Source organism: Synchiropus splendidus, chromosome 3, assembly GCF_027744825.2.
Source record: "Synchiropus splendidus isolate RoL2022-P1 chromosome 3, RoL_Sspl_1.0, whole genome shotgun sequence".
NCBI classification, from domain to species: Eukaryota; Metazoa; Chordata; class Actinopteri; order Syngnathiformes; family Callionymidae; genus Synchiropus; species Synchiropus splendidus.
Window position 1 is genome coordinate 13,485,809 of NC_071336.1, and position 144,179 is coordinate 13,629,987.

Here is a 144,179-nt window from a genome sequence, read left to right on the forward strand (position 1 = left end):
AGGATCGTGCCCGTGAGCTTGCCAAGATTTTCCAAATCATTCTGCGTTGGAACAATGCAGGGGAATCTCCCCAGTACTCAGGCCAGCGGCACTAACGTCATACGCGTGAAGGCATTTCAGAGGTTCCAATAGACGGTGATGCGGCAACCCATGGCACTGTCTGCTCCTTTATACAGAGTTCGACTCCAAATTTCAGCCATCACAGTCACACTATGGTGGGCAGTTCTAAGATGACCCCACCAACAGAGCGGAAACAGCTGGAGCGAAAAAAAACAGTTAATACTGAAGACCAATAAGACCAAGAGGTTCATGTGGAGGACGAGGATGAGAGGAAGACCAGGGATGAAATTGAGATGAACCCAGAGAGTCAGAAGCTGAAGCCTTATGTTAGAATAGCAGGAGAGGGAGAGAAGGAAAGAGGCACACAGCTTGATCCTCCTCAGGGTGTGGTGGGCAGATGAGGCTTCATGGAACAGAGTCCTCTTGTTCAGACATCAGTAGGTGGCACTCTCAATTTAAAAATAAATTGAGATTTCAATTATATTGGTTTTTCAAATTCTAAGATTTCAGAGAGCTCATTCTTGATCAGCTGTTGGTCTCCAATGAGATGGTCAGTGTTAGGAACACTGGTGCATTCAAGTCACGTCTGAGCTCCCGAGTTGGCAAGACTAAAACAATGTTGAATGAAGAGCAACACAGTCTGGCACCACAGACACATGCAAGTTGTTTTGTCGATGTTATTGAATGCTGTGTTTTATGAAGACATGTTTTCAGTTTTTTTTAAACAGCAGTGACACACAGAGCTACAGCGAAAGATGCCAAACAAGTCAGTGATGACCCTGAAAATGTTTTTTCTGACCCCATCCAAATAGTCTTGTTATCGACAAGACAGACAGACAGACGGGCAGGCGAAACGTATCAATATGATGAATGATCTGTTCTGATAAAACTCTAAATAGCAAAGTCACAGCATTTATTTGGGCAACGCTCTTACGCAGGTGTATCATGTAGTTGACAGCCTTGTGTTGCGCACAGAGATAAAACAAAGTTGCAGTGAAATGGCACATGATTCAACTACTGATAATTAAATATTGAAGGTTTTCAGTCGCATCTCTCAAACACCAAGTTTGCTAAATATTCATAATATTGTGGCAGTCCATCAGTGATGATTCACTTCTCCCTGCTGTTTTCAGTTTTGACACTTGAGGATGTTTTATTTGTTCACAATGTGGATCAAATCATACGTTGCTTGTAACAAAAAGGGTTTGGATGAGCAGTGTTCAGAGAGGAGAGCAGGGTGCTGTGCTGTGTCTGGCTGGAGGGGAACGCACGAAAGAATCAGCTCAAGAGAGCAGGCTACATACATGAAAGAGCCACTCACCTCCACAGCTGGCAGACTGAACTGCCCCTGCTGAGTGGAGGAAGTTCTGGAGCTTCAGCTGGGAACACACACATTGTAATACAGCTTGAGCACAGAGAAGATGAAAAGCTGCAGGCCTCATTTTGTGCCTGAGCGTCACGTGAAGCTTCTCCATGAATATGAACAAAGATGGCAAAGTCTTCATTGGTGAAGTCAACTTTGGTCCAACACATTTTCGAGACAGTGCATCTCAATTAACTCTCTTAAAGTCGGAGCAGTATCCCAGCTTTGGCGAGAAAAGCTCTCAAGGGAGCCACACATGGAGCTGGCCAACACACAATAAATAACACACTGTTGCCCCAACCCTTTTGTGCTTAAAAGAGAAGAAGAACTTGTGGGAAAGTTAAAGGGGACCACCGAAAGGTGTGTTGATTTCAAACATGTGAGAAGCGAAGTCGCTGCTTTTGTTAGCTGTCATAGCGTTTTATCACACGACTGCGGTGCTGGGATCGTGAAGTAAAAGTCAGACGTATTCTTGTCTGGCGCTCAGGCCCAGAACAATCACATGAAAATAAAAAAAATGAAAGTAAATTCTTCTTCACTTTAAATTCAACCTGTGAAGGATGTTGAAAGAAGTACAAGTCATAATAGTCCATTTCCGTCCGAGCTGCACACCTGCAAATGCAACAGAGTGCCAACTCTCATCGACTTCTCCTCAGATTCTATTTCAATAATGTCTTCCTTGCAGGCTCAGGAAAACACTCAACGGCTTTTCCTGACCAACATCTGTTGTTTGGAAAATAATTGTGTGTTTGAAGCTCCCATCACCCTGAAAACCAATATTTATGGGTCTTAAATACCACTGTAGTGGTGAACTGAAAAGGTTTCCAAATGTTTGCAGGGCGCAACTCAAACACTGGCCATCAAGCGCTTTTACAAGTCATCCAGTGGAGATTAGTGAGAACGCTCGACTGACCGCAACACTCCAGTGGATATGGTTGCGCTACATGATGGAAACAAAGCTCACATGTGCAGACCTCAACAAATAAGAAAGCTGTAAACACAACCCAGAGCTCTAGAATATTGCATTCCTGTTGCAGATGTTTATTCAGGATCTTTACAAAGTGATACCCAAAGATGAATTTAGATGGAGGATTAGTGAGGAGGAAAATAATTTGTAAAATACTTAGCAGCCTGAGAAGCTCACCCTGTACGGCCGTGGTTAATGGACCGCTTCAACAGCCGTTTCTATTGAAGATTGCTGCTGGGCAGATGAGGCTTCATGAAACACTGTCCTCATTTCCGGAGCCCACTAGATGGCACCCTCTGCTTCAAGATCTTAGGATATGAGCAACCATTCCAATGAAGCATTGGAAATGACATTTAAAGTGAGCTCTGAAAATGACAACACAGTTTCATGAAGCCCAAACAAGACAAGATCAGATCTCGGGATGAAAACAATGCACTTCATTTTCAATTTCATAACATGAACAATTCTTTTCTCAGGATCACGGGATCTAAAGACTTATATTGTGCTATGACTATACGCATGCATTCATTTCATTCTTTGTGCCGAACCAGCTCCAACACCGCTCTGCTCAGGCCTCATATATTGTCCCTACAGCTCTGTGTGAAACGTGTCCGAGTGTGACTTAACTCAGTACCAACAGCTACTTCAGGGTCAAGGCTGAAATATGTTTTTCTGCTGAATGAAACAGCATCCAACAGAGATTTCATCCGGACCAGAACGAAGCGCTGAGACGCTGCAGCCTTGTGCTCTCTGTTGCCACTGGGATGTTGATGGTAGCTATTTTTAAATGATCGATGAGGCCAGTTAGATTTTAAGGACTGTGGAGTGAAAATCAAAAAAAGGTTTATATTTCTGTCGAGGTTGAATGAATTTGACAGTTGGCCAATGCTCACGGGGAAATTCAAACCATAAACACGCCCCTTAAGGAAGTGAGGACAGGCAAACTGCTCTCTCTTTGTTAGATTTTGGCATCTCCTGCGAGCAGTGTGATAACTCACAAACGGTCCGGTCGTCCACTTCTTCAAAGCAATGTTTAAGTTTCATGTTAGCCATGTAGCGTCACCACTCATATTTCACTGGACTTCATTCAAGTGTGCTCCTTAGAAAAGTAGTCCTGAAGTGTTGAGCCTTGTGTGTGGCCAAAACGTGTGTTTGAGAAAAGCAGATGGGAAAAGAAAAGCGTATCTTTGATTATTTCCAGAGCTTTCAGTTTATAAGGTCACTAGTCCGTTCCAAACCTGTATCCAATATTTTTCCAAAAGCTGCATCTATCCTGACCAGGCCATACTTGGAATCCAGTGGAGCTGGCAAAACAGTCAACGAAGTGATGCAAGTTGTGTTACTCGCTCAGTCATTCACAGTTGACAGTCTAGAAAGGTATGAGTTTAAAAAATGGGTCAAAGAACAGATCAAATGGAGTTCTGTTGTACAGTAAGACTTTTCAACATCAATACGCAACTTTTTTTTCCTTTTCTGGATTTTACAGTCATTGGGGCTGAAATATGATGGGTGAAATGAAACACGCAAATCTGTTGAGCACATGCTGAACTATGCACAACTGAGGATTTTACCAAAGAGGCGTCCAAATCTATCTCAGCTTACACACCTAAATATACAGTAATAATGCACAAGAATACGTCACTGGAAATGGGTTCCAGCATCAGTCCTGATAAATGATGAAAACAAACTCAGCAATATTTTGAAGACAGATCATGTGAATATAGACTCAGAAAATGAGATATAGGTGTATTATTTGCATTAAATCAGTCAATATGCTGTTTCCACCCGATACTGTTGCTGGAGCTCTGTGCTGCAGATGAGACCACCTGTTGAGGCGGAGCTCTGGGAACAGAGTAGCAGTGGTGAGATAGTGGTGGAAAATCCTGGCCTGGAACACACACGGGCAAAAACAGTGCATTGACTGCTCGAATGTAGATAAAACGCCAGGAATTTCAGGTTTCTTGGCTCAGAGCACATGAAAAAAAGAAGCAGCTTACAGTCCAGGCATTATGGTAGTAGACTGCTCTAAAGCAATTACTTGTACATCTTTTCCTGTTAGGGGTGACCACCTCCTTGGACAAGGATGTTGGACGAACATGTGATTTTGCTTCACCATTTGGAGGGAGCTAGCTCATACAGTATGAGGGATATTGAAAAGTTTTGATCCTTACACAGAAGGAATATGACACTTGGTTTCATACTGCTTACTTTAATTTTCAGCATGGTCCCCTTCCAACTCCATAAACCTGTCGCAACAATGATCATCTTGGTCACCTAAACAACACCCCAGTCCAATCCTCACTACACTCCTCAAATTTCTGGCTCTGAAGATGTTTTTTTCAGCGTGGGTGAGAGGTGGAAGTCACTGAGGGCAAAGTCTGGAGAGTGAGGCGGGCGAGGTGGAACCCACGCTGTGGACTGACGTGCGTCTCTTCTGCAAAGTGTAGTGACCAAACAATTGCAGCCACCTGCAGGATCCTACATGGAAACAGTAGCAAAGACATTGATAAATTTACAAGAAATGACAATCCACAAAAAAATAGTCTTGTTGATACACTCTAATCTGAATCTGCACCTCCGTCGAGTCGCCAGCCACAATTTGACACTTCAACACTGTCTCATCCATCCTGGGGTTAATAATCTTCTCCGGCGTGTTTATGTTTACTGTTGAAGCGAGAGGAAAACGTGCCCTTTTAATTATACACTCATCTATTTTCAGGGTGAATCTTTGTGCGCAAGAAGCCTCCAGATGTATTCCATATCCATCACTGACAAGTCATTTATGATTTCCACATTGCATATTTGGAAGTGGAGCAGAAAGTGATTTGGGTCAAGAGGTTACGTCCCCATCTAATTGGGAATCAAACGGACGGGCTGTGTGAGAATCCTCCGAAACAAAGTGCCTGTTCTCACAGGAAGGGATTGTTTTGGTAAAAATCCACTTTGGAGATTAGATGTTCTCCGCTGACCTCTTTTTACATTGTCAGGACTGTTGGCTTTAACTGTGAAGAGGCGTCACCATAGGAGCATATTAGAAACACAAGCAGCTGTAAATACTTTATTTTTGTACATATTTTGCAACCCATAAAATGCCAACCTCCTGTTTTCCCATCGGAATTTCGGCCTCATATTGATTTTTAACTGATTTCATGGATTCACATCACTTGCACTTGCAGCAGATTGGGGCTTTAGATCCAAGTGCTGAGGACCTCAATTGAGTGAAAGCAACTGGGCTGAGTCACTGACACCCAGACAGTTGCAAAATGTGATGCCTCCTATCATTCTCCAGAATTCCAGAGAGTTTCAATACAAGCATCAAGTGTAGAATTCTGAGAAGCAACATGTCGGTATCCTACCCTCGGGTCTGTCGGTGCACATCTGGTTCCTCTCGGAGGTTCATTCAAGAACCTCCCTAGAAATTTAATTAACATAATGACTGAAATACCAGCGGAGAGAGACAAATGAGTGGTTTTCGCCAGCAGTCATTCCTCAGTTGATTCTCCTTTCAACAACCTCTGGTAGTTCCAAACTCAAGTCAAAACAAAACATGTTTTTACCTCACCCTCACTGCTGGCTGTGTCTTCAGCGTGCTGGATGAGTGGCGTCTGAAACGCCCAGTGTCAGTCCACGCTTGGATGTTTTTGGACTTTCACTCCAAAAATGCAAGCATTAAAACAGAGGTCTCCTGCGAGCCTGAAGATTGATTACAGCATCAGCAGCGCACATATCAAGCCATTGTTTTGTCATTGCTGCCATTGTCTTCCTATTTATCAAAAATGTGTTTCTCAGGTGGAGTTCCCTCACTGTCGGTTATGAAGCTCATATGTAAGCAATACAAGCATCTGAGGCTTCTTTACACAGCTGAGTGTGAGTAACTCTGACATGTGCAAGACAACTGTGGCTCTTCAATGTGTTGAGAGGAGCCTTTTGGGGGGTTCCCAAACCTTGTCATATTGCCACCTGTGAGTCCAGCCAGAGTGGGAACTGAGTCTAAAAATACAGAGATCTATGTAGTATTCAATATTGCTCTCTTCAGCTTTGTAAAGCGGCAACAAAGGCTCTCACCAATCACCATCCTGAAGTTTTGACACCTCCTGGGAGTTGTTTCGACCAGCCATCGAACTGGGAAGGTGTGTTTTTTTTTTCCAGTACTAAAGGCTAAAAGCCTGAACATGGCTAAACCATCTCCAGGAAGTTTGCTAATACCTCAGAAATTGGCAGCTGTTCACACAAACTCAAACAAATACAATATAAGGAAGTATATTGCAACATCTAGGTAAATGGAAAGATGTATGTTGGGGGAAAGTGTTTCCAATAATGTTCACATACCAGGTGCATGAAAGGCTCGCAATGTCTGCTGTCAATTCATCATCACTTTATTCATGGGGCTCCAAATGGATCCATTGTCGTTGACAAATGGATTTTTGAGGAAATAAATCAGTCTGGTGAATAGCATATAATCCCACCAGGGTCCATGAAACCATTAGAGTGATATAACGTTCCTCACGTGTGGGTCTGTAAATCCACACAATACCTTGAGGCTGGTTTGTTTTAATCCCAGATGACTGGAAATACCTGAATTGGCTCAGCTAACAGGAGAGCAATAAAAGTGAGCGTTCTGTGCGGAAGAAAATGTCAAACTGTTTGCGTGGAACGTGATCAGAACATAGCTTTCTCTACAGTTAGGCATTCATTCATTTAATGTTATTCAATTTTCAGTCTATTGTGGGGCACATAAGATGTAGACAGACCTATTTTGAGTCTTGAATTTGAGCTTGAAATACAGCAGAAGATGAGAAAAATTCAGCAGCACTTCAGGTGCAGTCTGGCAACAGACACATAAACGAAACAGACACACAAGCAAAGCATAAAGGTGGTTTCTTCATGCCTGATGTAGTAGTCTCACACTGTCATCTGAACAGCCTTTGGACTGTCCATGACCTCGGCAGCAGCTTGGCACTTCAGTCTGAGCAACATTCGAAGTTGAATGTGATGCTACAGTATGTCGGAAATGACAATGATGATTTACATCATCATGAATGAGCCACTCGGCAAACTCACTTAGTCATGACCTCAGGAAAACAAGTGGTGGGGTAATAAGTGTTAAAGCAAGATTCACTTTCTCATACATAGTATGTGTTTTAAGGTAATCAATATTACAAACAACAGCACTGCTTTGGGTTGATGTCAGAATAAAAGCTCAAATAAAGCCATGAGAAATGGGAACAATAATGCTGTGTGTCAGGAATTTCCAGAATATAAAGGAATAATCTGAATGTATTTTTGGTGTGAGTGAGAGGATAAGCCCTGAAAATTCCCCGTCTGACAAGACAGATGATGTGCCTGAGGAGGCTGTTGAAGATGTTTGCAGAACAGATAAGGAGAAGTGTATATGAAGTAGGCTCAGGCTTTTGCGGAAAGACGGGCTGCATTCATGACCACAACATGGCTGAGTATGCTGTGTGCAAGACGGCGGTTACAGCTAAACCTGCCATTCCTGAAGTTGGTAAGAGATTAGAACTGATGTCCTTGGACGGAGGAAATCTCCACTTTGTTGATAAATGAAGCGCAAAATATTTATCCAGTTGAAAGGCTGTTTCCAGGCCTATCTGTTGTGAGAACAAGCAACATAATGAAGAAACAACCTTTGTTGGCGAGCAATGGAAAGACACCATTTTGAAGTGAATCACGTCTACGCACTAGAGACAGGCAGGAAGAGACAAGGTCACTTAGTACAGGCAGAGAGATGGAGCCAACAGACTGCTGACTGTTGTCTAATACTATGCAGTGGTTGTCCTGTTTATGAAGGATCTTCTTCAACCAACACTACGGTGGATGGAGTGGTTACTGTATGTATCAGAAATTCAAGCACTACTGGCATGAAGAGCAGCTTTCAGGTGCACACATGAATTGAAACACCAAAAGCCCTCTCATGGTTGTTCTGTGGTGTATCACGACCGACCACCCAAAAATAATGCTGTCCACAAGTAACCTCAGACTACTGTGGGGCACCTCCACCAGTAAACTCTCACAGATGCTCCACAGTAGGGATCCCTCCTCATGTAGTTGTGACTAACCTGGAGCTAGGATGCCTCCCTTTTGACCTCTCTCAGCTGCACATGATGACCAAATGAAACCTAAGCTCTCACCCACAGAGTTTCCTACAAGTCTTGCTTCTGACCACTTTCAGTCAAATGCTCGAGCTGAGGCTGTCTCCTGGCTGCTCTTCCAAGAACTGTCCCTGCGGTGGGTAAGCCCTATTTACATGTTGATGTTTATATATGCTGACGTCATAAAAAAACACAACTGTTACGGGGAAAAAAAACAGCTCAAAAGTTTCCCAACTGCTTTTTATTCACCAAAATCATGTGGACAACAACAGGGTGAGCAAACACGACATCAGCAACAAATTATGCAGAACTATCACACATCAATTCTCCTTTCCCTGGACCCTTTCTGCCTCCATGAATCCCTCATGAAGCTGCCGTGGCATCTCCCAAAAGGCCTCATGCATGTCAGCCACATCCATTCTCCTCTTCCTCTTCCAGGTCAATGTGGAGGAGTTGTGGACACATCAGGTCTCTGGGCTCCGGCAGATGTTTCAGAAGTGGACACAGGATTCCTCAGATGTGCCTTAAAAAGAGAAAACAAAATAATTCACTTTTTATTTTATTGTTTGTTTAGATCATGTAAACAACAGTAACATCAAATCAGTAAAGAGAAAACACATGAATAAGTTAGAAATAATTTATTTAATACATGAAATCAAAACACAAACCCGCAGATTTAACTTCTTTCTAAAATTGTAGCATTGACCTCTGTCTGTTTTATAGTTTTAAAGTTACTTACCACAACTTGCAGGTGTGCTCAGCCTTTTTTCTGGCTTCTTGGCTCGATGATTGTAGCACCAGTAGCATCAACGTGAACGTCGTCCTTTACAACAGACAAAGCCCCTGATTTGCGAAGAGCTTCCTGCACACGCAGAGACTGGATCCTCAGTTTCTTCTTTAAGTTCAGCTGTGCCCATTTAACCAATGTCGTTGCCATCTGTAAACAGGTTGTTGAGTTAAAGCTCTGTACATCTCATCCAACAGTGCCATTCCAGGTTCGGGTTAGGGTTAGTGTGCGGAGCTTCTCACTCATCACTAAGGGAATGTTCGGACATCCTTTGGAAAAAAAAAGCGAATGAATGAATGAATAAAAAAGCCATTATCCCCATTTTTCCAACTCGTAACAGTAGATTTAGAGCCGTGCCTTTTGGCTCAGCTCATTCTTGGCCTCATGACTGATGGTCCCAGGAATGGTATTCCCCTCACTCGGGACCTAAAATGCTTGAGCTCCAGCATCATGTTTGGCAACAGCACATTCGATGATAACTAAATTTCATCGCCTGCGCAGGGCATTTCCCAAAAGGCCTATCGTCCCAGTCGTTTCCAGTGAGGAACCAAGACCTCACAAGAACCTGAGCCTGAAGTTCCCACCAGCGCCAGCATATTCCCCATTGACAGCCTCTTTTAAATCTCACTCCAAGTTTATGTGATTAGCATGAGTGTCGACATTAGCAACAGTTATGGTCCTTTAGGTGCCCGGCGTGTTAACAAAAGACCCACTGTTGTTTTAACCTGTCACTAAACACGCACCACACGCCACCACCCATCCTGGCACATACACACAACCCAGTCATCTGCACACAAATGTTATCTTGGTATCAGCATTCTCCTCATGCTGCACCGGCTCGGGACACACACACACACAACACATCCATCACAGCGCAACCATACATCCGTCATATCAGAGCTGCTGCCGGCCCCTCCACATCGCTCCGCGTCTATGGTATTATTACCCAACATGCACTTGTTTTTCTTACAAGCAGCCAGGAAATGAGCTTTAGAAAGCCTAAAAGTGCGCACACACACACACACTTGGGCATGCACACAGACACACAGAGAAAACCCAAAACATCCTGAAGAGACTAAGTGGGGCCAGACAAGAACTTAACCTGACACACACACACACACTTTTTCAGAGAACAATACTCCTGCTTCAACTCTGCTGCCCTGACTACCGGCCATTGGAAACGGGAATTTCAGAATCAGTGGGAGCGGCGCGATCAGAATACCTTGCCAGGCACCTAAACAATGCAGGGATCCGTGCAGTAAAGCTGCAAACAGTATTAAGCCTTTGATAAGGTCTTAAAAGCAGCGCTCCCTGGCACAGGCAGGAAGCCAGAGGAAACGGCCCGCCGAGAGTTTGAACGTGGAACGCCGTGTGTCTCAGCGCTGACACTTTTTCACACACAGATGAAAAGGCCGGGCTGCAGAGCCAACACTCTTGGAAGGACCTCCAACCTAATGATGTGTAATTGTTCTGTAATTGCCTCAAACGCACCACAAATGACTGTGAAACGAATTCTACCGTCAAACCGACGGAGCTTGGAAGCCTGTCCAAAAGCAACATGGAAGTCATCGAGAAAACTGAATTGAGAAATGTGATCACTGTATTACCTGTCATGGATTCGATGCGTAAACATGTTCTGCATCAAGGCGGATCAAAGGCCACACTTTAAAGTCATGCAACTTCGGCTGTGAGCGGTTTCACAAACGTCGCAATGACTCAGGCCACTTCAGCGTGTAGTCAGAAACAGCACGCTCATCCTGTTGGAGAAGGAGCGCTGCAGCTTTCCTCCCAAGAGGCCGCTCAATCCAGCCTGCATCGACACCTCTATAACTAGGGCTGTTCCTCGATCGCGCCAGGGGACACACTGATAAACATGTCTCCAGGTGAAAAATAAATCTGTCTCTCGTGTCCATTATATTATATTACATTAGATGGCCTTTATTAGTCCCCATTTAACTGGAAATAAGGGTTAAACAAAGTATGACAAATCCCCCTTGTAATGGTTGGAGGCTGCTTCACACCAAGTAGCTTCAATGAAAGTTATCGATCGGCTGAGGGGAAAATATAAATAACAACCGAAATGGAGGATTGGATCGGCAGAATTGTGGTCCCTTATGTCAGTGGCGGGCCACGCATTTTATACCTTCAATTAAGCTGCGGCAGCCTCTAGATTGGAAGTGGCGAACTTCCACCGTCTGGTTATCTCGCGGGTGCGGCTGCAGATGCCGGGGAAATGCAGGAGAACAACGCGATACACGCTGGAATGTCACCAAACATCTGTGGTTTAATTGCTCTGAAGCTAGTTTGCCCATATCATTCCGTATATGTTTAAGCCACAGGCTTCTGAGAGCAAGAAAAACAAGGAGCAGTTAGTCCTGAAATGACGGTATGAGTATCCAATCACAGGACACGTACAAGTCACGTTCAACGTGAGGCCAGCTAGAAAGCCTCGCTGTCCCCAACTGGCAATCTGATTGGTTATTGCAACTATCCATCTACTACATGTGTCAGTTCATGTGAAGTTCCAATTGTTCAAGCTGAGTGCTTGATGCCTCAGATGTCTCCTGAGCTGTTCTGAAGCAGCAACCTTATGGCCCCAAAGCGGGTTATGTTTTGGTTGGATGTAGAAGAAGTAAAGTCTGTAGTTTGTCAACTTCCAAACAGCCTCAATTTCTTTACAGTTGTGTGTGGAGCCCATTGCTGCATGAAAATGAAGCTTTTCAAAACATCAAAACTCCACCTGGAGTCTAGCTCCAACCTTTAACCTCCGACGGTGACCACTCCTGACTCCAATCACATCAACAGCCTTTGACCTTTATGGCTGATTCTTACTGGTACTTACTGGTTCTTACGCTTCTACATTCTTTATCCCACTGGATTTCACTCCAGATTCCTTCAAGACTTGTGTTTCTTTGTATTTCCCTCTAAATTTTGACACTCAATCATGCCCAAAATCAACATCAGGGAAGGTTTTGGAAAGGCACCAGTGTGGAATCAGATCAGAACGTGGGGCACATGAACAGTACCTCCACCGGCGCATGCCGTTTGCTGTGAAAATAAACATGACGGAAGGTTTCCGCGATACCGATCTGGGCCACGTCGGGGGAATATTGAGAAAACATGCTCAAAAATGTGTCAGATACGCAGCGCAAAGGAAACCTGCAACCAAAGTGACTTCCAGCCAAGTCAGGAAAAATTAAAGTCCTTGTCAACGGCAGAGAAGTGGACGTTTCAAGTATGCAGGAGGTGGCTGGGAGCCAGGATGTGCAGCTCAGTTCATTTTCTCAATGGCAGGCAAAAGTTTGCTCGCTGCTGTTGCGCACAGATTCATGTGACTAGCTCGCCACTTCATCTAACCCGCTCCATTTAATGTCGTCCTATTGAGAGAGTGCGGTGCTCAAAGTTGCTTTTGATCTTCTTCCTTCTGACCAGCATGTTGTGTCTGCCGCAGTGTGAGTTCTTGAGAGATATAAAAAATGACCCTTTGTCTGTTTCCATATTAATTCTGAGCGTAATGAAAGTGATGGTGCTGCTTAAAGTGGTGTGTCCCTGCTGACACAGTGGTTTTACCCAGACTGACTCTGAGAAGTTTCTTATTATAGCGCTGGATGTTTACTACTTTTTATGAACCACAGTAAAGGCCTTGTGCATCGCTGGCTAGTATTAGCATCAGGTTTGAATCAGCAGTGGTCGGTGTGGTTCCTTTGTAAGATGTCGTGAACTTAGTTACACTGTTATTGTTGATGCTCCACTGATAGAACAATTATTGTTGGTATTTGATTCATATTCAGACAGATTGTCATCTCACCCGATGTAACTGCTGGGCCTTAGAAACTGGCTTTGCATTTTCATTTCTTCCTAAGTGTTTTAATATTCTATCATAATTTGTATTTTCTTAAATGGGTCTCTCTTGAAAGTGACATAACGTTTGGCACACATCCTGCACCATCCCTTTAAAATCTGCTTTGCTTGGTCTCTTTACATTGACATGAAATCTCACACACTCCACCATTCTGGACTGGATGTCTCTTCATGAGCAGTGAGTGATGCCACTCCCTGTAACAATTGTGATCCCATTTCATCTGGTCTGTCACTCACGTCTTTATTATGTAGTTGCGCTTTGAATTACTGGTTGAGATTGTCTTACACAAGTTAACTCACAATTTATATCAGAGACGAAGAGAGGAAATCAGGAGGGAGGAAGCCATGGAGCATGTAGCCTGAGGTCACATGCTCGCAATAAGTGGCAGCAAACGTCCATGGATGTGAGGGAGTCGTGAAAAAAAATGTCAGTAAAAAAGTTTGTTTTTCCAAGTACTTTTTTTTTCGAGGCTGTCCTAGTTCGAGCAATGTTTGTGGTCCAGCAGGAACGAGATACCTGTTGTGATGCAGGTGGTCACACAGAGGCTCTAGTTCCTCTTAAAATTCTCACAAAATGAAGATTTCTGATGAGACTATTGTGTTTTCACCGCCTCAAGAGAGAGTTATTGCAGAGTCAGTCACATTAAAATGATTTGTGCGCAATAGAAGCCAGGCATTTGACCAAATGTTCACCAAGGAGAAAAAGCTTTTTCTGTACGCCCACAAAAATGTGTCGATTATTACATTTGCAAATAAATATTTGAAGCAGGCTGATCTTATGTGATGCATAATGTGGATTCTGTTTAAACTAATGTTGATATTGTGAACCAATGAGGGACGTGAGCGATGTGACAGCTGGTGTTTACGATAACGTCCTCCCAGTGTGTTCGATCTAAATCATGAGCTCATTTATCTGCTCCACCCCTGCAGCTCCAGCGTTCTGGAGCGATTCCAACAGGCAAAGAAGAAGGTTACAACCTTGTGTTTTCTATTCCGAATCAATCATTTTGGAATTAAAATGAGCCTCTGGTCTGAAAACAATGTTACAGTCCATCGAGTGTGTGGCTTGTTTGGGGACCAATGTGGGTGTATGATAAAAGCGTTTGTGAAAAATGGAGACAAGGAGGTGTGTTAAATGTGTGACATGTGTTCGGTGACGCTCCCCAGACCGCTGGTGCGGAGGAAAAAAAGAAATTATATTGCAGTTTTGGGAGTGATTTTGGCACTGCTGTATTTCATGACCTCAGCCGCTGAAGGCAAATCAGATTGCAGCACTAGCTCTAGACTTGACTCCATCGAAGAGGTCACTGGAGCCCCAGAGGATTCATCCCAACATCCATCGCCAGATCTACCACGGAGATGGAGTGATATATGATGTGTGTGTCGCAGGGATAGTACAGGCAGTTTCCAGGTTTTCCATGTTGTCTGTTGCAGCCGTTTCTCCGCTCACCGGATTCAGTCATGTCTGTTCACTTCATTCGAGTTCCTTCGGGGGATTTCACACTTTTTTTCCCTTTAAAAACTTGATTCCTGGAACTCGAGCCCTGCAGACAATGGCACTTCAGTTTGCCATTAGTCAGCAAGTTGGCCTGGAGGCAGCATGATGAGGACGATGTCAGCGCATTTATTTCCAACTTCATCCCCCGAACATTTCAGGGATAATAATTCATATGGAGTCGCAGTTATTGGGAGGATTTCAGAATGAAAAAGTCACGCTGGCTTGAGCCAAGTAGGTCGTCCTGTTTCTCCAAGAGAATCAAAAACTGAACAATGACTATGATGGAAGTTCCATCTATTCAAGACATCCACTCTTCGCTGGAGCACCATTGTTTACACTTATTTTAATGACATTGATGGGACAATACAACACACAACTTTATAGGTTTATATATAAATAAATATAGGTTCAGCATAACTGACTGATATAGTGCATCCAGCCTGCTTTTCACATCAATCGAGTCACCGCAACTAACTCTCAGAGCCAGGTCTACAGTATCCTCCAAAAGTTGCGGTAATAAATTCACTGGTTCAACTATCCACCCAGGAACAACCTAGAGATATGCTGTACCTAGCATGGCGTGCTCACAACACAGACAGAATCTTGACTTGCTTACAGTCTCCCAGCCTCCACTTCTGGCCTGCTGGCTTCTTGTTGTCGTTTTGGGTTCTTTGGAGATGCAAGACAATGCTCTCACCTTTGCATTTCCCTCTTTGTTCCGACACCTGGCCCTCTCATTCTCTCTTGGTAGTTCTGCTCACGGTTTCCCTGCCAATATGCCGTTTCAGTTTCATGTGGTGTGTCACGTCTTGCATGTCTGAAAACAGGGCTGATGCTTGATGCTTAGACCACGATTCAGTAGAAGGTCCAGTCCATTTCCTAAAGTAGACGCTGCCTGTAATAACCGAGTCAAAATAGGGATGAGTGACAACCACCGGCTGGTACACAGGCTAATGCTAAACACGATTGCAACAGACGTAACAAGAACCCACCATAATCACATTGAATTCCCACAACCTTCGTGGCCCAGAGCGTTTTTATCGCTCCATGAAAATAGAGTCATTGCTTTTGTTTTGTTTTGACACAATGAGCCACTGCCAGAGAATGTTTTTTTTCTTATTTTTATTAGAACTAAGTCACCGAGCCAAGTCACATGATTCTTAAATGGTAAGTCAGAGACACGGAGCTGCACGACAGACTCAGAGAACAGCTGAGGTTTCTCTGAGGAAATACAGCACAGTGGTAACAGCTAATGTTGTTCAGACGACCAAAAGACTCTTTCAGCTTGGAAAAGAAGTGGTAGCAGATCTGATGACAGATCTTAAATCTTCTTCCACTGCAACTAGCAAAGAAGGATGAGGTTCAGTTCTGGAAACTCCGATGGTTTGAGATCAGAAAATAATCTTGTGATTGTACTGTACAAATCTAGTTGTTTTGATGGACCTCTGAATGGTGAAGATGCCCTGGTTGAGTGCATGAGTAGTCATGCAGCTGGATCTACTCCAGCTGCGGAGTCAAATTAAAGTGCCAATAAGTCAGAATAAATAACAGATGAAATTCGTGACTGTTTGCAAGGTTAGCTGGAGTACAAGAGACAGAAACCACTTCAAATCCAAACAATGAAGTCTCCAGTATCAGTGGAGCTTTCATGCTGTTATGGTGTCTTCACAAATGAAGATATAAAACTGTGGTGGGTGGGTGGAATTACATAATTCCTTCCCAGTGTGTTGGGGAAAGCAAGCATGTATCAAGGGTCTATTTTGTAGTTTGTGGCGAATATTGACTTTTTTGTGCTTCATGACAAGTTAGCATGTATTTCACTGCAACACACCTCATTCGCAGTGGCTCATGGAGCAAATGTCTCACATATAACCTAATATTTTCAGTTATAGCAGCCAAACCAAATGATAAATCCAACCCAGTTCTGATATTGAATGTCAACGCACTGACAAAGAGAAGTTAAACATTAATGTTTTGTTGAATATTACAGCACTTGACTCAGGACTGTCACCTTAGGACAGTTGTGATGCGCAGACTCACGTTGCAGCAGAGCACATCACAAACACATTTATCAGAGGTAGTCACTCGGCTACAGATGTGTGAGACACGGAGAGAGTGGTGTGAGAACGTGAGACAAGCCTCAGTGGCGTGACCCTCACACATCTGGCTGCCCTGACTAAGGTAGCTTAGCTATAACCACCGCATTAGTGTAGCAAGTTAAAGGTCTTAAGAATTAATTGAAGAGCTGTTTTTGTTTGATTTGTGAAGACAAAAAAAGCATCCTTGTCAATATGTGACATTTTTTCAAGAAAGTCTGAAGAAGAACGATAAAAAAAGAGGCTAGAGGTTTTTTTTTTATTTGACGTTTATTCCTTCATGTTGAATCTATATTTCTATTATTTGTTCCAAAACCATGACAGCGTTTCCTTAGTTAATGTTCCTATCTTGATCTACCTCTATTTGTTATTACTCCTGTTCATTTTGACTTCCTGTTCATTTTCTCTGCTTCATGAGTCCACAATATTTATGGTTGTAACTTCATAAGTTCAGGAAGTTCATCTAAAGCCACTTAGTGAGTGAACGAAGGCTGTAATCTGTGTGTCGTAACTGAGAAGTGAAGGAGGCAGATTTTATCATCTAACTATATGGGATTTATGGAGAGCTTTATTAAAAGATACTGAACATACTGCTCCTCTGGGGTTTCAAAATCATCATAAAACCCCGTGAAATGAGCACAGCCCCTTTAAATTTCACACAGATGCACCACTGAGACTCATGAGGCCGAGCCACTACTTTAGCATGTCTGGACCATGTCCTCCAGCTCAACAGTGACACACATCCTCTCAACACTGCTCCTCCTCTTTAGTTGACCGAACACCACAAAACATCAAACCGAGCGCCAGAAATTTCCGATCCCTTCCACTGAATGAAGAGATTCAACTCTCGCAGATAAAGAACGATTCGAGCACCAAGCGCTCCATGGAAACCACTCGTTTCGGATCTAGCCTTCTGGCCACAGACAGCAACGGATCTCCGGCTTTCTCTTTGAACTGGTCAGGAAGTCAGCAGGCTCTAAGTCACCAGATGACCCCCAGTTTTATCTCAAGTGGCTTCAAGAACAGATTTTACTTACCAAGTTATGCAAGTCGAGGCGAAGAGGCTTAGACCAGTGTGACCTGAGTGTTTTTTCTATCATGTTTTATCACCTTTTTCATGTCATCATTGTTGAGTTACTGTCATATAATACAGGGTGTCTCCAAAAAAAAGTCTCTCCACCTCTGAACAAATGTACTATTAAAGCATAAGAAATAACCCAGAGGATTGAGTTATCATATTCTGAAGTAATGTTTATGGACTGAAGGCCTCAACACAAACACCCACACATTCATTTGTAACAATTGTCTTCTGACTTCCTTCACATCTGCTGAATATAAGAGGACCGATAGATAGCTCATATGGAGCGTCTCTGTGATGGCAGAGAGACTCTCTGCACACTGCACTTTATTGTTGCTGCTCCCTGACTCACAGTTTCCTTTGATTGTATGTAAAGGCACTTTGTTGAACTGGAATTTCAGAGTGGCTCACTTGAAATCAAACCTTTCCAAACAGTTGTCTGGTGTCAGCTTTTTCACTTTGAAAGGTCAGTGTGAATATTCTGTTACGCGAGCAGCAGCAGAGACTGAAGCGGTGGGAACCTGCGTCCCACAACCTCAGGTGAAGCCCAGAGGACAGAGGAGACAGATCTCATTGCCATTCTTGAAATTACAAATATTTCAGTCGTGGTCCAACCCTTGTGTGCGCACACACACAAACACACACACACACACACAGGTAAAGAGATCTGACACTTGCTGGTGTAGGGTGACACCTTGAATTGGCCTATTACCACATGGAAATATTTCGGGGGCTTTGTAATGCGCAGCAAGACAATGGCAGTCCTGGGAACTGGAGGAATGATATGCAGGAGAGATGCGGATGAGGTAAGGCAACATGTCTGGAGGAAACTGGACAAGAAAAGAGTCAAGATACGAGATAACACAGAGAGACGGGGAGGGACGAGCGTCAATGTGAGTCGACACAAGTGAGCATGGGAGAATGTGAGGTGTGAGAATGCCAGAGCCACGAGCAGGTTGGTAACCTGAGCCCCATGTGAAGCCTCAACCACAGGAACTGAGCTCAAGAATACACTGAGTCATTGCAGGACGGACAAAGTTCAGGCGCAAACCCACTGGCACATCAAGGCCGACGACATTGAAATGCTAATCCACAGACATAACCAGGTCAACTTTCCAAAGGCGAATGAAATGCACAAGGAAAAAATATCCAGCAGACAAATCCCAACACACAAACACGCTTCCTCTGAGCTCCAAATTCCTTCACACAAGGATTGTGTGGCTAGAAACAAGTCCGGACTGGAAGGCTGAGACGGTGAGCCAAGAATAGATTCATGGCACCTTTGATCCAGAGATTCTGAGATAGCAACACACTGATTCAATCGATTGAGATACTGACTTTTAACAACAGCATTTCAAGTATTACATTTTGTCAGGGAGGTCTTGTGCTTTATCACCCTGCTGTGTTTGTGTTTTGTTAGGGAGGGAGTCGTCTTGTTGGACTTGTCAAAAGATAGTTGTCAAACAGGGACCAAGAGTTCAATTGAACCTCCACTGTGACCGTGTGTGGCTCGCTCCTCCCGAGCACAAAAACACTGAAACTTTCTCTGCTAAATTCGGCCTTAAGAATGTGTTCACACGTTATGCCGTCTAGCAGGGAACTCTTCAAGAGATGAAGACAATAGTCACTCATCTCACTCATTTTCAGAAAATGGAAGCACACCATCCGAGTGGCATGCTGACTGAAGGGAATACAGCAAACTCTGACCTGGAACTACCCAATGTGTTGCGTGCTGCTGAACTCTTATTGCCTCCCCAACCACTTGTTTCATGTTGTGAAGCTGATTATGTTAACATTTGGATCTTATACTAACAGCAATAAAGGTTTCCATTGTTACAGTTCATGATGGGAGCTAGTTTGACTAGTTTCTTTCCGGTGTGACATTGTAACCACAAAAGCTAATGCTGCATTCCAGCTGGATGGTACTGTAGTTTAGGATTACATTCAAGATGTAATGTAATCATTGTTTATGAGAGTGTTTCATCTGCGCAATGACACCATCAGTTAGCAGTCTGGAATTTCATTGTTGGCTCATTGTTTTTTTCCACTTTCAATAATAGTGAGTCCTGCTGAATCCCTCATCTAATCCTGTGGTTTCTCACCTCTTTCATCCTTATACATTTGAATATATTGGCCATGCCTGGAACATAGAAGCTACGTTCTTGAGTTTTACAACTTTTTTTTTTATTGCTGACTGAGGCCCCCGCTCACATGTGACCAAGTGAAAGAGTCCATTGACTGCTTGAATAACAAGATACCCGGGGTCAGTTTGCAGCAGTTCAGGGGGTGATACTTTTTAAAAGAACCCTGTCTTGCTTTTCCAACTTTTCTGAATTGTGTTGAAAATGTTTGAGCCTCGCTAGATCTACGTGATGCATAAGTGCCGCGTCCAGATGTTGTGCATGTTAGACTCTTCACCAGACTTTCACAAGCTCTATGAATTTGTGATGTAACCTCTTACAGACGTGCATGTGAGCAATTATTTGGACAGGCTTCCACGTTCCAGTAACTAGTGATGAGCCGATGAGACTTGGAAACAACGTCCTCATTTTCAGAGCTCAGCAGGTGGCGCTCTCTGTTTAAAAATGGTATGAGCTTAGGCTCTGCAGGAGAACGTCAAGACAGTTCAACATCAAGTCCTTAAATGTACTTCACGTGCAGACCTGCACGACTGACACATGGCCGTGACCAATCGGTAGCTAGCACCAAACCTCGCGCTCTCAATTTCAGCCGAGAGGTGAGGTCTGCTGTTTCCTCCTCATCATAATCGGAAACTTATATGGCGTAGCTGACTGACAGGAACTCACTGCAGTGCTGTCAAAGCCCATGAAATGAGCAGAAGAGGGTCCCTTTCAAGTCTTATATTTTGTTCCTGAAAGAAGACCCATGATTCACAGAACCAGGAGCAGTGGAGGTTACGAATATGTACCGGGTAAAATTTAAATGATGCGCTCATCCAACGTGGGGTGCCTCAGTGGCTCTGGTGACGTCACACCGCATTTTTATCAACCTGCTCCTCCTCTGATAACCTTTGAAAAAGGAGCGTCGGAGCGAATTGGCCTCCCGTCAGTGGGTTGTATGCTGCTTCCCCCGTGCTTGTGAGCGTATCCTCTGGCACTCTGGTTTCCTCCCACACTTCAAAAATATACAGAGGATAATTGGTGGCCTTTAAATTGTAGGTGTGAGTGCTTGTCTGTCTACATTTGGCTTGCTCATATCCAGGTGGTTGTAAATGAACAGATTTACAAGCCTTTTTCACACAACAGAAGAAAGACAATTTACACTGGGAAAAAAGGAAGGGCTCCGTGACAACTGTAATTTCAGCTTAATTGTGGCCTGAAGAGCAAAATAATCAAGTTGTAAAGCGTGAGTTGACTCGAGCCCCGCCTGGTTTCAAGCCCAAGTGACGCTGTATGAACAGACTGTTTGAGTTATTGAGCCAGAGCTCTGTATCACCAAGAGAAGAAAAACTACATGAATCATTCATTTATGTCAATGCAATAATTTAGTTGAACAATCTTGTCACATGTATAGACAAATTATTTTACCTTCATAAGACATGGACTGGGTGTCACATGGATAACGGGACCTCCCAGAGGTGGTTTCAACAAGAACAGAACAGCTTTCAGAGAGATGAAGCATGGCTGGGTGTACATGAGAGACAGTTTCTCACACTCTGTATTTTTGCCCCAAAGCTAAAGAAAATCTCACTGAGGGAGGCAGGAGGAGGAGGAGGGGATCCTGAAGCATCCATCAACTCAGTTTGGGGATCCAGGTCTGGACTCGCTCTGGCAGCCGGGGGGCAGGCAGAGAGCTCCCCATACCTCTCTCCATCTCCGTGTCTTCATTCCGCTCCTCATCCTCATCCCCTCTCTTTGCGTCAGCTGTGAAATTGGAGATTATCTGTCCCACACCAGCCCTCCAGCGTGGCAAGGCATGAACCTGGGAAGAGAAACTTCTGGTCTAACTTATGGCTTTCTCCGCTGACCTGGTCAAACGGACCAATTCTTCCTCAATCATCCCTTTGGGCAAAACTGTAGACAGCGCACAGTGACTCAGAGCAGCTGAGCGCTGTGCGTCAGAGTGGTGCTCTCACACTGAGCTCTCCCGTCGTACAAAAATACCATTGTTCTATGGTCACGTGCAAATGAAGCTCAAGCTGGTCTTTCGCAGAGGTAAAGGTGCGCATCATCCCGGCGGCTGAGAGGACGGAGAGACGGCCGTCAGTTGAAGAGGATGGAGTCCGGGTCTCTGTGTGCAATTTGGGCCATGTGTTTCAGAATGTCCTTCTTGGTGATTATTCCCAGCAGTCGCCTGATAACAAAGAGAGAAGAGAAGCAGTCAAAAGGAAGCACAACATTTCCTGTCAGACTCTGTTTGCCTCACCAGAAGAGGCCAAATAAGTGACGGAGAGCAGATGCTCCGGAGAAGATCTGAACTTCCATCATAATATCTTGACTGGCTTGAGATTTATTAGAATCTCACAGGAGATCACAAGAGAACTATAATCGTGGATATTAAATATCAAGGCCGTTTGTTGACAAAGCCGCATGATAACAAAGCGCATCACACAGGCGATGTTCAATTAATCTTGTGTGGGATGCAGAAGTCTGGAATGCTCCAATAAAAATGTCATGATCCGACAGGGCTCAAGTGGTGAGTTATGGTGGATCAAAGTTTTGATGAAGGTGAAGTGACATCCGTGTATTAAACTCACATTTGCATTAATTGATCGTCTCATGTGAAATACTTGTTTATACCCAGAAAATTAAAAACAATCCAACTCAGCTTTTCATGACAGGTTGGCCTTGGAATCAAAACTGCTGACTCCTTCACTGAGCTGGCGACAACACGCTCATCTCTCTGTCATTGATGGAGATATCAGCTACTATCAACCACAGAGCTGGAGGGCCTGAAATAGCCTCAAGGTTTAACCGCGCATCTGTTACTTGTAGGACCCCAGACAGCGAGTGACTCACTCACTCACTCATAATCTTGGCGACCATGGAAAAACATACAAGCATCCTGAGCATCTTATTTAGCCTAAAGCCTCGACCCGTTCACTGCTCCTGTCTGCTGGGAATCTGTGAGTGATTCGTCAACCACTGGACCATCTGAGGCAAACATGTCCTGCAGCAGCTATCGTGTCTGTCATCAGCCATTTCTCCACCCTGTGATCTGACAGCAGCATCATAGACCAAAGAAAGGAAAGAGCAGAGCTCTGGAGATTAGTTGAATTCCACTGGACGCATCAGTCCAGGGAACAAACACAAAGAGCTAGGCCTCATCAACCCAGTCACCTCCAGGCGTCGGTGGAAACATTCGACTGGACTGGCAGGACAAAGATAAGAAAACACTTCAGTGCCAATAATCCTGCAGTTGAAGAAGCAAGCACTGAATATAAAAAAATACAGTTCCATTAAGGACAAGTTGGCATCAGCCTTTTAAGAATGAAACTCTTGTTTTGGAGACGCCGCGACCGCATAAAGGCTTGCTCAGGCGGAAGTGAATGCACACCAGCAAAATGAGTCCCACCAATATTCTGAAAGTGTTTGTTGTGTTTCTGAAAATATTTGTATTAATCCGGTAATCAAGAATGTGACAATTCTGGACTGTGAGGAGACCTTAAAAATGATTACGTAGAAGGCAGCTGCTAGGTAAGTAGTATGTGTGTGTGTGTGTGTGTGTGTGTGTGTGTGTGTGTGTGTGTGTGTGTGTACTTTATGCTGCCTTGTGGTTGCCCCACATCGCCCCCCGGTGCAGTCGGGTTCTTGTCTGCCACCGGATTTCAGAAGAGCTCAGGGGTGCAAATCACGGTGCTTTTTGTCCCACCTCAGGCTCACCTCGGTCAGACTGGGGACCTAACCGAGACCCCCTCTTGGTCCTGGAGGACAGAGACCCATCGGAGCCAGTCGAGTTCAAGCCGCTCCCTGGGGCCGACAGAGGGCCCCCGAGGTTGGGCTGGGTCCCAAAAACCCCATGGAGCTGAGTAACAAAATATTAGGCACGAAGTGACAAAAAATTAGGTTGTGCCATGTCGAGCCCTGGTGGTGTCTCTGAAAAACCTCACAATGTCCACACATGGAGAGCAATGTGTGTGTGTGTGTGTGTGTGTGTGTGTGTGTGTGTGTGTGTGTGTGTGTGTGTGTGTGTGTGTGTGTGTGTGTGTGTGTGTGTGTGCAGGCTGGTCACACTGACCAGTGATGTCACTGTTCTCGTGCTTGAAAAACATCATCAACGTTTTTTTTAACTAGTCTACCTAAAAGAAACCATGACAACAGAAACAGCGACACCAACTTGTCTGGCTTGATTCATGCTCTGCTTCAACTCCATGAATCCAGGTGCTGGAAGCAGTTATTATGGATTAGGAGAGCTCCCCCACCTGGGCAGAACCCTGCATGTTCAGTTTGTTGTGTCGTGTTTGATCTTCTATGTTGCTCTTCCTTGGTTGGACCACATGCGTTCAGCAAACCATCTGCACCATTTCCTTGCTACCTACTGTACCTCGGTTATTAAAAAGCTCACAGCCAGAAACTGCTACAAAAACACTTCTACATAACAAAGAGTGCAGCTTTGCAGCCTTGTATTTAACTTCCCCTGCAGAGAAAAACACAAGCATCTCAGTGTGCTCAGTGTCGGCAGCGTGACGGTCGAAGCAGCTTACAATAGATAGTTATCAGATCCGCTAACCACAGCAGCAGGAACACGGCAACATAAATCTGGTTTGGAAGTCTAAGCTCCACCGTATCATGGCTCAATCTAAACCACTCTCAGACGCTGGCGTGTAAACGTCCAGCAGTAGAAGTAGAATTTCTTTTATGAACACCTGTGCTACAATTTCCATTCGCGATGCAACAAGAATTCGGCCACTGACATTTTTTGGCCCAAAAGTGGATTTTCAGTTTTTGGGCAAAATGGCTTTTACCTCCAAAACAACATGGCCGAAACCGGATGTTGTAATGATGCAGAGGGAGCGCATCTGAAAGTGTTCTTCTAAGCAGAACTTACCCCACACTGGACAGCCTCAGTGCATAATCCAGTCTTGGCTGCGTACAGTGCTGTTTGCAAGCTCCCTGCCACAGTCACATCACAACAGTGGGTCTTGCTGGAGAACATTATCCCTCTTCTTGCCCCTTCAAGCGCCTCTGCTTCGTCTGCAGCAGACGCTGTTGCAATAATTGCGACGGACCACGGAGGGAAAACCATGACAAACAAGAACACTCTTTATAGTGACCGCACTGCGATCAATTTGGTTCTTGTGCATGTCATTGCGACTGCACCCAATCCATGTTATGAAGATCATTATTAGGATCTTGGGATGCAGACAAACCACAAGACGGAGAAGCGCAGAAAAAACAGCTCTTCTCTCAGGTACCCACGTCAACCCTCCCTGGTTGTGTGATATGCCTGCAGTTGTTTTCAACCTAGAAAAAAATATTGAGAAAATGTATCTTTCAGCAGTTGCGCTAGTTCTAAATGCACTTTGCTATCGTCATCATACAAGTAAAATGCGTGTGACTTAAATGCACTGGTATTTTCATGACAGAACTTTTACAATCTTGAGTTAGAAGCCTGAACATCAGTGGGTTTTAGTCACTGATGCTGATAGACACTTTTTGAATTCCGTTTTTTAGATTGTGCACTGTTTCTGAGCTAAACAGTCACATCCACCGATGCAGTGGCACTGATAAGTGGCATAGTGGTCCTTCCAGTGTTACCTTTGTTAGCGGATTTTTTGGCTTCAGTTTCAGCCAAGAATGTTCATTTCAGTGAAGCCCCTGTTTTCACTCTCCAGCCCTTAAAGTCTGTGAGCACGTGTAGACTTGGATGTCTGTTACCACATTTAAGAAAATGCAGTGTGAAGACATTTCAATTCAATCTCAGAAACCACATGCAGAGGAGGTCAGGATCGGATTTGAGTTGCATGTGTTTTGCGTTATGATATTGTAAAGCGTCGCATCAAAACGTCATGACGGGAAATAATATCTGTGCTGCCCGTGGATGAGACCTGGAACGGTTTCGATAAAGAATCAGAGAGTTCCTATGATAACAAAATCATTGTTTCTGTTCATCAGGCGAGCAGGACGTCACTTTAAGTGACAAGGATTCTGAGAAGCAGGGCCTCACACTGGTGTCTCCAACCGTGGCTTCCCACTGACACAAATGCAAACCTGACTTTGCTACAGCTGAGGGCCAATGAGGCCAGCAGAAGCACATAATCTGTATGGAGCAGTTGAAAGCAGTGCATTTTTGTTCTTTAAGTAAGACAATAAAAACACAGATGTTTTCCCCCCGCATCATGAAAAACCACCATTCACAATCAGCCCTCCCATTCGTTCTGACTGTTTGACTCACCCATTGTGTGTGACCAGACACTGACGAAGACCCAGCTTCCTGAAAATATCCACGGTGATGTCCATGGGTGTGTGATCAGTGACCGTAAAAGGACTCAGGTCCATGATGCCCCTGAGACGAAGAGGGGGAGGGGCCTCGGCAGCTTGTGGCGGAGCGTGTTCGGTGAACACCACCGCAGACGTGCTGACCACACCCTCCTGACGCTTCCGGGCGTTGTCTGAGAAGAGGACAAGGTGGAAGGTCAGCCAAACGTGCTGAGCAATAGCTACTGTGACAGCTGTATAGACTGACCGATTGATATGATTAAATCTCTTCTGAGGACGAACCCCACAAGCCGCTGAGACTCCTGAGAGACCACCACGGGGAAGCCGCTGAAGTGAGTGTTCTCCACCAAAGACTGGAGTTACAAACAAAGAGAATTAAATATTTCACAGTCAGATAACACATACTTGTACAGCCCGTACCTCCACTTCCTCCACTGTCATGCCCTCCTGTGTCAGAACGGCCAGTGCAGGGTCAGACCTTCTGGGTCTCATCACATCCACAGCAAGGCTGCTGTGATCAAACTCTTCTTTAGGTTCCAGAAACGGGTAACCGTTGAGCCTGATGTGAGCCTGAAACACATAGGAAACAGATGCGGCATTTGATTAATGCAACTAAATCATTGCCTGCTTTGATCATAAACAGAGTGATGACATACAACCACTAAGATCTACGATTTGAAAAATGTATTTGAAACCAAAATATATTCAGCTTAACAACAAAGACAACAACCACGATTATCACCAGAAGAGGAGAGGCAATGTTATTTAAAATCATTCTGAAATGTTATTAAAACAACACAGCTCTGGAAAAAATAAAGAGACCACCGCAAAATTGTCACCATGTCTGATTTTACTCTTTATGAGTATGTGTTTAAGTAAAATGAAAATTTCTGTTCCATTTTATAATCTACTGACAACCTCTTTTTCTCCAAATAAAAATATTGTCATTTAAAGTATTAATTTGCAGAAAATGACAAATGGTCAAAATAACACAAAGACGCAAAGTTTTCAGACCTCAAATAATGTTTAAAGAATAAAAAAATATATATATATATAGAGGTGAAAAACTAGACAAGTCCAAGGTGTGGATGAAGGACCACCAGATCAAGACCCTGTCATGGCCAGCCCAATCTCTGGACCTGAACCTCATTGAAAACCTGAGGAATGTGGTGAAGAGGAGGACGGATGGTTGCAAGTCATCAAACAAAGCTCAGCCACTTGAATTCTTGCACCAGAAGTGGAATAAAGTCACCCATGAACAATGCAAAAGACTGGCGGAGAGCACGCCAAGACGCATGGAAGCTGTGATGAAAAATCAGGCTTATTGCACCAAATATAGATTCCTAAACTCTTGCTAACGTAAAATATGAGTATTGTGGTGTTTTAAAATTAATATGACCTTGTTTTCTTTGCATTATTTGAGGTCTGAAAACATTGCATCTTTTTGTTATTTTGACCACTTGTCATTTTCTACAAATGAATACTGACAATTTTGCAGCGGCCTCTTATTTTTTCCCAGATGTATTTTAAAAAACAAACAAAATAAGCCAAGAGGAAATTGTCTTAAGCCACCATAAGCACAAAAAATAAAATAAAAAATAAAAACTACTGAAACAATAGAAACAGTAAAAAAAACAGTAAAAACTACCAAAAGAAACGGTCAAATTCAGGAAACAGATGAAGCACATTGTTTTACTACAGTATGAATAAATAAAACAGCAAGAACACCATAACTTTTTAAAGTGCCCATTCACACGCTCTAAAATGGCTCGACTCGGTTTTCCCGGATTGTAACAGTCAAATTACCCGCACAGCAGAAGACATTCCAACAAAAAATGGGGGGGAAACAGTTTTTTTTTCCTGTCACCTCATAGATTCCTTCTCTTCCAAAAGCATCCGCCACCCACTTGCTGGTCATGGTTGCAGCCATGAGGGGAACGATGTACTCCAGACCACCAGTCAGCTCAAACATGATGACGACAAGTGATATAGTCATACGAGTTACTCCACCTTGAAAGAGGCCAAACACAGAACGTGAAAATATTACAAACACTGAAGCATAGCTCACAATTATCGGCGCACAAGACACCACAAGCCCGTCACACTTGGGTTAAAACCACCTGGGAAAGGTTCAAAGATAGGTAGCGAAAAAATCTGTAAAAAAAATAAATAAATGCTGCAGGACATCTAAAAACAAACATAAAAAAGCTCATCAAAAATTAATATTAAAAAGATTGACGTATTGAAATCTAAAAGCGAAATAGTGGATGGCTGAGATTGTCTTCTCTTCGTGTTGTTCCGCATCTCTGTTTCTTTCTTCTTCCCTGTGCAGCTGTTCGTATTATTCCATTGTTACTAAGACAGACTTTGAAAGGCCCTCTTGTGACACAGATGCATTTTTTTGTTCAGCATCATCTCAAAATGATTTTCAAACGTGAAAACTTGACAAGTGTTTTAATGTCCATGTGTTTTCCATACCCTCATGTCGATATTCGCAGCACATCTAAGAGATCTGTTGACGCATGGTGTTTAATAACCTCTTCAGTTTTCAAAGATAAAACAACTGATGATTCTCATTTTAATGAATACTATCATTTGAATTAGGTAATTCAACACTTTCGCTTTACTACTGGTTTTCATTAGTGCTTTTGACTGAAATATTAAGCAACTTTGCTGTCATGACTCCATCAGTCAGCAGAAATGATCCAGCCACATGTACATCGAAAAATGAGCAAAGTAAGATCAAAAGAAAATCAAATCAGGGCATATCGACGTATATTTCAGGTGTGGAATAAAAAAGGTGGTTTGTTTCCTGGATCACAGTTAACTCATGTTATTTTTAGAGGCACAGTACAAAAACATTAACCCTTATTAGAAAAATATATAAAATATCCGTCAGTTGTTAAAGCAAAACGTAAAATTGTAAATTGACATCTATATAATGTGCTTGAGCGATTTAAATGTTTGCAAACTTTAACACTCGTACATTTTTTATACTACACTATCTGTGTACGCCTTGCAAACGTTGTGTAAACACACTTCAAATGTGGCCTTTTCAGAATCACCATACCATTTTTGTACGGTTCAAAAGAATTTGAAAAAGAGACAAGCAGGAGGAGAAAGCCAGCAGGAAACAGTGAATGAGGTGATGAAGACGACATGCACATGGAGATGTGAGCATCGTGAACCAACACAAAAAGTTTCAGCTTCAATCTAGACAAAAAGATGTCCGCAGCTTCAATCTGAGCAACAGTTGTGGACATGTTTCTGATAGGTTAGAAGACTGTTCCCCAGTCATGGCAATGAGGGGTGTTGTAGTTCAGTACTAGGAGCATAACAGAGGGCAGGAGGGTAAATTTGACTGACTCAGATACTGACAAAGAATATTCACACTGATGAAGATTATACAGTGATAGAAATTGATATGCTCGCAGTGACTGCACGTCTGTTGGTTGTGACAGTCACCAGGCAGCACATACTCATGGTTCTGTCTGTCTAGGAAGTTGGTGGCGGTACTTTCAAAATGGTGATGGAGGTCGCCTGACTCAGGGAAAAAAACAGACAGGAAAATACATAGCAAATAGTGGGGGATGCGGTGTTCACAGTCTGCCAACGTTGCTTGAGAGATGAGTAAGCATATACCCAGTGTATCAGATAAAACTATTCACTGTGACCACTGCCTCGTGACATCATAATAATCATATTAGATGAGTGAATTTACTTTCATCCCAAACTTATCTCTAATCTTAATTTTCAAGCCTTCTGAAATAGTGATATCAAAGTGTAATATTTCTTGGTTTAAAACAAAAGATCAAAAAGGTTTCTGGATACGTCAGTGGAAAGTCCCCCTATTATCTTGAACAGCATTTTTTTCAGAAGACAAAAGCTTTTCTCTGTTTCTGAAATCCTCAAATCAAATTGAAAATTCACTCAAACATCTGTACTTCTGTCAGCTTTCATCGAACATCACACATTACAGCTCAGGTTCAAATACAGGCAGGAGAAATAGAAGCCTGAATCGCTGTTTTAAAAGCACTACGAGAGGACGTCCTGAACAGGGCTACAAATTATGGACAGAATTTAGCATTTGGCTTTGGGAGCCTGTTGAGATCAGAGGTGTAAGTGAGCCTGAGCAGCACAGAGTAAAGGCAATACACACGGGTCATCGTGGGTAACACACCGTAATCCAATTGGTTCAGTCCAACCTGAATATATTAGTAACATATTTCTCAAACAAAGAGCCCTTTTCTACAGCTTATCCCTTATCTGCTGTCCAGACAATCCGGGCACTTAAGTTTCGAAGCTGGGTAATGGCAGACTACATATTTTTTCACTGAACTAAAAAAACAAAGCAGTTCTCTGCACCAGCTTTTCAGAAGAACAGAGAAGTAAAAGACCTGAATTGCTACTCTGACTGTTACCCAGGAACAGTGTGTAGTGTTTCTTACAGTTTCATCCTTTCATAGATTGAAGCATAGCAACATGAGGATTATTAGAATCTCAGGACCCACTAGATGGCACTCTCCGCTCTAAAATCTTTGGATTTGATCAACAATTACATCACATCCTTATTCACAGAGAGCACCGCCTAATGACCTCTGAAAATGTGAACACTCTTTCCTTCTCACCTAAACAAGCAGCCGCCCCGACCATGGCATAGAGGCCCGGGGTGATGCAGTCTGCTCCTGGTGAGCACCAGCCTTTGAATAAGAAGGAGTCGTGGTTGTAGTAGGCCAGCTGCTCCACGGCCACACCCAGCAATCTGCCGGCAATCGCTCCTACAGCCATGCTGGGGATGAAAAGACCCGAGGGAACCTGTAGCATCACAAGACAACAAGGTCTAGTTAGCAGTAACGTTTGCTAGGTATTGCTGTCTTTTATTATTAACAAAATTTAAAAATGTTTTACTAGAAGTCAAGGATCTCCACATCACATGTAATAATGTGAATATTTATAGCTGAGTGCACATTTACAGGTGACAGTTGTGCCTGGAAATGTTCAAATCTGATGCACGGTTTAGTGGGAGTTGTTTATGAGCAGATAATGACTTTTTGTGTCTCAGTTGGGACACTAAACCCACTATCTGTTTACTTATTGGACTCTCTATTGAGCCACATGACGGTGAGTAATTGTAAACCGAGTTAAAGCTTACATCAGGCATAACAGATCCAAAACCTCAATTGGATTACATCCCTCGCAGCACAGGGAGAATGGCTTATTGAGTCAGATGAGCAAATGAATAATTCGGCAAAATATATTAAATACAACTGTCCTGGTGTGTCAGCAGAGTGATGTCACACCAAAGTCTGACCAAGAATGACCAACAATAAGTGATGAGGAATGCTGGAGATGAAATTGCATTGACTAACCTTCATACCGAAGGTAATCACTGTGATCATCATCTTGAAGATTAAAGCCAGGGCCAGCTGCCACAGCGCGGTGTAGAGGCCTTTCCCTGCCGGCCGGTCTGCCAAGCTGTTGCCCACACCTGTTTCTGATATATTGGCTGGCTGGAGTACACGCGTGGGTGAGGGCAGAGATGTGAGGGGGCAGTCGACAAAAAAGAGAGAAACAGAACAAAGATCTTAACAATCCAAGTCTAACAGACGACTCCAAACATAACACAATATTAAAAACAACGTCCAATGAATGAAATTATCTGACAGAACACTTGAATGTTCACCACAAAAAACAGCATTTATTTGCTATTTGACTACAAGAGGTTTTGGAAATAAACTAAAAGTGTGACGAATTAATGACCCAATGAAAGCCAACAACTTTGACAGCACAGTAGAAAAGAAGTGAATACATAAAATATTTTATGTGTCTCCAACAACTTCCTGATGAAAATTGCTGACCACTTAAAATTATGATGAAGCTGTGAGAATATCTTCATAGCACAAGATTAGAATCAGCAAACTCTGAAGTGACTGAGACTTTCTAACTTTTACAGTAATCTCTACTGTAATGCAGCTGCTGTTTGCACATCATACGAGTGTTTTGAGTTTCTTTATCACCAGGCTCACATGAGATTGATACTGTTGTGTTAACCCAGACATGGTCTAATAAGATATTCACAGCTCCAGCAAGTCATGTGCACTTTCAGACAGGTTTACATTTCGGCTCCTTGGCAACACCTACTAGCAAACAAACCCAATATCTTGTTAAGAATCCATACATAAGCGACAGTCTGTTTTGAATCTGAGCCATCACAACTAACCTGCTGATAACCACAGAGCTGAGACGAGTCCAGCACGGAGCAGTCGTTGAACAGCTCTGATATCAGCTCAGCACCACTCATCCTGGTGTAGCTGTTTGGATAGGCGATGACAGCGGTCAGTGCTGTGACCACCAACACCTCAGCCACAGGATAGTGACCCAAACGTGTGGTTTTACCTAGAATGCACAAAATACCACAGAAAATATGTCACAACTAAACGATGAAGAATAAAAAAATTTATAGGGCAAATACAGTACACATAAGAAACTCAAAAGTTCAAGGTTTTAACCCAGTCCTGGCTCATGCAAGACGGGAACCAAAAAAAATAGTAACAGTCAACACTTACGTCTCCTGCACCAGGCGATGTTGGCCTTGATGAACAGCGCCCCCCAGAGGCCACCAAATATTCCTAGGAGTATGAACGGGGCTAACTCTACCAAATGCCAAGGAGCATGAAACTCTACGTAGAACAGCACAAGGCGACTGTTTCCAAACGGATTGATGGAGCGCAGGGTGAATGCCGCTACCAGAGCAGCGAAGAATGAGCGCCACAGAGTTTTCAGAGGGAAATAATAACTGACCTGCAGGGAGAATTGAGAGAGAAAACATCTTTTTTTTTTTTTTTTTTTTTTAATGGTCTAAAAGACATTCATTTGCAAGAAATCCTTGCTTATAAAATGTAAAGTAAAACAAGAAAAGCACTGATTTCCATGCATACTGGAATTTCCACACATCACTATCATCCCACCATCAATTGATCCACACAATACAATTGGATACATTTTAGCCAGTAAAGTCAAACTCAATGACTTTAGTGGCTCAGCAGTCTGGTCAGCATGTGCTACAGTGTGGGCATGTGGAGTCTACAGGATCCAGATGGTGACCCGGAAAACCACCAAAATGTAATCACCTGCGCACTTTTCCCATTATCAACATTTCCAGAAACTTTCACTGAAATTTATTCAGAACTTTGAGCTACCTTGCGGATAGATAAACACCATCAAAAACATGGTAACTTTGGCAAAAAGTACAATTAAGTCAAACAAGAGACACAGACTGGCATCCAGCCATGTTTACTCCATAAAATTGCTGAGCGAGGCATAATGGGATTACGATGCTGTCAAATTATATTCATTATGGAGACCATCCGAGCAGACGTTTTGTTTCATGCAAAACATAAAAAGTGCGTCCATACGGTTCATTTCAAAAGACCTGACTCTCTTTTGTCTCATCTTGAGCCAACATGAGCCAAGATTTTCTTACAAAAAAATAGACTTCATTTGGAACAATTAAAACTGCATTGCACACCAGTCCAAATGCCAAGCACTGACCGACGTTTCAGAACGTGCGACGGCTATATTTTAAATAAATGCGATACCACTGCATAACACTAGAACAGATGAAACTTACAGATTATTAGACACATCGTTTAGATTTGTAAACACATGTACCTCCTCTAAACTGAACAATACTCCTCCAATTGGTGCTCCAAAAGCCACTGACACCCCAACAGCTGCTGCTGCAGACAAAACCTGCCAAAAATAAATAAAAATACAGTAGTTAATAAACAGCAGTTAATCATCACATAACTGTTCCCAACAAAAATACGTCTACTAAGACATAGGAGAATGACAAAGAGTTTATGGTCAACTATTTACAGATCAGGAGTGGAGTGTACTTGTAGATCAACTACTATAATGTCTTCCTCAATCTGAATGACAGGCCTTCTGTGGAGGAGGTAGAATACGGAGTCGCAGCGGCCAGCAGGATTATTCCCTACAGATGAGGTCATCTTCGAAGTCAAAAAGCCTCCGCCGGAGCAATGTGGCTTTCATCCAAGTCACGCATCAGTTGATGAATCCCTTTTCTGAGCATACCCAGCTAACAAGGTGAGTGGAGACTCACACTCACAAGTGACCTGAGAACATGTCAAGGTTTTCCTGCAGCAGTGAGGAGGTCGCAGTCTCTTTGTTTAGGGCCCTTGCTACCAAACCTTAGATAAGCATCAGATGGATGGATTTAACCAACTGCTACAAAAGGCCACACCTGGATTTCATTTTGTCCACAATGTGCATTTAACACAGATGGTGGCTTCTAATGGAAAACTATTACATTAGGTATGCTTGTGATACCTCAGTGTGATAACTCAAATCAGCATTGTCCACACACTGTTATACAATAAAACCAAAGTGGATTGCATTTACAGTTATGATGGAAACAAAAGGTGTGGCATATATAGGAGGCTGACGTGGCACAGCGCATTGATCTTGACGTTTGAAGGATTGTACTGTACACGACGATTGATTTTCGGGACCATGTGGATCTGTCATCTGGTCAGTCAATGCTGCAAAACATGTTTTGTTCTCCATTTTGCAAATGAATAACAGTGTAGCCAATGCAATTAGAACCAGTTTTTAACTGATCAGGACTCAAAGTTCTTTTTGCGCATGATTTCATCATCAGCAAGACAGCAAGGGTGCACTTCAGTTGTTTTTGGATTGGCATGTGAACAAAAGCAGCAAAAGAGCAGTGAGCCATCGAGCATCGACGTGTCCTGACTCAGATTGCTTTTGCTAAAGCAGCGACCTTAGCGCTTCTTCTTCTGCGCTGTAGTGTTTCCACTGAGTTTTATGTTTCCAATTCAAAACCAATTAGACAAAGAAATTTGAACTGAACTTGGAGCCCATAAAAACAAGCAGACACATTACCAGAACCTCAACTCTAGCAGGATCTGTCTCATTGAATCAGCCTAAAAGCCGAACACTGAATCCAGAGCCATCAAATCAAATCCCTTATTATTTATCACTTTAATCCAGCTGGCTCAGAACTTACCTCTCGCCTCTTGGCTTCATTTTTGCGGTATTTGGTGAAAAGGTGACACAAAATATTGGCGCAGCAGCAGGCTACGTGGACCAAGGGCCCTTCTTTGCCTAAACTGAGGCCGGACGAGACGGCTAAAACCAGAGTTATGGTCTTTATGATAAGAGTCCATTTTCCCAAGTAGCCTCGAATGATGAAACCACTCAGGATGGTTTTAATCTGAGGAAAGAGAGGGAGGGAGAGCATGTTTGTACTGGTTCATATGAGCATCTAAGTGCAGGGGATCACACTTTCTTTGCTTTATTTTTGAGAGATCAGTTTTAATGTTCTAACTCGGCGACAGAGGAAACATTCATAGAAGAAAGGAGTGAACGTGTCAAGTGATATTTTTCTTTCAAACACGCTATTGTCTGCGGAGATTTCCTGACCTCCCTCTGACCTGACAGTGACGAGAAAATGAGCTACACTTCACAGAATTAAATAATAAAATAAATTTATGAGCGGATCAGATTTGTGTATGTAGGGAGTGGTTTGTTTATTTGAACTGTTATAGCTTTATAAGACCATATTTTCTTACTTCGGCTTTACACATCCTCATATCAGACTGAGCTAAATTGGGACTCTGTCAAGGGAAACACTGCCTTGTCATCTACGCAAGGATCAAATATTAGAGCTTACTTTCTTTGGCTCAATTGACACAGCAATGTGTCTCCCCGTCAAAAGACCACAGTTATGGGTCGTTCACAAATGATCTGGCTCTAAAGGCTCCCAATAACAAGCCGGTCCCATTCACTGTATATTTTTTCTCTGTTACAGTCACACATGATTGGTCAAAAATGAGCAGGAGGGATGAGGGAGGGGCTACTGGCAGAGAACAGAAATAGCAGTGACAGAAGGTTGTGCTACAGCTTCAGAGACTGCAAATTATGTAATAACAAGGTAATTAACGTTATATATTATTATATGTATTATTATATTATTATTTATCATTAATATTTATAATTTTTCCTTTCCTTAACATGAGAATCTCGTTTTTTTATCCTTCCCACCCTGAGCATATAAATAATGCTATGAAAATAACACTGATTTAATATAATTATGTTTTGCATTTAATGTTTATTTTACTCATAATTTGGTTGTAAATTTAACAATTTAATAGACTGTACCTATCTTAGTACATTGGGAAGGTGTGAACACTGCACAACAGTTATTCCATTTACAGTAAAAACACTACCGCAGAGGAAGAATCACAATACATCAAGTGCTCTGACTGACAGGCAAGTGTGTGTTCCTACCTCTGGTATTCCGGAGCCACAAGCGTAAGGAGCGAATGCCCTGACAAGTAAGACAGCAAGAAAAGCGAAGAGAAGGGCCCAACAGATGTAGAACAAGTAGTTGATGATGTAGGCTAAGGGTCCCTGTAAACAAAGCATAGCATATCAACTGAGCAGTCCTTAACACTGAGCCATAGAAAACAAGGCTCAGCTAAAACTCTCTAGACTTCTAATCCAGTCATGTTATGCACAATCCACCATGCACATGGAGTTAAAAATGTCTTTCTTTTGACTCCACAAAGGACACATTTACACCAGTCACACTACTTAATGGTGTGTATCTGTCAGTGGATTATTAACGCGATTCTGTACCACGACTTCGACTAGCTGTTCGAAAGTTGACTCCGCAATGTTCTAATATAGTGCTGCCCCCTGGTGTAGCAACCACGCCATTTGAAAACGAAGCATACTGTAAATACTGCTCCTTAACAGGTTTTGTTGTTAGAGTAAACAACTAAACAAACAACAGACCACAAGTCTATTTCTATCCTTTCAATATTTCATCATCTGTATTTCATAGAGAAGAACTTCTCTCCTCTATTCCTCTATTTGACCTCTAGGTTGTTACAGTTCTAGTTGTTTACAGTTGTTTGGTAGACAGGACGTTGGTGTTGACATAAATTTAAAAAACAAATTACAAATCGCTTCAATTTTATGTAATAAAGAGACTTGAATGGTGAAAATGTGTCAATGCTGTACAAGCACTTCACTGACAGTAGATGGAGCCAGAGTGCTATATTTACTAACACAAAGTTGAGTAGTGTTTTCTGACTTTCAATGGTTCCAACCAAAGGATCAATTAAATTTGGTATTAAATTTCTGCACCTGTGAGGTTCCCGTGATGAGTTGAGCCCAGCTCTGCCAATGTGGACACTCGTCCCTGTCCTGAAACGTCGTCTCCGTAGAAGTCCAACAGCAATGCTCATTGTTAAACCAGAAACCGATGAGACAAACGCCACCCTTCATGTCTGTCAGCCAGTGGGCTGCAATATCAATACCACCGGCTAATGCACCTAAAAATGTCAGAGAAGGAGGGAGTGGGTCATTGCGAAACATAATTGTTCCTCTAAAAACACAAAGATTTTCATCAATATGGTACAATCTGCAGTCACAATGTCAAGGTCTTGTTTTTTGACAGGACTGTTTCCTACCTGACATGAGTCCTATCAGCAGCATCAGCAGCCATCCAGAGAACGCATCACTGATGCTCAGCAGCAGCGCCAAAGTTGACTGTTTGCTTTTATTCGTGATCTAAAAACAACAGCAGAAAACAAGTGGGGTTAAGTAATGTCCCTGTTGCTATACAGTGTAATAGACGCAAATTTAGAGCCAAATTATAACAGATTTGCCGGAGGGCAAAAACAAGTTTGCTCTCAGATTTAAAAGTAAAATACCACTCTGGTTAAACCATTATTCATGCACAAGTTTCTCTGAAATGTCCCATTTTCATAAATGTTTGTGTAAATGGATTATCCGTTTGAAATAGCACAAACTCGTACCTCTCTGTGCCGGTCTCTGTCTTTGCTCTTCTCCCTCACCCAGTCAATGGTGTTGAAGTCTTCATAGGTGCCCACTCCAGGCACGGGGTCCTCCAGAGGGTCCACAAGCCTACTAGGGCCATTTCCATTCATGCCGGCTGCTCCGCTGCAACTGCTGCCATACTCGTCATAAACTCCTGCAGGAGAGGGCCAACAGAGTCAGTGAGGGGGACACAAGGTCATGTGACAGAGTAGAACATTATGAACGGTGTCAGTGCTGCAAGCCGACACTTTATCATTGCAGTTTGACATAAGAAAATGAGATATAAACAGGGATCATACAAATAAAAAAAAAGAAAAAATACTTCAGTAATATCACAAGAAGAAGCAGCATCACACATCTATTTCCTTTAAAAAAAAAATTAAAAGAAAAGAAAAAAAATCTCTTCCAACAACATTTGGTTCAATTGGGTGCCCAGTTTGGAACAGAGTATTCTTTTAGTGCTTACTTTGATTTCAGTCACAAGCATTCCACACACAAAACACCAGTAAAATGTGGTTGAGCCATGATGCACTCTTGATTGTGAATTCCAGTAAAGCCGTGGGATGACGTTCTATTTCACTTCCAAACAGCTCTAAAATCGATTTTCAGACAAGCACTGCTGAGGATGAGTCATACTGGACTCACAATGCTGTCAGGCACCAAATTCAAGCAAAAATAAGTGCAATTTCACATCTAATGTACGACACACACTCAAATTCCCCCATTGTGGGAAGAATAAAGGCTAGCAAATCCTCTCTTGCTGCTGCTAGTTGAAGAGGTCAAACAGAGACAGTTAAAACTGTGACAGAAATCAGGAAACTTCACAGCAAGTACAGTCACGTCAAAAAACTTCGTGATTTGTGAGCAGTTGTAACCATATGGGATGACATTATGCTTCTGTATGTCAGCACAAACTGCACCACTTGTGCAACAGCTGAAACTGTTTAATGATTTTAGAATATAGCGGAACTTTGAGACCATCAGTAAAATGCACAATGTCTTTCACAGAGGGACGTGCTGTGGTCAATAACATTAAAACTGAAAGGAATTTTAATTGGCTGCGTAGCAGTTTATGAAACATGCTCTATTTCGGCTCTCTGTGCTTGGTCTTTGTTCCTAAATGCTTCAGCATTTTGTTTCTACAAACATGTCCACATAGATATAATATCTGTGCTTCAAGCTGTTTCCTCTTTTCTTCTGAGTTGATTTTTGCATTAAAAACAGCCTCAAAGTATATGTGCATGCTTGATGTTTCTACAGTTCAGTGCAACATTTGGAAAACATCATGCTGAGTTAGCTTGCATTGGCAAGCATGACACCTTTTTTTATCTAACAGGAAATGTAAAAAATAGTCACGCACGCATCCAGAAATACAAGTTAGACAGGTTATGAATTAGCTCAACAATGTGTGCTGTAACAGAACCAAGAACCAGCTCTCATTAAACTGAATTTAAGCAGGATGAAGGTGTCTTAACTTTATAGGACAGAAAGGAACATAAACTATATTTGTGGCACTATAATAAACAAGAGTCAGATAAATGAAATACAAAAATGTGGTTAAACAAACCTTAGTGATGTGTCAACTAACAAATGATATTCGGAAGTCAGACAAGGGGGTTTATACATTGTCAGAAACTCCTGTTATGACATTCTTTTCTACATATATGGTCAGCAATTTTGGTATTTGAATGAGGACTAAGTGAGACAGCAGTGATAAGTTGATAAGGAGACACCAGGCACTTGACCCCACCAGTTCTAGTGAAATACTGACAACAATAAGCTCCAGTAAACTAATGTTTATAGCTTTCTCCATCACACATGGGAAAGTGCTTTTATAGTTTTTTTAAGTGGCACATTTGTTTACTTTTGTCACACCGGTTGTTGTTACAACTTGTAAAGCATTTTTTTAATAAACGAAAAAAACATGATTACATATACTCTTACAAACTTTCTAGTGAATGATTTTTTGAGGCACATTCATCTCTCTCCCCATTCAAGACGGAAATAATCCCTTTTCAGCCGCCACAATGACTAGATTCCTTCATTTGGTTAGTGATAAGGGTTCACCAGGAATTCAAAATGAGAGCAGGCCACAGGAGCTTACGAAACACCACAACTGGAACAATTGTAACCAAGAGGGTCACACAGAGTTTGGACTCAATGGTTTACCTCGAATTCCTACGAAGGCCAGTCAGTTCACTTCAATAAAAACAAGGATGCTTCACGGATGATTAAAAATTTTAATAATGAATCAATGTTGGACGAATGAATTCTGAGTTTTAAAAGACAATGACTCAAAACCATGAATATCATACAGTCTTCTGTACATCAGTAGAGTCTGCTACCACGCAGCTGCATACTGTAAGTTAAAGCATGTTCATTGACAAATTCAGGAAATAATGAGTCAGCGCTAGGCAGAGGGAACATGGGAGAAGAGAAACACTGCAGCAGTAGTTGTAGTATCCAGTACATGTATAGTACCCTAACTCTCTGCATCCCATTTGACTCCTCAAAAACAACGGTCTCATAAAGAAGCAACTAAAAAAAAACATATTCACACATTCATATTCTCCCACCTGGACTTCTATAACTCTCTCCTCACAGGCAAGAAATCCCCATCAGGCCTCCAACTGGTTCAAAACTCATCACAACACATCACAAAGTGACTGTAAGAATTTGACAATAACTTTTCAAGCCTGCCAGGTGGGCCCTTGCTGGTAACACAGCTTTCACCAGGAGGGCTCCTCGATTCTGGTAGATCCAGCCAGAGGAGATCCATCTTCCTCCACCATTAAAGCTCACTTTAATACTCATTTACATGACAGTGCTTTGCTGCTTTGGCTGACATGATTTATGTCACATGTCTCATACATATTGTACATGAGCAGACAATCTCTGTATGTTCAAGTGTTCAGAATAGTGCATTATAAAAAAAAACAGTTTTTTTTTATTATTAGTATTATTCAGCAGCCAGATAAAATGACTAGGGAGGCTGGATTTGGCAGTCTGGACTGACACTCATAATGAACTCTGCCACTTCTAACTCTACTTCTTGTCTTTGTGTCAGAGCTACTGAGAAGCATTTTGATGCTACAGTCTCCATTAAACATCTAATCTGTGTATTTCACAGAACTTTATGTAACCATCTCAGGAGAAACAAAGATTCATCATCCTTAATGGATTGATCCTTTAAAAATAGAGTGATAAACTCAATCATTTGTTTAGCAAAGAGAAACCTCAGAAGATCAGAGGCCTGTGGTTATGTTTACAGGCTGGTTTGGGAACCTAAATAATAAGATGTAATGCATGTTATGTCAATTCAGAAGGAGATCATAACAGAGAAAGTGAAGTATATAAGGAAGGAGGAAGAAGAAATGAGGAAGAATCAACTATATAAACTCTCTCTACAGTAAAACCATTTCTTGTTATTAGGTTAATAATCTGGGTCGCTAAACTGAGATTAGGGGGAAACAGTGTCTCATAGGGTTAAGTTTTGTTATTGACCTGCAAGCAGGAAACTGAGCACAGGCAAGGGCAAAACATTAGCCACATGACTCAGTTCTGAACATGTAGTAAAAACACTTAATGATTAATCACTCGTGGAAGTGTGTCAGGCAAAAAACAGCAAAGCCAGAGAACATTGACTCCATCAGTACTGGGTTCTCAAAATAAAATCTCATCACATAGCTACTCCATTATACAGAGGGATTGAGTTCAACAGATGCTGATGACATACGCACAATAACATTGGGAAAAACAGCGGAACTTGTTCAAACTTAAACTGTCTCTGGCTCACCATTGTCTTCATCCAGCGGCTTATTCCAGATCTCACAGTCCATCGCATTCCCACCCGTAGCGTCCCCACTCTGGTCAGCAACTACTCCATTCATCTCAGAAGTTCACACTGAAGAGCTTGGCTTCAGCCTGGCTTCGATTGGCTAGTGGACTACGTGGTGATTCGTGGAGGCTGGTTGTTCTCTAACGTGACGTGGATCACTGTCAGAACTGGGTCACATGTGTTTTCAAGATTTTTAACCTTTGATGACATGAGGGACAGGTCTGATATATGGCGGCACATTTTAGGTCAGAGAAAGAAAGAGTTCACAAATACGAGGTCTTTTCTACCAACTCTACATAATGCAACTGTTTTTAGAGAGAAATCTGACCTGAATGGGAACATAGTGTATCAGTGTTCTCAGCTGGAAATTACCCAAGAGTGAGCAGTTCAGACGTCTGCTGAGAAAAGCACTGTCTTCACACCAATACTATTGTTTAAAGTGTTGAAATATTGCGAATGTCCTGGCAACTTATTATCTAATACATGAGGGAGCTTTTACGGGAAAGCAAATAGAAATCCAGAGTCACAAAACTGTCTTAAAAACTAGGATCTCTGAAAATGTGTTTTCTTGCTCATATTAGATCAAGACCACAGTTTGTCCTTAAAAGTCATTTGTTTAAATATTATTTTAAAAATTATTTAGGGGACTCACATCGGAATCGTGTTTCAGTGGCTTTTTCCTAAACCAGCTTGCGAAATACTGTCATCATTTAGGTTTTATTTGGATTTGAGGGGACTTCCTGAATAAGACCAGTAGCATCTTGATCTTGGTCATTTTTAAGACCAGTATTTGTACACAAACTTATGCTGGCCAAATTGTTATGTTACAAGATGCGTCATTGAGAGGTTGAACCTTGAACCTCTGAGATCCAAATTACCATGGGAACAAGAAGCACATGTGACCTTAGTGACGTTGAAGGAACTGAGCGACCTTCTCTGGAACATATTAATTTTTTATTTTCTGCACCAGTACTAAGGGTGGCCACAAGCAGTGGAATAGAGACACTGTCGATGCAAAACGCGGTACGGCATTTTGGGACCACCACATGGAGTAAAAGAGGGGTGGAAGATGATGTTAACTATGCCAAGTAAGAAAGTTCAGGGTGTTCAGCTCAATACCGTGTCTTGTCCGAACTATAGCATTGAATAAACAAGTCAATAACAAGAAAAGCCAATCCACAAACTACAAATGTACATCTAAATTATGAAAAACATTCATTATCAGAGACTGATACGTTGAAAAAAAAAGAAATTTCTTTAGATCTTGTGGCTTATACCCCAGAAAACAGCTTCTGACACTTCATGCAAAAGAAACTGGGTGAAATGAACAAATACTTAATTACACGTACTGTATATTACAAATCACTTTCATAAATCATTCATCTGTGATGTCTAATTGAGCAGAGAGTAAATGTACATAAGAGACATAAATATTAATGATGCTCATCAACTTATCCCTGAACAACTGCATAACTAAGTTATAAGGTCGATATAAAAATCAATTATATAACAAATAATTGCTGTGGCCCACACTTGAATCTGTGAACTCAAGTGTAGCTAAGCATCTCAAAATTTCCAAGAATGATACACAGCCAAAAAACAGACTCTTCTACATTCTATTCCAGGTTCTTGTTTCAGTTCAGAGGTCACATTAAAATGAGGGAGTTATCAGGTTAGTGGCGATTAATTTATTACAAACATAGTTAGCACATTTTTTTAATCGCATTAATCCAGCACTTCTGAAATAGTGGGGCGCAATCCCTTTTACATGGGTGGCTGTCACTATAGACAGACAGCCACCCACGCAAAACCAGGAAAGCCCCCATTTGAAGGGGCATCACCACGGTGTGTCAGCAACAGGAGCCGAGACAGAAAGAGCGCAGCCGCTGTCACAGCGGCATTTAAGAAGCCCTTTACAGCGGAATCTGACTATATATATATATATAGATAGATAGATAGATAGATAGATAGATAGATATTCTGGGGCAGAAAAGAGAAAGCTGCCAAAACCAAATTCCTGTTTCCCAAGAGCATGACATGCAATCATAATCAGTATGATGGAGCAAACCCCAGGATCCTGACACAGGAAGGTTTTTGCTGATTTGGTACAGTTGCTTGAGCTGTAACTATAAACGCACTTTGACTTTCCCCCACAAACCACTGCATAATTTTAAAAATACATGTTCGCTTGACTCAAAACAAGTCTGCTCTTTTCACTTTCGCTGACACAATGGAAACTAAAATTCAACCAAGCGGTAGACACTTCATTTAAGGGGAGAACTATAGACCTTGTTTCCAGCTGGCCACTTCTTCGTCTGCACGTTTCAATAAATGAGCAACTCTGAGTTTATAATGCACTTTCCACTGATGAGGTACGAAGCAGGAAATGATCATCTGAGACAAGCTGACATTTGGAAGGGAAGTGATCGGTCTGATGAACAAACACAACGTGTATGAGAACTCATTGGAGTTTCATAACTATAAGAACAGACACTTCACTGGAAGGAGCATGCCAAATTCTTGTTTCAGTTAAGTCAGAATACAGCTTTTGAAACTTCAGGTTTGAAAAATGGGGAACAAACGTAGGGCACAACATAACTCAAAAATCTCACCCTCAGTGCAAGTCAACTGATTTTGAAGATTCCAATTACAAATCTTTGGATGGGAAGAGAGTCGATTGCTGCAGCGCCATCTAATGACCACACCTACCGATATCCCACTCCAGGCTTCATCTACTACACTTTTTACTAGAGTATGTGAAACAATAAAACACTGTGGCTTGTGTGGGATACTGGTCATTCCTAAACAACACAAACATTAGCCAAAAACAATAATTGCACAGATCTATACTAAAAAATTCTGAAATGTATGAGTGGTTGGGCTGTTCAAATATCTGGGGCGCTTTGAGTTCAATAATTAACCAACCATAATTTCATAATGAAAGTGAGAGCCCAAGAACGGCTTCAGTTTGTCTGCCAGTTTATTGTGTGTAATAAAAACAGTGCAGCATCTACGACCGAACCAAAAACAGAGACATACTGTAGCAGCTTAAAGGACACCAGCAACCGAAAGCTTAGATAACCTTAGACTCAAGCAAACAACAGCCACAGAAAACAAGACAACATATCAAGACAAAAACACTGTCAACATGTTATCTGAACCAGAGTCATGCTCAATGTTCAAAACGTACTTTTGAACAACAAGTTCATTTGCCATGTGCCACTCCATTGAATCTGTTTTATATGAAGTGAAGAACACGTGAATATACTCATCTTTATATCCGCAGAACAATCGACTATTATGAACCTTAGTCCTAATAAAGGGGCGGACTGTAATTTTGGTTGCCACCATGTGCAACTGTATTTAAGTGCATGACGATGCCGCTCTGTATAAAACAGCACTGTGGCACAACATTACACGCATGACTAACACTGCATGTGACACAAAGACAGCAACAGTCACAACGCACAGTTGTGGAAATACGTTTAGGGTCAGCACATGGATTCTACTGCGTGATAACAGCAAGCCTACCAAATATTACTTGGATGATGACATGGTTCATTTATTTATTTATATTTACCATGTTGAAAACTGACATTATGAAACTGGCAAGACATTAGTTTTATTAGACTTCCGAGGAAACAATTGACAAAATAAATACTGAAATAAATATTGCAGCCACACCTTTTAAAACACTAAAAAAATTACCACCAATTTTAAAGGGTGTCCGAAACTTTTTTTTAAACTTTTGATAAGTCGACATGACTTCTTTCTTTGGGAAAGTGTTGATAAAGTGGGGCTCCAAATTCGAACTTGGGACCTTTCTTATCACTGTGACACAACTCTGAACTACGAGAGATGAAAGGCAGGGAAACAGTGATCAAAGCCAATGGGACATCACACGTCCTGTGCCTGGTAATCTTGTTTGACTATTGTTACTGTACGCATCATAATCGCCTCACAAAGGTTGACTGCTGACCGACTTCTACGCAGCCCTTTTCAGAGGCTCGGCGGCTGAATCATAGCGCGTGTTCTTCAGGCTCGAGTAGACACATTACCTGAGCTAAGTGGAGGGTCATCGTCAGCGGAGGAGAAGTCGAGAGTGGCGCCTGCGATGTCCACCAGTTCATCATCGTCTTCATCACTTGAATGGTGAAGGTTGTCCAAACTCCCTGAGCAATACCCGGAGTTGTCCATCCTTCGAAGTCCTGTCAAGATACACAACGACGCACAACTCGGTCATTCACTCGATCATTCCAACGAATCGATTTTGCGTTACCTTTAAAACCATACTTCCGGAGAGCTATCGACCACAACTTAGACATGTTCAACATTAAAACAGCTCGATTCTACGTTAAATAACCATCGCGAGCAATGTGCAGAAACAGATCGGTCGCGTCGTTCGTTTAAAAAAAGTGACAGCTCCAATTACAAGGAAGTTTCATTCACTTCATTGTCACTACCTATGATGACTCTACTTGTCACTCGGACAAGAAGACTCCGTAACTGCACACATGACGTAAACGTTACCGTCCCATTGCTCAAGCTACAACGCAAGTCAACCGCTGGACTGTCGCATGACTGACAAGCTAACTTTGTTCCACCACGTTAAACAATTTGCGGCTCACAAAAACGGTGGTTATTCATTGACACAGCCAGCTTGGAGCAGACGTTACCTGTGGAGAAGAGCAGCAGCTGGTTGTGGTCTTGTGACTCGGATTTGTCTACTGTAGGCTGCTTATGTCAACAGTAGCTGATGTAAACTTGGGACGCCGACGGATCCTCGACAAGGCTGCGTCATCCTGTGAAACAACGCTTACGTGTTGACAGAGAAAAACCAAAGAAAAGTGCACAAAATTATCCGGTAGTCAGCGCGCAGATACGTTGTCAGTCGTTTGGGTTGTTTATAACTGCGGCGGAAAGCATTAGCGTCAAGCTAACGAAACTGAAACTTCCGGGAGAATTTGAAGCTAAAGCGTACGGCGCTTTTTTTATTTAAAACATTTCACGAAAGACTGTGACAGTCACCAATAGTCTTTACTTGCGGTATACATTCACGTTAAAACTAATATGGAGTGTTTATATGCCTTCTCACTCTGGCGAAACTGGTTTTCTCAACTTCCGGTTATTGCAACATCTGTGTTTATTTTGAAGGCGCTGTGCAGGAAAACGAGTAGATAGTAGAGCAATCGTCATGTCTCTAAACGGGTCAGTGGATCGGTTCGATTATGCGGCAATCAATGCCACTGGGACGGAATCCACACTACTTTCTTGTTTCGCTCTTTATGGCTGAACATGTGACAGTTAGGGAACATGACATAAAAGGAGCTGTTCCGTTTTTAAAATCTAGTATGTTTTATTGGCTTGATGAAAGAGGAAATGAAAAAAAAAAAATCCTTAACTTCGCATATTTGCTGCCTAGTTTCTAGGGTATATAAGTTTGAATATTAAATGCCAAATAATGTCTGTTTTGAACAGCTAAAAAGCACATATTATTTCAATCGAATCATGTTTCATAGATCATTTTCATTTTGCATTATCTTTTCAAGAGCCAATGATCAAAGCTGTACTGGTTCCCTCATTTTTTCCCATTCAGTTAACTACTTTTTTTACTCTCAATAGTTTAATCTAGCTTGTTACATGGTGGTAACATGCTCAACAGATGTTCCAAAACCATCAGCAGTAAAAGTGTAAAATTGCAAAAATGTAATGTCAGCTGACGCATAAATAAGACACTATATTTAAACAAGCATGTTAGTATATTTATGATAACGTCATACGGTAGGGCTGTGTCTTCCTGCATTTGTCTTGGGGGGAAACGAGGAGGGTGGAAATGACAACACAAAACAGCAGTTTGTTTACTATTATATTTATGGTACTTGCACTCAAAAATACAGATCTCTGTAATTTGACAAAGCAGCTTTTAAAATAAATTCAACTATCTTATAAAAGCATGAACAACAATGACATTGTGAAAAAAAAATGACCGCAGTACATATGTACAAAAAAAAAAGAAAAAGGAAATGGAAAGACTACAAACATAACACTACACAGCAGAAACATTTTCAAAACTGAGAGTGGCAGCAGTGAACGGCACAAAATGTATACTTGAAGACCCCCAAACAATCCATCAAAGATATCAATTTAGATATTGGCGTATGTCTTGTAGAGATTTATGTGAGCTGAACAAAAATAATGGTGAGCAACAAATACCTCATTATTCGAACAGACTAGAATGGCATGAATCCCGCCCAACCACCCACCCAACCACGTGTGAGGCTTAATGCAGTGGTCTGAATAATAACGCTGAGGCCAAACATATGTCTCACTAAGATGCTTTAACAGACGGACAGTGGTCCCTTAACTAGTGAAAATTTAAACTTTGTTCACCAAATGTTTCCTCCAACTGCAAATAAAAGATTTTAAGTTTACAGCAATGCCATGCAGATTTGGTAATGGACCTGCTAATGTGTTCATCAATTTGATTCATGCTTTCAGCCAGAATCTGAAATTCACATTCTTGCAAATTGAATTCAAATCAGTTCCAAGCTTCCAATTTGTATACGCAGTTTATCTGAAGTCTGTAAAAATGTTATTCCATTAGAAATAATGGAATAGATTATAAATAAGAGGTGAAACAAAGAACTCGGGAGCTCAGAAACATTTCTTTTTAAATTGTCAGAATATACAATATAGTTTTACTTTGGAAATTTAAGCACCTTTTTCATGTCAAATTCAAAAACATTATATACACATGGTATACATTATAAACACAATTGTCTTTTATACATTACGACAACAGTAAATCAAATAATTGGAGTCTCAAACTCCTTAACAACAAGGAAGAGTAAGAGGGAGAGGATACAGTATAACCATCGAGGATGTTAACCAGCAACAGACTAACCAGAAAACGATCAGAAAACGAGAAAAAGATCTCAGAACATCAGGAATGGAATTCAAACAGTTTCGTAGTGTGTGCACTATTGCTTTGAAACAGGAGACTTCAATACAACAGATTATTAATAACAAAAAGCAGCGTCAGTGACATTCATCAAGCAAAAATGTCTTTGGCAATATAGTGTGATGCTTTTTAAAGTGTCTAAGCCACGCCAAGCAAGTTGCATGTTTTTGCTCTTCGCATCTCCATTAATACAGGAAAGGTATTTTGGCATGAATGTAAAAAAGGTTTTCACATGAAGTGGAACGTCTGTAAGTGACCTTCGAAGGCATTTGCTCAGATGTCAGTGGTTTTATAATATGCTTGGCATAAACAGAACAATGAAATGCCTAAAGTATTCAAACAGGAAACATGCATGGGTTATGTCAACCACTGTCTTGGAACCGTCCTCCTTCAGCTAATTCCTGTTCATCAAAACTGTCCATAGCCAATTGACATTCCCAAGCCCAGGCCAAGGCCGAGCCCCAGACTCTCTCTAAGTCCCCGCAGCTGCTCCTCTCCCAGCCGGATCTTGTCCTCCAGCTGCCTCTGCTCCACGAGCAAGGCAGCCTTCATCTTCACAAAGTGGCTGAACATGAAAAGAAATAGAGGAAATATAGGATCAAATCAGTTGCCGGGTTGGTAACCAATATGTAAATGAGCTGTGAGCAGTGACAGGATGATAAGCCTTCATGAAACTTCCATCATTTTCAGTGCCCACCAGATGCCACTATTTACTCTAAAGTATTTGGATTTGAACAAATATTTCAATCAACACTCACCTACTGAGCACTGAAAAAAGAACACAGTTTCATAAAACCTCATCGCTAGCTGTCAATTTACAAAAAAATCTAGCATAAAATACCATTATTCACCGTGTACACCTTAAGATAATACCTCTCCTCTCAACTCTACGTCTACCAGAATGTTCTTCAGACATCACTAGAAATAACCCACATAAAGAGAGTTACTTATTTGCCTTCAAAATGAAGGCATACAAGTTTAAAATTGGTAATCTATTAAAGGACATCTAATCTAATAAAGAAAAAGAATAATGCTCTTGCCCCAGACATGAAATTAAACTTGCCAGTACCTGTAATCTCTGTGCTGCTCAGGGGAAAGACAGCGACCCAATACCCGGCTGACAGCCTGTTCTCTACGGTCAACGTGGTCCTTCAAGTCCTGAGCTTCAGTCAGCTGTCTCATGAGCTGGCGTTTCTTCTCCAGCAGAGGGAGCTAAAACAAAGGGAAACAATGCATTGAGTCAGCTTGAGCATAGAAATAAGTACTTCTGACAAGAAGTTGTGTATTCACCCTCTCGTGTTCATCAGTCTCAGGATCCATAGTGTCGAGTGTGGTTTCCACTCTGAGCAGCCGCCCAGACAGCGACAACAGCAGACTGACCACTTTGTCCAGATCGCCGATGAACATGCGGAACTTGTCGACCTCATTGGGCTTGCACACCGCCACGACCATGTTTTCCACCTGACACAAGATTCCAAGCTTAAAATCAAGAGATCAAAATGTCAAAAACAAAAACTGACCTCGTCTCCAAGCTGGCAGTTGGCCCGTATGTCCTCTTGCAGTCCCCTCTGAGCTTCTCTCAACACTCCCAGCTTCTTTCTCAGACTCTCCATTAGCTGCTTCTGCAGCACAGGCGTACACACGTCACCATCAAGCCTTCCACATGTAATAACTAAATAGAAGAGTGGTTGCTTGCTACCTTGTAGGTCAACTCATCGTCCTCATCACGCTCTCTGTCATCCGTGAATTCCTTCATCTGTGACAGAAGCTGGGCTTTGGCTGCAGACGTGCTGTAATAGGAGGAACAGCTGGAGCTTGCACCAGATCGCCTGGAGGAAATCATGTATTTAGAAATGAAGTAAAAACAGACAAGCGACGGTGCTGGCAAAAACAAAATAGAAGAGAACAACTTTCACATGCACAATCACATCAGCTTCATGACCAAAAGCAGTACTGTCCTTACCAAAGCAGGATTACATCATTTGTCAATGAAGCTTGGAAGATCAGAAAAAGGCAAAGATAAAGGTTGTGGGAAACAATAAAGACACTTTCTCTCGCTCACAAACGCATTCAGTAGTTCACCTGTCCAAGCTGTCAGTGTTGTTCTCCGTGCTCTGGTACGCCTCTCTCCAACTCTCTGTTCCCGACTCTCCTTCGCTGCTCTGAGGGAATAGTTCCTCCAGACTCAGTTGTTCTCTGCTGTTCATCTCTGTCTCCACATCCTCCTCCACAGACCCGCTCTCCACCCTTGTCCTGCCCACCAATGCCACCTCTAGATCTTGCACGGTGTCAATGTCGGTTTCCAGGACCGTGACGGGAAGCGCCAAGCAGGTAAGCTCACTTGTGATCAGCTCATCTTCCACAGGAAGTCCTTCATCCTCCTGGAAGTCATCAATGTCCGTCTCTAAAGGAACGTCCAGCTCTGCCTCCAGACTCTGCGCCGGGCTTGGGCTCAGTGTCTCCTGAGGTTCAATTCCTGTTTCAGGGATCCTTTGTGGCTCGATACTTTGGAAGTCCAAATTGATGACTTTCTGCTTCTGCTGCTCATCGGCAGAGGGATGGGTCAAAAGGCCACCACTGTCCCTACTTTCTGAAACAGGAACAAGCACGGCGTCACCATGAACTCTTGGAGATGGTGCTCTCTCCCACTCAGATCCAGGTCTTGTGATGGTCAGAGCCGTTTTCATCGGTTCTCTATTCCGGACTGAATAGGTGTTGAAGTCACTGCAGACACAGAGGAGAAATTAGTGTTGTTATGAACAACAACGAAAGAATACCAAATGCATGCTCACCTGCTCAGCGCAGCTGTTTCAGCGGGTGTCGGAAGTAAAACTTCAATATTCTCTCGCTCCCTGACAAACTGCATCCCAGCATCTCTCTGGGGCAGAACCACTGGCCTGAAGGACCGTCGGGAGAACATGGGACTCGGTGGGGAGACAGAATTCAACTCTTCCTGAGACTGATGATCAGACGCCGCATGTTTGCTCAGGTCAGCAAACTGTCGAGTGGGATTTGGAGGAGAGTTTTCAAATGAATGACTGCTGAGTGTTGTTTCCACTTGATTGGATGGGAAGTGAGAAAAGCTTTGCCTCTGGCTTTTTTCACAGCAGCAGCGCGAGCAGCTGTCGGCCACCTCTTGCCGCTGTGGAGGTAGACTGTAGGACCGCTGTCGTGATGTCTCGTTTGGCGCCTCATTTGTCAGGTGATCCTCTGTCGTGTTTGATGACGTACACATGGGTTGGTTATGTGGAGCAGTGGTGAACAGAGTGTGGTGAGATGCACGTCGTCTGTGAAACTGCTCCCATTTAGGAGGTGGCGGCCTTGGCGGAGGTGGAGTCTTCTTCTTGGCTGTCTGAGTGGTGTCTTTTGGTTCCTCTCCACTTCCGCCAGTAGTATGCTCCTCAACCTCGATCAGCGGATGCCTGTCGGCCCTGGAATCTGCTGGTAACCAGCGCTGGCTTCTGTCAAAGCGAAGGTCATTTTCGGACATTGCACGTGCCCGGTGTGAGAAAGTGGGGGCACCAAAGGAGTAGCTGTTGTAGTCTGTACTCCTGCCATTGGTCTCTCTGGAGGGTAGTGGATCTGGGCGAAAATGTTGAGGATGTTGGTCGAAGCTTTCAGGTGGTCTCGGCTCACGTCTCCAGCTGTGGTAGTCTCTGATGACGAGAAGATTACAAAAATATATCTATTGACAAACAGACCACAGACAAAATATCAATCACTTTTTAAAACACATTTCCAGACTAAAGTCCTTTCTGCAATCAAGAGAGTCATACAAGCCCCCAAAATGCGCAGCAGCTAACCACATATCATTATGGTTTGAAGCATGAATGATTATCCTGCACACTTGCAGCTCATTACACTTAAATCACAGCCAGGCATGACTGAGTGGGATTTCCTGGCTTCACAATAGTCCGCCCAACTTACAAACCTCCAGAGACACACTTAGCTACAATCTAGTTAATCGGGACAAGAGGTCTTCATGGCCAATTTTTAAAAAATGAAAGTGTAATCATGAACAAATACAAACACGACAGTGGCTCACCTCTCTGTCAGGCTCAACTTCCTGCTGAGAATGGATGTTTCCTGTTGCCGAGTGCAGGGCGTCTGAGGAAGAAAGTTATACGTGGTTAATGACACTTAAACATGAGGGGGAGTTTTTAATCCAGGGTGGTGCTGCTCTGCACAACTGTGCAGATAAGGTTGATGGAGTGAAAGTGTTTAGTGATTTAGCTCAGAGAGATGAGTCAAGCAACGATTTGAACATCTGAACTCAACTGTCATTTCAAAACATCTTACACAAACACCCCAAAATTCCATTTCTAGAATGAAGACATTGTGTTACAACTACACAAGTCAAATCTTAAATGAATTAAAAGTAGCCCTTAAGTCAATACACTTGTACTAGACATGAATGATTCATTTACATCAAGTCAATTTATTGAACAAAGGGTCAATATAAGTACAAGTCATAAGTCAGTTGCTAACATCAACATAGCTATAAATAATAATTTGAATTTGTTCTGTTTCAATGCTCAGTACATTGTGTTTAAGATACTTGCAGATCATGATCACTGTGTTAACAACTTGCTCACAGCTCTTCAATTGAAGCGTCTTAAACTGCTATGTTAGAGGCCACAGGGGGCGCACTGAGCACCACACATACAGTATCTGCCAATCTGCACATTCCTATAATGGTCAGTGTGAAAGGATTAGGTTTTGAAAACGCTGATGTTCTGAGAGTTCACAAACAGGCCACAACCCCTAGCTATGAAGTTTTAATCGATTTGTGGAAAAGTTGAAATCCAATGCTGTTATTATTGCTGACACAAGCATCCACTGTTGTTGCTTAATCGCTGGCACTGCCATGAAATATGTGAATAATCTGCTGCTCTTTCTTCTTGGGATTTTCACCACATTTTAGGGCAAAAACATCAACGCAATAGTTTAATCACAAAAGATCTGAACAAAATGTCTAGTAACTTTAGCGTCCAGGTCCTGGACACTCATTCAGTCCCTGGTGCGTCCTTAAGTCCAGTCCAAAACCACAGTCAAATTTCAGTGAGCTGTAGAGTTATTTTTTCACTGTTTTTCATAAAGGGAAAAGGTCTGTTACTTTGCTCAAGAATTCTTTGCGGGGGATCATTAATCACGTAGAAACAAAAATAATGTAACTATGATGGGACAAAACATCAACCCACACAACACCCATATAGAAAACTAAAACCACAACACAATCTGCAGGACATTCTACAATACCATACTGTTGCACAAGTGCCAAGAGTTTCGTTGTTATTGTGAATAAAACTTTCCATTGTAAATATAATGAATTAAAAAGATTTAAATGCAATTCAGAGCTAACAAAGCCATCTCACCTCAGCCGGCCCACTGGCTCTTGATGACAGAGGTTGGAATCCGTCGTTCATCTGCGAATGGGGCATTATTGGGTAGAAAGCGGATCGTGGGGCTTGGTTCTGGCTGTAACTAAACTGCTGAGTCATGGGATGATGGTTGTGGAGATGACTTACACCTAGAACGTTTTCTTTTGAACAAGAAGGTTGGTAAAATTCCTCATGGAAGCCAGTGTGGGCATCGTTCTTTTCCTTCCACATCTCACTCTCTTTTTGCAGTTTCTCGTTTACCCTTTCAACGCTTAATTCCATTTCTTGTCTCCTTCTGTGCTCTTCCACACGAGTTCTTTCTCTAATCTCCATCTCCAGTTCTTCATCATGCCTCGCCTGCCTCATACCTCTTTCTCTCGCCCGGTCCTCCTTTCCCTGTTCCTTAGTTCGTTGCTCCATTTCATTAGCTCTTTCTTTCTGTCTCTCTCTATTACACATAGATTGTCTTCTGGCTTCCATTGTCTGAGGAAGCATGTTCTCCTGTCCTCCTTGGTAGGAGTACCGTCTTTGGGATGACTGTTGATCAGTACTTCCCTCTTGGTATTCGACATGATGAGAGGTGCTGTTCTGCCCATGACTTGGACCCTTGCTTATTTTCTCAAAAAACTTCATTCTGTCCGCAAATGGGAGAATGTCTGACTCCTCAGTTCTTGAATAAGAAGAAGATCTGCCATATGATGAAGTGGAAGAAGTAAAAGCACACACCCCATGTCTCGAGCCTGTAGTGTCAAAGACCCTCTCCCTTATCACTCCACATCGTCTGTCAGATTCAGGCTCTGGTTGCAGCTTGTGCTCAGGAGTCCAACGCCAGCGGCGGGCTTTCCCCGCGGGAGCCAGCTCCTCGACAACTCTTATTCCAACACCAAAACTAGGCAACCCAGGATCCATAATTTGCACAGATGTCGATCTTGTGGTGTTTTGACCGGCTCTCTTAGTAAGGGTATGTACAGAACCGTTGTCTGACTTCTCATCTATTGCTTGGAATTGTGTATTTTGGAGAACTGGACATTTTTCTTGAACTACGTTATCGGAATCGTCGCCATCCTCAGGAATATCTGGCCCATCCTCTTCTTGAACTGTTTCACCACTACAGAGTAACCCTCCCGGTCCCCGACTCCTCTGGAGCTGGGCTTTTTTTCTTTGGATCTCGTTACGAAGGTTTGTTGCGAATCGCTCACCACGACGACGATTGCGTCTGTGGTTCCTGGATGGGTTTGGTTTCTTTGAGGGAAACTTCTCTTCCATCTCCCTACATTCAAGAGTTTTTACACTGTTACATGTTCTCTGTTCTTCCAGTAAGGTATCCACACTTGCAGCAGAACTTAGAGGTTCAAACCCACTCTCAAGTATTGCGTTAGAACACCTGTTGCCTGAAACTGATGTTCCAGAGTCTTCTCCTGGTACACTCACAGAGCGACCCCAGGAGACATGTGGTTGATTTGGGTAGCTGGACTTGCTTACAGCAGTTCCTTCAAGTTTGTCACCCGAATCATTAGAAACACCTTCTATGAGTACTGACCCTGGAGGTGAGGAAGAGCTGCCTCCCTGTTCAGATAATGTAGCATTTCCCTGATGGTTGAAAATTTCAGAATTACTCGGCAACTCTTCCTGTGGCGTGCAGAAGGATCGGGGATTATGAGCAAGAGGCTGGCTATAAGGTTCCAATGAAGGGCTGGCACTGTGAAACTGCAATAACTGAAGCTGTGTGGCAAGGAGCTTCTCTGGTGCACTGTGCCGGTGTAGCCCCTTCAAAGATTGTTGACCGTCGGGCTGCATGCTGAGAGAATTATTACGAATGGCCATTGAGGATTCAGGCCATCTGGGGCCAGAGCATGGAATGGATTGAAGACTGGTGACTTCTTGCTGAGGGTGATGATCAGAGATCATCCATGAACTTCGCACATCTTCATTTTGATCTGTTTGGGACTGTTCTGGTTCCAAAAAATGTCCATTTGCAGCTGCATCTTTCGAAGAAGATATGTTTTCATTACAGCAATAGGAATTGCTAGAAAATTCAATTGGGGCAGATGCACAACGTTTATTTGCACTTCTTGGGCAGCCCTGAGCTGCCTTGAAACTGTCCTTTCTAATTGGTGGCTTTGGAGGGTTTGACTTCTCGTCCTTCCCCACAACATCAAAATCTCCTTCCCGACAGCTTTCATCAAAACAACAGGAGGAGGGCCTTTCCTTTACCTTGACGGATGTTGGTCTTGGCCTTGTCAGTGACCTGGACTTCAGTGCAATTGAATGCGTTTCATCTGGCATCTCACCAAATGACGCCCGAGTTGATACAGGAATTCCAGCGAATCCTCTGCAGCTTGAGCCCAAGCTACGAAGGAGATTTTCCATAGAGACAGCTTCACCATGCCTCATTGGAATTGTTGCATAGTCAGATGTATTTGAGCTGGCAGAGAAGGAGCTATAAGCAGAGTCTCTCTTGTTGTTAAAAAGGGCTGGGTCCACTGGTGAATTATGGGAGTATAGCTGTGTAGTGGGTGTGGGCGTGTCCAAGCTCTCCATGGATCCAAGGGAACTGCTGCGGTCAGTGGATGAGTACGGTCTGGGCAGGTGACTCCACTGCATGGACAGGTCACTAAAAACAGAACACAGGCATTTAATACACTGTATACTTTAAGATTGCAGAATCAGATTATGAATAATCAGCACTGTAAAGCACGTACTAGTAAACACCATTGATGTTCTTCTGACGTGTGTTCGTCAAGACATGGATATTCAGTCCTATAGTAAGTAAGATGGCATTCGGTTTTCCCTGATCTATTTAAAAAGCCTTGTCATGCAGCCTACATTTTCAACTTGAAAGCTGAGAAAGCTGTTTCCCATTTAGTTAGTGATCCACGGCAGACACATATGTTCCCAAGACCCCTTTAAGGAAGCCCCTTTAGGCAGCAAGGGATTTCCTTCTCGTCATCTCCCACTGCCGGCAGACAGTCATTAGGTCATCTGCGCCTTCCTTTTTCTTTTGCTTGGAACCAATTTTTTCCTCTTCTGTGCATATGAAATCAGTTTATTCCAGTCCACAGTGCCTAAAATACAGGGTGTTTGTAAGGGGAAAAAAACAACCATATAACAATATCAATATGTGAAGAGGGTTCATCTAACTGTGTTACTTTCATTAACAGAACCAGAGCGAGTAAACGGTGCCAGTTAATATTGTAGCAACAGGCTTCTTTAACACAATTGTTCAAGTATAGATTTCCAAATTCAACATCATCGTTCGTCATGTTTGTTAATTATTTACTGGAATAAAATATTTCCGTAAATGATTATGTGTCAATACAACTCCGTATCATTGGTGTTTCATGTAATAATAATAATCACAGAGCCACATGAGTAATCTACAATGTTCAAGGCTGCACCACACAGCAGTTTTTGGGTCTAAAATCGTCTTATCGTCATGAGAAAATTGCCCTGACGGAAGTGAGCTATAAGTGAAAAATCAAGAGGCAGCTGTATAGATTTGACCTGGATGACAGAAAGAGGAAAAGAGGAAATGAGACGGGAGTTGGGCAGGAAATGATAGTCACTGCTGTCCAATCAGACAGCTATGTGGAACATGTGAGGTCGTCCTAGATATAACCTCACACAGATTTACAAAAGCGTGAGATGGGTATTTACTTAATGGACTCAATCCTGTCAGCCTAAACTGCCTTATAGTATAAACTATGTTTATTGTATTCTGTTCCTTTGACGTGTGGAGAAGTTGAGATGCAAACAGAAATGCCAACTGTACTAACCGTCCTGACACAAACAGTTTATTGAAGGTCTTCCTCTCTTTGTCCACATGTTCTGAGAGTCACATGCCATTGTCCAAAGTTATGCTCTGAAATTGTGTGTGTGATGAGATCAGACGTGGGAAGAAAGACCCGCACACATGCACTCACAACGCACTCCAAACCACATGGGACTATTAAATCAAGTAGCGGTAAAGTGGGAACATCGATTCTTATCAAAAAGAGACAAGCAAAGGGGCTTTTTTTTTAAACTGTGACTCAGAATATCAATGGTGAAAACTTTCCTCAAGTACAATGGATTTCAGTTTAACTTGTTGAGATAATTGGACAGTTATTTCCATGTCGAATGTGACTCAGCTACAGGAGGTGGAAAGTGTTTCATATACTAAGATACGATACGTATCCCAATACAGGAGTGGTGATATAATGCATTGCAATATATTGTGATACTGTTTTCAACAGTTTCAACAACATATTGTAATTAGAACCATCATTTTAAGGGGGAAAATGGAGTTAAAGACGATGTGCTTGAAACAAGTTTACTGTCCAGTTATAGATTTTCAGGTAAATTTCGTACTCGACAGACAAATCAATCGCTCCCTCTATCAATAAAATTACTCCAGAGTACAATTTACTTATTGGGTTTACAACATAAAAAAGATTAATTCAATCTGAAAATGTCACGACTCAACAAATGTGAAATGGATTAGTTGATTTGAATATGAGGTTAATATAGTGTCATACCCAGTAATGTTCAGAAGGATCTCTCAACATTTGCCGGGTGAACAAGCCCAAATCCCTCTGCAACAGGTCTGTATATTCCCCCAAAAGCAGACAAAGAGCAGGTCAGAGAGTTGAAAAGATTGGTTATCCCAGTGGAATGTTTCAATAGACGATCAGAAATAGACCAATGGCCTTCCTGCGTGGGCAGTGTTGACTTTAAAACACGATGATGTCACCTGTTTCCTGGTGACTGTTGAATGTAGAGGTTAGTCACTGAGACCAAAATCCCCAACAATGACATGTTGCTTCATCTGAAGAGTATGTCATTTCACAAGTCCATGTTTTTATTTATAGTGCTGCCGTTAGCAGCGCACAGACGGAAGCGTATACTGGCTAAACTACATCAACATGACAATGGAGGCTTTTATGTCACTACTACTTATCTTTCACAATTTCTAAATATATCCGAAAGCATTTGCATTATAACACCATAATGATTTCACGTTTAGTATTGAAACATTTCCCATTTAACCCAAACAAACAAAAAAGTATGCTTTTCGGTTGAACCTCACCTGTTGTCAGTGGTGTGCCAGGGTAGTGTGTAAGAGCCAGGGTGGAGCTGCATGGCAGGTGGAGGCGGTGGGAGTGGAGGGGAGTCAGCAGGGGGAAGGCCGGGTGACGGAGGGGGAGATGGGGGTGGAGGGGGAGGAGGAGGGAGGGGCAGCTCTGGCAGCTTTGCCAAGTACCAGGAGTGAGGTCTGATGTGAGGAACGGTACGCCTGTGGAGAGATCAAACAAGAGTTAGGTTAGGCTGCTCTCGCTCGAATTTTCCCTGAAGTTACATTGAATGTGGGCAATAATGTCGGGGCCAACTACGAGTTGTATATGATGTCAATTGAGTATTTGTACCCTTAACATAATCCAGAGTCCTGGTCTAGGTCACGTTTCTCATCAAAGGGCCACATTTAAGATCAAATGAAAGTTGGCTACTGAATAGCACCCCTAGCACACCCTAAGAGCACTTCCTAAAGAAATGGGTTGACCGCCAAAGGACCTTGCCAATCCAAATGATCTGGAAACCACTGGCTGAAAGGTTGTTTGGACATTCATTCAGCAGCCATTAAAAACTCATCTAACATGTACAGTAGAGCTCCTAGTCTGATGTGGGGCCAGGCATTCCAGCATATCCCATGGCATTCGCTAATTCCCATTCACAGACTTCCGATTCCATATGTAGGCCAGTTTCAAGTGAACCCCCCGCAGATCCCCTTGGAATGTGTTCATAGATGTGTGTAGCAGAGAGAAACTCATAGTCTGGATCCAAATTTCCTTTGGTAATTGGATCTTTCAAAATAACACTGATTGACCACAATAACTTTGCAAGCAGCGGAAAAGCAGAGGCCTGGAAAAAGTTGCATGAGTGTGCATGTTATTTCTATTTTAGAGATGGAGGAGAGATAGTGATTCAGTAAAACAACATTAAAGAATAACAGCTGAACCCATTATTCAACCATTTTCTTCTGAACAAAGGAACTTGCTGGTATCAGTGTTTACGTGCATAGAGCAACTTACATGATCCCTGAAATATTAATAAATATATTGTAAAAATTGTTAAAGTACAACGGGGATTCAAACCTGCATTGGTAGGATGAAAGTGCAGGGTCCAAACCGCTAATCCACAAGCAATGTTAGCTTAACAGTATGCTCTAGTAACTCCAAAACAAATGACAATGAACAATAACACATTTTGTCACCGATTTATTTTAGCGATTCGGTTGTATACTATGTTTTTTCAGTAAAGTTTGAGCCGCAACAGCGGCAAGATGCCATACAAGAGAATAACAACTCCTTCAAAAGCTTCCTGAAGCCAATAGTGTCTCGCAATAATATCCCTTGGTGAAACACAAGTCCACCTCAGAATACTACCAACTAAACTGAGTGTTCAGCGCTGTTGTTAAAAGAAAAACTTTGCTGGTGCAATCTTGGAAGACGAATGTGTGTCCTGGCATCACAGAGAGAAAATGATTTGGGAGTATTATTGTTGATGATAAAGCAGCGACTTGCACAGATATTTCCAGAATAAACACTCTTGTTTCCTGGTTATGGCCCCAAAAGAAGGTTTTCTCTCAGAGTGCCCACTGATCGTTGCACTCCACTAACCATATCCTGAAATTATCCCCTGAGAAAGTTTTTGCAGTCTCTGTATAGAAATGTGTGGGAACTACCCAAACTCAGACGAGGAGATGAAGTGCTATTATTTAACCTACCACAATGCGAAGGAAGCCCATTGTCCCGTAACCGCCATAAAATACATCAGACCTCTCATTTTAGCTCTTCCAGATGGATGACTTGTTTGAGCAGTGATGTCAAAACAATTGTAACCAGAGACTGATAAGGACGGAGATTCTTATCATGAGCAATGAAATAAAAGTTGTAGAGACGTTTGGGTGAAAGCAGCAACACTTCATATCAGTAACTGCTGTGACTACTTGTTAATGGCACGATGACTTCAGACATTCAGAGAAAGCTGATAATCAGGTATAATTCCAGTTCCAACAAATCACATTTCTGGCCAATATTCTTGAAGAGTGACAGTACAAATTCCACCAAGATCACAAAAGATAGCATAACAAACCAACTTTGATGAAGCCTACGTGGATCTTCAAGCACCACGTTTAATGATGCAAAAAGATGTGGGCACTTGCTTATTTGTGCAATCTGTTTGGTTTCAACTGACTGCGCGGGAGCAAATGGAAACTCCCCTTGCTTTATTTTCACACTAGAAACACTTACTGTCACTCTGAAATATACACTAATGGTCTAAGTTGTGTGTGGTGCATGAAAAGGTTGCAGTTGCAGTACCACAGTAGTAAATATTGATGTGTTTTTCTCATTAATAAGCAAAACCAAGGGTTAGAAAGCAGAGAAATGTATCTGCAGTTAATACATTTTTATAAATGTAAATAATATGTGAGTAAATTATGAGAAAGGTACCTTCTTCAACCCTTTGTTTTCTTATTTAGTGTTTATATATTAATATTTGTATTATGATATGAGGTTATCATACTATGATGATGGTTATCATTATTAGTGTCATCGCAGTGAAAGCAACAGTTCTGACCTAACTGTATTCAAAGGTCTGAAAACTTGATTGACTGTAAGACTGAAAAGGGGAATAAAATGACAATAAAAATACAGTGTATTTAAATTTAAAAAAACTTATTGTCCAGTTAGAATTACAAATATTGGACTATTTTTTGTATTTATATCTCTTAAAATGTGATATTTTGAGAAATGTTTGAGACCTTAAATGATCATTACAGATATAGTATATTTTATCATTTTTTAATATATCTTAAATATTTTTAAATATATATTTTTCACAATACACACTACATTTGTGTTATCCATGTACGATGCATTACTTCAAAATATTAAACCACTGTGTGTTAGCCGCTACAACTTGAAACAAAATGAAGACAAAAATCAGTCTCAGCGAGTCTTACAGAGACATTGAGGGCTTTTGTCAGAGCCGCTTTTCAGTGATATCCATGGTGGCTCCATAAAGTCTGTGGCTCTTTCATTTACCAGACTGAGAAAAGACAACAAAGCGCAAACTAATACTCCACGTTTTGTTGAAGTGACTTGTCAAATGTAACGCTTTCCAGCACAACTATGAGGAACTCAGCTAATCCCATTAACCAGATCTGCTTCTGTGTGGACACAGTGAAGGAGAGTTTGGTGTCATGTGGTAGACAACATGTAAATCATGCTCATGTTTTCTTGTCACTACATCTACAAAAAACTGAAATTTCATTAGCTTTGAACAAATTGATTCTCAGAAAATATTACGACTAACAACTCTATTTCTTGTAGATATATGAATGACTTGCAGCATACAAGAATATCCTAATGACTGTTACATTAACAAATCTCAAGATCTTACAAATATCTGAATGTACATTGTAATGTCGTTGCTTTATTTCAATTTCAGAGAAGAACACAAGATTTTTACATTAAACTTCTGTGAGGCCCTTTCTTTGGTCACAAGGCAGTTATAAGAAACGGTGGCTGACTATCCTAAAATAGACTTCCACATGAGAACTAACTGGTGACAAATAGTACTGTTTCGTAAACGAACAAAGTACTTCCCAATATCAGTGACACTACAGGTTGCTTAACAAGACAACAAAGTCTTTGTAATGTATGTCTATGTAAAAGGGGATGAGAAACAAGAAACAGAGCAGACTGAACCAGAAAGAAAGCGGAGGACCTGACAGCAGTCAAAGGCTGACAAATTATAAATTCTCTCTGTGCGGCACTGAATGGGCCTCTATGGAGAGATCCGCTGGAATGTCCTACTTAATGGTCAGAAACGGCAACAGCTGACAGATACCACAAAGGTCAGCGTGCATAATCTGAGTCACAGACACACCAAGTCTCAACACTGTATAGAAGTGGTGCCAGACAAACAGATTAAAGACTAAACAAAAGGAGGTAGAAGTTAAACAAGGCATGGGAACAACTCAAATATCAATGATGATTAAGTCTCAGATAAATGCAAAGGACGTTTAGGATGATAACTGTTTACTCACACTGATCCCAGCATCCCCTGACTGTCAGAGGCCAAGTTCAAAGCATCCACTTGGGAAGCCGTCAATTCCAATTCCACCTCCAGTTTTGTGCGAAAAATCCCCCACTTGTTGAAATGCTCCAAATGTCTCCCTCTATCAAGGAGCAACCAAGTGAGGTCCAAGAGAGCTCATGTCCATCTGAAGGTACAGGCAGGTTGTGACCAAGAGGAAGAAATCCCCAGATGATCCCAACATCTTTTCTCCCTCCTTTTCCTCTCTTCCTCCTCCCTTGCTGCGCTCCCTGGTAGACAAAACATGACTATTTCTCCTTCTGCGCTGTGCATTTCTCTCACTCCCACCTCTCTCCCTCTCCCTCTCTCACCCCCTCCGAAGCAGGATGTCTGACTAAGGGAGGGAGGAAGTTTGGTGGAGAGCAGATAAAGTTCTGGACAGCGGCTAAAATAATACCCAGAGTTCCACACTGTTATTGTTTGATGAGGGGAGAAATGCAGAGGTACTTCCTTCACATGCCTGCTCGCAGAGCAAGAAAAAGACTGAGAATGAAAGCAGACTGTTGCAGACCGGGGGGCTTTTTCTAATTGGTAGACAGATGAGAAAAACAAAATGTGTTGATTGAAGGGGAACAGAGGAGAGGATGGGAGGACTGGAAGAAAATACAGTAGTCTGAGGAATAATTGGGGTCAGAAACAATATGTAGTGATGATAGATGGTGTGCACTTATCACAAGGATAAACCCGTCTTACATCTGTTTTAGCGATTTGGGACCGGACAATTTGTGATTTGGGAGAAGAAAACATTTCTCAAAGTGCTTAATGCAGGGTACAATAAAGAAAATAGAAGTTTGTTTATACCTGTTTGAAGTAGAGATTTGTGTATGTAAATATGAATTGAGTAACTTGAAGAACAACACACTCACGGCTCAGCTCTAAAATCTTTGGATTGGAACAACCATCTCAATGAACTACTGTACTATGACACTGGTTCTCTCACAGTCCCAAGTCAAGGCCCCAAACCCCCCGTCCATTTACTTGCACCAGTTCCACGTCGGTTGTAGGCCTTGATATTGCTCATGGTTGTTAGCTAAGTTAGTAAGATAACTGTTGTTAACAACAATGGTTGCTGTCTCAACTCAATTCAGGATTTGTTAATTCACTCCAGTCAAATCATCAGCTTCTGTGGGCATGTGACAGGTAGCTGGAGCCCATTCAAGGCATACCAAAAATGAACCAGGTGAGGTTGGTTATTTTGGCAAAGGAAACTACCTCATATTAGAGAGTACTGAAAACAAACCAAAATCAATGTCTTTAAGCGGTGTGGTTTTAAACCTATCAGGATTTTTTTTCCAGTGTAGAGGATCTTCCAATGGGGAGGTCGCAGATATGATGTTTTAATTCTAGGTTTTTAGAAGCATTTGTCTTCTGACATTTTACCAGTAACATCATATCACAAGGTGAAACCTATATTTATACTTACATGATGCAGAAATTCTGTCTTGATAGGTGTAACAGCTTGTCATTACAAGGACACATATGCGGGTCCTAGTAGAGAACCACTGATCTAGAGTTTAGGCACGGCAAGAACAAGGTGTGGAAAATCCAACTTAAAGCGTGCTTACTTACTTGACTTCTAATCTAGAAACGAACATTTTCAAATGAATGAAAATTCGAATTTAGAGACGTCAAAATGAAAGGAGAATACATGCTGCTTATGAAAAGGCCATAAACATAAAGGATTTAATGTGGGAATAATTCAAGTAATAACTGCAAAATGTTGAAAAAAGAAAAACATTAGGTGGACAAGGTCAGCTACGAGTTGATGATAAAATCTGCATGTGACATTCCTCCCTCCAGTCATGAAAATAAACATCCCGCTGGCTAACAGTAAAAGCATGCATCACTGTGACACTCCGTCCATTATTTCGACCCACTCCCAGACATCAAGAGGTGCTAGTGCCCGACATTAGCAGTGTTGAAGTTTAACCAAGCACACCACAGTAGACACTTAATAACACGCAGTTCTCAGCAGGCTTCAAAGGATTTCCTGGAGACCCATATCTCCTGCAGACTCTACCCCATGTCTATGTGTGTGTTACATACATGCAAGTGAGCAGATTCCTAACATTCTCAGTGTTTCCTTCAAAAGGGTGAAGGGTTAGCTGTGTCACAAAGCCTAAACAACCCCTCCTCCTCCCCTCTGGCCCTTTGTGTTCGCTTGCAATCAGGACCCATTTGTTTGCCTTATGGTCCACTGTGTGTTTCGCCACATCATGCACATAATCTGACCTGGGTTTGTTTGTATGGTTGACCCTCATCCCCCGTGATTATGATGTCTGAACAACACAGATGCAAGGAAGCATATGCAATACACTACTGTTTTGTGTAAGAAAAGCACACACACGTTTTTTCATAGCAGGTAATCAGAGTCGCAGCTCGTACCACGATGGCAGGAAGGGTGAAGTCCACTTAAGTCTCAAGCGCACAATGCACTATTTGTTATAGTCCCCTACAGCGAGTGTGTGCACGTTTGTTTCAGTCTCTTTTGTAGCAATTTAACTTCCATTTTGTTACTATTGGGACCAAAAGTCATATTAAAATGCTTTGCTGCAGACTACTCTGAAATCTTGTAAGTTGATGTGAAACCCTTCACGAGAAATAGTGAACTTTTGACACACTGTATAGACAGAGTCACACTTGGTAAGTTAATACCTACAAAGTCACCCTACTGAAGTCACTATCACCTTGGCTATGGACTACACCCTCATTTTCACAGGCAATAAGGCTTTTTTTATATATTTATTACACTTGTAGTAACATCAAGGTTTCCGCTAAACAATGTAAACGACTGCGCCACCGCCACAGCTTAAATGAGAGCCACCACACCATCAGAAAATCTTCATTTTCTGAAGATCATAATGACTGAAGTTGCTCGTGAAACTCAAGTCGCACATTCAGGCCAGACATATGAAGAGACAGGCTGCGTAAGGACAGCTTGGATTGGAGACAGATTTACTTCCTGCGATTAAAAATAAATGTTGTATTACCGCCAATTCAGTAAATGTGTCCTCTGTGTTCTGTGCCACAGTTTCAAAAACTCTTTACATGCATCACATACAGGGTGTTATGTCTGACCTCATCATGTCATCCCACTTCTTAATGTGCAACAAGCAAGAACCAATTTGACAAGTTTGTTAAATAAAGTGTATGAAATGAACAAAAACTGTCAAATAATGCCCAGAAGGAGCTATGTGCTGCATGGTTGCCGTTTTATTTTTGCATTTATTGTAGATATTGCCATCAAAGGAAGGACTTGAGACTACCCAGAACTTATTTAAGTTCCTCTTATGCCAGCTACTTTCCGCACCATATTAATTTCCATTGCTAGTATTTGTTTGCAAATACTGACAGAAAATAATCCCATCGAGTTGAATTACAAAAAAAGAATGTTTGAGTACTTGAGTGCATATTGTTTTTGTCCTGTTGGTATTCATCCAAAATGTCAAGCAGTAAAAAAAACATTGTGACCTTTCCCCAACATCCTGTTTCCCTCGGAACAAGTCCATTCTTTGCCCAAGGTAGTCAAAAATATTTAAGCCTCTGAACATAACTGCACTCTGATGAATTGTTGATCTATTCCTGATACAATATTGACTTACAGTAGATACATTTGTCAGAGTGTGCGGCTAATAAGCTCAATTCGGGAAAAATCACACTGTCACCATGTCATTACACTTGGCATAGGGTACTACTTCATGCCCTACACTGTATGTCTTTCCTCTATTTTCTTCCCTGGTTGGTTTAGAAGTTGTCTATGAGGTTGCACACAGTATAGAAATAAGACCTAAAGTTTTCAAACCATCCTTTTAGACCTTATCTTCATGTATTGAAACCTGTTTACCTGCAATTATCTCTGGCTTTGGTCACATCAGAGGCAAACCTTCTGTCTGTCTGTGTGTGTATTTGTGAGTGTTAGGTAGGTCATGGCAGTGTCATGTATCATGGAGTCTCAGTTTAATGGTCCAGTTAATAAAGACCAGGCTGGAGAGGACAGATAAACCATAGCAGACCACACGCACAGGCAGCACACATACCTCACACTGATGGTTGCTCATGTTCATACAAACAATGTTGGGGTTTAAGCTATGTCATTTCTAAGCAATGTGCTACATGGAATATTAAAGAAGACATCATGGTGAACAGCTTGAGTTTCCATAGGACAAAATAACTTATTGGGGTTCACTAGCTTACCACTCGGCCACTACAATTACGCAGTGATCTAAAAGTTATTAGCAATCCCTGCTGTGGTGTAAATGTAGACGTTAATAGACGCAATGTACTCGTTGAGAATCAGACAATGGGTTACAAAATTTGGGCATCACCTTGACCCAAAGGCAACCTCATGAAGCAACGCACACATCTTTCAACCAAGCACAAATCTGTCACTCCTGGGAATGTCAAGAAACCTGATAACTAAAACACTCTGACACTGTCCATAATTCAGAGTCACAGCTAAGCTGTTCATGGTCCTCACTCTAATCAGACCCAGAAGTCAGCGTTGTAGTTTGTGTATGTGTATGAGTGAAAGACAGTGTGCATGTGTGTGGTGTGGTGTGTGTGTGTGTGTGTGTGTGTGTGTGTGTGTGTGTGTAGGAGACCTTGAGGAATGCCAAGAATGCCTATTGTTCATTTAGGGAAGAGTGATGGGGGGCAGACTTTTGTGTTTCATGGTTCTTGGCACCATAGTTCTCCGTCTTGCCCAGGTCTCGCGGGACCAAGTGGTACAAAAAAATCTAAACACAGGATATGTGTGTTATTGTGTGAGCCCAATCATCTCTTTGTTCAGACTCTTATACACAGTGTTTTTGGTCAATACAAGAATTTAGCTCCATTTTAAGAGAAATCTTGAATCTGAAAACACACTATACACATTATAAAGACAAAATCAAATTAAAGAATTAAAGTAAAACCGGCACAACTCCATTTATACAAAGCTATGAATTCACAAGATTGGAAAGATACAAGGGGTCAAAAGAGCTTATCACAAGCAACTCACCATCTACCCAGTTCCTCTTGCCAGACTTAATACGTCAAAAACATCTGACTCAGTTATTGTCATGTTTCAAGAAACCCTATTCCATTTTCTCTTCCCCTAATTTCTCAGCCTCCAGTCTTTCATCTGGTCAGCCTTCTCCCAGTTTGCCCTTTGGTAAAAATAAATGTTTAGCTCATGAGCAACAGAGATGAAAAAAGTCAGTGAAGATGAAAGACGATTGCCAAAAGTCGTGTTTATCAAGTTGGCCTCTCCTGTGATTATCGTTTTCATTTCTCCTGCTGCCACGTTACCCGTCTTGTGCATCTCTTCGTTCGTGTTTCTATAAAGGTACAATCATTCAACTGATGCTTATTGATCTAAATGTACACTGTTGTTTAAGTATTGTGATAATGGCACCAGTTGTGTGGAGTCCTGCTCAATGTTTTTTGGTCTCCCCAAGCTCACAAGGTGTCTGTAGATGATAACTAACACTCAGCATGTTTAGATTCCAACAGAATTTCAAGGCAACAATACACTCATGACCACGTATGAATGGGTACAAGCACAGAAGTACCACGTTGTAACATTGTTGGTCAAGCTATATGCACGACAAAAGATGGTGAATTGTATCCGCCAAAATTTGCACCAACATGAAAAAAGGATTGTAGGCCCAAACAACATCAGTAATTGTTCTCCTTTTCTTCTTAATACGTGCTGACAACTGACCACACAGCATTTTATATATATATTTAGTGCTGAAAACCTTTGATCTACAAACAGACATTTGCTTCCTGGTCAAACCTCGCATCTGAAAACAAGTCAAGGGGCACATACCTTTCACATCACATTTTGAGCGACTCAAACTAAAATATCAAATTTCAAAACATAATTTAACACTACACAAGTGTTAAATCATATTTAACACTTAGATACAATTTTTTATTTACTGTATATTCTATTCACAACACTGCAGTCATTTCCTCAACCCATGCATGCATCATGTACATACATGATATATCTGGGGTCAATGATATATTGTTTGATTTTATATTATTCAATACTTCCTCTCATTTAAACAGCAAAGGACCACATACATGCGCACCTGCAGCTAAAGAGTCACTTCCTCATACATCAGCGACACAAAATAAAACTCAGGATTTTGTTCACATCCTGTCAAAGCCTCTTCTTCTCGCTCACATCACACAGATATTTGCCGATCCATTAAAACCGGACAGGATACAGGGATGGGAAACTTGGGGAGGACAGGAAATTATGCCCAAATGCAAGAATGTCCCCTGGCCTCTTTCAAACACACCGGCAGAAACGCACACAAAGTAAAGTTGGGTCTCACAAAAGGTTGACAAAAACAGAAACAGGAAGTACTATGGATGCAACATTTCCAGCTCAGAAAGACTAAACAACCCCAAAATGTCTTCATCCGCAGAATACCTGATAAAACAAATGTCCAAGAAATGCATACATGGGAAGTTAACTAGCACAATACATGAATTGCATGCATTGAGTTAGGACTTGTTCAGTGTGACAGTAATCATGTAACATGTATGGATATATGTAAACATGTATACTATATGTTTACATACTGTATACTTTTCTAATACTAATGCATCTGAGCATTAGGTTTGCACAAATTTACAATGGTTTAATAAGATAGCAAATGTAAGAAAAATGGGCTGCATTTAATAAACTGAAAATAGAACCTGTATAAAGAGACTTTACCATTGTTTCTGTTGCTATTGTGAAAAATGAAACGCAGAGTTGTAAGTTACACAGATTTTCAACATATTTTGGTCGTTAAACCACCCAGAAACCACCAGCCATGAAATAAAAAACAAAAATGGAACCAAACAAAATGCCATTTGTCACTCAACTGAACTGCTGGACAGAAAAGTTCATTCCTGAGGTTTCCATAATTCAAATGACAGAGTCTTGAGCTGCAATATGTACCAGCAGAACAAGACAGTATTCTAGGAGGATAGAAGCTTGTGTGCTGTGCGTTTGCTCTCAACGTTGTCAACAAATTGAGATATTGAAAGCATGAAACCAGTTACTTGTCCTGCAACTGTCTAAACACACCCACTGAAAGAAGAAAAAGAAGAAAGAAGAGAAAAATGAATAATTCAGAATTATAAGAGTAGAATTTCGACACACATTTTCATCGTAATGTGAAGTACAATTATTAGATCGCAAGTCAACACTCTATTTTAAAGTCCAAGTGAATCCTGTATCTTAAATCCTGCCTTACATTGCCAGGACTTATTTCTATATTACAAAACATTCTTCATAAAAGCCACTGCAAAGTCCCCAAACCAAAAACTTTGAACACTCACACAATAGCATCATTTTCCGACCGGGCATTTGAATAAACCCTCATCTCTGCTCGCCAGCTACACATTCCCTCTCTCTGCATTTACATCAGACTAAGATTAAATCCATGTTGAACATATTTCCTTTCATGCTCCTTTACAAAAGCGCTTATTCACAGTAGACAGTAGAGTATCACACTGGGAAAGCCATTTCCTCATGTTCCCGAGAGAAACGTATATAAGAATAATGTAGCCAGTCAAGGCTTCAGTTAAGTGAGCTTTAATTGAGCTTAGCATAACACGAAAACGGACAAAATGAAAATCACATGAGGTGAAAGCTCCTAAAAGTGAAATGAAACACTGTTTGGCAATGGGCCATTTTACAAAACTACCACTGAGAAACTGAAGAGAATGAAAATGGAAACCCAAGGTTTCCCCCTACCATTAATATAGCTACAACAATTTATCATATGGCTTTCTAATTGAATACCGCCACATCAATGAATAAAAACTACTGCATGTTTAACAGTGGGCTTCTGCTGGCCTGAAAAACATACTTTTATTGGGCGCAAACACACTATGGTGAAGATCACTCTGACTTGTTAATATAACCTTCCATTGTAATTTTTATGCTTTGTTTTTCATTGTATTTGTATTTTTTTCTGTTTTGTTAAGGATGTGTGAGGCAGGAGCTTGGGTGGCAGGAGACTCTAGTTACAACACATTGGTGGAGTATGATGACTATGGTGTGATGACTGTTTTGGAAAAGTCAAGATGTTGGTACAACAAAGTGATTAGTTAATAAATTCATGGAGAAAGAGCTCTTAAATTATGAAACAACCGCCTTGGTTTTTTTTTAAGCAGCCAACACAAGGGAACACACCTCGATTCTACAGAAGGTCTGTCCATAATTCTGGATGCATAATGTTGCACAATGCCTTTCACAGACGGACAAAAGCAAGACATGTTGGTGCCACTACAACATTTTACAAAGGCTTAAGTGAGCTTTTACTGGTCCTCTGGGTCGCAAAACATAGGAAATATAGGTATTAAAACCTATCGACCTCGTGGACTGTCCATTTGTGTTGCTACATGAGGTGTATATAATAAGCTTTGGCCCTGTATTCATGGTTCTTTTCCACATGCACAGCCAGGAGTCCAAATACATGTGTGTGTTTTAACATTTCCACGTTCCCTTAATCTCTATAACTGGGAGTCTACTAGTTCTCAGACAACCCAGTTTTGGTCACATGTTAATTAAAGAGTTTGGTTCATGAGTGGGCGGTCAGTGCAGATTCCAGACAGAAGGTACCGAGTCATAAAAGCATTACTTCATTAGCTTGTTTCTTGTGACTTCATGTGACCAGAAAGAAGAATTGATAAAAGATTAAACATTGACAAGCCACAAATACTTCTGACCAGTCAATGTACTCGAAAGTATAATAAACATTATTACCACGGAATTACTATGACTTCTAAGGCAAAAGAACACAACTTTTTTTAAACTTCTTAAAATGAAGAAGAGTAAAAGCTAAGGGAAAATATATTCAAATTGGACTCCGGTGCTTATATTGACAAAAAAGTAAAGTGTGTTTCTATGCCGTGGGCACACTCCTTCACACACGCACACACTCTGGGAAAACCCCAAACGGTCAGACATACCAGCCTCTCACACACACACATGCCGGCACACCAGCACAGGGTGGGATGCCAGTAAACAGTAGCATTCTTGCAGCCTTCCATGCCTGTGTCTCTCCATCTGCCCATGAATGTGCATTTGTGCAGTAAATTTGGGTGTGTGTGTGTTCTAACAACATTAGTCAGGGCTGCGCCTGGTGTACCACCAGCAGTAGAATCATGGCAGTGATCCAGTTTCACAGCAGAGTTCTGCTAGAACAGCTGTTCTCTGCGACCAATTCAGAGTTCTAACTCTAAAAAGATTATTTCTCTATCTAGTTTCTGTGGGAAAGTGCAGCAAGGAATAGAGAAAAAGAAAATATGGAACGTCAGAAGAAATGAAGTCGATTTTCTGCCCTACCTATGGTCTCCACTAAGAGGCGCCACAAGCAGCTAAATGTGAGGTTAAGCTGCCATAAACAACTACAGAATGATGTCCTTGTATGTGTCACCAAGTAATGTGATTTCCTAAAGTTATATCTTGAAATGAGCATTGTGAAATGATCGTGAAGCTGTCAAACGTTTTCAGCTTTAACAGTTTTCTAACATTAGCTGGAAAACAACAGATGTCCAAGAGTTGCACAGCTTTGGTTTTGATACAGAAAAAAAAAAAGATTTAATTATAAAAGTACGTGGTTACTTTGGTTATTTATCAATGTTTGTGCCAATGTTTGTTCTCTGTCTGCCGGCTCACCTCTCACCCTCAAGTCACAAGCTTGTTTACTTGGGAAATTAAGTTGCAAAAACAACAGCTACAAAGACAGACGTCCACTCTTCCGTGTTGATGTGTTTATCAGGCCCCCTTTTTACACCCCGAGGTCAGAGGTCCTGCGAACAAGCAGAGGATGCTGACTTCTTATTTTTCTTCAGCCAGTAGATCAGGAAATGGGACAGTCTAGACCTTTTATCTTGTTTCCCAGTTGGTGTGCAAACAAACGTTATTACTACCAGCGTGTGGTGAGTCACTTAAGTGAGATAAAAGTGTCTCATAGTAGATTTCTCAATCAAAACGCCTCTGGGATGATGAGAGGGTTGAGAGCCTGTTTACCTTCGGACTGTGAGCTTCAGTATCCTGTATGAGCCCTTGATGAGGATGAGGGCTTCCTGTCTGCTGCCGTAGAGAGGCGACCCGTTGATGTTGATGAGCTCGTCTCCCACTTTTAGCTTCTTGCACTCAGCTGCCTTCCCTTCATCTTCAATCTGGATGACACAAGAGTGGGCTGGGTGAGATAAAAGACTCAATTCAGCCCGTACAAGCAAGAAGCAAACACACTTTTTAAACCCATTTTTTTGGAGCAACTGACTCTGTCTCCATGACAACATTGGCTTATAGAGCATCACTAAAACAGTCTGGACCAAACATCCCATAGAAATCCATCACATTCCTCTGTAATAGGACTCGGTGTGTGTTTGGCACGGTGGTGACTGCGGGTCACACAGTGGTGAAGGCCGACTTGTTAAAGCATTGCTGGGATGTTTCGGAGTGTTTTTCTGGCTGCTGTGGGTGAAACTTTGACAAGTGCGCTGAAGGGCGAGCGCTGGGGGCGTGTTCTGAACATGAATTACATTAGCAGAGAGTGATGACATATTACTTTCTTTCAAGCACTGAAACAAGCGAGTGGGGCCACGTTCAGGACAGCACTCTAGTCTCTGGCTCATCCATTATCAAATCAGTTTGAAGAAATTTGTGGCCTACTAAACACTTTCTTCTGCAGCTACATTGGAAATACAGAGTCACGAGAGAACAATAATCTGTCTGTCTCTCAACATTTTAACATATTCATACTCTTGGGTTTGATTAGCGAGAACAATTTCCACTCACCACATGTAGGAAAATCCAAACGGAAACAAGTTTAGTTCAGTTTAGACCAAGGCCGCAACAATAGTCAACATGGTCAACTATAATCGACTAATGAATTAGTCATCATTCTCTTAGCACATTTCACAGTAAGAAGAAAAATGGCTGAGGCTACGTGACCACTGTGACCCAACATCGGGACCCTTTCACAATACACACACTTTTCACAGCCCAATGTGAGCAATGAAAATAACAGTTACAGCAATTTACATACACTTTTATTTCACGTTATATTCATATTTCACATTCTACATAAAAGACTACAATCATATTGTACCCAAACCAATACACTTTGTATGCTGACTAGTTGACTCATGGTTAAGGTAGTTAGTGACTGGTTGACTATCAAAGAAATCTTTTATGTGTTAAATGTGGATTTTGGCAATTTTGTCATTCATCCATTGATGCTGCTGACCATGTGTGTGTTGATGGCATTGATGGGCTGATGAGGCTTCATGAAACAGTGTCCTCATTTTCAGAGGACAGTAGGTAGCACTCTGTTTCAAAATCAGGCAACGTTTCATTGAAATGGTTGTTCAAATCCAAAGATTTTAGAGCAGAGTGTGACAACTGTTGGGCTCTGAAATGAGAACACAGTTTCATGATGGGTCATTGGCCCATTAATAACTGAGGGAACTACTGCCACCTGCAGTCCGATTGTGTACGTTGAACCCGCAATATATTAGAAACAAATACTGTTTGGGTGAAGATGAGCTGCTTGGCGTAGGTATATCTATACCATCATTTTTATTTTATTTTATTTTTGTTAATGTTTGCACGTTATTCCAAAGCACTTTTCTAGTTGGCGGGATCCTCACTGACCATGGCAATAAAGCTGATGCTGATTCTCAATCTGAAGATGATTTCTTGTTCTGCAGATCATGAATGTAATTGCCTACCTAGTACTATATCAAACAATGACATAGTTGTTCTTCATTTCCAGAACAAAAAGCCAATTGAAGACTAACATGTTGGTTATCATGAGACTGATAAGGTCGATGATTCATCTCATTCACTAATCCTCACATCCAGCTGTAATGTGTCAGTTTCATGTATCTTCAGTTTCACTGGAGCCTGACCTACATGGCTGTGTGTGCCCAGGCACGGTGAGGTCACCGGAGGCACTGAAGAAACAGAGAAGAATGTCCCCTCTGTGTGCAGAAAAAAATCATAAGCAGGTCAAACACTAGCTTTTACTTTGAGATTGGATGGAACAACTTTACACTCAAGTTTGTGTGTGAGCAGCAGAAATGTGCCCATCACAACAATCTGAAAAAGAACCCGATCTTTAACTACCCACAGGCAGCCATCATCAAGTTATCACCTGACACACACACACTATAAACACGGCACCAAAACAATGGCCTCTTGATCAAACCCCAGGTCTATTAATGGCCCTGACAAAAGGCTTGTGGATCCCACGGTATAGTTGACGTTTTATTGTCCAGGTGTGTATGTGTGCTTCTCTGATCTGGTAATCACCACACAACATCTGCTCAATATTAAACAGCAGGAGAAGACCTGACGCACTAATGTTTAGTTGGCATTTGCACCACTGTACAACAGTGGAAGGCGCTGCCCAAACACGTGTAACCTCTGAATGTTAAACCTCACATTACCCAAAGGTCAGAACAGAGAAAATGACTACTTCTAAAGCTTTGGGTAGATGTGGAAGCAGCCGGTGTATATAAATAAACACACACCACAAAGAATTTAAGTGTAGCTCAAACACACTCACTTCGTTTGTATATATAAATTTGTATAAACATCCAAAACCCAAATCCAAATTCGCTGTCTCGTCTCATCATCCATTGTATCTCACTGGCTGCACGGTGTAAGGGGCAGGAGTCACCCTGCAAATACGGAGAAACAGCCACACATTCTTTCATCATTTAATCTCTGCACGTTTTTTAACAGTGGGAGGAAATCAGAGTGCCCAGGAGAAACCCACATGAGCACATGCAAACACCAGTGAGAATATGCTGCCCTTTTACACAAATCACTCATAAATATGTATATTAACCGTTACTAACACTGTTAGACTGAAATAAACATAATACCCCATGTCAGGTCACAATTTGACCGAGATACACAAGCCCACTACCTTTAATCTGACACGCAAGTTGTAGCTGCCACCACCAAGATTGCAGGAGAAGAGGAAAAAAAGATGCCCGCAAGTGGCCACTGTTTACTATGAGTCTGGATACACATTCATTTCTCACAGTAAATGCATGTTTTAATATGTCTGATGTATCAGAAACTTCAGACAACCGTGTGGCTTGAGGTTGCTGTGACAGACTCAATGGTCTCCCCCGAAGTAGAGCTGGATGAATATCATTTCAACACCAAACCAAGATCAAACAAAGATTTTCTTCAAAAACACACGGACATGCGTGGACTGCAAAAATAAAAAACTGTTTGGTTTCCCTTGCTTGTCTGATCGGGGCCCATCGAACAACAGCTTCAATGTGTTTAAAGAAAGTCATTTTGCTGATCCAAGCACCTTGTGAGGGTGTCACATGGCCAGCCCTTGGGATAGACAGGTCCCAAAATTCATTTGCACTAGATCTCTGAAAAATTAAATGATCAAAGCATCATAATTTTCTAGAAGTAGCCGTGTAATAAGGCTGTGTGGATTAGCTTGATTAAATCTTCTATTCACCAGATCACAGCTTTCATTTCATGCTTTGTATTGACAAAGACGGCATGCAAGTAAACTTCTGAGGATCCTTCACAGAAAACTCAACCTGGTTTGATACAGATCTGATCCAACTGTCAATAAGAACACTGTGCTAAAAGCTTGTGGCAGAACTACTAAACTTGGTAAACAGCACGCCGCCATTCAAACTTCAGGGGTTCAATGCCTTAACACATTATATTCTCTACACACAGGAAACACAAGGGGCTCTTTATTTTATACTCAAATTGTAAAAAAGGGACACTTTCATTGTCTGCGCCAACACTGCTCTGCACCGAAATGCAATGCATGTGAGTCACATGAAAAAATATTGAGAAACATGGAAACATCAGCTTTTCAAACATTTCCCTTTTGGGTTCGTGTTCACCAACTTTTCCACCACTTATGCCATGAGCATTTGCCCAGGAAGGAAAAAGTGCTTGACCAACTCCAGAATACCGTGGAAGTTTCCTCTTTTAAATGACATGAGCACGGTGAAGAAGGCCAACAACTGTACTCTTGGATGTTTAGTGGTTTATTTGGGCTTATATTTGACTGTCAGTGGTGCAACACAACCTTTGTAATTTAAGTATTTTTTCTATTTGGATGGACTGTTAGCGTTTCAATAAACACCAGAATTATAATTACACCAACTTCTGGATTCACATCAAACAACCCTTTATTAAAATAAATTATATAAATTTGTTGGTCCACATTATAAAAAAAGGTTCAACAATATCAGAATAAAACAGAATTTTACAACTATGATTTATCATAAGTAGCATTTTGGCATGTGTTTTGTGCAGGTCTGTGTTTAATATTGCCCCCTATGTTTCTGTGATAACAACAGGGACTAAAATATGCCCATCTTAGTTTTTCTTCAGACTTGAACTGAGGATCTCAGATATGCGCGTAGTTTGCCATATTCACTTCAATTCAAGTATCTCAAGAAACCATTACTAAGTTAAGGCAACAGTTAAAGACTAATTGTTCTGTTTTATGTAACTTGTCACATGCATCGCAGGCAGATTTAGGTGTTTGATTTCCTGTGAGGCTCTGGATGGCTCCTTTACACTATACACACACCCGTCATCAACCTCTGCCCTGTAGTCTGAGCCGTATGAGGTTCTCCTCCCTTCCTCACACCCACGTTCACACAAGGGTTTCTTTATCAGGACTGGAGGAGGGGAAGAGCAGACATGGAAAAAGAATCAGCTCCCACGCTCACTTGCTTGATGTGTGTTTGCATCCTCACTGCCATGCAGCAGCAATGACGTCACAGTATGGCGGTGTTGTCCTCGCACAACACTTACGGCTCTTTTCCATGAAAGCAGGGAACCAATAAGACCAGACCTCAGACTGAGTTGACTGAATAGAATTGAAGAGCTGTCACTCCTTGGACAGCTGAAGACCTTGGGTCACTGACACAGTTGGAGCAAATTCAATACCCTAGTGGTGAGAGGGCGGGGAGGAGGAGAGGAGGCCTGAAACACAGAAGGAAAAGCAGAAAGCCAAAAGTAACTCCAGGTAAACCAAACACAGCTGTTTGAAGGCCTGCATGGACCTGTGAATATGTTCACGATGTAAAACTCATTTGGAAGCGTGATCACAGATATGGATGTGCTAAAGAATAAGACTTTGGTTCGATACCATATTTTAATTATGTTGTCAGCACAAGAAACTCTAAACACTAATAATTGTAGCCACTGATGCCCTGATTTAGTGTCAGAGAAAATATAGCTAGACATTGGAGAACATAGCTTGCATTAAAATTTTCAAAATGATATAAAGACATATGTTTTGTGTCATTTGATATGTGATAAATGCATAAACCTTACACGCAATTTACAGACAGTTTACCTGTTTATTTGTGTACTTCATTTTGACTTAAATATTGTGATTCAACTCTCTGTTTCTTCTTGCTCTTCTGTGTTCAAAGCTATTGTGAAACTAAAACTGAGGAGAAACGCTAGAAGAGCTAGTTCAATTATGTTTGAAGGTTTATATGAATCAGATACAGTCAAGTATCAGTCTGATACCAGGCTTGAGCACCTATACTCATAAAATGCAACTGTACAGCAGCGTTTTTGAACATCAGCTTATGACAATTAAGCAATATTAGTTTGTACTGCAGTGAAATTTGTGACTGTCACCCATGTACAGTACAACGAAAACATGCATGAGGAATGTTGTTCAAATAACATACATGGAAAAAATCATACAGGATCAGGAAAAAATGGTATCGGTGCATCCCTAAAGATAATTTTGCTTCAACTTTGACCGTGTGATGTAATAGGTGTTTTTCATATCCCAGCATTTCAAAAACAAAAATGCTGAGATGACAGCGGGAGACTTCAACAAAGAGGTAATGAATGAATTGCAGCCTGTACTGGACAAAAAAAAAATCACATCAGTCACAATAAAACCAACTGATCACTGCAAAACAACACACAACATACCCAGAATCAAAACAGTTTTACAGGAATAAAACTTAGCCACAACAACGATGAAAAGATTGAGTTCAAGAGATCTGGAAAGAGAGAAGTATTTCCTATTGTTTCTGTTTGGAATTTGCAGAGGTGAGGCTCAGAAATATCCTTTGAGTCCCAGTCACAAGGCCTAACATCAGCATGCGAGTAAACGCTGCCCAGCCAACACAAGTCATCGCTCCATCTCTCAAGTTAACACTGTGTGTTTTGTTTCAGAGGAATGCGTCTTCAAGTTTTCCTCGAACTGTTTGTTTCTCATGGCTCTATCAGACACACCGCGTCTCCTCCCTGTGACGGACACGTGTCCTTCACGTTGGCACCAGCAGATGGTATCTCACTTTCCAACTTCTCTTGGGAGATTGATGTCATTCCAGATCTGCTTGACTATGCATTTCTATACCTTCATGGGTTACATGCACTGCAAACAAACATCGATATACATATAACTTTTCCTCCTTCTACCAATACTTTTAGCTGGTTCAACCAGCGTTGTTAGCGGTGACAACATTATAATCAATAATGTAAACATTTCAAAGTGAGCTAAAGTAAAGTGGACTGAAGTTAGAGCATAGTCCTCATTATTTTTGTGCAATGAAGTTCAGTGCCTTGTATGGTGCTCTGTTCCTAAGTAGCAGCATGGCTCAGGAGAAGTTTTATGCCACTGTGGCCAGAACATGTGACAAAGTCAATGAGAGATTTAATAATTCCTGCTTGCCCTCATCTCAATTTGAACAGATATATGAATGTTTTAATGTCTAATCGATCATTTGGTTTCCTTTGCTTTCTTGAAGTGATGAGTCAGCTTGACATTTAATAAAGCAATAATCATCAACATCCAACATTCCTCATCTCATATACAAACTTAAATTCAAACAATCAGCCCGCTGGGTGGCGTCTTCAGTTTGTTTTTGATACAGACCATTTCAGTAATTATTTAAAGTGTGCCGACTGCTTTCTGGTGGGTCCTCTCCGTCGTATATTTTTACTAGCCCACATTCAAGGATGAGACTAAATATTTTTAATTTTGGGTAGGGAAACAAAATCTTACCTTGGTTTGACGTCTGCCAATAATGTAGAGAAATGTGTTTTAACAGTATTATATGCAGACCAGAATAACATTCCAAAAGTCTTAAATCTTTACAAAGATAAAATGTATTTGAGTTATTTCCTTAGCAACAAAACGTGACTACAAAAGTACAATACAAAAATAGGTCTTCAAACTGCGTACATCTGTCATGTCGGGTTGACTTTATTATTTCATATCTTTTAAAAAAATAAAATAAAAGCGTATCTACTGACTAAAACTGACCAAACACATTGTTGATCATTTTGGTTGATAACTCCTTGCTCCACTTTGAGAATTGCTTTTTAGATGAGTGACAGGTGATGGGAAAAACCCAAGCAGACGCCAGATATGCATTTAACACCTTAAATACCCAAAATCTCACTTAATCTATGAAAACAAGGCAGCCATTACATCTTAGCCACATCAAAGATCATCCAAAATCCTTCAGAGGAGCAACACAACAATCCTCGACTCATAACAAATGGATACCCGTCGTTCCTCAGCCACGGCATTCATCCTGATCTGCACTCATATAACACCCTTGAAACCCCATGATCCACCACAGCAACCCCCATGATCACAAGTGGCCCCTCTAATCCAGCATAATCTGAGGCTGAGATGGAGACACTTAACCTTAGACACTTCAGAGACAGTCACACACACTAACAGACACACACATCCTTCAAGCAGCACGATGGTCTGGGTGTCACATGTGCACTAAACTGGTATCACAGGAATGAGTCATTTTCAGAGAAGAAAGGAGCTGGTTCTGTCCACTTCAAACAAGGACTGACAGTGATTGCCGCTAGAGACAGGAAGTGAGAAAAACAGAAATAATATTTTTTTAGGTTCAGATTTCTGTTGACCACTATGTACACCAGTACATACTGTCAAGATATAGACATTTAACATCTTTGTTTAGATGCCGCATTCTGAATCAGAACAGTTCTTTCGTTTTGTATGGCACAAAACATTCACTACAAGTAATGTCGTGCATCTAATAGTTTTAAATAGATTTTTTTTATTATTGCAAAGACGAACTATGTACAAATGACTGATATCAAGGCAGACAGTACATCCAGGCCTGGCTTTGGAAACATATCGATCAACACTTCGGTATCTCTAACTTGAAGTCGAATAAGAGGCGAGCAACTGTTTTCGATTAGTTTCATCAATAGTGCAACAGTACAGATCTTAATCTCCAACAGACATCTTAAGGTTGTAAGACCCAAAGAGAATAATCTAAAGCACAGAGAGAGATAATAGGTCCATGTGCTTCGTGACAGAAAAGTGTTAAAGAGCAAAATGGGGAAGGAGGAATTTATCACAGTGTTCGGTTGTTTCCATTTGTAAAGACCAAATACAGGAGAGTTATTGGTTCTTAAAGATTCAGTGAGGAGCTCGGGTGTCACAAACAAAAGCTTTGTTTGAAAGTGAATTCATTTCTCTTGCAGTGGTAGTGAAGCTTAGTGAAGACATACCGAGAAGAATCTATTATTGCTGTGTTTTCACTGGTCACTGAGGGTGTTTCTTCCACCAAAAGGGGAGGAGGGACAACCAACCTAACCATTACTTTTTGGCACTCCTCACTTGAGATGTTGAATGGTGCCGAAAAGGGCACCTGTGACTTGCCCACAATGCAACTGACTGGAAGGGAGTGAGTGAGCTAAAAATGAATCAAGATGCGACGGCAGCTATTGTTGTTATACTACAAAGAAGAGTTTTCACAGAGCGCAGTGGTCCAGCTACATCACACGCATGAGAGGGATAAGCCAACTCTCCTAAACATAGAGCACTGCCAGAGCTTCTCGAGTGCAGAGTTGGAATAATTCAATGAGTCAAATACATGCTGTTGTAAAGAGAGAAACGTTCTATTCTATCAGGATTTCAACAAAGCAAAGCAGTCCATAGCAAAACAGATGCAAGACATTTAGCTTGCTTTCTTCAGTGGGTGAAACCTTTTCACTGCGAGTGCCACAATTGTGCGGCTTTCACGACAGCAGGCACCATGATAATGCAGTGTTTACGCCTTGCAGTGAAGACTCTTAACATCACCTGACTTTGGGCAACATTGCGGTGGAAAACGGTAGAGAAAAATAGTGCGCTGGGTTCACCCCTTGGAGTTTGTCCAAGGGATCGCAAAAGTAGACGGGACAGCAGCATGCATTCTATGAAAAGTAACAAGTCAACCCCCTTAATTTCAGTGTGAAAGATGCATCAGTGTATTGTGACTAACTTTGATATTGACCATAATTGTCAAGAGCACTGTTTAGTTCTTAGGGTGAAAAGAATACTCATCTCTTATACACACAAGCCTACACATGCACACACCTTGCCGTGAGTCTCTGGTATGGAAGCCATTAGATCCGGTGCCCAGCGCTGATAATAGCAAAGGTTAAAAGGTTAGCCGCCTAGTGCGACCGCAGGCTAGCTGGTTTGATCCATCAATGTCATAAAAAAAAGACTCAGCACACACATGTGCGTGCACACACACAATCAGACAGAGACACACTTGAGTGTGAGTGAAACATTAACTTCTTAATATGCACTAAATGACCTTGCCCTCTTGACTAAAATGCTGCACCCCCTTTTTAAGAGTTAATGATGTGGCGCACATGACTGGATATTTTGGTTCCTCATCACAGCCAAGTCCCTGAGACTGAGAATTAGTTATAAAGATGGATCCTGGAAAAAGAGAGTAACTTTGCAGTAACAACTGGCATCAAAATCAAAACAGTTCTCTAAATCAGTGCTTCTCAGCCTTATTAAGCCACCGCACACTTCACTCAATGAAAAAACTCCCGAAGCATTAAAATAAATCTCTTAAAAACAAACTGTGCAAAGCACACAACAAAAGGTATACAACACTGATAAAGAGAGCAGTCTTGCAACATCCAACGCAGGCTTTCAATAAACATGGAACTAGGTGGAATATGAGTGAAGAAATGACTCTTTGCTTTCGTTTACAGTCACTTTTAAAAGGGGTTCAGTACACTAAAACACCAAATAGCTAATTGAAAAGGTTCAAATGATATTGCAAACTCCTTCACACTCCATCGATCGTCCATGTGTGGTTAGGTTAGAAGCGCATATGGATTAATAACCATACGTAGATGCGCTTTTGATCGGCTTGTTCAATGCGCAGGGTTTCCGCGACATGTAAACAATCGTAACGTACCTCATGCCAGATTGATGAAATCTCATGTGGTCAAAAGTATGATGAAAAGTAGCTTCCTACTGCACCCCAGACAGCCGTGTGCCATGGCATAATGATTGAAAAACACTGATCAATGAATATTAAAAGAACGCATGGGAAAGCCAAGACCAATTTGGGTAATTTGAGACCTTTGTGGCAGTTTTGTTACCAGTCAATGTCCACCTCATCCGCCTTGAGCTCTTCCAGATCTCCATTATCACTCCATCTGCCTCCAGCTACATAACACGCCGCCTCTATGTTTGTACCATTCCATTCCTTAATCCCACGCTGATACTTCTAACAGGAGATGCCCGATCAAGTTTATCCATCTTTCATCACAATAATATCTTTCAATGGGGACCAAAACCACATAAGTAGCACATCTAACTTGCTGCACTCATAAGAATTGTTTGCAACATCTCAAGAGGAAAGATAGGTCTGAAGATGTTTCATATATGAATCATAGCAATCATGAAATGCCTTCAACTGTGCATTCTATGCAGAATACACATTTGAAAGTCACTGTATGAAACCATACATTATGCAATAGCAAAATTGAATGTGTATTTTAGACAGCACTTGAGATTTGCATTAAGCAGAGATGCTGTTAAAGACTGTTTATCTGTGAAAGAAAAACACAAGTATGGAGCGAATTGAATAACACCCATAAATCCTAAAATTGAATGAACAATATGAACAGACTCTTTATAAACCAAGCCACAAAGAACACCACATGCCCAACATCCACCTCTTCGGTGCACCACTAATTTAATTTTCCCACTCAAAAGTTCCATTCGACCTCTGACGACAAGAAGAAAACGTGAGGAAAGTTATGACTCGCAAAATCCAAATTTACATTCCCACACAAAGCCTCTTCACAAAAATGAAGGAAAACTGATGGAATACATTTGACCAACAGGGAAAAGTAACAGGACAGAAGGGAGGGGCAACTCAGAGAGAAAATACAGTAAACAAAGAGACTTTTGAGTCATTGGGACCTAAACCTCCGCTTGGTTTGCCAAGGTGGCCGCAAGAGTAGTAGACCATGTCGCATGGTACATTCCGTTGGTTTGAGGGATTGAGAAGTTGTTATACACATGTAAACATATAAATAGCAACGCACCACTTTTCATAATCCAACATAATTATGAAGAACTACACAAATTGTCCAAGTGGAAAGACTTGGCATGAGGTACTCAGATCAAGAGCTTGATAAAACTGAAGAAACCGGATGGAGACGATTTGCATGGTGTTCCTGCCAGATGACAGCACTATATGTTTTGAATCGTAACAATTCTATGTAGAAGTTAAGCAATGGCCGTGGGGGTTGAGAGTGGTGAGGGTATAAGGCAAGTGAGGGACATCTATTAGTGTGAAACTGAGCAAGTAGTGAGGGGCTCATGAGGCTTCATGAAACAATGTCCTCAAAAGTGTCATTCAACACATTAATACGGAGAAGAAACTGCAGAAAGTGCCAAATATTTTATAATCAAAGGACAAAGTTCTTCTCTAAAAGATCTTACGAAAAATGACTTTAAAATGTTTGAAATGTGAAGTTCACTACATCCGAACCTCAACCGATGATGATCACTAATGATCAACATGTGCTTGTAGAGTGCTATAAGTCTATGTGTCAAAACTGTGGAAGAAAGAGTAGATCCAACACTAACTAGTCTTACAGCTTAGATAAAATAACTTGCTTTTGAGGGAGTCTAAAATGTTTGACTGTTATTAATATAGTGTATGTTACAGTATTGAGAATAGATTGTTTAATTAAAAAAAAAACATTTTGTTTGTATTTACACCTCAATAAATCTACGTTGATTTCTATTTAATTTGTCCACATTGCCATTGTTTCATGTTCCATTGATTAAAAAAACACTATACTTGGAACTGAGATAAATGATAAGAGTTATAAAAAGGATTCACACAAACAGAAATAAAACAGAAAAAAAAATCATTTCATAGGGCCCAAGAAGCACAACAAATGTTCTGTGAACATTCGTGCAGCAAAGCCTTCGCTCGTAACTGAACCACTTTCACCCTGATGTTTAAGCTTATGTGTGCATATTCAACATAAATTTGATAATTTGGGAGTCAAATATTCACATGATTAAGCTTCTGGTTAATTGGACTTTTTTAATCAAATCCCAAACCCTAACTGAATACAAATTCAGTGAATCAAGATCTGCAGCACTGATGCAATCACGGGACAAGACCTCTGACCTCATCCACACGAAAACTGATCTTTCACGATGTGATCTTTCACCACGAAGTGTGCTTATTTTACAGGTCAACATGTATTTGATTATCCATTTTAAATTCATATGTATTCTGACCCTAACCTTGAATGTGTGTTGCTCTGGCAAACACACCAAAAAATGGGAATGACCCACTACCACTGATGTGTTTCAGAGATTCGAGTCAACGCCATGGCATTTGAAGAAACTATACACCCGCACTACAGATCTGCCTGTGCTTTCAGTGGTGTGGGGTATTAACTTGTACTAGATTATTTAACAGTCACTGTGGGCGTAATTGCTGCCGGGAGACATGTGTGCCCCCGAACTTAGCCTCAGAGAAACAGCTTGAAGGTTCCACAGATCAGAGATAACAACATTCCAACCCCACCCCAACGCCAAAAAAACACAACAATTCACCTTGAACACACCAAAGCAGATAATTTGTCTAACACTGCACTTGTAAATGACCCCTTGGATCTCAGAGAGGAATAAGGAATGTCTGATTTCGGGGGAGGCTATTCGCTGATTCTTAACATTACATTGACATGTGTGCTTCCTTACTGAACAGAAGAAAACAATGTCATTCTAATATGTACGAAATTTCCACCTCTGGAAACACACACTGGTTCCTTGCATCAATATAGTCTATTGTGTCGCTTTCTTCTGAAGCCCAGATGTTTTTGGTTAGCCAGGACAGTAAGCAAGTCTGGGCAGAGGACGTGGAGCCTCTCACACAGTGGACAATAGAATCTCTATCTGATGGCATCCTCATCTGCCCCCTGCTGAGCAGATTGCTACTGGAGGCTACCTTTACAGGAATGCAGGGAGTTAAATAAAAACACACACACAGACACGTGGCTGCTTACCAACACAAGAACGCTAGGTTGCATACCTTCGACCACATGTCAAAACATACTTTGTAAAAATCCCAGGATTTTGGATTCTTTCAACAACCAAATCTGCTCCATCACACCGTCGACAGTGGAATGTAGCATTTGGTGCCATATTAAACAAAGCACACCAATCTCAGTCGAAAAAAAAAAACTTCAGCGATGACAGTTCTTTAGTGGGATCAGTTTTAAAGCTGCAAGATAAAAATCAAAAGGCACTGAAGTTATGCCAAGAGACTCATAAGTCTTTACAGGTGGTCTCTCAGTAAACACCTGTGACAAACTTCAGAATGGATTGCACACTTGAAATGATCATGATTGAGAGGACAATTTTTGTGATTCAGCGGGATCTTCAGTAAATCTCCACATAACTAAATCGAATTTCTTATCAGATTTTGTCGCTTACTTGCACGAACAGAAGCAATTGTGTCTTGTTTTAAAGCTGATGTTTCACAACAAACACGTGATTAAAAAAAAAAACATTCATAGCTTTGTAGATTCACGATGCGTCACGGACAACCACTTCCACTCACAGCCACATGTGGGCAATTTCGGGACGCCCATTATTTGAGCACATGTAACAATCCACAAGGATATAAATCACATTTCAAACCAGTAGCTGCCAGACTAAAGACCAGAGTTTAAAGACCCACAGGTTAACAGCACAAATTAATGTGGGGGATATTATTCTCTAAAAACTCTTAAACTGAGCAATGACTGGATGATTGACAGTGCAACACAAGAGCTGACTGAAACCCAAGTGTGTTATCACGTTGCTCATTCCAGCACACCTGGACAGCTAGTTCATACTGGGCGATTTATTAACGCACATTTGTATGAATGCTCACACACACACCCCAAAGTGGTAATTTGTTATGCTCCTGGAGGAATGTTGACCAAATGGCTTATATCCCTCTGCTGTCTGGAGAAGCCACCCTTCCCCCTCCAGCAGGGCTGAATTCTCAAAGGGCACACAAACTCTTCAAAACCTGGCCAAACCCCCCTCAGAACACAATGTAAACCCTCCATCAGTTATTTACCTCCACCTAAAAATATGAGTAATTTATATCCAAAATAATGCTAACATTTTTTAACTCATCACAATAAATGGCCAAGGTAACATGATATAAGTATTGAATGCAACTTCGCTAACACACAGTCAAATAATTATTGGATTAAGTTTAAGACTTTCATCATCAATACATCACTGAACATTGTCAAAAGCTGGAGTCAAGTCATAAGCTATGATGAGTGAAGTCACGCTTCTACAGCTTGGGTCTTTAAAAGTATCACTAAAACTCCACAGGGTATTTTGATTTTGTGAGTTTTCCAAATGTCTGGAGGGATGCTCATTTTCATCTCTTCAATTTCTAGGCCTGCGTCTGCAGTCCGTTTATGTTTTGCCAAGGATAAAAATGCTGAGGCTGACCACATGTCACTTATTTGGCACGCTAGACAGGAGGAGATAAACGGACAGAGAGAGCCCACAGCACATCAATAGGCCATCGATACAAACTGTCGAAAGCCACAACAAGAAAGAGGATCTGGTCAAAAAGAATGCCCTCAGTTCATTTCAGGAACTTTTTGGAAAAACCAATGTGTTAGTCAAGTCTGAGAATGTGTACCTCTACTTTGGTTCAAGAACTTGCAGCGTTTCCTCCAATCCCTTTCCCACACTGTAAAAGCACACATCAGCAAAGAAAACTAGGTGTTCCCCGAAAGAGGAAGTGATGGGATTATGACTGTGTTCAGCTGCGGTCCATAAAGAAACACATACTTATGCATGTGTGAAGCCTGTTGGAAAGAATTAGCCAAATGTAAAGCAGCTAAAATTGCAGCTCTCACACATAGACACTTTCACTCCCTGAGCGTGCTTTGTGCTTTTCTTCAAGGTCTTAACACTTAATCATTAAACTTTTTAATATGTCTCCACACTCAACACCTCAGCCAGTTTATAGTGTGAGGTAGTATGTGTTTGTGCGTGTGAGTCTTTTAACTTGCCAGTGGACACAAAACAGCCATAGAGACCAGTTAGATTTTTATCTCTTTTTGCAGTCTCGGTCACATTTTCCCAGGGGCTGTGTTACTGTGTTAGCATGTGTGCGTTTCCAGATGAATGAGCCAGGCTTTTCCATTCCCCGCTGTGGTGATGTGGTGAACTTGATGTACACCGGCCAGAGTCGGCAACGCTACTGCTCTGTCTTTTCATCACAGTGGGCAAAAGGCGGTGGAGTGAAGAGATTGTATGTCATTGACTTAGTTGTGCACTGGACTGAGCAGACACATAAATATGTACACACGGAAATGAAGACCACCCCACCACTCGTGCACACTAATAATTACTTGTCGCGTTTCGAAGCCGGTGAGCGAAGAGAACACTGCAAACCCCTAAAACTTCATCACAAGAAAGCGCAGTTCAAAAAGAACATGATAAATCTCACAGAACTCAAAGCATCCAGAACTCCCTCTTGCAGAAAAAACATGCCGCAAAGTTTCATCAATCATCTCCAAAAAGTATTTTCAGAAGCATCTCAAACTAGAGAAATGATTGCGACAAATAACCAAAAGTGTTTTGAGCAGGACCTGTCATTACAAAGAGACACCCACAGAGCCATGTCTGCCCCGCTATTAGCAGTCTGATGTGGCTGTAACTGTCAGCACCAGGCCATATTTACCTTCCAGTGATTGAAGTAGCAGGAAGATGAACAGAGACCAATTTGGGCTGGTAGTCTCCAGGGGACCCTTTTAGTGACTCCCGCATGGACACATTGTAAAGCCATGTTTGAGTTCCCATTAGACTACAGGGGGGTCTTCAATGATCCATGCTCCCTTTTGAGGCGCATAAGAGTCATTCACTTACCTATACATAGATACTTTAAAACAATATTGAGGTGACAGATCATATTCCATGACTTACTGTATATTTCCATGATTCATCGTTTTGGAAAATTTCTGGTTTCAGTTTTGCGTAAAGGCGCTTGGTGACTTTACATTCGTAAAGAAGTATTGCTATTCATTGGAAGTTGATCAATGTCCACCTAAACCGGACACAGTATGATGAATGTAAGGCAGGGATGGAGGGCCAAGCATGGAAATTGATGTCATACATGATTTACGGGTTGCAAAGCATGTATAGAATCGTCAAAACATGCCGTGATGCGATAGCAAGATGGAACGAACCCACATCAATCTATGTATGACGCTGCACTTTTATGATACTGCGACGCATCTTTAAGCGCGTGATCGCGTTTAAATCGGCTGTAGTCGGTATACGGAGTTTATGGTTTTATAGTTGTAGTAGAAAATATTATTGACTCTTACTTTTGTGATGATGAGGGGCTCTCCGTGCTCCAGTCCTCCTTTCAGAGTGAAGCCCCAAGGCGCGCCTCCGCTTAACTGGACCTGGATATGGTGGAAGGAGACGAGCTGCTCGACTGTCTCCATTATCCGCCGTCGCTGTGGTTCAGCACGCTGGCGGTGCGAGTAACTGTCTCCCCGAAGTCTCCATCACCGCTTCAGGCGCACAACAACGAATGTATGGATGGAGGAGTGAAACAGAACCGAAGGGGGAGGGAAGAAAGTTTGAGCTATTGTCAAGTCACTCGTAGTCACAGCCAACACAACTTCCGCTTTGGAATTTCTCGCCTGCTTACGGTTTAACTAATGCATATTTGGATGCATTCAGCCGATACATTCAATTGTAGTTCAGAAAATAGCTAGTTTACATGTCATGTCTTCAAATGATGAACGCATTGTCCTTTTAATGAGGAACAAATACACCCATTTCCGGTCTAGCTTGGGCTAACTTGACTCGAAAAAAGAGTTGGACAGAAGTTTTCCCAGCCAAGTTCCGTCGCCCCGCCTTCTATTTGAATGGAGGCTAGTGATTGACAGACCATTGACCAGTCATTGAGGGCTGCAGTCGGCGCTCTCCAATAAGAATCCGTATAGTTTTCAGGCCGAAGCAAATAACCAATGCCTTGAAATACCATCAGACAGAAGTTCTGGGACCCTGGAAAGTCCATTTTAACCGCGAATGACCTATTAATTATACATATTTGTCTTATGTTTGAACTTTGAGGAGGTTAGAGATAGTGAGTCTCAGAACAAGAAGATATTTTAATTAGATTAGATGAGCTGTCCTTTATTTGCGCCACAGTGGGGAAATTAAACTAGTGCATTTCGTTCTATAGTATTTCTATAGTCATAATTGTTGAATACAATACAATCCGCTTTTTAGACACTCTGCAAATGTGCAACGCAGAGTGCTGAGTAAAGCAAAAGCACAAAACATTTGTAACTTTTCAGAGAAATAAAACGAAGAGCAGAAAACTCCAAGATTTGGGCTTTGACAAAGACAGATGTGAAACTTTGGAACTCACAGTAACATGCCGAGACATCTCCTCCTTACCTGACTTTGCTCTTTTCACTTTCTTTTCAAACCTTTTCTGTCTTTGTTGTGGATGTTGATTCGACATGGCACGAGAACAACAACAAACGAGGCTGACCAATCTGTTTGACCCAAGAAGGACTGTCGAAAAGAATGAATCACGAACTGGAGCGAAACTGTCCAGACTCAATGCCCATGTCCACCTACTCCCCCACAACCACCAGAGGACGACAGACAACAAATGAAACGACGACTTTAACTTCACTTTTTTTATGCATTTTGATATTCAACAAACATACAAAGAGCACCAGGCCAAAACAACAACAACAAAGAAAATAAATAAAACAAAATTAAACTAAGAATAAATAAATAAATAAAAAAGCGACAGCAGCCAGATGAAACGTCCAGTTCGTAGATTAAAAGTTCAAGGAAGGGTCAGTCCGTCCTTAATGTTCACAATACAGGCAGAGTCCAAAATGGCAATTGCAGAATTTATGAGTCTCTTCCAATGTACTTGATAAATGGATCCCAGGTCCGATGATATTTTTCCATTTTGCCAGCTATAGAGAATATAATCTCCTCCAGAAAAGGGCATGAAGCCATGTCGTTCATCCAGCTGTTACAGGATGGAGGTGAAACTGACTTCCAGTCCCGCAAGATGACTCTCTTGGCGACAACCAGACCAAAGGCCAGAGCCTGCTGAAATGTATTGGGTAACTTTTTAACATCATTCGAACAATCCATGATGACCAAAGCCCCACCTGGTACAAGACGCTGATTATATGCCACACAGAGAGTGTTAAAGACATTGGACCAGAAGGTTGAACGTTTTGGACATGACCAGAATAAAGTAAATGGGCAAGTGTTCCATCTCCTTGCTTACATTTGTCACATATAGCAGAGACATTTAGGAAAATCCTGTTCAACCTGGTTTTTTAATAACGGAGCCGATGAACAACCTTAAATTGTATTAATTGTAAGAACATTAATAGAGCATAATCGTAACTTGGACAATGAGTCCTCCCAGAGCTCCTCCGAAATCTCAACATTCAAATCTCTCTCCCAAGCATGTCGAATGTTATTAGATGAAGGCTTAACGCTGAACAAGTTCACAAAATGAGTAACAAGATGTTTGGACGTGGGATAATTTGAGACAATAGTGAAAAAAATCATGGTCCACCGGGAGTGATTCAAAATGCAAGAAAGTCTGCCTGACCAAGTTCCTTACTTGAAAATACCTAGATTTTCCTGCAGTTGTCTAAATGATGCAAAATGACCATTAACGTACAAGTGCCTGATTGTTGCCAACCCCTTCTTAGCCCGGCCCATGAACACAGAATCAGTTTGTCCAGGTTTAAAACAAGAATTGTTGCACAAAGGACTGGAAATGGAATGTTCTGTAATATTAAGTGTCTTTTTAATTTGTTTCAAAATTTGTAAAGAGTTCCATAATATAAAATCTTCTTTGTTATTTTTTAGCTGCAGGTTTACTTTTGAAAATAAGACAGCAGATGGCGATATACCTTGACTTAAAATGAGGTTATTAGTCTCAATTAAGGGCCAGGATGGAACTAAGGGATTAACTTCAGTATTTACAAGACTCAACTGGTTCCAGAAAGTTAAAGTTTTTGCATTACATGTCCAGTAGAAATTAAGATTTCTGTAGGTGCACCCTGCTTATAGGTGGTGTTTTATAAGACCAAATAAAGGGTACGATGATCGAGTCAATGTTTTTAAAGAAAGAAGTATTCAAAAATAAAGGGAGTTTTTGGAATAAATATGTAAATTTGTGGAGAATTGTCATCTTAGTAGTATTGATACATCCAATTAACGAAAGAGGCAAAAGTCTCCATCTTTAGTATTTTTTATTTAAATAATTTGATTTAAAAAGTTCGTAGAAATAATAGAAATAATCAGTGGAAACTTTAAAAGGGAATTTTGAGAGTAGGTTTCTGTCTAAATCAGAACTAAGGGGCGTGAGAACGCTTTTATTCCAATTCATGGTGAACCCTGAAAGTTTGCCAAAATTTTTCATGAACTCCAGGAGTGATGGGATGGAGCTTGTTATGGCAGACAAGGTTAAAACCACATCATCAGCATATAGACATGGTGATCATGCCTTGTTTTATACCATGAATATGGGGATTATTCCTGATACCAATGGCTAGAGGTTCAATCACCAAAGCAAAAAGCATTGGCAACAAACAACAACCTTGTTGAGTGCCTCTATGCAGGTCAAGAAGAGGGGGCTTCTCAAAATTTAGTTAGTATGGAAGGCTTGGGTTCTTTATACAGTAATTTTAAAATAGCTACAAACTTTCCACCAAAACCAAATTTCTTAAGAGTGAAGAACATAAAATTCCATTCAATTTGATCAAATGCCTGTTGTGCATCCAAAGAAATGACCGCTGACTGTGGAGGGCAAGTAGAGTAATCTATGTTCTGAACACGTTTGAAATTGAAAATCTGTTAGGTGTAAAACGAATTTGGTGTAAAACGAATCAGAGTGTATTAGGTTATGAATATGCCTTGCTATCTGGTTGGTGAGAACTTTGGCAATTATTTTTTGATCACAATTTAGGAGACTTACGGAACTTTAACTTCACTTTTTTGTAAGTTTCAATACGATGGATGGTGGGAAAAAAAGTCAAGGTACTGAGGACTAATTGAAGAAATAAGGCTTTATATGGTATTGTGATTATACCATGAAGACAAAAAAAACAACCTTTAGATTGTCTTACTAACTTTTCATTCGATTTAAATCTTTTGATTCACACAACAGAGATTCTCATTATAAATAAAAGCCGATACACACCAAATAACGATCGCCTTTATCGTTAAAAAAAAGTCAGGGATGAAGACGATATTCTGTGAAGAAATCAGACACTAAATAAGACCAGAAGGCAGTTACTTATTTCAGATGAAATCGATAACAAAGAACAGGGATTCGTGGCAGATTTAGTCACATGGTTTCCTCCACTCCCATTGGTCACTCGCGCGCAGCCGAAGGGTTAATTGGGTTGACTTTCTCACGCTTGCTTCTTGGATTTCCCAAATGGCTAGTGGTCAGCTAAACCTGTGAACGTCCCGCGGAGGATGGTTGCCGACAACCTGGATGGTGGCGCCCACTAGCACCAGAGGTTTTGGAAGCAACATGAGGACGCTGTGCACCAAGAGAAGCTACCTGCGAATCTGTGTCCTGACAGGCCTCCTCTTCCTGCTGTGCTCCACCTGCTCCGGGGTCGTGGCCAGGAGGAAGAAGTCGGCGGTCCGTCCCTCGTTGAAGCGCGGCCGCCGCCAGCACCAAGCAGAACACCACCGCCCGCTGACGGAGGCTCAGAAAGCGGACCAGAACCTGCAGTTCATGTTGAGCTTATACCGTAGCGCGGCAGGTCCTGACGGCAGACCCAAACAGCACCGGAAGTTTGGATCGAACACGGTCCGGCTGATCAGACCGTCGACATCCTCGGTGCACTACCTGCCTGCGTCCAGAGGTGAGGATGAGGCTCACTGAGCTTATCACAACTTTGACTTGACGGAACGACTGTAGAAGTCTCTCATATTAAAAGTGTTGCATTCTTCACAAGAAAAAGTGCTATTTAAGGGAGGTTTCTCACTGAAGCACCCGAGAATGAAACGTGTATAGTAGTCGTAAAGTAGTCCACTTTGTGACTGGTTCAACATGACGAGGCTGCACTGAAGCTGCCCACCATTCACACCTGCACAACATTTAGACTCATCAAATCTGTCTTCATTCAGTGCCTCTGGCCCAGCTGCCATGTTTTTCTTAGTCTATCAAACTTGGGGTCTGTGGATCCAATCTCGGCCGCCAGACCACATGCACGTCATATGCTAAAACTGGCATAGGACCATAACAAACCAGCCACACTTGGAGACACCGGTGTTGATCAACAACACGGTTAAGCTTTTTTTTTTTTTTCAAAGTGGGTAATCTGTATGACTTCTAATCCCATAAATTCTTATTAAATCATGGTTTGAGAAAATAAACATATTAAACTTGTGTTTGTGACTGGCTTCTCTGTCGACTGTGTGATTCTCACATATCTGAAGCACGTCTGAGTTTGCTGCTCATGATAGTAAGGATTTTGTATTAATGTCAACAATACGCTGCACAGTTGTTGCTGAATGCACACGGAGGGCACCTGAGTTGAGTTGAGTTGAGGCAGACGGGGCAGTGACGTTATCGGCTTCAAAAATATCTGGATCTTACTTTTTCAAATGTTCTCACTCTGGCACTGTTTCAATAAGTATCTGTGTGCATACTGTGGCTGTGGACACCAGATTTGTGTAAATGAAAGGCCTATCTACCTACCTACACAGAACCTTTATGCATAGAACCGTGTGGACAGCGTCTATTTGGGTTGTGCGATATAGGGGAACAAACATCAGACCATATGGAGATGTATATCACAGTGTTAACTAAATCACTGTTTTTTTAATAAATTCTAGCTCACCTGTGTCACTCTTAAGCGGCGTTTGAAGACATGAACAGAAGGTTGGAAGAAAATAATTTTATCTTCAACAAAACTTGGGGAAGACAAAAAAATGCTTACATTTTGGTCCGACAGCGGTAGGATTGTTTGCGCTAGCGATTCTTGTTTAGCTTGTGAATTTGCAGGCATAACTGCGGCTAATAATGTTATACTTGACGCAACAACGTTAGGGGCAGGTTTCATTCTCTCATCTCACAAACAAAACAGAGAAATGCTATGATGTCTTGTCCAGCTTATGAAAGATGAGGTGTTTCTGTCAAATACAAAACCTACCAAGTTAACAGACTGTAACCGATGATTTCTCCATTTACAGACCACCACTACACCTTCACGGTGCAGTACAACCTCGACACTCTTGCCTCCGATCAGCTGGTCAGAGCCTCCTTCATCCACCTGCGCTCCTCTCCTACTTCCGCCTCCAATTCCCACCAAACGGACATGATTCCACGGTGCAAAGCTCAGATCACCTCTCTGGGTAAGGACAACTTGGTCACGATGGAGCCTCACGAGAGGTGGACAGAGACCGACATCACTGCTCATGTACATGGACACGTCCTGATGGGGAATGGCAGGAACAGACACTTGACTCTCACTGCTCAGTACTTGTGCACTGAACCGGATGAAGCAGTAGAGGGCAGCACCCTCTCGTGGTGGTGGAACCATCTGATGAGAAAGAGGAAATGGAGAGGCGAGCCCCACCTTGAAGTCCCGTCGCTTCTGTTGTACGTGGAAGAGGAGCGGGAAGTGAATGACTGGATGGCTGAACTGCTGAGAGCAGAAGGAGATGATATTATAAGACAAATTGGGCAATGGCACCCCTCTGTTCGCCGCCGAAGGCAATCCAAAGATGTTTCTCTAGACTCTTTGAAAAAATCCACCTCCTCCTTTTCATCTATTTTCACTTCTCAGTCTGCTGCCATCAACTCTGATAGCTCCAGCAACAAACGTAAAAGCAGTCCCCCCAAGAATCTCTGCAGGCTGCACTCCTTCACCCTCTCCTTCAGCGAGCTCGGCTTGGGCAACTACTTCATCGCACCGCCGGGGTACAACCCTCGCTTCTGTCAGGGAGACTGCCCAAGTGTGCTCCACTCTGGGTACCACTCCCCCAACCACGCCATCATCCAGACCTATATAAATGAGCTCGGGTTGGGGGACGTTCCTCCTCCGTCCTGCGTGCCCTACAAATACATGCCGATGAGCGTGCTTGTGATGGACAAGAGAAAAGTGGAGTACAAGGAGATGGACGACATGATGGCTGAGTCTTGTACGTGTCGCTGAACCCATTCAGAGACTTGAGTGAGATTTTAGGAGATTTTGAAGCTTGTCAATGAAAGCTCACTACAGGAAGGTGTCGTGTGTTTTTGGGTCATCGGCAGCGACTTCTTGGGAGAGATGAGGTTATTTCTGCTCGAAACGTGTTCAACAGACCGAAGATAATCTGTCACCTGATTCACGGTTTTGTTCAATTATGCCATTTTACGATGAAACCTTCATTTTAATCCATTTGGAAATGGTTATTTATCAATTCTAACCACATTGAACACCAGAGTTTTTGGGGTAATTGATTTATCAGAGGTTGTAGGTCATTTACTTTATGTGGTTTGCCTGTTTGACAACAACATAACATTCAAAACGCATCTCATTATCCTGTTGTTTTATTAAAAAAAAAAAGGGGGGGGTGGCTGTCGGCCTTCCCATCAAGCCATCTGATCATGTGAAAAACAAAGTCATATTTAAGAAATACATTCACAAAACGTGTTCCAGCCAACAACTATGGACCCATGCCATGCTGTAAATATTTAACAGAGAACTTTTTGTACATATTTATACATTAAAAAAAAAAAGAAGAAAATGCCAGTACCCAGGGGGGAAATGTTCTGCTTGTGGTCTGTCATGGGAAAAAAAAAAAAAAGCCTAGTGTTAAGGTGTCGAGCAGGTGCCTTGTCATGAAAAGATTGCAATTTTTTATTATGAGTGGAAATGAATAATAAAATAAAATGCATTTTTCTAAATCTGAATTCATTATTTGTAATGATGTCAAATAGTCTTTGTAAACTCTTAACTCAATATGGTGGATCGGTATATTGCACAGTACAGTATGATTGTGAGAATTCATTCAAACTTTGTGTGACTAGTTTCCTTTTTTTTTTTTTTTTTTTAAATAATGCAACGATCCTGGTCAGGAATTCAGGAATAGAAATGGGAATTGAGAACAAACTGCCAGTTGTTTTTTTTTTTTTTTTTTTTACATGAAGAGCTAGCTTTAGCTTCACTGCTCTGAAAGAGGGTGCTTTATTGAAAATCCTTGAAGCGCTCAATGGCTAAGGTTCAGATGCCCGAGCCACCTCAGCTGGTTCCTCTCCATGTGGAGGAGCAGCGGCTCCACCCCGAGCTCCTCCCGGATGACCAAACTCCTCACCCTATCACTAAGGGTGCGCCCAGCCACCCTGCGGAGGAAACTCATCTCAGCCGCTTGTATCCGCGATCTCATCCTTTCGGTCATTACCCAAAGCTCGTGACCATAGGTGAGGGTGGGAACGTAGATCGATCGGTAAATCGAGAGCTTCGTCTTGTGACTCAGCTCCCTCTTCACCACAACGGTCCGATACAGCGACCACATCACTGCTGCCGCTGCACCAACCCGTCTATCAATCTCACGCTCCCCTTTTCCCTCACTCGAGAACAAGACCCCGAGATACTTAAACTCCACCACTTGGGGCAAGAACTCTCCACCGACCTGGAGAGAGCAAACCACCTTATTTCGGTCAAGAACCATGGCCTCAGACTTGGAGGTGCTGATCCTCATCCCAGCCGCTTCACACTCTGCTGCAAACCGCCCCAGCGCATGCTGAAGGTCCCGGTCCGATGAGGCCAGCAGAACAACATCATCCGCAAATAGCAGAGATGAAATTCTGTGGTTCCCGAACCGGATCCCCTCCGACCCCTGGCTACGCCTAGAAATTCTGTCCATAAAAGTGATGAACAGAACCGGTGACAAAGGGCAGCCCTGGCGGAGGCCAACATGCACCGGGAACAGGTCTGATTTCCTGCCGGCAATGCGAACCATGCTCCTGCTCCGGTCATACAGGGACCGGACAGCCCCTAGCAGAGGGCCCCGTACCCCATATTCCCGGAGCACCCCCCACAGGACATCGCGAGGGACACGGTCGAACGCCCTCTCCAAATCCACAAAGCACATGTGGACTGGTTGGGCGAACTCCCATGAACCCTCAATCACCCGATGAAGGGTATAGAGCTGGTCCAGTGTTCCACGACCGGGACGAAAACCACACTGTTCCTCCTGGATCTGAGGTTCGACTATTGGCCGAAGTCTCCTCTCTAGTACCCTGGAATAGACCTTTCCAGGGAGGCTGAGGAGTGTGATCCCCCTGTAGTTGGAACACACCCTCCGGTCCCCCTTCTTAAACAGGGGGACCACCACCCCGGTCTGCCAATCCAGAGGCACTGTCCTCGACTGCCACGCGATGTTGCAGAGACGTGTCAGCCACGGCAGCCCTACAACATCTAGGGATTTCAGATACTCAGGACGGATCTCGTCCACCCCCAGGGCCCTACCACCGAGGAGCTTACGAACAACCTCGGTGACTTCGGCCCTTGAGTCCTCAGTCCCCGCTTCCCCGTCCCCGTATTCTTTCCACCGCCCGACAACATCACCTGTCGAGGTCAGCAGTCTCCCCCCCGCACTGTAAACAGTACTGGAGAGGCACTGCTTCCCCCCTCTGAGGCGACGGACGGTTTGCCAGAATTTCTTCGAGGCTGACCAATAGTCCTCCTCCATGGCCTCTCCGAACTCCTCCCAATTCCGAGTTTTTGCCTCCAAGACTGCACAGGAAGCGGCACGCTTGGCCTGCCGGTACAGGTCTGCTGCCTCAGGAGTCCCACAGGCCATCAAGACCCGATAGGACTCCTTCTTCGTCCTGACGGCATCCCTTACTTTCGGTGTCCACCACCGGGTTCGGGGATTGCCGCCGCGACAGGCACCGGAGACCTTACGACCGCAACTACGTGCAGCCACACTGACAATGGAGGAGGAGAACATGGCCCACTCAGACTCCATGTCACCTACCTCCCTCGGGATCTGGGAGAAACTCTCCCGGAGGTGGGAGTTAAAGACGCCACTGACAGCGGGTTCCGCCAGGCGTTCCCAGCAGACCCTCACAATAAGTTTTGGGCCTGCCCGGTCTGACCGGCTTCCTCCCCTGCCAGCGGATCACACTCACCACCAGGTGGTGATCGGTTGACAGCTCTGCCCCTCTTTTCACCCGAGTGTCCGAGACACGCGGCCGAAGGTCAGATGACACGACCACAAAGTCTATCATAGACCTCCGGCCAAGGGTGTCCTGGTGCCATGAGCACTTATGGACACCCTTGTGCTCAAACATGGTGTTCGTTATGGACAAACTGTGGGTGGCACAGAAGTCCAGTAGTAGAACACCGCTCAGGTTCAGATCGGGTAGGCCGTTCTTCCCAATCACGCCCCTCCAAGTCATTGCCTACGTGGGCGTTGAACAATCGAGTCCCCGGTTGGAGCACTGTCAAGTACCCCTCCCAGTGACTCCAAGAAAGCCGGGTAATCTGCACTGCTGTTCGGTCCGTAAGCCGCGACCGCCGTGAGACACCTGTCCCCAACCCGTAGGCGTAGGGACGCGACCCTCTCGTTCACCGGGGTACCCCAACACGAAGCTGCAGAGCTGCGGGGCTATGAGCAAGCCTACGCCAGCCCGCCGCCTCTCCCCACGGACAACTCCAGAAAAGTAGAGGGTCCAGCCTTTCTCGAGGAGTTGGGTTCCAGAGCCCAGGCTGTGCGTGGAGGAGAGACCGACTATATCTAGCCGGTACCTCTCCACCTCCTGCACAAGCTCAGGCTCTTTCCCCCCCAGCGAAGTGACATTCCATGTTCCAAGAGCCAGAGAATGTCCACACGAACCAGGTCCCCCGACCTCGACTGCCACCTAGATCTCTTTGCACCCGACCCCTATGACTCCCTCTGTGGCTGGTGGGTCCACAGGAGAATCTTGATCGCATTTTTTTAATTATTTTGGTTTATGCAACTCAAATTCAAAATCTAATCAAAATATCAGAAAACAATCATTCTGACTAATCCACAGGTGTGTCCTGAATAAATTTCATAAGAAGTGCCAAAGTAGTATAAAAGTTTACTCCAGCTAAATTACATGACATTTCTTTCAGCTACTGACCAATTGTTGGACTTTGACTACATTCTTCCAGTTCAGAACAATAACAAGTTTGGCCTGCAACAAACTTCTTCTTTGCATCATTAGAAAGCTCTAGAAGAAATGTGTAAAATATCCAGTTTAGCATCCAAAACAAATCCAATATTTATTACTTTTGAAATTAAATGTATTTCTCTCCAATACATTTCCAAATTTTCACAATGTCATGTACAATGTAAGTCATTTTGCCTTCTTTACTGAAATAAGAAGTGAAACTATTGGAGTGCCAGTATGGGACTTTAACTTGGAGTTGTTTTCTCAAGACTGTTGAATCATGGCCATATTGGTCAGTTTTCTTGTTTTTTTTGTGTTAAATTTAGTATTCAGTTCATTGAAGTTTAACTCAGTGTCCATTACTAAAAGCCGTCTGTCCACTTCTGCTACGAGTCCTGAAATGCTCTGCAGCAGCTGAAGCTCTTATAATGGTTAACATGACAATATCTTTGTTGCTTTTCTAGTTCAACATGCTCACTTTCTTGAGACACTGTTTTCTTCTCCCATTATGATTGGGATTTGAAGTGGAAGAAGTCAAGCAAACACACATAGGTTTAGTGATGGAGAACAACTGTAGGGTTTTCAACTGCATAACAAAATGTATTCTACATGGCCAGTACTTTGAGCTAAAAACCACAATCATGTGTTTGAACCTCTGAAGAACAAGATGTTCAAAATATATATCAACACTGGAGACATGCAGCTTCTTGTTTGTGATGGTTCAAGAACATGTTTGTGTTTCTTATCTACAGTAGACTGCACTATCAGAGGTCCTTTAAAAATCTGAAAAAAAAACACTGATACGGCTGTGACATAATCATATCAATGTAGAGGAGAATGTTTTGAAACCAATTTTAGTGGCTGTTTGGTTGTTTTTCAGAGACAGAGCCGAATAGAACATTTTAAGCTTGTACACACTCACACAGAGACAGTGCTGTCTTGCTGTTTCTACATGTCCTGTGTGTGAGTTTCACTGCAGTGGACAGACTGGACTGCTGTATGAGTACCGTTCTAACTGTGACCAGAAAGATGGGCGGCTATGCCGGTGAGGAGAGGTTCCAACTATCCTCCTGTCTTTCTTCCCCCGTTTTAATCCATCTGTGGCTCCCTTTGGCCACTTCACCTTTCATCACTGGGCACAATAACATGCAACACGCGCATAGCCAAAGTCTGGCGTCTCCATTTGGTAGGAAAGTTTAGTGCCAATGAGCGAGCCACACAACCATGTAAAGCTCATGCAAAGGATGAAGGACCCAGGTCAGGTCACCCACCTCCAGCTTTGGTCCTGTGAGGACTAAAACATTAACTTCAAATGGGTCACCTACACAGATGATGATGGACAGAGTCAACAGTCAGTAATGAACTTTGCTCCGTATTTGGAAGTCTCTTCCTATATAGGTCATGGAGAGGCCAATCGCTCATCCTGTTTATTGACGCTCACTCTATATCCCTGTAGGTCAACATCATTCATGTGCGGATACATGACCTGTTTCTGGCGTCTGTGTGTGAGCAAAACAACAAAGTTTATTCCAAATAAATGTTCAAGAATGGCATTTTACAAGGATTCATCACTGACTTGTTTGGAGAAGGCGTTTTTTCAAGCACAACATACCATTAAATTAATGAAGCAGCTTCGGTGCCAAAATGATGTGTTGTTTGTTCCACATAGCTTCAGACTTTAAGGCCTGTCCACTCATAGTGAGCCCACCTGTATGCAGCAGTATTCCCCGCACTAACAATCCAGGGTGGAGACCGACAGCCTATCAAGATTCACCTATCAAAGTAGGCCAACAACCTTGGGTGAAAGTTATCATGGTGGAGGTCTGGGTTAGGGTTTAAACATGCTGCCAAAATGAAATGGGTGAAAAGTCCTAAATCAACTAAATTCCACGCCGAAAAGTTTTTATGTCTCCGTTCTGCTGCCAATGCTGTAGCTGGAGGGGTTCGTTGACATCCAAAGCTCAGCGATGCACATTTAGGGCAGAAGTATCAGGAGCAGTCCAACGGTCATGGTCACGGTTTTGGGCTGAATAGAAAAAACAAAGCTGATGCTGTTTTCTCTTGCATGTTTGCAGTTTCACAAACATGTTTTGCTATCATGCTTTCATAAAATACTTCTCACGAGGAGGATGTTACTTTTTGGACAGTTCATAAGTGAACAGGTGAAAGACAGACAAAACATGCTGTACACCAAAGCACTCTCAATATGAAGACATATGCAGCAGAATTTGAAATGGAATTGTAAACTACTCAAGACTTTTGTTGCTGTAGAAGGATTCAAGGATAAATTTATCTTACACTGTGTCCCACATGCTTTGTGTCTACTCAGCACTGTGCAACGCTGCTGCCTGGAAATGTTGAATTTCCCGAAAGTCTCTGTTTTGACTCGTCTCCTGTGGCAGGTCGTGAAACACTCACACACACACACACAAAGCTGTGAGCTGTTAATAATGACAGCGGACACAAGTGCTTTCAGTCCTGTTCACTTCCTGGATCTTGCAGTGAGTTGGACGTTATGAGAAATGATGACTCATACTGTACAGTGTTTTGGGATTAGAAATTATACGACTCAGTTTGTCTGAGAGAACGATAGAAGCAGAGACGCTGTCGATCAGCTTGAAAGGAAGTCTTTAAGCGGTTTCCTCAATAGAAACTCACAAGAGAGAGTGTTCACTTCAGAAGTCCACCTTAGTGCTTAGGAGCCATGCAAACCTTCCCCCGTCTCCTGCCCTAAATATCAGAAAGAGTCTTCAGACACTCCACCAAACATGATGCATAATAAACTGAAGGAAAAGTCAACAAATCAGTCCAATGAAAGATGATAAGGATTTTCATTTGATCAACTTATCAAATGTTTCAGATGATCCATGTGGTAAGGCCTTTTCTGTCCTGACCATTTCTTTGGTTACAGCTCTTGTTATTGAGCTGAGACAGTGGTCATCTCTCCTCTCATAACATTTTGCGTTCAGGAAACTGAATTATTGTTAGTCGGGCTAAGTCTGGAACAGCTTAGTCCGACTACTGGAGCAGCTCGACTGGTCATAGTCCAGCAGCTCCACTGTGACTGGACTATGTGATGTGCGGCTTGTGATGCCAAGAAAACACAGTTTCTGGAATATTTAATTCCATTCAGAAGTCTATGCAAAATTAATCCAAAAACCTGCAGAAGGAAGCATGTTTGACGTCGATGACGGTGTCGCTCCAGTTGATTCTGGCCCTCTGAAGGTAGTTTATCAGTCAGCACTGTCTACACAGTTCAGTATAACAGTCTGGAACAGCTTCTCGCCACCTGTCAGCTTGTGCTTCCTCAACAGTCATAGGAACCAGATGCACCGAAAGGCTCATAGCGCCAGCCCTCACACAGCACTTTGATTCTCTCTGCACTGCATGTGAACTGGGAGAACATGACGCAACTCTGCATGTAACCGTGTTCACGATCCCAATATCTTCGCCCGATATGTGCACCCTTCTTTCTGAATGGCAAAAGTACAAGTAGTAGCTAATATTCTGCGCTTCTGCACTGCAATACTTTAAAGTCTTGCCCATAAAAAAAACAATCTGTCAGTATGGTCATATACCTTGCAAAAACAATGCAAACTCAAGACAATCTTGTAAAATCCTGAAACGGTTTTTAAACACTTGCACGTTGTCCTCATGTCACATCTACAATATCGGACGTTTTAATCTCTGATTCATGGTCAAAATCTCATTTCCAAGTTCCAGAAGGATAAAAATAGAGTTAAGATTAAAAGCCGCCTTACAGAGATGCCTAACCTCACATGCTATCAGAGAACTGTTGTCTTTGGCATTCGTCCTCCCAACATTGCTGTCTCTTCTCAGTAACCAATTTCCAGAAAATAAAACCAATTTGGGCGACATGAGGACTGCAACAGGGCAGATAAGGTTATTCAATCACTGTGCAGAGTTACAGTACTTAAGTTAGTTCCAGTTCCTTAGCGACACTTATTTGACACAAAAATACATTCAAGGAAAAGCTGCAAACTCTTCAGTGACACTTTATGCTGCAGTTATAAAAGGTATGTTTAAAAGTCAAGAGAGGATAAAGCAATGTTCCCATTCAGAGGATTAAAACTCAAAGTTCAACAGTCGTTTCAGGACACATTTAGTAACGATTTAATGACTTTTGCCAAAAAATGATGTCATCTGTTGACGCTCAGTCTGTCAGTGGAATCAGCCTGTCCTTCACAAACCTTTTCACTTTTCATGGTAGGCAGCAAATATCCCTGAAAAATCAAGAAAAGTGGTTTTAACTTAACACACATGAGTCATACAATTCAATAATTACCTAGATAGTATGAATTGCGGCAGCGCTGATAATAAACCGTGAAGCGTTAATCTTAGGTGAGTATTTCAGGGATGATTTCTTTGAAACCTGCCATCTTCAGAAGTTATTGACAGGACCAGTGAAGAGAAATGAACAACCATTTCTCATTTTTTTAAACCAAGAGCGCCACTTGCGACCTCTGAAAATGAGGTCGCTGTTTCATGAAGCCTCACCAGCCCACCAGTAGCGGTGATCAGTAGGTGGCGCTCTCAGTTTAAATATAATGATTGTGCCACACAGTGGTCTCTGACAATGAGGAGACCGTGTCATAAAGACGTCATGTCCAATAATGCCATGACATCAGTGCCTCTGCAGGCGAGCAGGGAAATTCATTTTTTGCTGTTTGCCACGTGTATGTTTGACAGCATTAAGTCTACTGAGGGTTTTGTAAATGTGAAATTCACTGGCATGTACACATGGAAAACTGCTTTTTAACTTTGAGAATGTGATTCACTGTTGAGTAGGAATGCATGGAGTTGGTTATGACATGAAACTGACCTCATTGGAGGCATTTTGACAGACAAAACAATGTGACAGTGATACATAAAGTAATCCTTCACAATCACAACCTGAATCATTTTTGTCCAGAGGCAAGAAAACGTGAAGGAAAGGTACACGTGTGTCACAAGGAATCAGTTTGATGCGCCACGTGCATGGTTTGGAAATGCAGCGACCCACTGACCCTTTGCAGTTAAGATTAGCAGAACAGCCCGCAGAACTGGACTTGGTCCTGAAGGTAAGCAAAGCACCCCCTGCAGCTTTTCACCTGCCATGTGATCCTGCAGAATAAGTCCGTTTCCATGCATTTGAACCCTTGTAATCTTATGGTAGGTAAAAATAGGATGTTTTCTCAGTAGGTGAATTCATGAGTACATGCGAGTTCACCTGTGTATTTGCTCACATGTGGACGATGCGTGTTGCTGTCTGGGTGTGTTCATGACTGAGGGTACGTTCTATATTTAGCCTCCATGCTAAACACCTTCAAAAGGTTTATACATTTTGTGCCTCAAACTAATCAATTAGAAGTCAATGATGTTCTTTTTCCACCTCCAATGTCAAGTCCTGACTCGTCATGTTGCAACGTTTATTTAAACATCGGCCGATGTGAGTCACGTGTGTGGAGAATGTGTTTTGTGTACTTATGTAAAGCACACTCGGCGCGATGATACATGGCTGTCTGGGTTGTATAAGTGGCACGGTCCCATTGCATCAGGTCAGTGGTATCTGGAGACAAAGGTGAGCCACAGTCCAGACATGGCAAATTCAAGTCTTCTTATCTAAAATGAAGTTCATTCACGCACACACTTGTGGCACCCGCAGTGAAATAAGCCTCACATTCTCCTGCTTTCTCACCTAATTTGACAGAGAAATAGCGGAGCAGATGTGAGAGTTTGAAATGGCCTGGTTAGAGGATATTTGGGACAAAGAGGGAGGGTAGTTGACACAGCCGGACTTGTCCACTCTCCCTCCCTCTCACCGTCTTCCTCCTGGGATTTTGCCTCCTGTCTGTATAAAAGAGGATCCTGACTGAGTTTGCTGAGTGCGGCAGACTTTGAGCGACTCATGCGCTTCAGCTCCGTGAGAGTTTAGCCAGACGGTCGAGTTCTTCCGGAAGTTTCAGGAAGCTTTTCTTGACAAGATGCCGATGGGATCTCAAAAGCAAAGGTGGTCAGCAGTGGCTGTTACTCTGGTGCTTTTCTTACTGCTCCAGCAGGTACGTGATCTGGTGTTTCAGATGAAGATTTCTTGTTCATTCTTTGTGTCTTCTTTGCGTGTTGTGTTGTTTTATCAGTTTCAACTAGTGTGCATGCAAATTTTGATTTTTTTTTTTTTTCAAAATATTTCACTCAGGTTTTTGTATATGTTTTTTCCACACTATTTTATCTTCAGCTACAAACTGTATTTTGTGCGTCAGGTGTGCCCAGTTCCAGTAGACACTGAGATGAAGCCTCACCAGACGAAAGACCAGATTTTGAGAAGAACCGCTCGCATGACGCCTCTATGGAGGATCATGAACAGTAAACCATACGGAGCTTACTGCCAGAACAACTATGAGTGTTCCACGGGAATCTGCAGGTAAATGACTCTCATCAATCAACTTGTATAGAAATTAAAAATGCAGATAGAACTGAAAACCCAAGTCTCACAGGCAGGTATTTCATCTTTTAATAGTTCTACTTCTGTGTATGGACAGTGACATGTAAATGTCAACAGCAAATCTACATTGGACTTAAAAATGTTGTGAGATACATGTCGGATATCTTCAGTCCGGACATCTTTCCCCTCAAGTTAAAGGAGTGATTGTTCAGTTACACATTTTTTCACATTTTCCACATTAAAAATAGAAAATAAGACAAGACGTTCTGTCTCAGGTGGTTTTACCATCCTCAATTTCAGAATTTGCATAGAAACTGGAGAGAAAAAAATGACACCAGCAAAAGACTATCATAAAAGCCATATTGATATTTAACAGATACAATAACCCAAATACATACATGATTCTGAGGAATCTAGCGCTCCAAAATCATCATTGCTGACTTTCACTTCTTTATTTCCCTGACTGTGTGTGATGCAGAGCATCGTGACTGTGCAGTATCATTGATCGTATGTTTGAAGCGCAACTGAATTAAAAGCACAGCAAATGAGACAGGACAAATCTTAACTTTAACTGCTGTCAGAAAAAGTTGTGTGTTAAACTTGAGTGTGTCTCTCTCTCCTCGTGTCTCTTTAGAGCGGGCTACTGTGCCAGCAACCAAATCAAGACCCAATGACTGATCTGACATGGAACTGAGAAGCCGACCACCATGTTTACATGAGCCTCCCCTTTATTTTTCTACAAATGCAAATTGTGATTTCCCAGTCTTTAACCTGACCACGGTGTTTCATGCACCTATGTAGGATTTTCACATGCTGTCATGAGATTATGGTCACATGAATTTGACACCAAAGGTATTGCTTTTGTTACCAGCGGCACATGCAGTTTCAAAAATAGACTCTCTGACTGTGAATCTTCGACCTCACGATTTCAATTTGCTTCGAGCGCTTGACAAGGTACTTTCAATTCTTGCAGATCGAACACTATCCAGGTGATTTTGCAGTGTTTTATGACACTTAAGATGGAATCTGCTACTGTAATGGAGGGAAGCTTGACACATCTGTTCAAATCTTATTAGCACTATATTCACCAAGTGTATCTGATGGTGGTTTTATAATTTGTTACAAGCTGCGTCCTTCTTTTTTTCTTTTCATTGTTTGCACATGTAGCAGGAAATGGATGCAGGATCAGGGATTTTGTTTTTATTTTCAGGTTAGCGGCTTAACATATGCGTAGAGAGCAAATGCACTTTCAAGACAAATTATCCAAGTACTGTGTTCAGTCTTTGTATGGTTACTGACAGGAAGAAAAACTCAATAAAGCACTGAGGTGAAAACTTGTCGTTCTTCTGTGTCATATTCCTTATTGACTGAGGTGTTGGAGTTTCAGATGTCAGTCAGGAAAGTGGCGGTGAAGGTGTTGGAATGAGTCACAGTTCACAGAGAGACTGTGAGTTGGATGGCCATTGGTCACTCAACCCATGCCACTGTCGCTAAGACCAGAGTTTAAAACATTCAATCGAGATTCTTCCCAGCAACATCTTCACTCTTAGAGAGAGGGCAATGAAGGTGATCTTCCAGGAGAAGCTCACAGTAGGAGAAGCCATCAGGATGCTTGGACTCAACTGTGGTGTCAAGGCAGCTTCAACTGCTGCCCTGAGTCAAATGAGCAGGTGGGTGGATTTTCTGTCCCTGTCACTTTGATACAGATCTGTAGAGTTTAAAGTAAAATAAGCCAGACATCACAGCCATTGTAGACGATGAGGAAAACAAACATAAAGGTCAAGATCACTGCTTCTGTCGGGCAGAACCAATCTGGGATGCGAGTTGAACTTTGCTCTCAATATATTGATCTGCGAAGTCGCTTCAACATCTATCTGATAAGAAAGACTTTGTTTTGGAGACTTTCCTGTTTCCAGCACAGCTGAGTGTGTGTGCAGCAGAGGCGTCTCATTCTGACCCAGTGTGAGATAAGCCGCTCGGATTTCTGAGTTGGCTCTGTCTTCACCTCCAACAGACGCGGATGTGCAGTACACTCTGTTCTTCACACACTCTGGTCACTGATTATAGCTACATGTTGAGTTGGAATAGGTGCTTTTTTGAGAAGAAAGCCTAGAATGCGAGGGAAACTTTCCTCATCACCGCGTGAAAGTGTCACCCATTACTAAAGTCATTGGAAAACACTTGACTACATATGGTGGATACAACGATATAAAGTAAACTGAAATAATGAGTAAATAAATTAAACTTCAGGAACAACAGTTTCAATGTGCCAAATTCCGTGTGTAAGGCTGAATTTATTCATGTCAAAAAATTCCTTGGACAGCAAACTTTACTTTAGTTCCGCAGGGGCACAGCACAGTTATCATGTGCAATGCTTGGTTGTTTTTTCTTTCCGAAAAAAAAAAATCCAAAAAACATTTTGCTTAGCTTTCTGTCTGTATATGACTGCTGTAGTTGTTGTAGCTCGGTGCTCATCAAAATATTTTAGTGAGATCAGATTTTTAAAAAAAACTCAATCACCACCAACTGACAAAACAAACTCACGTGTTTAAAAACATCAATTGCATTTTCTTGTTAAGGCACTTCCCTCCACAAACATCACAAGCGCAAGCAATAAAGGGATTTACTGATGCGATCAAACACAGCTGCTTGTTTAAGATTATACATTAATATAGTGGATTGGTTACTTACTAGGATGTTTAATTAAATGGAAGTTGATTTATTTGCATTTGGATTCTTCTTGTTTACTATAAAAAGTTATGGATAAATAGTTCTATAAGAGAAAACTACATTCATTTGTGATAAATGTGCTTTAAAACAGTATATGGCAACTTAAAACAGCTATTTCAAGAACATAATTCACAAAAAGTTGAGGTGAAGGATCACTTCCTGTCATATTGGGGGTCATCATTTTTTCACTTGAGTATCTGAGCACACAAAGTTAGGTTTCAGTATTGAGATTCAGTTGCTGTAACACTGCGATGAGAAGAAAGGCCTCTTCTGTTTCACTGCACAGCGCACGAGCCACAGGGCAGGAAGTCCTGCACGTAGACGGCCACGGCCTTGGTGAGGTAGGTCATGCTGCCAAAGCGACCACTAGGAGCGCTGTCGTACAATAGCCTGCACACTCCTGTGGAGGGGTCTCGTTCAAGGATGTGTTCTTCAGCTTCCAGATCTCTCTGGATGGAGAGGTAAGTAAGGGTTAGAGGCATTTCAACATGTGTGCTGGGAAAACATGAAAGACCTGGTCCTTGTAGAACATGTCGTTGGCGAGGTGGACGATCTTCTCCACATGGATGATGGAGCCGATGCTTGGAATCTCCACGTCCGCCAGCATGGTGAGGACCAGAATGGCCTCCACCAGAAGTTGTCTGTATTCAGGCTGAGGGACACGGTTCAGCACCGTCTCCACATGGACAGAGAACTTGATCTCTCCAGGGGTCATCTGGATGGAAGACGGGGAGCTTCAGATTCTACCACTCTCTGGTTGACAATTGAAGCAGAACACTCAGACCTCTCTGGTGGTTGAAGAAGGAAGGACGAAGCCCTCGATGGACAGTCCGTGACACTACAATTCACCGGAGAAAACTTTCAGTGCAGGTCAAAAATAGAAACAGTATGTCCGGTATCTTTTGTGGATATGTTGCCTCTGGTGAATCCCTGACTCCAGTCTGGCCGAGCATGCATTCAACAACAACATTCAAGTGATGTGCCACTTATTTACACCACAAATGTGCCCCTTTCTAAAATACACAACATGTTCACAATATGATCAGAATAAAAAAAGAAAAGAATATTGTCTCACTTTCTGTAGAATATTCCAGACTTTCTTGTAGAAGCCCACAGGCACTCGATTTAAGGCGCCGTCCAGACGCCTCCTGCGCAGCCACTGCCCGTGCCTGGTGTCCTTGGAGACGGTGATGCCCTCAGGAATATCCAGAGACTCTATTGATGGAAGTCTGTACCTCTAAATGATCAGATGCAGGCAAGAGAAGTGGTGGTTTATCATGCAGTGAGCATCAGAGTGCACAGTGGACCTGTGCTCACCCCAGACTCGATGTTCTCTATGTCCAGGGACTGAGACCTCAGGCTCTGAGAGGAAGACAGGAGGGCAGGGTTACAGGAGAGAGGAACACCTGAGCCTAAAGCCACACTGTGATGCTGCTGCTGCTGCTGCTGTCACGTGGGGCTTCAGCATGGATCAGCAGATGGATCACCACATGCATCACAGTGAAGGTGTGAAAGGAAAGTCAGGTTAAGATTAATAATGATTGGATGAATTTACACTTGAGCAGCATGAAGCACAGGTGGGACTAAAGCGGAGCTGCAGGCTTGATAATTAACCCTCCTCCCATTCTTGTTTAATTATGAATTATCGGCTGAATAACTCAGCACAGGTGGCAGCGGCTGGGTCACCTTGCGTGGAGACATCATGGCCTGTTCAAGCTGAAATACAGGACAGAGATTTTAGTGGACGAAAATGAAAGGAGTGTCTCAAGAACCACAATGTTAAAGGCAACAGGTTGCTGACAGCACTGGTCGTCGTCCAAGTGTGGCGCAAGGAGGAGGAAGGAAAGTTTACTTGACAGTAGAACACAGAGGCGGAGAAGTACATGAAGGCAGGAGACGTAACAATAATGACAAAAGGAAGACTGAAGAAAGCACATCAGAAGCCTGACATAACTCAAGTTGAATGAGACACACACAAATCCTGAATTTAAGAGGCAAGGATTGATTTTTTTTTTAAGACAAAAACTGTGGTCACCTTCACAGAGTCTGTCATTGAGACCCTTCGATCCGTCTAGAACATACAACAAACTTAGTGGGCACACAGGTATACGAATCAAAGATGCTCTCAATCCTTCAGAAGCGACACAAATCAAAACGCCGGACAGAAAGAAGTCCCAAGATATTCACCATAAAAAACTCAGTCAAGGACAACCTGTGCTCCCCCTGCAACACAAAACAAGTCAGGAATCAGCCAACCTGCGAGGACATCAACTGAAAATGAATTGTTCCTTCAATTTAAAAAGCCTCCCATGCCATGACTCCATCACCATCATCATCATCACCACCACAACTGATGCTTTTCATGGCTTCAAGCTGGCGAATTAGCACCAAATGAGATATATACAGTTTTCACCTTCTTGGGTTCTGTCAAGGACAACCTGTGCTCAAGCTGCAAGAGGACAAAAGTCAGATTTGCAATGTGTACAACTGGAACAAACCACTCAGTCCAAGAAGACATGCTTCACTCTATCAGGCTACAGGACCGTCGTCTTTTAGGAGCTAAAATTGCAGCTCTGCTCGAGGGGTTTCAAGTTTATTCGCAGGAAATGGAGAGGAAAAGAGGCGGACATGAGAGAGGGCTGGGGTTTGTGGGACTGGGTTACAGTTGTATTGGCTAACACATCAACTTGATTATTTTTTCATTTATTTAACATATTCAGGTCTACGATAAATAGATAATTGTCTCACTCCCCCCCACAAGGGGGCGCCATTCAAAACAGCATCAGGGGGCTGACCTCCAATGACTGGGATTCTCCCACTCTCCAAAACATCCAGAAGATAATTGATGACTGCAATATGCCTTAGATAAAACAAGACTGGATGACGTGTGCAGGGTTTGGCTGCATGTCATGACAAGCCTTACCATCTTCATGTCACTCTTCAGTTTGCTGATTCCAGCCCGCTCGCTCTTGGTGGCGCCCACGTTACCCAGGTGATGGATGGAAATGGCAGGACTGACTCCAGCATCGAGGTCTCTCACTGCGAACACACCAGACAGACTCACTCGACCTGACTTTTCTCGGAGCAGCAGAAAGAAGCCGGTGCACCGACCGCTGCGCTGAACTCCAAACTCCTTCCCACTGAGGATGTGGTGGAGAAGATTCTTCAGCTCTGATGGACTCAGACTCATCAGGCTCTCTGTGGCCTCCTCTCCTGGAAATCCACCACAACCACATCAGGTCAACAGCAACAGACACTGGTATTCAAATCCAATTCGAATCATCTTAAGACGGCGTGTCATCTTGCAGCAGTGGAGTCACCTGAGCAGTTGAGCGACTGGGCCAGCTCAGTAGCCATCACCTGGATGATGAGGCCGATCCGCAGGCGAAACATCTCGCTGAAAAGGCTGGGCTGTGTCCTGATGCTCATGGCCAGATACACCATAATCTCCTGGATAGTTGAGCCAAATAAATGAGCATTTAATGGCGTCATTTTTCATATTCCTGAATCATGAATTATGGAATGGTCCACATACTTGAGTGAGAATGGCCACACTGATGTTGTTCTCGCTGGCCTTGTCGATGAGGTCAGCCAACTGGTCAGGAGGAATCGGAGCAGTGATGGTTTTCTCTCGTGGTTCAGGGGGGAGGCCCACCGTTAGGTGCTTCTGGTGCGCCAGCAAATCGGAGCAAGCCTTGGGAGCAAACATGGTTCACATATCAGGAAAATAGATGGTTAGATCAGTCAAGTGACGTATGTCCGGAGCAAACTGGCATGTGATGCGTGTGTCGTACCGAGTCCAGCTCCTCCACCTTCTTCTTCAGCATGCCAGAGATCATCCGGATCAGCCCCCAGTGTTTGAGTTCGCCGGCTTTCTCATAGAGATCTGTCAGCAGTGCCCTCACCGTGGGGCCTTTACCATGAAGACGGGTGTCCCACTCCATCCCCCTGAATTCAATGGAATTGAATTTGGACTTTAAAACCAAAACAACTTCTCTGTTAATCTGGCGCTCACCAACAGGCGAGGGCTAAAATCTCATACAGGTACACAGTACAGCGTGAGGCTTGACAAGGATAACCATTTGGCTGCAGAGAGAGCCATCTGCTGGTTGAACCCATTTGAAAATAAGTTTAACTAACCATAAACTAAGCAAATATGACCCGGACGACCTTTGTTGGTAAAGATCATCCAGTACTTTATTAGTGGACTTGGTGATACTGCCATCCCTCTCTTATACTACGAATGATTTCTATAGATAGCATAAATCAAAAGCACTTTAAGGGTTGGTTCTTCATGTCTCCCTTCATGTCTTTTATACCAGTGTAGTAACACTACTGCCGATTTCAATGCTATTAACACAGATTAAAATAACATATGTATACAGCAATAATATCAGGTTAAAAAAATAAAAATCACAGTGTGCGATTAGACTTTCTAAATGCAGTGGGGGCTGCTGATGAAATCAAATTGCCTTCTGCATTGATTTCTTCAGCTTTTTGAATGTATATCTACTAAAATTATTAATACTTGATACAAGAAATAACAGTCAGTTGCTGGTGAAGCTACATTATGACCAGCTCATGAAGGACTGCAGGCAATACTGACCGGTCGATGAAACTTCAGCTTCAGTTCTGTAGCAAATGTACTCAGTGATTTAGTCTTCGCCAGTTGAAATTTTAACCCAACAACATTCACAGGAGCAAAAACCTCATGAACAAACGGATAATGATCATGTAATTACAGCTTGAAGAGGTTCATCAACATCCGCGCAGTGACTCACACGCAACACCAAGATGCATCTCACTTGTCTTTGTAGAGGATGTAGAGGATGTCCGCCTGGTCGCGGAGACTCTCTGTGTCTCTCAGCAGCTGGACCAGCGCGTGATGATCGATGGCTCCGCTGGGATCTCTGGGGATTCCGCTCTGTGGGGTCACGGTCACCTCTGGAACCTGAGGACAATGAACCTCCACACTGACTAAACCTCAACCAAAACACCACTGTACGTTTAAATGAAGAGTTCATCATTTGAGGCTCTACCTGGCTGTCGTGCGGTGCAGGGGATTCTGGGAGATTGAGGTTGAGAGACGGCTGAGGGGAGCGGAACAGCTTGTTGGACAGATACATGTTAACATCTGGGTAGGGAAGGAATAAATGTTATTCAGTTTTTTTTAAATGTTAAGTTTGATAATGAGTGATGAAAAATGCACACGCTCACTCTGGACGTCGAGAGTTTGAGCCTTGCTCATTAGAGTCACCATCTCCTTGGTCTTGGTGGCTGCAGCCTTGAATCTCCCCAGAGCCCCTGCCTGCTGCTTCTGGGGTTTCTTAGGAGCTGAGTGGGCCAAAAGGTGGTCCAAATACTCAGCAAGGTCATCGGCCTCTGAGCAGGTTTGGAGGTATAAAAGGACAAGTTTAGCAAGAAAAACGCTATTTAAATATCACTAGACGCAGTATCTTTTAATCTACAAATAAATCAAGGAACAAATAGTTTTAGGTGGAAGTATTAAGCTTTACATATTTCACTTACCTTTTCCAGAAGAGAGAGTCTCTATACCCTTACCAAATGGCCACTAAATCATGACTTAAGTTTGACATTGTCTTTGTTTCATTTTTGCTGCAAGGCTGGAGCAGCAGCGAGAGCAGCGGTTTTAGCAGCAGAAGGGAACGACACGCTTGTAAGACACATATAACTAGAACTTAAATTATTCTAAAAGGACGGAACGTGTAACAGAAGCTAGTCACAACAGTTACCGGAGAAGAGAAGAAAAACAAGTCCTCTATTTCAGAAGTATTTACATTAAGATGCAGTATCAAAAGATCATATGCATCATACTGTAGATCATGCGGTCAAGAGATATTATTTCTAAACATCCATGCTATAAATGTAAAATTTTGATTTTATCAAAGGATATATTTCCAGATCTCTGATGGGCAGCAGCCATTTAACACACATCTCATTCAAGAAAAAAAGCAAAAAATTCAGCCTTGAAACATATTTCAGAGCAAAATGAGATGCTGAAGCTTCTGCATCAACCAAAAAAAGCACACAATGGATGGTGCCAAGTGTGGTCATGCAGCGTGAGAGAGGATGTGGTCAGAGTGTGAGAAGGAGCAGGTGTTAACAACTTAACTGGATGATTAGGAATAGTTTTGACAGCAAGTCTTCACCCATCCATCGTCTCTCGTCTTTTTCTTACCATCATCACATCGTAATTCATGCACGTATCCTTCGCCGTCATCATCATCATCATACTCTTCATCGGGACGGTGCATGCTGCCAGGCACCTTACCATCCAAGAAGCTGAGGTGAGCGAAGCACGAAGTGGTCAAAAACTCTGACAGCTTGCCCGTCTGGATCCTGAAGAGGCGGAGAGTGGTTTGGACAGGATGAGAAGAAACGCGTGTGAATCCCAGTGCACTTGAACCAGTTTAAAAAACACAGCTCCACCCACACTAGAACAGGAAGAATAAATTGCTCCATATGAACCCATGACTTTCTTGCCAGCTTTCTCTCTTATAAACAATGTTATTTTGAATGGCTCGGCAAGACTTCACAGTCAGATGTCAACATGTTTTTATAGCACTCAAAGAATTGAAGTGATGCAGATGAAGTTGTTTAAATGTTACCTGGCGCCTCCATAGTAACCATCTTGTAACTTCCTAAGTGTTGCCACGACAGCAGGGTCCAGGTTCGTGCGGTCCTCAGCTAAACACAAAAGCGTCTATGATGAGAACCTAATGGTGTTAAAGAAACAAACAAACATCAGCACTCACTCAGCATCGACTGTGAGATGGGGAACGTGACCGTGGGCCGGCCAGTCATCCTCCATCTCGAAGCAAGGTAGGAAATTTCAGTCCTAAGCATCTCCACGATCATCTTGTTGTCCAAGGCCAGGTAGAACTGTTGATGGTCAATAAACTGGAACAGAGAGGCAAGGAGGAGGATTTATTTCATCTCTCCCTCATGTGTGAAAGCATCTTCTCCTCTAGTGACCCGCTGACCTGGGGAGTGAAAGAGAACATGGTGTTTCTGATGATGTAGAACTTGGAGGTCCCCAGAACCCCTATTCTCCTGTTGGGACGTCCGGTCAGACCGAGGCGAGGGTTGCGACCTGTCAGACAAATAAACAGCAATGTCTTAAAGTCCACCAACATTCCTATCTATTTTTATATATTATATTTTAATATATTATATATATATATATATATATATATATATATATATATATATATATATATATATATATATATATATATATATATATATATACAGGGCCCAGTCAGAGGCCAAACAAAAATTCTATGAATTGAAAAGCTCATAATGGGAAATACAACACAATGCAGTATCAGATTTAATTCTTGGAGTGTAGTTTTAGAATGAAGCATCTCCAAAGTTCACTGCTGACTCCACCATGTGAGAAGGTTTGCGCAAACTTCTAGTCACACTCCCATCTTTCATTTAATTTCTTTCCATCTGCTTCAATATTTTAATAGTTTCCAAATTCATTGCTGATATTTAAATATCTGTTTATGAGACAAAAGACCTACAAAGACTCTCACAAAGACGTGAAAAAAATGCATGTATTAATGCTAGATATGAAGTGAAAATGGCAGTCTGGATTTGGGCCCCTGGGACAGTTACAAGCTTCATGAAGGAATATTTTGAAAGAGCTTAGAAATCTCCGCCTACTCCAACCATTGATCTAAGTTCATTAATTATTGATGTGCTGATTAGATATTGATTTTAATCAACCTTTTAAATAACTGGATTCATGCCAAATCAACACTTATCACTGGACTTGTGATCAGGGCAGGAAAGAGCAAGGTCCGATTTAAACGTCTTCCATTCCTGCTTGACAACTTGTATCAGTCACATGAACAGAAACTGAGGCAGACATCTGTTTTGCATGTCCGCAGTTGTAGCCCAAAGCCCAACTCGGTTAGTAATATTCTAATAAGAAGTACCAAGTCTGGCATAGATGTGACTGAGGACTCTGGATGGCTGTACGTGGATGGGATGGATGTCGGCCACCGTCTCCACATCTATTCCGTCCTTCAGAAGCAGCTCTTTGATCTCCTCCGTCTCAGCCAGAATGGACACTGTAAGCGAAAACCCAGAGACAAATACAAAATGGTCATTGATCTAAGGATAAAATTGAGCTGTTAATGCTCAACACACTGACCCTGCACCACCACATCAGGCTTGGTGATGGTGGAGAAACGTCGGTTTAACGGGTCGATCTCACCTGGCGCCAGAAAACCCTAGAAAAAAAATGAATAAATAAAATGATTGACTTGTACAACAAGGAATGTTTAGAATAAAAATAACTACTAATGAAAAGGCTTAAGAAAATACACATGCTTTTCGTGTAGTAAAGTCATAGATGAAATTTCCCCAAAGTCAAACGATGCTTCACCTCACTCAGAAGTTTTCCCAGAATGTAGAGTGACTGTCCCCATTTTAGCGGTAGTTTTCCCATCGGAACTCTCTCCACAGAGTGAGGGTTCATGTACTCTTCCTCCACCTGACAGAGTTAACCACAGTACAAAAAAAGTTACACAACAGTAAAATAGTTCAACAATAGTGACGTCTTGATGTTGGTGACCGTTGAGCTTGTCAGAGGATGTAGGGTCTAACGCTGGGGAGCTACTGATGGACGGATGGATCAGTCGGCGCCACAACAGCAAAAGGACAAACAAAAATAAGGAATACATAATAAATAATCAACATGAACTGGATGATATAAGAGGCAATTGTACAATATATAAATGCATGAGGGTAAACAAAGCGCTGGTACTGCTGATACTCTCCGCTAATTGATGAAGCGTTCCAGTTATTTAACATTTGAAAACCGTGAGTATTGCAGTCGGTTTCAGGACCCATTTGAGGTGAACTTTCAGGCCAGAAGATTCTTACACAGCATCAGAAGTACAGATGACACAGCTGTTTTGGCACTTCTCCCTTGTTCCTTGAAGTTGCTTTACCCACTTCTAACAATGCTCAACATCTTTTGGCTAGAAGAGACTTATATGGACGGTGTTACAATTACCATATCTTTTTTTACCTGCACCAAATGCATGCCAGAAGCAATTATTAAGCATTTCTGCTCCATGGTTACTGCAAAAATGTGCTGTGTTTTATACCCATTCAGTGTTCTAACTCAACAGAACCAACTTGGTTGACAATGAATATATTGAAAACAAGTGCAACACAAGTGGAGTAATAAAGAAGGTGCAGACTTTATCTGATGGAACACTGTAGAGTTCTGGGAGGAGCCGGATGCCATCTTTCTGTTTGATCAGGATTCCCTCCAGAGCTTCCTGGTATTCTTCTACCTACATGTCAATAGGTTTCGTCAATTACATGTGAGTCGATCCAAAGCCGAATCGCACCACTGATTTACCTGCTGTGGGCTGTTGATGAAAATACCATCCAGAATGAGGTAGGTCCAGAACAGAGGCCACTCACACTCAATGTTCTCAAACAACTTGAGCTCAGCGGACTCATAATAAAGACGGTTTGGATCCTGTGACAAGAAAGGGATGAGACATACATGTCAGCAGAAAATAACAAAACTATTTGATCTTTGTATAATGTGCAATGCAAGACAAATGTACACTGTATCAGTGAAAATGTGGAACTTACTGACAAAGGAAATGAAAACACCTAAACAACATAGAAACTAGGAACTGACTGACAATAACACACAACTGACTAGACATAAGAGATTTCTCATTGACATACCATCCAAAACAAATGGCTAACCTTAACCAGGACAATGTCATATAGTCCTCACAAGGATGTTTTGTCAAGAATGGGTCCCCACAAAGTGGGATAAACATACACACACAAACACACATTGCTGGGAAGAAGGGAAGAAGTTATTCGAGCTGTATAGCACTCCACTCCTTTTCAATACGTGTAAAATGTGACACGAAATGTAGTTTGCAGTTATGTTGGAGCAAAAGTCATGTCAGTGTAACTACTATGTATTACAGTAGATTCATTCATTCAAAGTTTCAATATCTTCATTGCCAGATTTAATTTCCCCAATATAAGGACATGTAATATAATTACTGCTACTAATACTAAAATAATAATAATAGTAATAAAGCAAGGTCAAAATCCATGTTGTAATTATAGGTCCTCAAAATGAGCACACAATGACAATTAGTAATGTTCATGAATTATTAATGGTTCACCAAAAAAACATCACCCCATTCCTTGAGAAATCCCATAATGCACTGCCACAATTGGCAACCTCATGAAACTTTTCAAGAGTCAAACATTTCAATATTTTAATTACAATCCTAAACATATGCAACTGGGCATTAGAAATAATTGTACTTCAGAGGAATGTAATTTCAGAAAACATATTGTTTCTATGGGTTTTCTGTGCCTACGGATAATTTTCTTCTACATATTAAAGCTGATAGAGAACAAATCAATCCAGACAGAGCTTAAAGCTTTTCATTAGCACGTGATGCAAATGACCTCTTTTGGGTTCCTCTTATGTAACACAGCTCCTGACATGCAGTTCAAGTCGCTTGCTACCATTCTGCATTTGTTCACCTGACTGTGACAGAGTGGCAAGTTCAATTCAGGCAGCAGTTGCATGGGAAAACAGGCTTAAAAACATTGCAAATGTACCTCTTTAGGAGTTTTGTGTCCGTCTCGTAGAAACCTGCAGCAGCCGTATCGACCCTGAATAACAACATGGTCTTTCAGAGCAGGAAAAAGACATCTCTCTCACTTCCCTCTGACTGTTCTGCTCTTTATATCGACCAATATATCTAACACACAGTTCACGTCCATAAGTTTTAGTCTCCATTCATATACAACACATGGCTGACAATTACCTGCAGCTTAGATATGATCTCTTCCTTGGTCATATTGACAATGTTGATGTCTTCCACAGCAAACGCAGGATACGAGATGATGGCCAAGACGCCCGCATCCACCTCCTTGGACATGGATGCTCGAGGCAACATGGAGGTCAGGATGGACTGGGTTAAGATCACAGATGAAGTTGGACTCGAACAGAAAATATGCTTGCAAATCGATTTGAAATGAACACAGGAAAGTCATGTATGTGAACCTGGCAGTGCTGAATGTCATCGGCTAGAGCATGGACAACAGATCCAGGACCTCCTTTGGCTCCAAACAGGTTAAGGTCATCTAAAGCCTCCAGCGCAGCCTAAAGAACACCAGGTGACACTCAGTGAAGCCAGACCAAGCTGCAGTAAATACCACAACTTAATTTTGTTGTTGAATATTCACAGTCACACAATGACAGCTGCTTCACACTGAATGAACCCTTTCAGTTGGTAGAACCTTTTCAGCAACCAGTTGAGTTATTCGAACTTTCCAGGGGCTACTTAACTATATCCAGTTGAACAACATAGATATGATAGAATTTTCTGTAATATGCTGGTAATGTGCAGCTTTAAGCAACTTCATCTACTTTTTGGGTATTTTTTATTTAAATGTATTTAAATAGCTCAAGCTATAAATTACAGTTTTGGCCAGGAATGTGATTTTTCTTCTTTCTAACACAATTAAAAAAGACCTCTATGGCTTAAATCATGTTTATTTCAGTCTCCAATTGAGCACACTCTTTACTCTTATTCACTCTTCACTCTTAATCCACTATTCTCCACAGGGGTCTGAGTCACTCTCAGCAGATACCAGTCTTATCATGATTATTGAGGGTTTATTGTATTAATAAAATACAGATTAAAACAATGATAACAAACAAAAGTCCTTCCGATTCATTTACCACCACTTTGTATTGGTGTTTGCTTTCATGTGTTACAGAGGAGCATGAATAGTTCCTGGAGAGTGATACAAAGGTCGGGAGCAAGGTCTTAGGAACTGCGAACCATGTTATGATATAGTTTCTAGTTCCTGGAGTCCAAAGGCACACTAAACTGTTGAGAACTAAAATAGTTGTGCAAAAGCAGCTAATGTCCCCTAGTGCTTCCATGGCTTAATTTAACTTGTGTGTGTGTGTGTTCATGTTCATTGCGGGAGTGCAGTGTTATTTCTGATTGAGATGCCATTCTTGGAAGACCACAGAGAAACCGATACCACCTGCACCCTCTCGCCAAAGGACAGATGGGTACAACGTTATGTAAATTTAGAGCATATGTCAAAACTCATTATGAGCCAAGGAAAAGGTATACACTTTCCAAAGAAGAACTTGAGCGTGTGTGTGTGTGTGTGTACCTTGGCTGTGCCAATAGAGCTGGCATTGATCTCAGTGATGCCCTGGTTAGTTTTGTCTCCACGTTCCCACATGCCATAATCCTGAATATCACCAAAACAGAACAGCATCGGTACACTACAAATCATGCAGCGACTTTATACAGTATAAGGCAACACATTGCAGTTAATGAACGAAAACTTACTGCCACTTTGTAGGCTGCCTCGATGTAAAACATGAGATTTTGAACAACATCCACTTCATCTTGAGTGTAGACTATATGAAGACCTGCGACACATAAGCATCTGACTAAAACCACTCACTTGAAGTTATGGAGAGTTCTGTAGATGTTTTATCGGCTTTCAAAAACAGAACATAAGATACACAGATACAAGAGAGTGTGGGCTTGTTGGTCCTACTTAGTGGGGCGACCAATTCTTAACAGAACACTATCCTTGTGAGGACCGTATGACTTCGTGGGGACATATGGCTAGACCCAACGAGGTTAAGCCTCAATTTGCGGATCAAGTCTTCTAAATGATTGGGTCATTATAATTGGGTTTAAGTCCTGGTTAAGGTTAGAAATTTGTTTTGGATGGTTAGGTTTAGGGTGAGAGGCTGGGAAAAGCATTAATGATGTCAATGAGAAACGTCACAATGTCCCCACAAGGATAGAAATGCAAGTGTGTGTGTGTGTGTGTGTGTGCGTGTGCGTGTGTGTGTGTGTGTGTGTGTGTGTGCGTGTGTGTGTGCGTGTGCGTGTGTGTGTGTGTGTGTGTGCGTGTGCGTGTGCGTGTGCGTGTGCGTGTGCGTGTGTGTGTGTGTGTGTGTGTGTGTGTGTGTGTGTGTGTGTGTGTGCGCGCGACCTAAGCAGTCGGGCAAACAGAAGCAGTTTGGGTGCATAAGTGAAAAGCTCTTGTTTGTTGCCCACACAACGACTCTCTGTGCAAAATTTGAAAACAATAATTAACTTCATTGGTATTCTTGTGAGGAAATTGAGTCAGAAAAGCAGCAAGTCAGAGGCAAAGTGGAGACACGAACAGCAACAGTGCCAGTTTGAGCATCAACATCAATCGGGGATTAAGTCAGTTATGTCTAATTTAATGACACAAGGGGCCATACTTCTGAACACAATCTAGTCTGAGGGCTCAACAAAGTAAATGTTTACCAGTTAGCCTTTTGTGCTTTTGTTTACATTCAATGTACATAAAAGTACGGTAAACAATAGTGATGCGCCGGTGAGGCTTCATGAAACAGTGTCTTCATTTTCAACGCTCAGTAGGTGTCGTTCTTAGTTTCACAATGATACGATGCTGCAGTTCACAGCAGAAGACACACAGTCACTGGGACTACAACAACTATGTATGCAGCAGTGCCCCAAAAACCTGACATACAGTAATAAATATATGCCGTGAACACAAACATTGCTGGTGTGACGCTGTTTGAAAAGTATTCAATCTCATGATGGTTTCATACCAGAAGCTGTCATTTGTGCAAGGAAGAGCAGGAAGAGAGAGGTGGCGTCGACCTGCAGGTGACCCCACTGGTCATCTCCGACAACGGTGGCGCAGGTCCTGGTGTTGTACTTAGCATGGAGTGAGTCTGAGGTGCTTCTGCTGTACTTGAACTTCTCTACCTTGTCCAGCTGTGGAGGCAAACAAACAGAACTCTGAATCATCTAAGAACACACTTGGTATAGCGAATTCGTTTTTGTCTATTGATTTGAAACGATTTTAAGTTTTCATACTCAGGCTGCAGGAAAGTCGTGCAGAGGGATTTATAATGGAAAGATATATAATGGAATCAGCTCCACATAGCATACCTGCCTCATTATACACTGGAGGATTCCTCTCATGAGCTTGACCACACTCTAAAGAGAGAGGGAGGGTGAGAGAGCAAGAGAGGGATTAATGTCAACATTCCTGACACATCGCAGCAGTGTCCAGGAAGAGAAACGTGAAACTGAAACCAAGTCGGGGCATCATCAGTAGTATAAAAAGGAACAGCAAGAACACATGGACTCACACACTAACACACACCAACCTGCTCAAGTTCGTAGGCCTTGGCTTTATCTTCATCCCGGTCAGCGTTCTTCCTGTAGGCAAGACTGAGGGCCCACACTGACAGGATGCTGTAGACATTGTCTCTCACCCAGGCGTCTGGCTGATCAGTGCTGCCAGGCAGAAGACCCGTGACTGGATCCTGATTAAAATACGCAATATGGTTAACCAACAGTGACAATAGATATGTAAGGGAGAGAGACTTCTGAATAATAGCCTACAAACTATGAACAAGATTTTGAAACATGACACAGATTTGAACAAAAGACACAGGACAATGAACCTGACAGTAATAACCAAATCCTAATGTGGCTAGAGGCAACAGAACTAGGGCTGAAAAAGACAAAAAATTTCATCTCAATAAATTGCACTGTAGCTGACTTTACTTGTGATTAATGGCACACATTTTGTACCTCTTCTATATGTAACTTAACGGACGACTTTATCAACACAAGAGTGGCCAATAATGTTCACAATGTTATGCTCTTAGCATGTTTTTTAACCTCTCCTGTGCCTCTGAGGCAATTCTGAAGATGTTCTTGACAGTATCCGTTGTGCTGGGTTGTTAGCAAACAAATGTTTGCATGAGGTTAGGAAAGCATTATTGGCCACTCTTGTGTTGATAAAATCTTCCTTTAAATTACATTTAGAGCAGGTACAAAATGTGTGATTAATTTGTCATTAATCGTGAGGTAATGCAGCTTCAGTGCGCTTAATTGAGATCAAAACTTTAATCTATTGACAGCCCTAAATAGAACACAATTCCCTAAATTCCAAGGAAATGAAGATGTCTTTGCACATTTCTTAAACACAGACACAACACCAAACGTTGTCAGCTATATTTATAAGGTTGGAGGAGCAGGAGAAAACCACATTTCATCACAATCTGATCAAAAACATTACTTTCAGAGGAAATAAAGCGGAGACGCTTTTGTAGAAATACACACATACAGTACATGCATAACGCTTCATACAGTCTGCATGTAGTTACACACTGGTAAAGTAATGCTGAGGGATCGATAGCGGCGTCAGTCTGGATTGGCTAATACTATCTGAAATAACTGGTATCAGATTTTTTACAAGAACCCGTCTGATCCGATCCACAGATTCAAATATCTACAATTTCACTTAACGTGACCTGTCTTCTTGAATTTACAATGGGATGTCAAACAAGTGCACAGTCTAGTATTTTTATTTTATTTATTTATTTTTTCCAATGTTTTTACTTTGTTGCACTTTTATTGATACCATCCATTAAAAGCTTTACACTTTCATGAAGCTAAAGCAGTAGTGAACAACATCATTGGGATGGTGTTTATAGGTGTTAGTATTCAGCAGTTGACAACCGTAAACATTATTAACAACTTTTTGAGTGACAAATAGAAGGTATCGGTATGAACCGATCCTCACGGCTGCAGAATTGTTATTGATGATGATGCAAAACATCATTGGTCAAAAACATTGAAACTTCCTGTTTGCAAACAACTTGTGACACTTCTAAACATTTGACAGCCTAAGAGTTTTGTGAGTCTCACAACATCACAAGCTGAAGATAAAAAGATGTACTGATCTAAGCAATAAAAAATGTTGACTTCATTTCTGTACCAGACTACTTTGCGCATATAAATATGTAAAGTGAGACACGTTTCCTGCCCTTGTAAAGATGTTGACCTTTAGGCAGCAGATTTGTCCCATCAAGAGGTAATGTATCTGGGCTGAACTGTGCAGACCTGCCAGCAGTTGAGCAGATGACACTCAAGGTGAACTCTAGCTAGATTCACAGATGAATTCAGATATAACAGAGCTGTATAGTGTACGAGTACTCACAGATACCGAATACGAGTACTTAAACAGTAACACATAAAGTTTGATTTTTTTTTAAAAATCCATACATAATAGGTATTTTTTTTAAACAGTTTTCCTCAGTTTTAGTTTGCAGTACAAACACAAATTAGACAAAGCTGTCATAAACTGACATTCAAAATCTGTGCACTGTCACAAAGTGGTATTATAAGTGGCCATTCTTTGAGTAAAAATACGAGTACTCAAGCCCGGAATTAGACCGATATCCAATACCGGTATCGGTGCATCCCTATACAGAACTATCTTGATGAAGCTAATCCCTTTAGAGTCAACTGAAGAAAACTTTGACACCAAGGGAGTATTGACAAATTCTTTGGGACATGGATGACTAAAATTCCTACATCAGGTCTACATCAGGTCAAGCTCTTTATATTAAAAGGGACAACATCAGAGAAGTTTATGTTGATTTGAAATACATTTTAAACACTCAAAAAACTATGGAGAAAATGTGCGATGAATAACATTCCAACAACAATCCCGGATGATTTGACAACAAGATTCTATAGTCAGTGAATTCAGTCAAATGCATTAGATTGCTCTGGAATGACTGGAAACGTTGGCACGAGACAGAGTTTCACTTCACTTATCAGGAAAACAACCTGCCTGTTACACCTTTCGTCTTCCATAAGAGTGATCATTGTCAACTATGACATGATCAACAACTGCATTATTACATAGCCTCCTTGTTATAGTATCGCAACGACCTAGTGGTAACAGTGGGGATGGTGAGCCATCGCAGCAGCAGGGCTACAGATATGGCAGGAATAAACTCAGTCGCCAACCACGTACCGCTGAGAAGGGGGTGGAAATAAAAGCAGTAGTATTGGAGCGGTGCAGTCGGAGCTGCAGGTCTGTGAGGCAGATGATGAAGTGCTCGTAAGAGACGGAGAAGAAGGGTAAAGAGCTTGCACATCACCGGCAGTTGTCTTAATGGAGAATGCAATGGGGGTTTAAAGTCTTCGACTTACGCATCAAAAGTGTATTGAAAGACGAGTAGCGTAAATGAACTATTCATGCTTATCAACTGCCAATGCAGTTTCATCGTGTTTTGTGGTGCTGTAAAGCCTATTAAATCAGATTTTGAAAGAATTGGAAGCGGACGTACCTGGTGTTGCAGGATAGTTTGTTGGACGATCCGAGCATAGTTGTCAAGTTTCACGCCTGAGTTGCTTCTGCTTCTCATGGTGACAAGTCCACAAGCAGTCGACAACAACAGCTAGCAAGTTCCACTGGAGTTAAGTCATGACAGCGGTGATCTCTGGAAAACCCAACGACTCAAGTTGAGTACGACAACACCGAAAACCACCGAGGTCATCCGGCCGCTGCAAAACAGCTCAGCAGCAGGCAAGCGCTGTAACGTGAAGCTACAGGGCAATTCGCAACATTTACGCCATTACCGGATGTGAGGGGATTATTTCAAAACATTCCCAAAGCTCTCAGCGTAAAAACGGATGAATTTGGAGTCTCGAGGGTTAGAATCCAGAAAGAATAGAAAAAGAAAAGGAAAAAAAAACTTGACTCGATTACGTGTATGTGACACATAACATTTAGCAGAAGTTAAAGAATTATGACCGGAAGTATGTCAGAACACTAAAACTTAATAATAAGGGAGCCACACATGTCAAGGCTGCCAAAGACCTTTTAGTGCAGAAAGCACAAAAAATAAATAACACAAGTGGTTTCTTAAATGCGGACTATTAGTTATTGCTGTCGATTCTTTGCACATTGAACATTTAAATATATTATCACGACTCTTTATGACACAGACGGAATAGGGTTGGGTTTTTTTTAAGTAAGACATCGACTAGCTATAGTTAAAAAGTTGAATGAACGAATGATGGACGTGGTTGTAAAAAAACAAACAGACAAACAAACAAAAAAGGAGTCGCTACACACTCCTCTAAAAGATATATTGAATTTTTATTGCATTTGTTTTATTGTACTTTTTAACTAGTTTTAAGTACGCTTATTTTTTTTATTTTTTGGAAGAAGGTGTACCTTTATTGGCGTTCTATATCGCAGAACAGTGAAGAACGAGCACTAGTACCGAAATAAAACTATTATTATTATGTTCGGACCGAACGTAATAATGATAAGACTGAACGGTTCGTTAGCGTGGTGAAATCTCATATATAAACTATAAGTCCCACAATGCATTTCGTTCAAAACGGTTGCCTTGTTTAATATGTCCGCCAAAAATCGCAAGTTCCACCTTGTACAATGTCATACTATTTTGTTTGCAAAATCGTTGATATTCTGTATAAAAATGTTTATCAAAAGCACACTAAGCTTTCTAGAACTATGGAACGTAATTAAAATGCGAAAAAATTACGTTAGACACAAGAAAGACAGTGGTTGCCGGTGGGAATGTTGACGTTGTGACACCAACCGCGAAAAGAAGCCGATGCTCATCAGATCTCCCTACAAACAAGTTGTTTTAACCGCTTAGTAATTTTAATATTTGCATTTTACTTAGCTTAAATGAGTGACAGGAGTGAAAGTGAAGATGAGGGCTGCAGCAAGCGGAGAGTTGTCTATATTTACAGTCCGGAATACATCGAAACATGTGACTCTTTATCTAAAGTGCCAAACAGGGTGAGTTCATTTTACTGCTTGACGAAGATTCGTGCTTAAACTAGTCAAATAATGATGTATATTCGTGTTACCAGGCGAGTATGGTCCACTCATTGATCGAAGCCTATGGTCTCCTAAAACACATGAGGTGAGTCTCAAACGAGTACAGCGTCAGAACAGTAGTAGTACTGACATTTGAATGGTATGGTGGCATCATTTTTACGCTTGTCCTTGTGCAGCACATCAGGTTTGTTCGAAAGATAGTGTGATATCTTTTACTGACGTGCGCTGAATTTAGCTTCACCTTCAACAACGAGGCGGGCACTCTTAATGCTATAGTCCTAACATCTTTTGTTTAAAAACATCTTGGAAGCCCTTATGTTGCAATCATGAACATGTAACTGGAGTGTCATTTTTAAAAATTAAGAAAAAAAAATATCACTTGGTGACAATGACTTTCTGACCCTGCCAATACAGCTGATTCTGAATCTGAAACTTGCAACCGTATCTTATTAACAAATACAGTAATTTGCACAATGTGGATATGTTTCAGTATTGAAGTGAATATTTGTCTCTGCCTTGCATATATTTTTGTTTCCAGCCTTGTTAAACCGCAAGTTGCCACAATCGAGGAAATGGCAAAGTTCCACACAGATTCTTACTTGGAGCACCTTCACAAAATCAGCCAAGATGGAGACAACGATGACCCCCAGTCCATCGATTATGGTCTAGGTAATCCAGGAGGAATAGGACTCTATTTTTGAATGACGTATGACACAGTTGTGGTTTCAAAATAGCACTCACAGACAGCTTCAAAATTGTACACAGCCGGAGCCAATGGTTTGCAGCCCTTTGGATCCCAGTTTCTTTGAATAAAACAGTCAATCTTAAAAATGATGTGGTGTCCAAACACTTCTATTATTTGTGACTGGGGAGAGGCAGCACTCTGCTTGAGTCTAGGGGTGATGCACCTGATGAGGAAACTTATTAACTTATTATCCCACCCGAATGCCTATGAACTCTTCAGCTGCTGACAGTTATTTTTCATGACAGTTCTTTCCCGCTGATCTGTTACTTTTAGGTGAGCTTACCAGTGACACATGAATCATGTGAATAAATCCATTGCAATGAGAAACTCAGTTAGAACTGAAAATAAAATTGACGAAAAATCATTGATCAGAGTGATGTGAGAGTCGGAGAATCTGTTGGAACTTACACAGTGCGACACAGAATACATAAAATAGTTGACCAGGTCCTCACTGTACATATTCTTGGATTGAAGTGAGGATGGGACTGGCTTGTGACAAAATTGGAATGGCTCAACCGCCTTCAGGAACCTTAAAGATGCTTGGATGTTTTTGTCTCATCTTCTACATGCATTGAGTTTCCCGCTGTGGGACTAATAATGGACATATACCATCTAACATTATTGGGGCACCAAAGATCCAAATGAGCACCCAAAACAAAAAGGAAGAAAGTCATTCTTAGATAATGTGGGATGTTTAAAGTTTTCTTCTCTTTTTCTTTTATGAATGTCTGCCTTTTGGGTTGTTATTAACAGTTCTAACTCACTAAGCCATATAATTTCTGAGCTCAATTTAAGCTTTTTTTTTTTTTTTTTTTTAGACAGCTCGGTCTTGTATTCCCTTTGTTCCACCCACTAATAGCGTTGTTGCTTCCGCCTTTAGTCCGTCCACTTGCCTCCTTTTCGTCATCCCCCCCTATCTGTTCTCCATTCTGTTTGATCTCTAACAATAATTTGAAATTTCATATATACTCCATCAATTACATAGTTTTCTTTGTTTTCCCCCTCAGGTTATGACTGTCCAGTTGTGGAAGGTATTTTTGACTATGCAGCAGCAGTTGGTGGAGCTACGTTGACTGCCGCCCAGTGTCTGCTGGACCAGAAGTGTGAAGTGGCCATTAATTGGGCTGGAGGATGGCACCATGCCAAAAGGTGAGCCAATCAAAAATATAATTCTGGCACTGCTTTATGTCCAATTTACCAGAAAAAATGTACTGTATCTCAATGATCAAATCATCTATTTTTTTATATGAGCACTTTCTTTTGAAAATACTTATGTATGGTGACCCACATCAATATGAATGGCCGAACAGACATTTAGTGCAGTCTACATAATACGATATTTTGAAGAAAAAAAGGAAAATAGTTCAATTTGCACAGATCGCATGTTTTGAGTCGTTTTTGTCAAGCGGTACAGCCTCACTGATTACACAGAACCACCTTTGGAGGGCGCCATTACCCAAGCATGACCTGTGTCATCGTTGCCGTTCATGAGTCGGTTCTTTCACAATTTAGGGATGAAGCGTCAGGTTTCTGCTACGTCAACGATGCTGTACTAGGGATTCTGAAACTAAGAGAGAAATATGAGCGTGTTCTTTATGTTGACGTGGACCTTCACCACGGGGACGGTATGTGGCTAAATTGATTTTTTTTTTTCACTAAATAATGAAAGACCTAAAAGTCTCAGCCTCACTGGTGTACACTGCAGGTGTTGAAGATGCCTTCAGCTTCACATCCAAAGTCATGACAGCCTCCTTACATAAGTTTTCTCCTGGATTTTTCCCAGGTAAGGTTTGATTTTCATTTTATCCCCTGTTGTATTCATTTAAATTTCTGTTCTGTCAGTAATTCTCAAGTAAGATTCATAATAGGATTTTACTTCTGAGTGTGATCTCTGATGTTTCGATGCAGGCACCGGTGATGTTTCTGATACTGGACTTGGTAAAGGGCGCTGGTATGCGGTCAATGTCCCGCTGGAGGATGGCATCAAAGATGACAGATACTATCAAGTGTTTACAAGGTAACACCGTAAATCATCACACAAAGAGGATCTGAGAGTTTTTCTCAAGGACTCTTCCCCTCCTCTCTACCGAACCACAACAGTTCAAGTACGGTATAAACTAGAGCCAGTGTTTCGCGCCAGGAATCAAGTCCAAGAGTCCTTCTGAAAACATCTTAAACACTGAGCTGGCCAGTTGTTGTCCTCTGTAAGAGTGTGCACACCTGCTTCGAAACACTACCCGCTGGCTTTGATTGGTCCATCAGTGGATAACCTCTGCTTTCCTGTTCTCTTCATCTCTTGCAGAGTGATGCAGGAAGTGCGGGCCCAGTTCAACCCAGAGGCAGTGGTGATGCAGCTCGGTGCCGACACCATGGCGGGCGACCCCATGTGCTCGTTCAACATGACCCCAGTGGGGGTGGCCAAGTGTCTGCAGTATGTCCTACAGTGGCAGCTACCTGCCCTGCTGTTGGGAGGAGGTGCGCTACACATGTGTGTTTGGCTGGTTTTTGTGTGGCAGTGTCCTCGTCTTTGTGCAGTGCATCTGCCGAAACACGTGCTTGGTTTTTAATCCTATAATTTTTATAAGTTCCTATAAATGTAAGCCATTTATTCACTTTAGTAAAATTCTTCACACACACACACACACATGCGCGTGTGCACGCACACATCATGCTCTGTTTCAGACCCCTGAGCCCTTGGCCAGATGATAGCTACTAATTATACGACACAATGAAGCCATTTTTCTCCACTACAATCCCTGCTCTCTTCCATTCTCTCTCTCTGTCTCTCTCTGTCCTACATACTTTCTCTCATTTATGACCACGTTCTTCTTTTTTCTCTTTCCTTTTTTTTTCTCAATTCACAATCAATCTCTTTTCTCCACTCCATCGACTCACCCTTTCTCTTTGTATGATTCTTGGCCTGGCTTCTGTTCTTCTAGTGTTTTCCTTCTCTATGTCAGTTTGAATGAGACCGGGTTTGAGATTTTCTGATGCCCCCTGTAATTTCAGTATCTGTTAATATCACTGTTTTTCCAGGTTCCCTTTTTTCATAAGTCATGCTACTCACATCACTGAATACTTCTGTATAATTTATGTGAGTGTGTATAATGGAAGATCCAGTGTATGAACGTAAATACACCAATGTTCCTGGACAGTGTCCAAGTGGGGCGTTTATTCAATAGGTCCACTGGTCCACTTACTTAAGCGTTGCCTATTATAGCATCCAGCTCAGGCTAGTCCAGTTGAGTCAGAGCTAGTTTGTGACATAACTGCGCGTAGTCCAGCTCGTAAAAGGCTCTTCCTATATCTGATATAAGTTGCATCATTCAGTTTAACAGTCACTGAGTTTTATAGCAGGTGGCCATATTGCCAAAAATGTATTGAAAACCATGCATTTCCAGGTTTTTTGAAATATGTTTTGTCATTGTACATTTTTTCTTCCTGTCCTACCAAGTGGAGCCAACACCTTCGTCCAAACACCAAATAATAGCCATGTGTGTTATTGGAGATTTTAGCTGGGTTGTGTATTTTTTATAAACAAACTGTCTGTGGTGTCTTACTTGGACCTGAAAGAAGGGGTAAAATTAGGCAAATAAGCCTGTTTGTTCAATTATTGTACCATATAATGAAATTGTATGCAGCCTGACTCAAGCCACAGGCTTTTGTGAAGTCATGCCCATCTGTCTTCACTTGTTTCCTGCCTGCTTTGGTGCTCTGACTGTCCAAGAAAGAAAGGGGGGGGGGAAGTCCAGAAATTATAGCTAAGCTCAATTGGCGGCGTTTGTTTATTTTCCCAGAGACTGCGATCTGATCCAGTTGATCACCAGCTCAGAGGAGCAGTCGACTCCCTTCTGCTTCAGTTGTTAAGTGTTTCAATGTCTGAAGAGAACAAAGATTTGTGGTTTTTAATCGCTTTGTTGTTTATTTAGCAGCAGGACCCAACAATGTTGGGACAAGAAAGAAACTATATGCAACTCACCTTTGGCCCCCAAATCATGGTTGTGACAGAGTAAATTAAGATGTAACATTTTCTTTCAATGACATCCTCCATCCTCGAGACATTTAAGGACCTGAAATTTGGGCTTCTTCTTAATGGTGCAGATTTGGAATTTTCCATTGAGGTTTTTCAGGTACAATCAGATGGAGATATTCGAGGGAATGTACCGGTATTCTTGGTGAAAATGGATGTCAATGGAGTTAAGTTTTATTATGGGGAGATCTGGTGAAGTGAACAGTTGTCCTAGCGTTGCCTCAGTCATACCTAGGATGAGTTAAGAAGCTTCAGAGGGTCGGGAAGTCTTTGCCTAGGATGCTGCCAGTTTGACTGTGGATTGATGGGTCTATATTTAATCGATGTAGTGTTTTAAACATTTATTTTGCACTAATGTTACATATGTATCGGAAGACAAAGATGATACATCTGTGCACCATCACTGCATGATAAAGTCTGGCAGTGTTCACTGTGCGCTGAGGTAACCCTTAAAGTTATATTGACCTTTTGTGCCTGTCTCTGCCAATCTCTCACCAGGTGGTTATAATCTGGCTAATACGGCTCGTTGTTGGACCTACCTGACTGCCTCTGTGCTGGGACAGACTCTTTCTTCTGAGATCCCGGACCACGAGGTAACACAACACACACTGTTGCAGTCACATAAACGGACACAAAACCTCTCATTCATTATTCTGTCGCACAAAATCGCCAAGTCACACACATGAAAACACACTCCCTTGTGTTCACTGTCTGCTGAGTCATTTCATCTAATCAAAGATGGCCTCCTGCTCCTCAATGAGGGGGTTTGTCTGTAGGTGAGCCATGTAGAGGTTTTGGTTTTGATGTGTTCAGAAGAAGAGTCTGAGCTGCTACTGTGTTATCCTGTCAACATCCACTCTCATCTGTTTGTTTAGAGGGTGACATTACCCATTTAGTGACTACGCTTCAGTTATTAGAAAGATAAACATGGTGATCTGGTAGCTAATATTCTATAACAAAGTGAATACTAGATGGAAACAAAACAAAAAGTGCTAAATCTATATATTATAATTGTAATTGTTATTACAAAAAAATAATGGATTTCTTGCTGCCTTATCCATAGCAGAACAAAACCGGACCAAGATGGGTGACTCATTGTAGCTTCCAGATGCATGGCAACCTGACATCAGATAAATAGGTCTTGAATGTGATTAGATGAGATGTAATACGGCCACTCTTTTCTTCTGGAAATCATTAAAGATATTACAGAAACTTGATTTGTCTTAGACTCGATTCAAACAAGATTAATGCTATTTCATAATGGTTTAGCATTGAAGTTTAAAAATATTGTGTCATTGACGTCATCATCGCTTACAACACTGGTTATTTAAAAAAAAATAAAAATCAGGTCACTATAACTCGTGAAAAGGCTTGAGACATAACCTCCATTAAGGGGAATCTGATGATCATATTTGTTATGAATCAAATGTGGTGACAAATTGAGGAAAACACAGGGACAACACATGATCCCAGATGTTTTGGAGTCAATTGATTCGTCATCTCTCAAGTACACAAAGAGCCCTTTTCACCGACCAACATTTGGATCTCAATTCAGTCAAGTGTGTGTGTGTGTGTGTGTGCGTGTGCGTGTGCGTGTGTGTGCGTGCGTGCGTGCGTGTGTCACTTTGACGCCAAGAAAGGTGGCTCTTGTTATGCCATGTCAGCCTCCAGTGGCCTTAAATAGCCTTTGACCTCATTAAGAAGCCCTCTGCAAAAATAAAGCAACTATCAGTGCCAACAGCTGCTGCTGTTGATGAATTCAAGGATGTGGACTCATGCACTAGAAACATGTCATTTCTAATAAAAAGAAATATGACAGTGTTAAATATTTAATCCTTGTTGAATACCTTAGCGTTTTAATCTGCAATGTTTGACGTGTAGTATCTTATTTATTTGCTTTTTTGTTGTGCCCTCAAATCCACCCATTGAAATATTTAGTTTCAAAGTCACCCACATTTAACCATCTGTCAATTGTTGCTGTCTAAAGTTCATTTTTTGGAGCGTATACAAACATGGGCCAAACACACTTGCCTGATATTTAAAGTGCTTCTTTAAGCTTCTCTTTGCTGAGTCATTGTCTGCTGAAACAAACACCTCTCAAATTCTTCAAAAGATATGTAATGTGTTAGACATGAGCGAGAGCTTGCAAGACCAGGCGGGGCCAAGGTGATGACCAGGTAGGCAGATTTGTGGAAGATCTCTCTGGCCAAGATAAGGGTTTATTTAGTCGCCAAGTGATGACTTCCACCAGCGTGGAAAGTCATCCCAAGGAGAAGCAGAATGTTCTGACGCTGACACTGCTGACAGAAACTAGTTTACTAGAAACTAGAACCACTTTAGCTTGCACTGTTTTTATTCTCACAAATGTGTCTCTTCTGATTCATTTTCCAAGCTATGGATTGATCCTGAGGAACTTCAGAATAAGAGCATGATAAAGAACTGTGACAATCATTGAATACTGATGCGGGTGTCCACAGGAAACAAGCGTCTCATCAACTGTGTCTGATGGTGTTCATGTGGTTGGGACATCTGTCATAAATCAAACGTCTTTGTCTAACAAAGCTGTTGACCAAATTGATGCCACTACCCACTCTGTCCCAGCATGCCTGGGGGTCAGAGAAGGTGGGGTTTTCCAGAAGCAACTGCAGGCTCTGCATTTCGCTCGGCACTCACGAGATTTGATGGCTGGGTTGGTGATGACGTCAGAGCAGAAATGTGCCATTCTGGACACTCTGGTTTACCACAATGTGCCGATCGGTGCTGATTGGAGCTGGACCTGGCTCATCAAACCCTGCCGGGAGCTCTCCTTTGTGAGTCATCGCGGCACCCGTTTCCACAGGCAGCACAGTGGAGTAGTGTTGCAGCATCGCACTATGAAACTCGGCGCTTGTAGGATCTCCCCACGCCTCTGTATGGTTCTCCTGCAGTCCATGAGTACAGAGGTTAATTGCTTTGTCACAGAGAATCATCAAAGGAAGCAAAATTATATTTATTTTTCATTTAAATGGCCTTTAAGTGATTCAAAACAAAATGTGTCTGTCATTGCACTTGCCTTTGGTAAACAATGAAAAAAAATGAATCACTATTTGCACAACAAATAAGGACTCAGTATGATTATGGGTTCATTTTTTTTATTTAGTCCAATAAATTAACTACATGATAATTTATCACTTTCTATTTTGTGTATTTAATTTACTCCAATTTATGAATCGGACGGAAACAGTGTTAACTTACATGAAAGCTTCTAGTGCAAAACCATATTTAGTGCAAAAACATTCTCTTAACAAACTCTAGATCCTGCTTTAAAAAACAATTTGCATTGTTATGATAGTTGTACTTTCTAGCTCTCTAGAGCGGCCACTGCCGAACAGCGCCTTCATTAGGCGATTTCAGTGACGCAAGCAGTGAAAAAGCAGTCACCCTTAATTCTGTTGGAGCGTTGTTTGACTTGTTTTCCATGTACACTTTATGTTCTTGCTAATTGGAGTTTGGGCTTTGATGAATGTCTTCACTAAAGTGGTTGTCCAAACCAATGTGTGCCCCTCTGTCTGCCCGTTGTGCTCGATAAGAGAGGCATTTATCCATGATGACCAAGCAAAGCTGAAGTTCCAGCCACACGTAGAACAAAACCTACTTTTGTGCGTGTGTTTGAGTGTGTGTCTCTGTGCTCCCTGACTCGACATTGTGGACAAAACCACATGAATAGATGCATTGATAAGTTTTGTGACGAAATGATTCAAACCTTTTTAAAGAAGTTTTGCGTGTTAGAAAGCGTATTCGAAGAAAGTGCTTTATGTTGCTCATAATAGTTTCACCTGCTTCTTGTGTGTTCACCCTTTGTACATTGAGACAGCATCATCTGTAGATTGGGTAACAACAAGAAATGAAGCAGCGCAAACATTGCTCAGAGCTTGTCGATAAAATGTGGGCACTGCGTCTCACAAGTGTTTCTGCTCATTGTGCTTGAGTATCTGTCAAAAACACCACTGAAAAGACATGTAGATGGTTTTTGTGCCAGCAGGTCAAGGGTCAGCCTGCCTTTCCGCTGACTTGTATTGTTCGTTGATTCTGAGCGATCGCCACTATGCCGGTCTGAATATGAATTAGAGAGCTGCGAGGTAGGAAAATAGCTGCAGGTTAGAGGAGTTTTTTTGTGATTTATTTATGCACAGAGTGTGGAACATATAGAAATTCTAAAACCAAATTATCGACATTGTCTCCATATTGTGTTATTGTAACTACTGTAGTATGGGGAGGTATGGTGTTGGATTATGGCTGCAAGGATTATGACCACTTGATTTTTTTCACTTCTCTCTGTCCTTTTCGGTGAATTTGAGCTGCAACAACATTTGATAAACTAATTGACTTAACTTTGACAGCAATTTTAAGCATAAACATCCATTCATGTAGGACAAATATTTGTCTTGATTTTATTGATTGTATTTTTTTGTTTTTTTATTGTTGCTGAAACAGCATAATGTAGATTGCAGATGTAAAAGTTATTTGTAGTTGGAGACACCAAATGGTTGCACCCCAGAACGCAAGAAGATTTTGGAGTAAGTTTTCAATTAGAACTGGAGCATGACAAGGAGAATTTACGTTAGATAAGATTAGATTTGATGTCCATTATTTGTCCCACAGTGAGGAAATTCAACATGTCTGAGCAGCGACTGAGCAGCGACAGTCGACGACAACAAAGACTCAGAGACAAAACAACAAATATCAGCCATTCACTGAGAATAATCAAAGATAAATCAACAAAGCAAAAAAAAAAAAAAAAGCTAAACAGTCACACGCCATCAAATAATACAACACAAGACAATAAATACTTAGACTATATAAACTAATATCATGACAATAAATGAATAATAACTGTATCTGAGAAAAGTGTGCAACGATTCCATCAAAGTTTACTGTTGTACAACTTGACAGCACTGGGCAGAAAGGACAGACAAAATCGTTCTTTCATGCACCAAGGTGGAACTGTCTGCCATTGATGGTGCTGAGTGTCCTGGAGGGGGTGAGACAGGCTGGCCATTATGGATGACTGTTTGGCCACAGTCCTCCTGTCTACTTACTTATTTCACTGAGTCCAGAGAGCAGCCCATGACTGAGCTGTCCCTCTTCACCAATTTGTCCAACCTTTTTCTCTCCCTCCCCGTAACGCTGCATGCCCAGAAGCCGACTCCACAGAACATGGCTGATGCCACCACAGAGTCATAGACGATCCTCAGGACCATTCCCTGCACCCCACAGGACCTCAGCCTCCTTAGCTGCCTGCTCTGTCCTTTTTTGAAAAGAGAATCTGTGTTTGTTGTTCAGGCGAGCACATCAGTATGAGCATGCACTTGAAGGCTGAGTAGCTGGACTGATAGTTGACTGACTGGCTCTGCTAGGGTTTGTGCTGGGCTTTGCACTAGAATGTTTACCATCTTTCTATCTCTTTACTGCCGATCACTGCTCAATGGTGTCTAGGCTTTTGTACTCTTTGCTGGCACCCTTCTTTTTACTAGCAAAAGTTGCGTACGTTGTGGCTCCTCCTTCATGTCTGGTGCTGGAATTTGTCTGGAGTAGTAGTTGAAATTCTAAATAAGCACAACCAGAATTCATGTTGTTGATGCGTTCCGAACATGCTGTTAGACAAGAAAACGCTCCTGATTGAAAGGTTGTCATTTTATCTCCAATTGTTGGTATGTATTTCCATGATTTTCAGTAAAAACAGAAGCAGTGTGTGAGTCAGATACTCACTCAGGAAGGGAGGTCATTTCTGCTCCCAGATTGGCAGCGGGGAAGTGTCCCGCCTCTTCACTTTGTACTTCCTCTTTTCCTGTCTGCAGGCACTTCCTGTGCTGCCTCTCGTTGCCGTCAGCGAAGTGTGAAAAATGACAATTAGCCAAAATATCAACATGTTATTGTGTTGATAGTCAATCTTATTTTGGCTGGGCTCATGACTGTGTGCAATGTGGGTCGCAGCTGGGTGTTGGTCCACCAGCAATGTTTTGAGGATGATGTACAGCTAGTTTTGTGTCTGTTTTCCCCTGAGTGAGTCACATGGTGGTGGAGCTTGTTTCTGCTTTTGTGCTGTGGGTTCAAGGGTGGCGTTCATCCTGGATGTTGAATCATCATTTTTGCTGCTGTGTAAATTTAGTGTTCTTTCATCATCCCATGGGCACGGACCTTGATCACAAACAAGAGCACGCGCCCTTTGTCAAAAACGATTTGATGCACCAAATGTTTTGAAAATCATTTTAAATATATAATGTAGCATAATATATAAAAGCATAAACAATAAATGAATATGATTCCATTTCAAAATGAGGGGATTATAAATATACATGCTCAACATGTGTCTTTTAAACTCACATTGTGGTGGTGAACAGCTGCAGGACAAAACATTGACACAAATAAAAGCTAAGAGATATAAATAAGTCCTAAAACGAAGATGTTTTGCAGTAAGAATAACTCGTTTTAAAATAGTACAAAATCTAGACTATACAGATTTGAAGTGATTAACTGAAGGCTGAATATTTTGTGCATAACACTGGAACTGTCTGAAGCATTTCCACATTGCCAGTTTCATACTTTCCTACTGCCGTCATGGGGCTGGGGAAATACATAGATCTTCTCTAGAGAGATGACATCTCTACTTGGACATAGCCTAATACTCAGTCATGAATGAGGTTATAGACCAAAATACTGACACGACAGTCAGATGAGACATGTAAAGCGAAAGCATTTTGCCAACATGAAAGACTTCACAAATCAGTTTTTAATGAGTGTCCACACTGAAACGGTCTGCAGATGAATTATCATGCAGTAATTTAATATACCCACGCCAGTGTCCTGTGTGTGCGTCTCCATGTTAGCGACTGTGGAAAATGGCCTTCCACAATTTGTCTCTCCTCATGTCTCTGCTGGAGACGGTTGGTCCAGTCAGATGCTTTTTCTGTCGCTTGACCTTGTTCAGGTGACGTAGAGCCGCAGTGTCCCGGAGCCGTGCGTTAAAAAGTCTCTATTATCACTCTGCTTATCTTTTCGACTTGTTTTACTTTTGTTATGATTTCATTCAGTTCTTGTGTAACTGAAGTGTTTTTCTGGCTTACACGTCCATGTGTCTAAAACAGGGAGGAATATTTTTGAGAAATGTTTTGTGTCCTTAAACAGTGTGAGTCTTTCTCTTCCCCATGGTCATCCAAACTAAACAAGCAGGCTGCAGGAGACTGTGTGTGTTGTTTTTCGTCTTTTTGGACAGCAGGAGATGGAGCATCGGGTTCATGGGAATACACTGATGTGTGTGTCCATCTGCATGTGTGTGTGATTCTCATGTTGAACTTGGTTGAGGTAAGTCAGTGAAACTGATCGTAGGTAATTGAAAACAGACACTGAGGAGAATGAGGTTTTCTGCTTATGCATGTAGTCATCCATCCACATTATCACACACACGCACTGTAACCCTGATCTTCATCTAACCGGCATCTTGATTCTTGCTTGTGTAACAAAGTCGTTTTTGTCTTTCAAGGTAACTAAAGTATACTTCTGCAACTTAACAATTTAGGTTCATCCGTTTAAACAAGTGTAGCGTGACACTTGTTAAATACTCTTAAAGACATCAGTCTTGAACTGGCATGTCAGGTGATTGATTTGACCTTTGGGAGGTGTCTTTGGTTATTCTGCAAGAACTTTAGAACAAATTTAATGCTGCTGTTTGTAAATATGTTTCCCGTTGCTCAAGCTTCGTCCCCGAAACTTTTTCCTATATACTGGCTGCTGTTGAAAACAGTAACATGGGTTCAGAAAGAGATGAGTGCAAAGCTGCTTGTTCATTATTATAATTATGAGAGTATTATATGTCCAAGGAAGAAAATAATAAAAGGGAATGATACACTATGATGGCCAAGGAATGTTTAAGTGGAGAAATAAAGCATATGGGCCTTATAAAATCAAACTAGAAAATGAATAGATTGAAACCATCTTTACGTGAAGATTAGTTGAAATACAGTGGATTCACCGTGTTACTATTATTTTATGAGCCCTTCGCAATATAAATACAATGTTTCTCACCTTTGAATTAAACACAGAGTTAAAGTTTGGATCAAACTATTTAGTGTTTCATTCTCATCTCATTCAAAGGATTTTAACAGCATGTTATTATTGCTGGCTGATACTTTTTTCTTCGCAAAAATAAAGCCAATCGAGGGAACTAAAAGTTGTCTTACCACTGGAACTTAATGGGATGATCATAATGGTTTCGGTGTCTTGTTAATGCTTCTTTTTTTTCGGCTTAAGCGGAAGAAAGAGGGGGAAGGAGGGATGGCATGAGATGTGTAGGTAACTGTTGCCCTGAAGATGAAGTTGAAGTACCAAGATCTAAGTTACACCTCTTTTAAAGTCGTACAAGCGTTTATGATTGTGATGCTTTACTGCATTCCTGGTGAGGTTTGAAATGTCCTTAAACCATTGTAATAAACACTTCTTATCAATAAAGGAAGGTTTTTCCAGCCTCAGTCACCTTGATGTGTGCTGCTCAGCATCAACTGGCTTTTTTTTTTAACAAGGCTGACGTATTCGTGGTCAAACCTTTCCTCTGGGTTTGTTTTGCTCTCATGGCACTGAGTCATGGCCCAGCAAATTCCTTGGCATTGCCTATTTTTTTTCAGCTGCTTTTAACTTCTCGTTGAACTCGTCCTTCTGTGTATCAACCTGTTTTCACGTTGGCCCTCTTTAATGTGTGGAATTGGTCTGACTGCTGTGTAAATGCCAGGAGGCTTTGGTATTTGCTGAAATCATCTCTGGCTTCTTGAGCATGACCAAAAAAGTCCAACTGTTGACTGCTTCACTGTTCTGGGGTTTCATTCAACACATTTCAGATTTTCCAGAAAACACGTACTTCAGATCCTTTGATAAAGATATGTTAGTGATTACGGAGCGTACGTAACACGCTTAGTCGACATCTGAATTTGTTATTGTGCATCATCGTGTTGTTTGCCTGTAAGGGCCAACTTCCTCTCTTTTCAGACATTTTCATTTCTTTTGCTTACTGTACATATAAGTCTCTCTCTGGCAGAGGTAAGACCATCAGTGCACAGTGATGTAAAAGTATTAAATTATGCAAAACTAAACATGCATATGCGTCTGTGTGTTTAAGTATATCTCTCCTAGAGAGGTCCTATTGTGGGGGAAACACCCCCTTGTGGGGCCCTTTGGTCAGACCCCACGAGGTTAAGCCTCAATTTGAGAATGAAGACTTCAAAATAACTGGGTCATTATAATTAGGTTTAAGTTTAGTTAAGAGTGGTTAAGATTAGCTATTTGTTTTGGATGGTTAGGTTTAGAGGTAGAAGCTGCGGAAAGCATGAAAGTCAATGAGAAACCTCCAAAAGTCCTAACAAGGGCAGAAATACAAGAATGTGTGTGTTTGTGTTTTCATGTTTTGGTGATGCTTTTGAGTCGTGAGTCTTTCAGAACAGTTTTGTTTTTCATGAATCTCATCTGTCTTCACAGAGATATCATCCAAGAGATACTCCATTATTTGCCTTCCTGTGGATTTGAGTGTTTGATTGTATGATGTTACATTGTGTGGTGAATGCACAAAATGTTCCACAGAAAAATGTAAATTGTTTGTGTAGAATTTCTCTTGAAATATTTTATTCTGGTCTTTGAAGTAGATTGATCGCTGCCCTTGACATGAACGACAAAACAGCTCACGCATGGGATCTTAAATGCAGCCTTGTCCGACTGCACTCGATGTCGTGGGAATTAAAAAGCAATGCCACATTATCAAACTGGCATTCAGAGCATTTTTTCAAACTTTCCCACTTTTGAGCAAGAGGTACAAGAGGTATTTGAGAATCCATGTAGAAACACTGGGAAGATGTATCTCATGAATAAAAGGCTGCCAGGACGTGTCTCAGCTTGCTACCTTGCCATGTGAAATGTCCTTGAACATGTATAGACTTCATTTCCCCTGATGATTAAGCTGTCACTGTAGCATGTCGGCTTCAATTATTGGTTTTAGGGCTGCACAGCTCAGTGGCTGGCAAACATTTGGAAGGTTATAGATTTGATTACCTTCACTGCGAGAGTGTGTCCTTCTGCCCTTGCGTAAGACTCAGGGTGCCGGATTGCTTTTGGCATCATCTTGTTGAGGGCTTGACAGAGTAGACTGACCTCCGGCCAAAGAAAGAAAGTGTTTCCCTTCAATATAGGTTACCTTGTTTGCTTACATGGAACCTGTTCCGATCTTCTACCAATGTGATCGTGTTCTTGGAGGCTGAATGTCGATTCCCCTCTCATGGATGGGGAGTGCTGTTGAGGTTTGAAAGCTTAGACTATATACAAGAACAAAACAATAATCGCATTTATTCTTATTTATTAATTAATTCCACCTTTATATTCATCAGAAGAATATATACCTTTTTGTACTTTTTCATCCAGTCATTCAGTCATCAAGCTCTAGTGAAAAGGCGAATCTTTTTGGA

At 41.9% G+C, this 144,179-nt stretch overlaps 6 protein-coding genes across 15 annotated transcripts in view; 3 read left to right on the plus strand and 3 right to left on the minus strand.

The window, feature by feature from the left end:
* Positions 1–17,213: 17,213 nt before the first annotated feature.
* Positions 17,214–47,096, minus strand: clcn5b (chloride channel, voltage-sensitive 5b). 2 transcript variants are annotated; one of them, XM_053859310.1, is made up of 17 exons: positions 46,629–47,096; positions 46,011–46,160; positions 38,093–38,268; positions 37,745–37,844; positions 37,419–37,606; positions 36,555–36,677; positions 35,272–35,478; positions 33,891–33,971; positions 32,786–33,020; positions 32,440–32,615; positions 31,589–31,729; positions 30,848–31,034; positions 28,087–28,229; positions 26,640–26,789; positions 26,467–26,572; positions 26,176–26,392; positions 17,214–22,134 (listed from the first exon to the last, which is right to left on the minus strand). In XM_053859310.1, the coding sequence occupies exons 2-17, from the start codon at positions 46,147–46,149 to the stop codon at positions 22,044–22,046; spliced, it is 2,460 nt and encodes an 819-aa protein (XP_053715285.1). In that variant the 5' UTR covers positions 46,150–46,160; positions 46,629–47,096; the 3' UTR covers positions 17,214–22,043. The 2 variants fall into 2 exon arrangements, with proteins under 2 accessions (XP_053715285.1, XP_053715284.1); XM_053859309.1 differs by lacking the exon at positions 46,629–47,096 and adding an exon at positions 46,232–46,530.
* A 697-nt stretch (positions 47,097–47,793) lies between these two features.
* Positions 47,794–91,410, minus strand: shroom4 (shroom family member 4). 5 transcript variants are annotated; one of them, XM_053860741.1, is made up of 13 exons: positions 91,245–91,410; positions 90,155–90,346; positions 73,463–73,614; positions 59,363–59,569; positions 54,289–56,908; positions 52,959–53,020; positions 51,706–52,569; positions 50,996–51,637; positions 50,613–50,742; positions 50,434–50,535; positions 50,204–50,374; positions 49,983–50,125; positions 47,794–49,478 (listed from the first exon to the last, which is right to left on the minus strand). In XM_053860741.1, the coding sequence occupies exons 2-13, from the start codon at positions 90,275–90,277 to the stop codon at positions 49,322–49,324; spliced, it is 5,373 nt and encodes a 1,790-aa protein (XP_053716716.1). In that variant the 5' UTR covers positions 90,278–90,346; positions 91,245–91,410; the 3' UTR covers positions 47,794–49,321. The 5 variants fall into 5 exon arrangements, with proteins under 5 accessions (XP_053716716.1, XP_053716717.1, XP_053716715.1 ...); XM_053860742.1 differs by lacking the exon at positions 91,245–91,410 and having other exon boundaries at positions 50,434–50,532; positions 90,155–90,383; XM_053860740.1 differs by lacking the exon at positions 91,245–91,410 and having other exon boundaries at positions 90,155–90,383.
* Positions 91,411–94,263: 2,853 nt separating this feature from the next.
* Positions 94,264–97,628, plus strand: bmp15 (bone morphogenetic protein 15). The gene is made up of 2 exons (XM_053860258.1): positions 94,264–94,717; positions 96,051–97,628. The coding sequence occupies exons 1-2, from the start codon at positions 94,339–94,341 to the stop codon at positions 97,013–97,015; spliced, it is 1,344 nt and encodes a 447-aa protein (XP_053716233.1). The 5' UTR covers positions 94,264–94,338; the 3' UTR covers positions 97,016–97,628.
* A 9,230-nt stretch (positions 97,629–106,858) lies between these two features.
* leap2 (liver-expressed antimicrobial peptide 2) lies at positions 106,859–108,762 on the plus strand. The gene is made up of 3 exons (XM_053860137.1): positions 106,859–107,045; positions 107,247–107,407; positions 108,063–108,762. Exons 1-3 carry the CDS (start codon positions 106,971–106,973, stop codon positions 108,100–108,102), a joined length of 276 nt encoding a protein of 91 aa, XP_053716112.1. The 5' UTR covers positions 106,859–106,970; the 3' UTR covers positions 108,103–108,762.
* Positions 108,763–109,640: 878 nt separating this feature from the next.
* On the minus strand, positions 109,641–127,850 carry phka1a (phosphorylase kinase, alpha 1a (muscle)). 5 transcript variants are annotated; one of them, XM_053860350.1, is made up of 35 exons: positions 127,395–127,850; positions 124,410–124,568; positions 124,189–124,236; positions 123,843–124,011; positions 122,572–122,654; positions 122,390–122,470; positions 121,260–121,358; positions 121,021–121,167; positions 120,812–120,865; positions 119,565–119,687; positions 119,401–119,496; positions 118,578–118,685; positions 118,344–118,422; positions 118,126–118,260; positions 117,163–117,272; positions 116,935–117,079; positions 116,788–116,866; positions 116,358–116,518; positions 115,376–115,540; positions 115,198–115,292; positions 114,964–115,109; positions 113,953–114,106; positions 113,694–113,852; positions 113,479–113,608; positions 113,270–113,371; positions 113,082–113,197; positions 112,572–112,607; positions 112,346–112,381; positions 112,194–112,229; positions 111,845–111,874; positions 111,476–111,520; positions 111,234–111,395; positions 110,943–110,996; positions 110,673–110,873; positions 109,641–110,607 (listed from the first exon to the last, which is right to left on the minus strand). In XM_053860350.1, exons 1-35 carry the CDS (start codon positions 127,470–127,472, stop codon positions 110,434–110,436), a joined length of 3,795 nt encoding a protein of 1,264 aa, XP_053716325.1. In that variant the 5' UTR covers positions 127,473–127,850; the 3' UTR covers positions 109,641–110,433. The 5 variants fall into 5 exon arrangements, with proteins under 5 accessions (XP_053716325.1, XP_053716327.1, XP_053716326.1 ...); XM_053860352.1 differs by lacking the exon at positions 112,572–112,607; XM_053860351.1 differs by lacking the exon at positions 112,346–112,381.
* An 825-nt stretch (positions 127,851–128,675) lies between these two features.
* Positions 128,676–144,179, plus strand: part of hdac8 (histone deacetylase 8) — a 24,233-nt gene continuing 8,729 nt past the window's right edge. Inside the window, exons 1-9 of the mRNA XM_053860946.1 lie at positions 128,676–128,884; positions 128,959–129,011; positions 129,465–129,595; positions 130,679–130,820; positions 131,184–131,296; positions 131,377–131,454; positions 131,580–131,688; positions 131,974–132,146; positions 134,200–134,294. Of these exons, the coding sequence (XP_053716921.1) occupies positions 128,771–128,884; positions 128,959–129,011; positions 129,465–129,595; positions 130,679–130,820; positions 131,184–131,296; positions 131,377–131,454; positions 131,580–131,688; positions 131,974–132,146; positions 134,200–134,294 (1,008 nt within the window). The 5' untranslated portion in view covers positions 128,676–128,770. The remainder of the gene's footprint in view (positions 128,885–128,958; positions 129,012–129,464; positions 129,596–130,678; positions 130,821–131,183; positions 131,297–131,376; positions 131,455–131,579; positions 131,689–131,973; positions 132,147–134,199; positions 134,295–144,179) is intronic.

Bases quoted from the DNA above. Each gene is read 5' to 3' on its own strand.
- bmp15 (XM_053860258.1), top strand. From the start codon at position 94,339: ATGGTGGCGCCCACTAGCACCAGAGGTTTTGGAAGCAACATGAGGACG. The intron at 94,718-96,050 runs GTGAGGATGAGG...CTCCATTTACAG, and splicing joins CTACCTGCCTGCGTCCAGAG to ACCACCACTACACCTTCACG.
- leap2 (XM_053860137.1), top strand. From the start codon at position 106,971: ATGCCGATGGGATCTCAAAAGCAAAGGTGGTCAGCAGTGGCTGTTACT. The intron at 107,046-107,246 runs GTACGTGATCTG...TTTGTGCGTCAG, and splicing joins TTTTCTTACTGCTCCAGCAG to GTGTGCCCAGTTCCAGTAGA. The intron at 107,408-108,062 runs GTAAATGACTCT...GTGTCTCTTTAG, and splicing joins TGTTCCACGGGAATCTGCAG to AGCGGGCTACTGTGCCAGCA.
- shroom4 (XM_053860741.1), bottom strand. From the start codon at position 90,277: ATGGAGACAGTCGAGCAGCTCGTCTCCTTCCACCATATCCAGGTCCAG. The intron at 73,615-90,154 runs GTAAGAGTCAAT...TGTGTCATCCAG, and splicing joins AGCCCCTCATCATCACAAAA to ATTGAAGATGAAGGGAAGGC. The intron at 50,536-50,612 runs GTAGCAAGCAAC...CCTGTGCTGCAG, and splicing joins ACGATGAGTTGACCTACAAG to AAGCAGCTAATGGAGAGTCT.
- clcn5b (XM_053859309.1), bottom strand. From the start codon at position 46,286: ATGTTGAACATGTCTAAGTTGTGGTCGATAGCTCTCCGGAAGTATGGT. The intron at 31,035-31,588 runs GTTAGTCAATGC...GTGATGCTACAG, and splicing joins TGATTACCTTCGGTATGAAG to GTTCCCTCGGGTCTTTTCAT. The intron at 26,393-26,466 runs GTCAGTCTATAC...TCCTCTTCTCAG, and splicing joins AGATTTAATCATATCAATCG to ACAACGCCCGGAAGCGTCAG.
- phka1a (XM_053860350.1), bottom strand. From the start codon at position 127,472: ATGAGAAGCAGAAGCAACTCAGGCGTGAAACTTGACAACTATGCTCGG. The intron at 124,012-124,188 runs GTATGCTATGTG...TTGCCTCCACAG, and splicing joins TCCAGTGTATAATGAGGCAG to CTGGACAAGGTAGAGAAGTT. The intron at 110,874-110,942 runs GTCTGAGTGTTC...TCTTCCATCCAG, and splicing joins CTTCTTCAACCACCAGAGAG to ATGACCCCTGGAGAGATCAA.